Below are 122,150 nucleotides of genomic sequence, written 5' to 3'. Positions count from 1 at the left end.
CTCATCGCATCACCCCGGCACGAGTGCAGCTCTGAAGGAGGAGACCTGGGCTTTGGGGGGAGCCAGCTTCCTGAGCAGAAGCTACTCTGAGAGATGGGCTTGGGAGCCTTGCAGGGCTCTTCAGAGAGTGGCCAAACCACAGCTCCGACAGGAAACGGGCTGTGTGCGCTGAAGGCAGGACACAGGGTCCCTGCAGACCTGCCTCCGGACCACACTGATAGTGATCACAAGCCGGGCTGGGAGGGCTGAGACCAACATTGTGTATCTGCGAGAGGCTTATGAAAACCAGCTTTTATCTCTTTGTAGCCTACCTTGTGGTTGCACATACCATCCGGGGAACATGTGATGCCCCATTTACACAATAGCCACAACTTGATGTGCAAGTTTAATAATTAATGGTGAGACCCTAGAGAAGCTGTCATACAGAGTGAAGTAAGTCAGAAAGAGAAAAACAAATATTGTGTATTTACACATATATGTGGATCTAGAAAAATGGTACAGACGAAACTATATGCAAAGCAGAAATAGAGATACAGACATAGAGAACAAGTGTGTGATTCCAAGGGGAAGAGATGGAGACTGGGATTGACACATATACACTATTGATACGATGTATAAAATAGATAACTAATTATTGTATAGCACAGGGAGCCCCATTTAACGCTCTGTGGTGACCTACTAGGGAGGAAATCCCAAAAGATGGGATATACCTGTATGTAATAGTGATTCACTTTGTTGTACAGTAGAAAGTAATGGCATTGTAAAGTAACTATACACCAATAAATAATAATACTACTTAATGGTTAACATATTAAAATCAACTTTCAAATTGGGTTTCAGGAATCCCAGGGCTCATGAGAGGTGTCTTAATGCATATCCAGGCAGTGGGATGGAGTGAGGCGGGCATATAGATGTGCTGACTCCAGACCTCTCCCCACATCCCACTCCCTCCAACCTGTCAACCAGACCAGCACTGCTTTTACCCATTTTTATTTTGAGATTTCATGTGACAATTTTATTTGGCAAAATCCAACATGTCTGAATAAGCCATGTTTTAGATGTAATGAATGCAATCAATCCTTTCTAACTAGATAGAAATGATTATAGAATTGTTTAGAAAGGGAAATAGACTCTAGGCACCGCCCTTATGGCAGAAAGTGAAGAGGAACTAAAAAGCCTCTTGATGAAAGTGAAAGTGGAGAGTGAAAAAGTTGGCTTAAACATTCAGAAAACGAAGATCGTGGCATCTGGTCCCATCACTTCATGGGAAATAGATGGGGAAACAGTGGAAACAGTGTCACACTTTATTTTTGGGGCTCCAAAATCACTGCAGATGGTGACTGCAGCCACGAAATTAAAAGACACTTACTGCTTGGAAGGAAAGTTGTGACCAACCTAGATAGCATATTGAAAAGCAGAGATATTACTTTGTCAACAAAGGTCCGTCTAGTCAAGGCTATGGTTTTTCCTGTGGTCATATATGGATGTGAAAGTTGGACTGTGAAGAAAGCTGAGCACCCAAGAATTGATGCTTTTAAAGTGTGGTGTTGGAGAAGACTCTTGAGAGTCCCTTGGACTGCAGGAGATCCAACCAATCCATTCTGAAGGAGATCAGCCCTGGGATTTCTTTGGAGGGAATGATGCTGAAGCTGAAACTCTAGTACTTTGGCCACCTCATGCGAAGAGTTGACTCATTGGAAAAGACCCTGATGCTGGGAGGCACTGGGGGCAAGAGAAGAAGGGGACAGCAGAGGATGAGATGGCTGGATGGCATCACCAACTCAATGGACAAGGAGGCCTGATGTGCTGTGATTCATGGGGTCGAAGAGTCGGACACGACTGAGCGACTGAACTGAACTGAAGGCTAATCTTCCAAGGATATCTTCCAAAGTGTTAAGTGTTAGTCACTAAGTTGTGTCTGACTCTTTTTGACCCCAAGGACTGCAGCACATCAGCCTCCCGTATCCTTCACTATCTCCCAGAGTTTGCTCAAATTCATGTCCACTAAGTCAATGATGCTATCTAACCATCACATCCTCTGCTGCCCCCTTCTTATGTCTTCAGTCTTTCCCAGTATCAGGGTCTTTTTCAATGAAAAACATTATATAGCATTATATGGCTCAGCCACACATGGTATTTACCTGGTCACAATGTTGTAAATATTCATTTAACTAAAATTATGGTATATTATTTGGAGGCAGAAAGGGAGGGAAAATGTGTTTGTGGTAGTGGTGGGTTTGGGGGTTAAAGCACAACTTTCATTGTTAGGAAGCCATCAGATTATATCTACAACTTTGTCCAAAGTCAAAGTTCTTAGAAAGGCAGGCTATGCCTGGCTTAGTCATTAATCCCTGATCCATTTGCTGCAGCGTTTCTCACACTCTGCAGGCTCTGGATCCCCGACTCTAATGGAAACTCTTCACTCCCTCTTGACTGCTCTGCTATAGCCCACAGTAGCCACCTCTCTTTTCTTCTGAAACTCCACTTGGTTTTGTGAGATTCCCTCCTTGTTTTCATGTGTGAATGTGTGCATGCTCAGTCCCTCAGCCATGTCCAACTCTTTGTGACCCCATGGACTGTAGCCTGCCAAGTTCCTCTGTCCATAGGATTTCCCAGGCAAGAATACTGGGCTGCCATTTCCTCCTCTAGAGGGTCTTTCCTACCCAGGAGTTGAACCTGTGTCTTCTGAATCTCCTGCAATGGCGATTATAGTCTCCCATATCTTACTGAGACCAGTCAGCACGCCTGTGTCTTTTCTCCAGCCATATTCGGTGGTATATGTTTAACTAGGGGGTAGAGTTAGTATTTTTCACGCTAATGCAACAAAATAGAGTGTCAAGTGAATAAGGGTATAGGCAAGTGACTGATAATGCTGAATGATGATAAAATTTAAGTTGGAAAATGCAGAAATGGCAGGTATCATAATTGGTAAGATCAACAAAGATTCATCTGTGACCACATGATGTCACAAATGAATCCAGATTGGAGTGTTTCAGGGAATAAGCTGATAGGAGGAGACTGTTAGGGTAGAGGGTGCTTGACATGGAAATTACAGAGGCTTGTCAATTGCTAGTAACGGCAGGTGTAGGAATAAATGCCTGAGGTTGGTGTGAAGGACAAGACACTTAGAAGAAAGGAAGTTGAAGAACTGAGAGATCAGGGTGTTCCTTGGATCATCTAAGTGAATATGAAAATTCACTTCAGTTCAGTCACTTTGTAACCCCATGAATCACAGCATGCCAGGCCTCCCTGTCCATCACCAACTCCCGGAGTTCACTCAGACTCACGTCCATGGAGTCAGTGATGCCATCCAGCCATTTCATCCTCTGTCGTCCCCTTCTCCTCCTGTCCCTAATCCCTGCCAGCATCAGGGTCTTTTCCAATGAGTCAACCCTTCGCATGAGGTGGCCAACGTATTGGAGTTTCAGCTTTAGCATCAGTCCTTCCAAAGAACACCCAGGACTGATCTCCTTTAGAATGAACTGATTGGATCTCCTTGCAGTCCAAGGGACTCTCAAGAGTCTTCTTCAACATCACAGTTCAAAAGCATCAATCCTTCGGCTCTCAGCTTTCTTCACAGTCCAACTTTCACATCCACACATGACCACTGGAAAAACCATAGCCTTGACTAGACGGACTTTTGTTGGCAAAGTAATGTCTCTGCTTTTGAATATGCTATCTAGGTTGGTCATAACTTTTCTTCCAAGGAGTAAGCGTCTTTTAATTTCATGGCTGCAGTCACCATCTGCAGTGATTTTCGAGCCCAGAAAAATAAAGTCTGACAGTGTTTCCACTGTTTCCCCATCTATTTCCCTGAAGTGATGGGACCAGATGCCATGATCTTCATTTTCTGAATGTTGAGCTTTAAGCCAACTTTTTCACTCTCCACTTTCACTTTCATCAAGAGGCTTTTTAGTTCCTCTTCACTTTCTGCCATAAGGGTGGTGTCATCTGCATATCTGAGGTTATTGATATTTCTCCCGGCAATTTTGATTCCAGCTTGTGCTTCTTCCAGCCCAGAGTTCCTCATGATGTACTCTGCATATAAGTTAAATAAAAAGGGTGACAATATACAGCCTTGACGTACTCCTTTTCCTATTTGGAACCAGTCTGTGGTTCCATGTCCAGTTCTAACTGTTGCTTCCTGACCTGCATATAGGTTTCTCAAGAGGCAGGTCAGGTGGTCTGGTATTCCCATCTCTTTCAGAATTTTCCACAGTTTATTGTGATCCACACACTCAAAGGCTTTGGCATAGTCAATAAAGCAGAAATAGATGCTTTTCTGGAACTCTCTTGCTTTTCCCATGATCCAGCGGATGTTGGCAATTTGATCTCTGGTTCCTCTGCCTTTTCTAAAACCAGCTTGAACATCTGGAAGTTCACAGTTCACATATTGCTGAAGCCTGGCCTGGAGAATTTTGAGCATTACTTTACTAGCGTGTGAGATGAGTGCAATTGTGCGGTAGTTTGAGCATACTTTGGCATTGCCTTTCTTTGGGATTGGAATGAAAACTGACCTTTTCCAGTCCTGTGGCCACTGCTGAGTTTTCCAAATTTGCTGGCATGTTGAGTGCAGCACTTTCACAGCATCATCTTCCAGGATTTGAAATAGCTCAAGTGGAATTCCATCACCTCCACTAGCTTTGTTCGTAGTGATGCTTTCTAAGGCCCACTTGACTTCACATTCCAGGATGTTTGGCTCTAGGTGAGTGATCACACCATCATGATTATCTGGGTCGTGAAGATCTTTTTTGTACAGTTCTTCTGTGTATTCTTGCCACCTTTTCTTAATAGCTTCTGCTTCTGTTAGGTCCATACCATTTCTGTCCTTTATCGAGCCCATCTTTGCATGAAATGTTCCCTTGGTATCTCTAATTTTCTTGAAGAGATCTCTAGTCTTTCCCATTCTGTTGTTTTCCTCTATTTCTTTGCATTGATCGCTGAGGAAGGCTTTCTTAACTCTCCTTGCTATTCTTTGGAACTCTGCATTCAGATGCTTTTATCTTTTCTTTTCTCCTTTGCTTGTCGCTTCTCTTCTTTTCACAGTGATTTGTAAGGCCTCCCCAGACAGCCGTTTTGCGTTGTTGCATTGTTCTGGTGAGCATAACAGTAAGTTGGGGGCTAAACTCTTCAGGGAATGTGAAACTGAGGGGACCCCTGGAGGCATCCCCAGGGACAGAACCCTGAGTCCCCCACTCTTGTCTGTAGGAGAGCTTTAGCTGCCTAGGCTTCCTTGAGTTCCAAAGAGCAAATATAATCAAAGTGAGAAAGTGCAAAAACAAAGGATAGCAATAAAACAAAATGAAATGCTCACAGTTCAGCCATAAAACTAAGTCAAGGACCTTTAGTTCCTCCTCAAGGGCTGTAGATAAGATTGCCTCTCCTGTCAAGCCCTCTTCATTCTCGATTTGAGCTGTCAAACTCACTTTATTAATCACCTCCCTGAATCACTTTAGACTCAACTCCTAGGTCTGCATCAGGATCTCTGAAGCTTCACAAAGCCAGCTCCCACATTGCAACTCACTTGAATCTAGTTCAATTCAACAGGTATTGAGTACAGGCCATAGACAACCCTTATGTTTGGCCTTTCCCTTCCAATCTAGACACATCTCTTCCCAGGTCTTTATTCTTCCTGTTGTGTTGCTCCCTCATGACGCTGTGAGCCTGGAGCCTCACGTGCCTGCAATATTGTTCATCTGTTCCCTGTGACCTGTCTGGAAACAGGCCTGGAAGAAACCTCATTTTCTCTTGGAATTCTAGGCAGATTTGTGACCTGGGACGGATATGTTTTGGGGTTCATTCCTAGTTATAATAACTCACTCCCTTTTTTCTCCTCCATCTCAGGTAAACACTTATTTCACCTTCATCCCAAAGTGAATGTAGTCTTCTTTTGCATTTTACATCATCCTCTAGATAAATGTAGAAAAAGCCCTGGAGCATTCAGATGCTCAATGAATCAGCCTTATCTTGAGGAAGGATGGTTTCTAGGCTTAACCAAGAAGCTTAATCAAAACTCTTTCTGACCAGGGTGCTCTCAGAGAGTCCTCAGGTTCTTATTAAGTGATTTTATTTGTTCTATGAAAGGAACAGTAATATTCTTAATTGGGATTTCCCAGGTGGCTCAGTGGTTAAATAATCCGCCTACCAACGTAAGAGATGAAGGAGACGCAAATTTGGTCGCTAGGTCGGGAAGATCCCCTGGAGTAGGAAACCACTCCAGTATACTTGCCTGGGAAACCCCACGGACAGAAGAGACTGGTGGGCCACAGACCATTGGATCACCAAGAGTCAGACACAACTGAGCAACTGAGCACACGCCACACGGGCTGTTCTTAATTATATGTTATATTTTGAATCTTTCCTTAATAAAAATAGGCACCAAAAAACCTTGGTGATTTTAGACTTTAAATTCATTTCCATGTCTATATAAATAAATTATTGTTTCAAATAAATGTTGATAGAGTTTTTTTTTCTTTTGCAGAATTAAAAAAGTTAATCACAAGAGAAGCTTTAGATTATATCATAAAGGCTACATTTTGGGGAGTTTTACAAAACAAAATAGAAAAACCCAAAACCCACAGTTGAGAAATTGAGTTGAATGCTAATAATCTGTACAGGAAATTCCTGTAAAGGAAGTAGGCTTACTCACTCTTTCAACTAAACCTAACCGCAAACCTCATCTAGTCAAGGAGGTTGGTCTGGAGAGAATTTTAGATGCTTCATCTTTCGGTCATTTCCTTCTACTGATAGAGGCAGTTCATTTGATTTTTCTCTTTATGATCATGAATTTGACAATGTCAATGGTCATTTTCCTTTAGTAAAAGATTTTCCTTTTTTTTTCTCTCCAGTTTTAGCTTATTATTTCTAAACTTATGTGAGTTAAATGTATCTCTCTGGGCAGGATGACATACTGTATTCCTCTTTCAAAATGGATATGCTCACATTTCTTCATCAGACAGAAAAGCCGGCAGTCACTGAAATAAAGCCTTGAAGTTCCTTCCTCCTTTTCAGTGGCTTAAGGACAGGAAGTACAGGTAAGACATATTTTTCACTAGAAGTACATTTTTTTTCACTAGATTTCCTAACCAGCAAATATAAGTTGAGAAAAGAACTTGAAACATTTTCAGGATGGGTTGCTAATGCAGTTCCTTTTCATAAACTATTTTATACTGATAGGTGTGGTATTGAACTAGCAAATTTTATACCTCTCTATATATGGAGGCTTCACGTTTTTAAAAAACTTGTGGTTACCAAATAAGCCTTTCTATAAAGCTTCAAGTATGTTGTGGGAAAGCTGGAGAGTAGAGGGATTTAAGGTGGTTGCTGAATTTCAATGCTTGTCTTGACTTGACCGCCTTAAGATCTCTGAGAGTGTGAGCTACACTCTTTAAAAAAAATTATTTGTTTGGCTGCACCAGGTTCTAGTTGTGGCACATGAATGAGATCTTTAGTTGCAGCATGTGGGATCTAGTTCCCTAGCCTAGATCAATGCCAGGGATTGGCCTGTGGGATTGAATCCCAGGCCCCCTGCTTTGGGAGCTCAGCGTCTTAGCCACTGGATCCAGCTATACTCTTGACCTTCTGTAATTCCTAGACAATGGTATATAAAGCTACCACGGATTATGTGAGAACCATAATTATAGTAGTTGAATTAAATGGTTGCTATTACACCAGATCAGATGTCTACATGTACATGTGTTCTCTGTGTATAGTCACCGATGATCCCGCGGGAAATTGTCTTTGACGGTGGGATTCCCCTACTTGAGTTTCAGATTCTTTGTTGATGCCTGCCTTTCCTCTTCTTATTCTCCCACCAAAAGCCTGGATCAGCAAAAGAATAGTTCATCATCAACCAAAGATATTGAAAGCGTAGTCTTGACCAACTGATTGGGCAGAGGGGAGGGATCGTCAACCTCTGACAAAGGAAATATGGAAAGCAGGTATGGAAGCTGTTTTGGAGAAGAGACCATTCAGATACTTGAAGTCACCCTGTGACTCTCATTTCCACTTAAAAATTTTATTTATTTGGCTGTGCCAGGTCTTAGTGGCAGCTTGCAGGATTCCTAGTGTGGCATACAGACTCCTACTTAGTTGAGGCATGTGGGATCTGGTTCCCTGACTAGGAATGGAACCCAGGCCTTCTGCATTGGGAGCACAGAGTCTTAGCCACTGGACCACCAGGGAAGCCCCCTCTCATCTGCTCCTCTGAGATGATGACATATGGTGATAGGAAAATTAGAGTCTCTGAGACCCTCTTCATACGGACACAAATTGCTCTTCTAATATTTCTAAGATGTGCAATTATCATTAATAGTGGGGTCCACTCTTCAAGCAATGTGAGCCTTGGTTGTCCATCAGTAAAACCAGAAAGACAACAGCCATCTTCCCAAGTGTGAGCAGAAAGTATGTAAAAGGTCAGGACCCCATTAGATTCAGAGCTCCCTGGCTATTGTTTTACTCCTGTTTTATGAACAGACTTGCAGCCTGGTTTGGTTAAGTTGCTCAGTGCATCATAAGTGTTTGATAAAGGCATCTTGGATAATTCCTTATGATTCTTGGAAGTGTTTTGGTGATGGTGGAATGGAAGGCATCTCATCGAAACTAAAAGATCTCAAAAAGGTAGATGTTGACAAACAAAACCCATTGAGTTATCCCACACGGATGGGGTTTCCAGAATGGACCAGCTCTCACCTTCAGTTCACGGCAGTGCTGGCAATAACTGCCATGCCCTCGCACAGACCCACCTCCCCAGGCTCTATTCTTGCCCTTGAGCAGGACTGCCCCGGGACGCTGTCTGGGTCACGGTGACGTCCCTGACACTTGTTTGTTTTTTCGTTTATTTATTTTTGGTTGCACTGGGTCTTCACTGTTGCACGCAGGCTTTTCTCTAGTTGCGATGAGCAGCGGCTCCTCTTCATCGCGGTGCACAGGCTTCTCACTGTGGTGGCTTCTCTTGTTGCCAGCATAGGCTCTAGGCTCGTGGGCTCAGTAATTGTAGCACACAAGCTTAGTTGCTCCACAGCATGTAGGATCTTCCCAGACCAGGGATAGAAACCCTGTCCCCTGCATTGACAGGTGGATTCCTGTCAACTTTACCACCAGGGAAGTCCCCTGACACTTGTTTATAATATAGAGCCCAATGTTCTTCTCTTTGAGAATCTGATTTAATATGGTTTGAAGAGCTCAGACATCTGAATTTGTAACAAGCATTCTGGGTGATTCTCATAATGGAGATCATTTGAGAAACGCAATCCCAGAGACAAAGGCATAGCCTAGGGACAGTCCCAGGCAGCCTGAGGTCCTATGCCAGCAAGTGAGCTTGTCATGGACAGAACATCTGTCCACTCAAGATTTGGATGGGAATTTCTGAGGACTGGAGACTTACAGGTGTCGTGGTAGCCGATTTTCTATGATTGGTCATTGGTCATTCAATCATGGAACCATGGAATGTTAGAGCTGAGATAATCTTAGAAATCATAGAGTCTCATGATTTCCCCAGTCAGGGAGCTTTAAAAAAAAAAAGCATGTTTCCCAGCCAAATCCCCAGAAGTTTGAGTCCCCTAGCTCTAAGGTGAAAGAACAGCTATTACAGTCCAAATAGTTTATTTTGCAAATAAAAAATCCCGAAATGCAGAAGGAGGCTAAGTGTCTTAGCTAGAGTCACACAGCAAGTTAAGTGTCGATATCGATTTGTTTTGGCTCCTGAATTCTTCTGCATTTATTTGGACAATAGAATTGATTATGATTTATGCACGAAGATTTGTCCTAGGCTGTGCAGCCTGCGAGACAGGCTCAGTTCCTGCCAGCATGGAGCTTTGATTCTAGTTAGGGGGAAAGTCTCTAAAACAAGATGTTTTTCAGACAATAATGAGTGCTAAGACAAAGCAATCCAACACGCAAGTAAAAAGAGAGATGGCTGCTGGCTGGGGCAGTGGGGAAGAGGGAGGGAGGTAGACCACTTGATCATGCTGCAAGTGGTCAGTGGAGGTCTCTCTGGGGACGAAGCACAAGATAAGTCATGAGGGAGCCATATTAGGTCATACAGGGTTTGGCGTCTGATGCTTTGGAATGGACTCTTTATCTCATGGATGGAGGTCTGGTGAGGTTATCAGCACAGAAGTTACATTCTCAGGCCTGTTGTCTAGGCAGATGCTTCTAGGACTTATTTCCAGGCAGTGACTGGAGATGGAGATATTGTCCCTTCAGTGGCTTTGTGGGCAAAGGAAAGGCAAACAGAGGTGGGAGGCAGACCGCATCTTGAAAGGCAGTTACTTATCCTGCCCTATTCCTTGATTACAATCTTGGTAAGAAGATAAGAAGAGCCACCTCTCACCCCCACATTGTTACCACTGGGGAAAAGTGATGCGGTGACTCTGGTCCCCGTCCCTGGCCCCCTAGGTCTTCCACCATCTTGTGAAGCCATTTCTTCGCTGAACACGCCCTCCTCTCAGCGGATCAGCTGCCAGGTGGAAACATCCTGACTTCAGGTCCCACCTGGGCAAACGGATCTGGAGGGACCTCCCACTGTATATGACCCTGTTCGCCTCCATCCAAGATAATGTCTCTGTGGTTTTCTGGGTTTGCCTCTTCCTGCTTCCTCAGAGAAGTTGGTGCATGCTCTCTCTCCTCACCCTCACTTGCATTTGGCCTGCTCCCCCTCCCACTCCTTCTCCTCCAAGGTGGAATGAAGTCAGCACAGGAGGAGACATTTCCTTGTCCTGTCTCCTGTGCACAGGGTAGCCTGGGGAGGGCGTGGCTTGCCCCACTCCCCACCTTCCTTTCTGACTCCCTCGTCCCGGTCACCCTAGGCCCTCCACACTTGTGGGTCTGATGGGCCGTGGCCAAGCCTCACAGAAGCTGTCCAGTACTGCTTGTGCCCAGCTTCTCTGTGGCTTTTACCGTCAATACCGAGTCTTTCCTCCAAACTTCCTCTGTGCTTCAGGTCAGGGTGGTCTCTGTGTTCTGTTTCCCTGACATGGGTAGCCCCTTCGGCCATATGAGGACGCTGGGAAGGTGTCACTTATGAACCAGGAAAAGAGGCCTCACAGAAGGTGATCCTGCTGGTGCCTCAATCTTGGACTTTCCAGACCCCAGAATTTTGAGAAAGATGTTTCTCTTGGGTATATCACCCGGTCTTTGGTTTTCTGTTATGGCAATCTGAATGGCAAGAATACACGGAAGACCTGTGCCAAATAGGCCTTAATGACCAGGATAACCACGATGGTGTGATTACTCACTTAGAGCCAGACATCCTGGAGTGTGAAGTCAAGTGGTCCTTAGGAAGCATCACTACAAACAAAGCTAGTGGAATGATGGAATTTCAGCTGAGCTATGTCAAATCCTAAAAGATGATGCTGTTTGAGTGCTGCACTTAACATGCCAGCAAATTTGGAAAACTCAGCAGTGGCCACAGGACTGAAAAACACCAGTTTTCATTCCAATCCCAAAGAAGGGCAATGTCTTCGAAGAATGTTCAAACTACCTCACAAACCATGGGGTCACAAAGAGTTGGACATGACTGAGCAACTGAACAACAACCTGAATGGACCCGGGTATGCACCCAGCAACCTCATCTCTCCTCTCTTTCAAATGGTTTGAAGCATCCAACAGCCACTCTATCAACAAGGTGGACAAAACCACCATGAACACAGTCCAGGGTCTGACATTCTACCCTGGGGTGACCTTCTTTCCCTTTCAGACTTCAGAGAATCCTTAGAAATGCCACCCAGCAACAATGCTCCCTGTTTCACTTGGGGCACAAGTCAAACATCCTCTGTTCTCTAGCATCTATTACAAACCAGCAAAGCACAGACATTCTCATTTATACACATGAGCTACAGGCCTAGCTTCCCTAACAAGAATCTGGCATCTTCACTCAACTTGGGTCATCTTTTCAGGAAAACTTTCTTTTAACTCTTTCTAAGCTGCTCATGAAAATATATGTGATTAGAAGTGAAGTCAAAGTCGCTCAGTCGTGTCTGACTCTGCAACTCCATGGACTGTAACCTGCTAGGCTCCTCTGTCCATGGGATTCTCCAGGCACGAGTACTGGAGTGGGTTGCCATTGCCTTCTCCAGGGGATCTTCTCAACCCAGGGATCAAACCCGGGTCTCCTGCATGGCAGGCAGATTCTTTACTGTCTGAGCCACCAGAGAAGCCTGAAAATATACATACTTGGTGAGAAACTTAAGAAAAGAAAAAAAAAAAGTATTCCAGGGAGAAATAGCATCAAAAGAACACACTGTACAGAGTATAAATTCAAGCAGGACCCAGAGTCGGAGATGCCCTTCTGCCTTCAGTTGAGTAAGAAGTGACATACGCAGGACTGCCACACACCGCTGAAAACACCACTTGAGTGCAGGCATGTGAGGGCTCTTGGGTAGGACCTGCCCTTTCAAAGCTTCCTGTGTGACTTGCGTTTTGATTGCTGGTTCCAATTTCTTCATTTCCCATTTCTTGATTTACAGAAATGAAGAGGATTCTCAGGGTGGAGCTCTGAGGGGCAATGTCCTCTACTCTGACCACAGAACCAATGTCCTGAGGCGATGACAGGGACCCAGGGAGAATGAGGCTCTCTTTGGGCTGGATACTTCTTTGGCTTGTCGCACGAGGGAGAATTAGAGGATTGAATACTCCAGGTAGGGGGTTTTCAGTTTTCCTGCTGACCCTGTGAGTCTTATGTTCCAAGTTAAAAGTGACAGATATTCTGTAATACATGAGAAAATGATATAATTATACAGAGCACTTCCTTTCTGCTGTTAAAATGGGGGTGACGTGTTTGGGGAGACATGATTGGGCTGAACAGCTTTGAGTTGATCCCAAGCATTGATGGGGAGCCCAGTTACCCTCTCTGAGTGTTCAGCGGATGCAACTGAAGAGGAATTACAGGTGGGTTGGCCATCTCTAACAGGAAACCTCCATTACTATTAGTGATGCTGAAGACCAGTGGAAGGGAATTAGACCTGAACTTCTTTTCCTCACAAAATGGGAAATAATAAGAAGAATGACCCATGGGAGCTTAATTCTTTGTGAAACCATATACTCTTTGGAAATATAAGTTAGAGTGTATTCTTTTTTTTAAATTACAACTTTCAATATTTATTTAACAGAATAGGCAATTTTCCAGTCACTGTTTAAAGACAGAGTTGCTTTTTTTTTTTATTGGAATGTAATTGCTTTACAATATTGTGTGCGTTTCTGCTTTACAACACCGCAAATCAGCCATATGTACACACATATCCCCTCCCTCTTGGACTTCCCTCCTACCTCCCACCCCACCCCTCTAGGTCATCACAGAGCACCGAGCTGAGCTTCCTGGGCTGTGCAACTGTTTCCCACTCTATATCTATTTTATTCTTTATAGTGTATATGCACCAACGCTATAGAGTTTCACCTTCTAATGTGTTTCTGGGTTGTTTTGCTTATTGTGGTTTCCAGATTGCATCACTGAAAAGCCACTTAGAACATACTCTGCAAGGTGTGGAGAGGAGTTTGTCTTGTTTTGTGATTTGCCAGAGCCACAGAAATCCCACTTCTACCACGGAAGTCAACTCTCACCCACCCGAGCTTCTGAATACCTGCCCTGTAGTGGCAGTAAGAACCTATCTGATGTCCAATGGTACCTACAGCCTCAGAATGGAGACCCAGCAGTAGAAATCACTCAGAATGCTCCTCAGGTCATCCAGGAGAAGAGCAACCTTCATTTTCTGAGCACGGGGATAAATCATGCCGGGTTATATATTTGTAGACCTAGGATGAGGTAATGTCTCAAGTGCATTTCTCTCTGCAAACACCTCCACGTCCTTTACTATCTGAATATAGCGGCTGTGTTCATGTTGTTGTTCAGTCGCTAAATCGTGTCCGACTCTTTGTGACCCCATGGACTGCAGCAAGCCAGGCTTCTCTGTCCTTCACTATCTCCCAGAGTTTCCTCAAATTTATGTCCATTGAGTCGGTGATGCCATCTAACCATCTCATCCACTGTCTTCCCCCTTCTCCTCCTGCCTTCAATCTTTCCCGGCATCAGGGTCTTTTTTCCAATGAGTCAGCTCTTCCCATCAGGTGGTCACAGTATTGGAGCTTCAGCTTCAGCATCAGTCCTCCCAATGAATATTCAGGGTTGATTTCCCTTAGGACTGACTGGATTGACCTTCTGTGTTCATGGGACTTTATTAACTTCCCTAGGAGCCCCCAAGAAAATGCCTGCTGTGTCCGGATGATCTTGGAAGTTCAGCCCCAAACAAATATGTCCTGTGAGAGTTCTGTCTCACATAAGCAACACCTTCTTCTTGGTAGTGTGAGCTCCATTTACTGCCCAGGTCTCAGCCACCAAAGTGATGCACAAAGTCCAGAGGTGACCTGGTACCAGGTAAGAATGACTTCTCTGAATCTGACGCCAGAGTTTGTTTTTTGATGGTAATAGCTCCTTACGTACATTACAGAAGCGTGGGTTTGAATCTGAGGTCTAGAGCAGGGGTCCCCAGCCCCCAGAATCTAACGCCTGATGATCTGAGGAGGAGCTGATGTGGTAATGATAGAGGTAAAGTGCACAATAAATGTAATGGTTTTGAATCATCTCAAAACCACCCCCTCCCCCGACCCTGGTCCATGGAGAAACTGTCTTCCATGCAACCTGCCCCTGGTGCCGAAATGTTGGGGACCACTGCTCCAGAACTTCCCAAAGCGTGGCCTCATGTCTACGGAAAAGACTTGACTTCCTAAAGCAGTCTATCCCCTAGCAGCCACAGAGTCTGATGTCCCAATCATTAGAACCACCCTCTTGATCAGTGCCAGAAAATCCTCTGAAACTCAAGTCCATGACATGGGAGGTTAAGACATAAACTTATGACCACTCGCTCATGCAGAAAACCTGATTTGTTCACCTTTACTGCCTTTGGAAAGCAAAGGGTATGGTTAAGGTGAAAGGTGCACCCAACAAGTGTGTCTTGAAGGGTTTCTAGAAGCAGCAGGAGACCAGAGTAGTTTCTGAAGAGGGCACATCTGGGCAGACCAGACAGCAAACACAAGGCCTCCCAGGGGACAGGTGTCTCGCACTGGTGAGTAGCGGGTGGGGGGAGGGCAGTGTTAAGCCAAAAAGGGAACAGGAACTAGGGAAAGACAAGTTCCCAAATGATTCTGAGTTAGGAACGACGTGTGAGTAAACTTCATGACAAAAGCATTTCACATTCCCACTGAGTCTTATGGTTTCTCTGAGTCCTATCAGATACACAAATGCTGCATTAGCATCTCCTCTGATGGCAGTTGACCCCGGGTGGCAGAATCTGGGAAGAGAGTTTAAGTTGCCTCCTACACTTGTAATGCTTGTTTGAAGTTCAATACTTTGCTTTAAGAAAGCATGCGAAAGTTTAAATTCGACTTCCAAATATATCTGTTTATTAATGTAAAATCATTATTTCAAATTGCCACTGGTCAAATAATTTTTATGATTTCTTTAGAAAAATGTACTTATTTATTTGACCATACCGGGGCTTAGTTGCGGCCTATGGGATCTAGTTCCCTGACCAGTGATCAAACCCGGGCCTTCTGCATTGGGAGCACAAAGTTTTAGCCATTGAGCCACCAGGGAAGTCTCTACCTGTTGGCTTTTTGTATTCCCAGACTCAGCATCAGATACTCCTGGAGGTAAAATTATTGTGGGGTGAGATGCTATTTCCTCACTTGATTCTCTTGAGATTCAGTGACAACCAGTGTTATGGCCATTGTAGAAGTAAGTGAACAGGGAGGGTGAGTGTGTGTTTAAGGCCTCAATTTTATATTTTAAAGTGACACTGAAAACATACTGCCCCATTGAAATCCTAATTTAAGAAACACCTTACTACAAAGAGGTATCATTTCACACTGGTCACCATGGCCTTCATTAAAACGTCTACAAATAGAAACTGCTGAAGAGAATGTGGAGCAAAGGAAATCCTCCGACGCTGGGGATGGGAATGTGAAGTCGGTGCAGCACTATAGGCAGCACATGGAGGTTCCTCAGAAGGAAAACAGAGTCGCCATACCATCTCGCAACCGCACTCCTGAGCACACGTGCAGACGAAACTCTAACTTGGAAAAATACGGGCATCCCAATGTTCACTGAAGCACTATTTACTATAGCCAAGATATGGAAGTGTCCATCCAGTGAATGGATAAGGAAGATGTCGTGCACACACACACATGCACACAATACAATATTACTCAGTCGTAAAAAACAATGGCACATTGCCATTTGCAGGAACATGGGTGGACCTAGAGATTGTTACACTAAGTGAAGTAAGTCAGATAGAGAAAGACAAGCATCATATGATATCTCTTATATGTGGAATCTAAAATATGACAAAAACGAACTTATTGATGAAAAGGAAACAGATTCCCAGACATAGAAAACAAACTTATGACTACCAAAGGAGAAAGGAGGGGAGGGATAAATTAGGAGTTTGGGATTAGCAGATACAAATGACTATACATAAAATAGATAACAAGTTTCTACTGTATAGCACAGGGTCCTATAGTCAATATCCTGTAAAAAGCCATGATGGAAAAGAATAGGAAAAAGAGTATGTATATGTATATGCTTCTGCTAAGTCGCTTCAGTTGTGTCCGACTCTGTGCAACCATAGATGGCAGCCCACCAGGCTCCCCCGTCCCTGGGATTCTCCAGACAAGAACACTGGAGTGGGTTGCCATTTCCTTCTCCGATGCATAAAAATGAAAAGTGAAAGTGAAGTTGCTCAGTCGTGTCTGACTCTTTGGGACCACATGGACTACAGCCTATCAGGCTCCTCCGCCCATGGGATTTTCCAGGCCAGAGTACTGGAGTGGGCTGCCATTGCCTTCTCCATTATATGTATATACATGTGTGTGTGTGTGTGTGTGTATACAGATGACACCACCCTTATGGCAGAAAGTGAAGAACTAAAGAGCCTCTTGATGAAAGTGAAAGAGGAGAGTGAAAAAGTTGGCTTAGAGCTCAACATTCAGAAAACTAAGATCATGGCATCTGGTCCCATCAATTCATGGGAAATAGACGCAGAAACAATGGAAACAATGAGAGATTTTATTAGTTCAGTTCAGTCACTCAGTTGTGTCTGACTCTTTGTGACCCCATGAACCACAGCATGCCAGGCCTCCCTGTCCATCACCAACTCCTGGAGCTTACTCAAACTCACGTCCATTGAGTCGGTGATGCCATCCAACCATCTCATCCTCTGTCATCCCCTACTCCTGCCACCTTCAATCTTTCCAAGCATCAGAGTCTTTTCAAATGAGTCAGTTCTTTGCATCAGGTAGCCAAAGTATTAGAGTTTCAGCTTCAGGATTGGTCCTTCCAGTAAATATTCAGGACTGATTTCCTTCATGATTGACTGGTTTGATCTCCTTGCTGTCCAAGGGACTCCCAAGAGTCTTCTCCAACACCACAGTTCAAAACCATCAATTCTTCAGTGCTCAGCTTTCTTTATAGTCCAACTCTTACATCCATACATGTATAGTGTATGTGTGTGTGTGTGTGTGTGTAACTGTTTGCTATACACCAGAAACTAACACAACATTATAAGTGAACATCCTTGAATCAAAAATAAAAAATTTCATAACCTCTAAATTGTAGTAAGTGAAGTCAGTGGTTCTGTTCATTATTTTCAGTTCTCTCTTAAGAACAAAGCTTCCCACAGTTCAAATGAATCCGTCATCTGGGGTGATCAACATCTTACTATGTCAAGGTGGCTGTTCCCAGTCCTGGAAAGTAAGCTTGTCCCCAGTTATTTAAGTTGAAAATGCATTTGAAGTTTCAATGTTCGTGTCCCTGAAATGAGAGCTTTGTTGCTTTCTGGTAAGCACAATCCACAGGGTAGTTGACAGCTTTCTGTATAAACCACTCTTACGAATGAAACCCTAACACCGTGTGACATGCACAAAAGGAAGTTTTATTTCTTCTCTGGCTTGGCTTCAAAGGTCAGGATGTGTTCAGTGGTGATGTAGCATCTGTCTTAAAAGCAGGCAAACAATGACTGTTGTTAAAATTGTATCTTTTTTTAAAGTTTTTATTTTGTATTGAAGAATGATGCTAAAGCTGAAACTCCAGTACTTTGGCCACCTCATGCGAAGAGTTGACTCATTGGAAAAGACTCTGATGCTGGGAGGGATTGGGGGCAGGAGGAAAAGGGGACTACAGAGAATGAGATGACTGGATGGCATCACCAACTCGATGGACGTGAGTCTGAGTGAACTCCGGGAGTTGGTGATGGACAGGGGGGCCTGGGGTGCTGCAATTCATGGGGTCACAAAGAGTCGGACACGACTGAGTGACTGAATGAACTGAACTGAACTGAACTGATACCTGATTAACAATGCTGTGATAGTTTCAGGTGGACAGCAAACTCATACATGTATCCATCCTGATAAAGATTTGGACAGGTCGTTATTTAGGTTATGTTTCATGAACTGCGTGAAGTGCATGCATTGCATGTGTGTGTGTGCACCTGTGCTTACACACACACGCACACATACACGGTATCATGGAAAGTCACAGACCTCCTGGAAGCAGCATATCACTAAAAGTGATGACATTAGACAAACGGGGCTTCCCCGGCGCTAGTGGTAAAGAAACAACCTGCCAGTGCAAGAGACATCAGAGATGTAGGTTAATAATTTAATAATAAATAGATTAATCATAAATTTAACATTAATGATAAATTAATCAATTAACTCAAATGGACTGGACTGTAGCTCACCAGGCTCCTCTGTCCATGGGATTCTCCAAGCAAGAATACTAGAGTGGGTTGCCATCCCTTTCTCCAGGGAATCTTCCTGACCCAGGGATCAAACCCAGGTCTCCCACATTGCAGGCAGATTCTTTACCGTCTGAGCCACCAAGGAAGCCCTAAATAAAAATATAAGGACAAATAACTGGCCTAAACAGAATTCATCTAGAGATGATGTTATATTGAGCTGGTCCAAAAGTTCCTTTGGATCTTTCTTTGAGATGTCGTGGAAAAACCCAAATGAAGTTTTTTACCAAGTCAGTATCACTGGGAGGGCTTCCCTGATGGTGCAGAGGGTAAAGAATCTGCCTGAAATATGGAATACCTGGGTTCAATCCCTAGGTTGGGAAGATTCCCTAGAGAAGGGAATGGTAACCCACTCTAGTATTCTTGCCTGGAGAATCCCATGGACAGAGGCCACAGTCCATGGGGTCACAAAAAGTCGACACGACTGAGAGATTCATTCTTTCTAATATTAAGGGGAGTGTGTTTTTTGTTCAATCTTTAGTGACTCTTTGACCCAAGGCAGAGTTAGAGCAGTGGGAGAGGCTCTTCTGGAAGGGCTTGGGGCACTGAGCCTTGGGTGCCCACGACACGGCCGTGACCTCCTGCCAGTAGGACTGTGCCCGAATGACTTTTCCACTGATGGTTTAAGATGGCCTCACTCACACACCACAGCACTGACGTGGCTGCTGCATCCTCTCTGAACCTGAGTTCCATGGAATCTTCACACATAGACCGCCACTTCTTTTCATTTCCTCTGGCCTCATTCTTCTTGTCCCTGATACCCAGTGACATCCTGTGAGCCCAGGGTCATGGGGAGCTGGGGAGCAGGTGAGACTCGCCAGACCAAAGGCTGATATGATGCCAGGGAGGGAGGGGGTTTTGGAAATTATTTCCAAGGTCCACACATTGGCCCATTCAATGGTTCTCACTGTGAAACTTCTGAACCCTGGGCAACTTCCTACCCTCTGTGCAACGCTACCATCCACAGGGTGTCAGAGGTGTCAGTTCTCTGTAGGACTCACTGATGCTCTTTACATACACTCACGCTGATCCGCTCTTCTCCTTCCCTGTTTTGTTCATGACTGTTTCATGTCTGAGCAAAACAAAGAATTTCTCATGAGGCCCCAGCGGCACCTCTTTCTACTTGGATCATTTACGATTGTTTTATTAGAAGGGCTTCCCATCCGTCTTGAGACAAATGGTTTATCTCTTTTCTTTGATGTTTTGCTTGAGTTCTGTCTCATAAAGTCTTGTTTTTAAATTTTTGCTTATTTTCGGCTATGCTGGGTCTTCGGTGCTGTGCAGGTTTTTCTCTAGTTGAGGCAAACGGGGGCTACTCTCTAGTTTAGGTGTGCAGGCTTCTCATTGCTATGGCTTCTCTCGTTACTTCAGTAGTTGCTGCACGGCTTAGCTGCCCCTTAGTGTGTGGAATCTTCCCTGATCAGGGACTGAACACTTGACTTTTGTGTGGGCAGGCAGATTCTTTACCACTGAGCCACTAAGGAAGCCTCCATCTCATAAAATCTTAGTGATACATACTCAGCCATACTTACTTTTCATTAAAATAAATCAGGCTCACTTAGTAATTACTCATCTTCCGCATGGCCCAGCTACAGTCTGGTTCCAGTTCTGCATCCTCTTCTCTGTACTACTTTCTCATATAATTTAAAACCCACCTTCACCAATTTCTGTTCTTCAGGTATATTACCATCTTCTCTAGAAGTTTCATCTCTGAGTTTTACCCCATGCTCTGAAGCTTCCTTTTAAAAGCTTCTTGATCCTTGAGATCCACTAAACACTGTCTAACCTCATCTGTCCCCCTTCTTGGTCTTGTTTGACTTCCTACCTGCAGTTGCCCAGCTCTGACCAGCTCTGATCTTCTTCTCAGCCCCTGGCCAACCTACTGGAAATTCTTTCTGGGGCCACAGGAAACACAACAGAGACTTGAGGAGGGGAATTCCTGCTTCTGCGAGTCAGCAGGCAAAGTGGAAGGGAAATTCCTTAATCAGAACATGAAACTCAGAATCAGAAAAATGTAGATGGATCCTCAGGTCTCTCATGAGCTGTACGATATGGAGTAAAACACAGACTTCAGAACCTCAGTTTCTCATCTGTAAAATGGAAGCGTAGTCTGTGCAAACCCAGTCAGAGAATCCTTAGAATAATCATATGAAATACGCAGAGAAAAAACTTAGCAGTCTACATGCATTGTTGTTAATGGCTAAGTCATGTCCAACTCTGTTATGAGCCCATGGACTGTAGCCCGCCAGGCTCCTCTGTCCATGGGATTTTCCAGGCAAGAACACTGGAGTGGGTTGCCATTGCCTTCCCCAGGGGATCTTCCTGACCCAGAGATCAAACCCGCTTCTACTGCATTAGTAGGTTGATTATTTACCACTCAGCTACCAGGGAAGTCTCTACATGGGTAATCAGATCAGATCAGTCGCTCAGTTGTGTCTGACTCTTTGCGACCCCATTAGAAATCACAGCACGCCAGGCCTCCCTGTCCATCACCAACTCCCGGAGTTCACTCAGACTCACGTCCATCGAATCAGTGATGCCATCCAGCCATCTCATCCTCTGTCGTCCCCTTCTCCTCTTGCCCCCGATCCCTCCCAGCATCAGAGTCTTTTCCAATGAGTCAACTCTTCGCATGAGGTGGCCAAAGTACTGGAGTTTCAGCTTTAGCATCATGGGTAATAGATTATCATTATTTTGTTTTGTTTTTTAAATCTCTTTTCCCTTGACTGCAGTGGTGAGAAATATACCATTGGAGTACTTGTTGGTACACTCTTAGTGGGGAGTTGGAAGGCCAAGTGCTATGTGAAGGTTAGAGAATTAATGATTACAAGACTAATGATAAACTTATCACCCATCAGTCAGTAAATATTACAGTGTCCCTAAAGATACAAACACAGAATTTTTTTCACAATTTGAGGGTATGATTTCTGCAATATCCTTATGTCTGACTGACCTTCTCTGGTTCAGATTCGTGAGGTTTGGCTATAGCAGCACTTTATCTGAATAGTAACTCTCTGGTTACGTTCTTTAATTTTCTTCTCTCTTGCATTAGAATGGAAAACTTCTCTCTGAAAAGAGGAGCAACCCAATTGAAGTGGATGAAGTTTATTTCTATCACCAGGGCACGTACGTGTGTGATTACACTCAGACAGATAATTCAAGTTCATGGACAGTAAGAGCTGTTGTTCATGTGAAAACCATTGGTAAGTGAGATTTTTTGGTTTCAATATTTGATATTTCAAGTCCAATTACCCAATTAAAGTTATCTTCTTTGGCTTAGTGATGTTTTTCCTTTTGGGGGGTGAGGGGAAGAAGATAGTCATAGACTGTAGTCATGAAAAGCCTGGAATATTGGTAAACATCAATTTTCCATTAACCCAGCTTCCATCCTCTAAGGAAGGCCTTTTTGTGGATCATATTCAGGTGTCACAATTTGGTTTTTTTACGCACTGATTCTTTGTTTTGTGATACTATATATATATATATATATATAGGACTTTCCTGGCAGTTCACTGGTTAAGACTTTGCCTTCCAAGGCAGGGGATGTGAGTTCAATCCCTGGTCAGAGAGTCAAGATCCCACATGCCTGCTGGCCCAAAAACCAAAACATAAAACAGAGGCAATACTGTAACAAGTTCAATAAAGACTTTTAAAATGATCCACCTCAAAAAAAAAATCCTAACTAAAAAATGAAAGATTCATGCACAGAAACAAAAAAGATTAAGTATTTCACACATGAGTGGTAATACGTTTAAAAATAATACTAAATGTTTCACATCCAGAGATAAGCGACCCTCATGTGCCCGTCACCAGCTTCAACAGTGGCTTTTCCATCCCACTGTTTCTTTACTGAAACAAAACGCTATAGATAGAGCTTGAGGTCTGGGTCCCCAGCCCTTCCCACTTCCTCTCTTTGCAGTTGTAGCCCACTTTTCCATCTACATGTTTATGCTTTTGCTACGTATGTATATTTCCATTAATAAAGTAGGATATTGTTTTATGTTATAAAATGAGATTTGTGTTATAAACACATGGGATTGTTCTTAAGCATTATTTTGCTGAATTATACCCCCATGAGCAATGTACAGATTCCTATTTGTCCCAAATATTAATAATATTTGGTGGTTTCAGGCTTTCTATTTATTTTATTTTTTGAATTATGAAAGTATGATAATGTTTATAAGAAACTTAGAAAATCCAGAACAAAGTTACATATAGTTCTACTATATACTACAATTACGTTTTTAAGTAGATAGATTGAGATTTTTAGTTGGAGTTTGAATATAAAACTCTCAAAAATTAATAGAATGAATATACAGAGAAGCAGAAGGATATAGTAGACCTGAAAAGCACTGTGAACCAATTCAACATAATTAAGATTTATACAATTTTCACACAACAGCAGAATATACATTCTATTCAAGTTTCCATAGACTATAAGCCGGGAGACATTGGGACATATCCAAGGACATAAAACAAGGTGCAAAAATTTCATGGTCTAAAGGTATTGAAATCATACAGAGTGTGCTCTCTTATCACTGTGGAATCATGTTAGAAATCAATATCAAAAGATATTTGAAAGTAACCCACGTAGTTTCAACTGCAACGTGACACTTAGCAAGAGAGATCTTTGACTTGGCCATTGAAAGCCTCAGTAAAGTCAGAAGAGGTTTCAGACTTTCTGATTTGTCTCAGCTGGACTCTCTTTTTCCATTCCGATTTACGTTTCTCTGACGACTATCAAAGTTGAATACCCCGTCACTCGTTTCTTGGCCCATTGGGCTTATTCTTCTGTGACTTGTCTATTTTCACCCCAGGCTTTCCGTTGGGTCATTCTCATTCGATTTACAAATATCAGCGTGGATAAACTATATGATATAATTTAAGTATGGCTGATCTCAAAACATAACCACTCAGAATGGTTGACTTAGCTCTGAGTAAATCCATTAATTACTTTTACTTCCTCTTCTTTCATTACGAGATACAAACCACATGAGGCACCCCGAGACCTGTCTCCTTCCTGGCCCTCGCACTCGCCACCACTGCCGACGTCAGAGATTTACATTTATAAGAGGTTGTTCCTTGGGTGAGGGCTTAGAAGGCAAATAGCCCACATGGAGCACTGGCTGCTCCTCCAAGTGCAGTTGCTCTTTCACTCAGGCGTGATAACTCGCCCCATCAAACTTTCAGTGGCAGGATTTGCTTTTCTCTCTCCCAGAGGATACCTTGAAACATCCATTGCATCTTTTCATGCCTTCTCTGTCATCATGTCTGTCTTCCTCACTTACTCGTTCGTCGTCTCACGTATTCATTCTCACACAAGTATTTGTAGAACATCTAATACATTTCAGGCACTGGGCTTGATGCTAAAGATGTAAGAGTGAGCATCTGGACATTTCTCTGACCTCCCAGAACTTTCTATCTTGTGGGACAAACCAGGAGGATTCAGGCTTCTACGGTTCAGTAGGATGAATAGAGAGAAAGGGAAGCAGTGAAGCATGAGGGAGGCCCATCAAACCCACACCTGGGTACCGAGGCCAGCGGAAAAGTGAGGGGCAAAGACAAATCTTGCCCACTGAAGATGGGCAAGATGCTATTCCAGCCAGAGTGAGCAGCACAGCTAATGTGCGAGAGATGAGAGAGAGCATGGTGCATTCAGGGCGCAGAAGAAAGTGAGTTGAGGGTATCTGGAAGCAGAACTGACTCCACACTGTTCTAGTAAGTCTGGACTTTGTTCAAGGAACAACCGGGAGCTGTTGAGGGTTCTATGAAGGAGAGTGTCATGAATAGATCTGGTTTTGACATAGATCTCTCTGCTTATTGTGCAGAAAATGTGCTTGGGGGAGCAACAGTGGAGGCAGGAAGAAGAATTAGGAGGCTGCTATGAGGCAAGCAGGCAACTGCTGATGGCGGCCTGAACTAGGAGGGATGGAGGGATAGAGAGAAGTGAATGAACTCCAGAAATATTTAAGGAGTTACACGTAAAGGGGCTTGGGAATCAGGAGTGAGGAAGAGGGAAAAGGAGGAGTCCAGGACGAGAGCCAGGTTTTAAGTTGGGCAAGGAGGTGGACTTTCTGTAATACACTGAGAGAAGATGAGATAGAATGGGGAGGAACGGGGTGAGCTGGGATGGGATGGAACAGAAGTGGAAGGGCAGGATGTGGTATAGGGGGCTGGTAGAGGGAACAGGCGAGAAGCAACAGGTTTGAATTATGCTCTTGAAAGATGTTTCTTGTCACTTTTGGGGGGAGGGGCTGTGCTGGGTCTTCATTTCTGTGTGTGGGCTTCTCTAGTTTCAGTGCATGGGCTTCTCTAGATGTGGCTTGGGCTTAGCTGCCCCATGGCATGTGGGGTCTTAGTTCCCCAGCTAGGGTTGGAACCTTGTCCCCTGCATTGGAAGGTGGATTCTTTACCACTGGACCACCAGGCAAGTCCTCTCTGGTCACTGTTTGAGCAGACCTAGCAGAGGTGATTAGAAATGGCTTTATATGTATGTAAAAAACATGTGGATGGAGTTTAAGTGCAAGATGAAAGAGGAAACTCAAAGACGGTTTACTTTTCTGGCATGATGAGTTGGCAAACCGTGGTACCATGTCATGAGACAGACGAACAAGAAGTGAGTATGAGGAGGAAATTCAGTGTTAGCCTTGAAAGGACTTTCAGTCACCAAGTCACCGTGACAAGTGGGTGTTTGGGTAAACCAGACTGGGATGTAAGAGCTGGAGCTGTGAATGTGAGAATGGTTGGCATACAGTCCAGGGAGACGGGGTCAGGCTGGGAGTGAGGACAGAGAGAAGAGAGCCAGAGCATCCAGCGCTGGGGGGTGTGGGGGACAAGGAGCGTCCTCACAGGAGTTGAAGCAGGGGTGCGAGGACAGAGGAAAACTGCCCCAGAACTCAGAGATAAGGTGTTGCAAGAAGGAGGGAGTGAGGCTTGGCCTCATGTGGTGAGACCCGGGAACAGATCACTGGCTCTGGGAAGAGAAGGGTCATTATTTGCATCAGCAAGTGGGTATCAGTGGAAGGGCCAGGAGGGAGCAGTTACACAAGTGAAACTGATGATGCAGGAGAGAGAACCTTTCAAGGGCAGAGACGTCTAACGGGGAAGGTACCTGGAGCTGCCCCACATGGAGAGCAGGTGCAATGAAGACCACCCGGAGAGAACTGCGGAGTGATATTCACCAGAGGCAGAGCGGAAGGAGGAGCCCACAGCGCTTAGTGCAGTGAGCAGAGACTGGGAGGACAGGCCAGCTTCGGGGCCCGGAAATGTGCTGCCCAAGGAGGAGAGGAGAGCGTGCCCGGCAGCAGCCAAGGCTGCTTGCTGTTGTTTAGTCACTCAGTCATGTCTGACTCTTGTGACCCCACGCAGGGTCCCACCAGGCTCCTCTGTCCATGGGATTTCCCAGGCAAGAACACTAGAGCGGGTTGCCATTTGCTTCTCTGACCTAGCTACTAAGAGGGAAAGCAAGTTAAAAACTCAGCTGTGCCCAGCAGATTTTTTTGCAAGGAGGTCATGGAGGTCACTGGCAACTTTGGCCAAAGGGCTTTCAGTGGAGAGATGGGAGCAGAAATCAGATGCGTGGGAGGGGAGGGGGAGGAAATGAACACACAGTGCTCCTTGCAGAACTCAGCGGGGAAGGAAGGAGAAGGGGTGGGGATGTGAGTTGAAGGGTGTTTTTCCTCTGTTTTAAGATGGAGAGACTGGGGAATTCCCTGGAGGTCCAATGATTAGGGCTCTGAGCTCTCACTGCTGAGGTTGCAGGTTCAATCCCTGGTCAGGGAACTAAGATTCCTACAAGCCACTGCGGGGAGTGGCAAAAAAAAAAAAAAAAAAAAAAAGATGGAAAGACTGAGCAAGGATAAATGCTGATGGGAAGAGAGAGAGAAAGTCAAAGATACAAGAAGTAGGTGGTGTAATTGAAGGAAGGAGGTCCCTGAGAAGTGGGAGAAGAATAGGAGGTGCCCAGAGTAGAAGAGGTGGATTTTCCTATCTTAGGAGATGAGGCATCTTCAGGAGGGAGTTTGACAGTGGAGGCACATTTGAAAGTTTGTGACAGAAAGTTGAGGGATAAATGATTCATGAAGGGCTGAACTCACCTTTATTTTGAAATAAATCGTAAATTTGAGGATGGAGGAAGAGGTGAACTCCAATCTGGCTGACCTGTGCATTTCCTCAGGTGGGTTCTCCTTCCTGTTCCATTTCTCCAGATGGACCAAAAACCAATCTTGGAGGGTAAAGATGAGGGTTCAAGTCTGTGGTCAGCAAGCAGGCTGGCCTGGAAGAAAATGTACCTGGACAGATATGGACTTATCAAGGACTCCTGTTTTGCCAAAACCTGCAATCTGATGTCACAGTCATTTCTGGAAGCATGATTTTCACATGCAAACTTGAATTTCTAGTCTTATGGATTATGAATAAAATCTGGAAAAGTTCCCCCAAATTAGATCAAAATGTGACCCTGCAGACCAGGCCTTCATATTTCCAATGCAAATAATGATTTCTATTTTTATCTTTTAGTGAAGAACACTAATCTCAAACCAGATATTCTGGATCCCATCAAGGACACCTTGGAAGTAGAACTTGGTAAGATGGGTGGGGTCATCACCCCTGAATGACCTTGTGCTTCTGGGAGCAGGTCTAAGTGTGGTTCAAGGAAGAGCATCAGGATTTCAAGTCAAACAGAACCGGAGGTGAATCTCGACTCGGCCACTGACAAGTTCTGTGACCTTATACAGTTGCTAAATCTCTTGAAGCCATGGTTTGTAAAAGTGACCTCACAAAATTGCATTGAGAAATAAGGGTGACTTGAATGTCAACCATGGTTAATAGATTTTTAAAAAAGATTCTTCCGTACTCCACATAAATTGGAACATAGATTGGTTAGGTCCATTGATTATAAATTTAACCATTTACCAACTTAGGCAGCACTAAGTATGTATGAACACAGAGTTTGGTTTGGCCTTTAAGATAACCACAAGAGAATACTACAATCCCTGTTTAAATAAGTTGTATTCCAAAGTAGTGTCTTCTTTGGGGTGGAGGGGGAAGCAATGTCTAGTGGTTCCCTTTGATTTTGTCAGCTTCAATAATATCTGCATCTTCCCACATAGCCAAGTAAGAACTGCTGTCTTCAAAACCAAGTGCTGATTGTGCCAGTAAAATAAATGCTACTTTAAGTTCTAATAAAGTATTTATCCTTGTAGAAAGAAAAAAAGTAATATTATTGTAAAAGACCACTGTGTAGCAGTTTCTTTTAGATGCTAATTACAGCTCCCCTGATGGCTCAGGGATAAAGAACCCAGGAACCAAAGCAGGAGACACTGGTTTGATCCCTGGGTCAGGAAGATCCCCTGGAGGGGAAAATGGCAACTCACTCCAGTATTCTTGCCTGGGAAATCCCACAGAGGAGCTTGGTGGGCTACAGACAAGACTTGGTGACTAAACAAGAAGATAATATTATCTCATTATAGAAAGAAATGTCAAAATAGATATGGTAAATTACCACTAGGTGGCGGTAGCGGTATATCCTGATAATGAACTAGAGCTACTGGGCTGGCTAAACGGCTCATTGGGTTTCCCCTGTAAGACCTCATGGAAAAACCCAAATGAAGTTTTTGGCCAACCCAATAGTACAGGCAACATCACAAGAATGAAAGGAAGGAGGAAAGAAGGAAGGAAAGCATTAATTAATATAAAAATAGCCAAGTTACCTATGTGCTGTGCTAAGTAGCCTCAGTCGTGTCTGACTCTTTGCGACCCTGTGGACGGTAGGCTCCTCTGTCCATGGGGTTCCCCAGGCAGGAAGACTGGAGTGGGTGGTCATGCCCTCCTCCAGGGGATCTTCCTGACCCAGGGCTTGGACCTGAGTGTCTCATGTCTCCGGCACTGGCAGGAGGGTTGTTTATGGTACCAGTGAATGTTAAAGTTATTACTGTAGGAAAAGCATTATCAAGGTGAGTTTTCAAATGAAGTCCCTAAACTTTATATGGTTAAAATACTGAATTTCTGGATAACCCTTCCCCAGAAAATGGGTAGAAAGAGGGCAGTATAGTTACGTACACACCCATCCACAGAGCACAATTCAAAATAGAGCTGAATATCCAGATAATCACAAAAACCTCAGGATTTTCATTTAGCATGCAAGTGCTTTTGGCCACCTGATACGAAGGGCCGACTCATTGGAAAAGACCCTGATGCTGGGAAAGATTGAGGGCAGGAGGAGAAGAGGGTGACAGAGGATGAGATGGCTGGATAGCATCACCAACTCAATGGACATGAGTTTGAGCAAACTCTGGGAGATGGTGAAGGACAGGGAAGCCTGGCAGGCTGCAGCCCATGGGGTCACAAAGAGTCGGACAACAACAAGAAATGCAAATACTGCCTATAAAATATTCTTCAGCAACACCCTTGTAACTGCTTGAGCAGCAGCGTTGGAAGACAGGGCTAGTCACTGAAACTGCTCATTTTCCTGGTGTTTATCCTGAAACCACATCAGAACTCTTAGTGTATGACCATGCCAGTCTTCATTTGGGTAAATATAGCCACAGGTTTGAGATCTATTCCTGGTTTTACACGTTTCTCAATGGCTATGTCCGGCACGCCTGCTCTACCTGTGAACCTGACCGCCTCAGGGGACAGTTTCCAGGTGGCGTCTTCCTCCTTCACAGGGCACATCATTCTCACCAGCGGCCTTCCTGTTTTCTGTGGCCCCTTCCTTTTCAGGAAAGCCTTTAACGCTTAACTGCACGGCACGATTTGGCTTCGAAATAAACTTTAATCCTGTGATAAAATGGTACATCAGAGATTCTGACCAGGAGCGGGAAATCAAAACACCCAAGGGAAGAAGGTAAGAAGGAAATGAGCCAACTTATTCTTTGCAACTCCTACGAAAGCCTTTCACCTTTAAAAAACCCCTCAAATGTCCACCCAGAGCTGCACGCACACACCCACGGTTGATGGTGTGGCCACTAGTGCCAGCTAGTGGAGCAAGCAAAAGCGTAGACGTGCAAAGTGTGAGTTAATTTTAAACTTGGGGGCCAAAGGCAGTTTTGTATGGGCTTCCCTGGTGGCTCAGAAGTAAAGAATCTGCCTGCCAAGACAAGAGATGTGGGTTCCATCCCTGAGTTGGGAAGGAGTAGGAAATGGCACCCTCCTTCAGTATTGTTGCCTGGGAAATCCCATAGACAGAGGATCCTGGCGGGATACAGTCAAAGAGGGTCATAGAACTAAATATTTCAGTTATTTTATTACTTTTTAATCTATTTTTTTATTTTTGGCCTTGTGACTTGTGGGATCTTACTCCCCTGACCAGGGATTGGACCCAGGAACCTGGCAATGAAAGCCCAGAATCTTAACCACTAGACTATCGGAAGTTCTCCCCTATCTCCTTTTTTTTTTTTTTTTCCCTGTACTTTTTTTTTTTTTTTTTGGCTGCGCTGTGCAGCATGTGGGATCTTAGTTTCCTGACCAGGGATCAAACCTGCATTCCTTGCATTAGAAATGCAGTCCTAACCACTAGACTACCAGGGAAGTCCCTGAAGTCCCTTTTTAAAAATTACTTAAAAATTTTTTATTTTTAAAAAATTTTATCAGCTGTTTCAAAGTTCTGTTTGTAGAACAGTTTGCTGTGGCTGCTTTGCCCACCATGCTAACAAGCAGACACTGACCCAGGCTACTTGAATAGACTCGGTGTGTCCAACAGACTGGAGAAGACTCTGCACCCGTGCCAGACTCTCCCATCCCCCCGTGGGGTCCTCCTTTCACAGTGGGGTGAGTCAGGGTCTGAACTCTGTAGTCCTTAATGGTCCGAGTGTATCCAGAGGAAAAGGCACAGGAATAAGCAGTCTGACCAAAATTATGAGGCATGAGGAATAGTTGACACAATCCGACCTGGAAAATGAGACCCAGAGATGGGATAGCTATTTTTTTCTTATTTTTTTCTTATTTTTTTATGCACGTCCACAGCAGCTTTATTTACAATGCTGTTGTTGTTATTGTTTAGTTGCTCAGTCGTGTTGGACTCTTTGTGACCCCATGGACAGTAGCCCATCAGGCTCCTCTGTCCATGGGATTCCCCAGACAAGAATATTGGAGTGGGTTGCCATTTCCTTCTCCACGGGATCTTCCTAATCCACGGACAGAACTTGCGGCTCCTGCATCTGCAGGCAGATTCTTTACTGCTAAGCCACCAGGAAGTCCTTCAGTAGAAGTTAGACATTTATAAATTGCAGTATCTCTTCTTAAGGGGAATTTGTCATGAAAGAAAGATCGGATGAGGCCCACAAGCAATTATCAGTTCAGTTCAGTTCAGTTGCTCAGTAGTGTCTGACTCTTTGTGATCCTATGGACTGCAGCATGCCAGGCTTCCCTGTCCATCACCAACTCCCAGAGCTTGCTCAGACTCATGTCCATCAAGTTGGTGATGCCATCCAACCATCTCATCTTCTGTTGTCCCCTTGTCCTCCTGCCTCCAATCTTTCCCAGCATCAGGGTCTTTTCCAATGAGTCACTTCGTCGCATCAGGTGGCCAGTGTTGGAGCTTCAGCATCAGTCCTTCCAATGAAAATTCAGGAATGATTTCCTTTAGGATTGACTGATTTGACCTCCTTGCAGTCCAAGGGGCTCTAAAAAGTCTTCTCCAACAACCAATTATATTCTAGTATAAGTACTTAGTATGATGCTTAGCCAACTCCATCATTTTTAAAAAGTGGCTCATCCCTGAGTATCCTCCATCCTTCCAGCATCTCCTTGTACTATCTGACAGTGCTTCTGAAAGCCAAACAGTTTGTCTGCTTATACAAGTTCCAAAAACTGTTTAATGCATGTCAATATGTGTTACCCAAGCGGTGTGATATTTTGCCTCTTTTCCTAGTGTTAAATCCACCTTAAAGGATGAAGTCATAGAACGTGTTGTCCTCTTGGAAAAAGTTACTCAGAGTGATCTTCACAGGAAGTTCATTTGCTTTGCCCAGAACTCCATTGGGAACACTACTCAGTCCATCCAGCTAAAAAAGAAGACAGGAGGTAAGCCTGAAGGGGGATGCAGAATGCACGCAACTGCTTTTACCTAGGAGGAGAGGAACTTCCCTAAAAAGTCGTCATGGTGATGATAGCCACAAACGTGCACTAGATGTCAAGCTAAGCATGCACTTTGCTTGTGTTGATTCACTCAATACCTTCACCAAGGCCACACAGCTGTTAAGTTTCACATCGGTGATTGAGAGCTGGTCCCCTTACTGATATTCTGCATACAGGGGCTGTGCTGGAGAAACCTATCATTTGTTCATTCAAGTTCATTCACTCATTCATTCTTTCTGCAAAGAGCTACAGAACGTGCCCTACATGACAGGCATCACTCTGGGACCTAGCCGTCTTTCTTATTGTCCTCCCCTGGCTTCCAAATCTGGAGCATGTGATGGTCTGGACTTGGCGAGTGGAGGAGAGAAAGAAGGGAGATGGAGAAAAACGCTCAGTTTAGGAGTTACATGTATATATCACAGATTGTGGCTGGAGAGGAAATTCCTGATAAGGAATGGCTTTCAAATTTCTTTAAGAAGTTCAGAGTTGAAGGTGATATCATTTACTCACCGATGAATAGAGATGAGAGAACAAGCACGTTTGGAATGCTTGTGGGGCTTAACTAGGACACACGTAATGCCCGGCGCCTGGTGGATGCTCTGTAGAGGTGTGGGTTGAAGGTGCCAGGTGTTAGGTACTTTAGAGGTGAGAAAGCAAGATGGAAGTAGCTCTGGGCTCCAGGAAGTTTAGATTTTAGTAGATTTGATAACACATGAAAGTAAATTACAATAAATGAGAAGGAAGCTTATCAGGGAAAAGTAAATAAAAGTAGTTTTTGTCAGCTTCCCCAGTCACCCCAATCAGGAACTGGCCATTATCCTGGGTTCTCTTGAGTTTATTTTATGACAATTCCTTCAAGATGTGATCTAAGACATGTCCGGAATCAAGAGAAATGTTTTCAATGGCAGTGATTCTGGTAAATCACCTCTGGCAGAGGTGCCAGGAAGGCGCTGCTTGAGTGTGGGTGTGTGGGAGGGCGCTCTGCCTCTGTGACTGCTCAGCTCACACCCGCGCATCTCTGTCCCCAGTGGTATTCCTCTACATCCTCCTGGGCGCAGTCATGGGCCTGGCAGGCGTGCTGACCGCGGGCGCACTGCTCTACATGTACTGGATTGAAATAGTGCTGGTCTACCGAACCTACCGGAGCAAGGACAAGACGCTCGGGGGTAAGACGGCCCACCTCGCCTCTGCTGTTTCCCCTCTGAATGGACCCAGAGGGAGAGAGCTTGGGACACGCACGTTCCCTGAGGGGCAAAGTCATGACCCCCAGCTTCTGAGGTCCTTCTGCTGGTCTGGTGGCTTTACACCTGGGAGGGTTGGGCCCCCGGCGGAGAAATGATCTCTTCTCATTCCAGTTACTAGGAATCTTGCCAATGATGCTATTGTAGGACATATTGGACTTAAAAATGACTCTCCACTCAACATCCTAAAGCAAGATGGTGGATGACTTAACATCTCCGTGCCTCCTTCGTTCTCTCTTCTGTGAAGTAGGGTTGTAACCACAATGAATGCCATGTGGGCTCGTTGAATGGACACACTGAGGGTTAGAATGGCATGTAGCACAACGTAAGCACACAGGACGTGTCCGTGCCAGGCTTGCCAGGTGGCACTGTTGGTAAAGAATCTGCCTGCCAGTGGGGATTGGCAGAATCCAACCCCCTGGGTCGGGAAGATCCCCTGGAGAAGGGAATGGCAACCCACTGCAGTATTCTTGCCTGGGAAATCCCATGGACAGAGGAGCCTGGTGGGCTACAGTCCACAGGGTCGTAAACAGGTAGACACGGCTGAGTGATCGAGCACGCACCCAGAGCTGCTCTACAACGCTGTGTTAGTTTCTGCTGTACAGCAAAGTGAGTCAGCTATATGTATACACGTATCCCCTCTCTCCAGTAATACTATTTGAGAGGCATTATGCAAAGGGCTGGAAAATGAGCCAGTTGTGTCCAATTTCAGAGCCCAGAGGCTAACTTTTGAGATGTTCTAAAGTTTCCATTCGGAGAAGACAATGGCACCGCACTCCAGTCTCTTGCCTGGAAAATCCCGTGGACGGAGGAGCCTGGTAGGCTGCAGTTCATGGGGTCGCTAGAGTCAGACACGACTGAGTGACTTCACTTTCACTTTTCACTTTCACGCATTGGAGAAAGAAATGGCAACCCACTCCAGTGTTCTTGCCTGGAGAAACCCAGGGACGGGGAAGCCTGGTGGGCTGCCGTCTATGGGGTTGCACAGAGTTGGATACGACTGAAGCGACTTAGCAGCAGTAGCAGTAGCAAAGTTTCCATTTAGTTCTTCAGCACACCTTAGAATCTATGTGTATTTATAATAGTTGAGTCAACAACGGCATTTGTTGTTATTGTTATTTGGTTGCTAAGTCCTGTCTGATTCTGTGTCCTCGTGGACTGTAGCCCACCAGGCTCCTCTGTCCACGGAATTCTCCAGGCAAGAATACTGGAGTGGGTTGCCATTCCCTTCTCCAGGGGATCTTCCCCATCTAGGGATTGAACCCACCTCTCCTGAATCGGCAGGCAAATTCTTTGCTGCTGGGAAGCCCCAACAGAATCTTATGAGACCTTGCTGCTGCTGCTAAGTCGCTTCAGTCGTGTCCGACTTTGTGCGACCCCATAGACGGCAGCCCACCAGTCTCCCCCGTCCCTGGGATTCTCCAGACAAGAACACTGGAGTGGGTTGCCATTTCTTTCTCCAGTGCATGAAAGTGAAAAGTGAAAATGAAGTCGCTCAGTCGTGTCCGACTCTAGCGACCCCATGGACTGAAGCCCACCAGGCTCCTCTGTCCACGGGATTTTCCAGGCAAGAGTACTGGAGTGGGGTGCCATTGCCTTCTCCGTATGAGACCTTAAAATACCCTAAACAAGTTCCAAAATATAGTTCACTATCTGAAAGGGAAAGGAACAAGCCTGCTGTAAGTCAGACACTAAACTCTTCATCTACATTATCCCAGGAAACTCTGGCAGCAGCCTGCCAGGGGTTGTTCGTCCCCGATTTTACACTTGGGGGTTCAAACCCTGGTATGTGTGCCGTCAGCGCGCTAGCGTGCCAGGCCCTCACAGGGCTTTGTTCTCTGGATATTATCATGCTTCGATGGAGCAGACTGTCCTTTGATGTGTACCTAATAAGACAGCGGGGCTGCAGCTACAGAGACAGCCTGGAGGAACTCCGGAGTGCGTGTTGTTTAATCAGAAAAAAAAGCCCTGGCTGTTTGATCTGACCTCAGGGAAGACACAGGAGTGCCTCATTGATTAGAATCTGATTCTGGGTGCACAGTGGATGCCCCTCAGCAGTGTGGTTCTGAAATAGTGAACACAGATGCTGCTTTTGACTTTCAAAATCAGTTCAGGGCTTCCCCAGTGACTCAGTGGTAAAGAATCTGCCTGCCAATCTTGGAGACGTGGGTTTGACCCCTGGGTTGGGAAGATCCCCCTGGAGGAGGAAATGGCAACCCACTCCAATATCCTTGCCTGGAGAATCCCGTGGACAGAGGAGCCTGGCGGGTTACAGTCCATGGGGTCACAAAGGGTCTGATCCAACTGAGTAACTAAACAAGGATCCCAAGTCTTAATTCTTCCCCACTTACCATAAGGCTTGAGCTTAGGTAGCTATTCACATTCTTTCTTGTTCCTCTTTCTCAGACCAAAAGGAGTTTGACGCCTTTGTATCCTATGCGAAATGGAGCCCCTTTGAGAGCGAGGCCTCTTCATCTCTGAGTGAGGAAACCTTGGCTCTGAATCTTCTCCCTGATGTTTTGGAAAACAAATATGGATATACCCTGTGCCTGCTTGAAAGGGACGTGGCCCCTGGGGGAGGTAGGTCTGCAGCTGGCAGAAAACGCAGAACAGGAGAGCTATAGGCATGCACTCTGCGTGTTGTCCTCCATTCTTTGTCTTGGGCTACATATCTTCTGGAAGGATTCATGAGCTTAGAACATCTTGGGCAATGACACAGAAAGCCATGTGTTGCAGAGACATGCTCCATCATGAAAAAAAAAATCCATCTTCAGAAAGCCCAGAGAGACTTCCAGAACAAAGATATCTTTTCTGGCTCCTCAACCGGAAGTTAGTTCTGTCTTCCCAAATGAGTGGTCCCTCTCCTTCCTGGGACTCTGCCAGCCACAGACTCAGCATTGGGCTCAGCAGGCTCCCAGGCCAGGCACCCATGAGATGTGTGGACCTCATTCCTCCCACCGTCCTCCTCTGCCTCAGAGGCCCCCACCCAGGAGCCAGGGACATTGCTTGCCCCTCCCTCACTCCAGTCAACCTGGTTCCAGTGAGTTTTGATCCTGGAGGGACTCAGAAGTTGAGGGGAGAGAACACAGGGGAGGAAGCTGAACTGACAGTCACTAGACACGGAATATAATCCAACTGTCTGTAGAGTTAGTAGATGCAGTAAAAGTGATGGAGAAAATCAGGCTTCTCCTTTCCTTTGCCATCACAAAGAACCCCGCTGGGTGGATCTGGGAGATTCAGGGTTATGGTGACTCAAGGTTTAACAATAACAATTGCAAATAATTAAATTCTTTCTCTCCAGTGTACACAGAGGACATTGTCAGCGTTATTAAGAAAAGCAGGAGGGGAATCTTCATCTTGAGCCCCAACTACGTCAGTGGACCCAGCATCTTTGAACTACAAGCAGCGGTGAATCTGGCTTTGGAGGATCAAACACTCAAACTGATTTTAATTAAGTTCTCTTCCTTCCAAGAGCCAGAGTCCCTACCTCATCTAGTGAGAAGAGCTCTCAGGGTTTTGCCTTCTGTCACCTGGAAAGGCTTAAAATCAGTTCCTCCCAACTCTAGATTCTGGACCCAAATACGCTACCACATGCCTGTGAAAAGCTCCAGGGGAGTCACGTGGAACCATCTGAGAACTATGCCATGGATTTTTTCTTTGGAAAAGACGCAGTAAGACAGAACCCACTGGGAGGAGCTCCCAGCCTGGAGGATGGTAAAATGGACGTGAACCGCCTCCCTCTGCCTCTCGTCCTGCCCCTGGTGAGCAGAGACCTTGATGGATGGAACACACAGCACACACCAGGCTGATATCACCGGGAAGGGTCCTGCCAGCCCCGAGCAAGCTTGGCCGGCACTGGAATGAACGGAAGCTGTGGTGCAAGGCTCTGATTCCCTGGACAGGACAGAGGGAGGGCGAATTCTCCAGACTCCTGCACACATTCGGCCCACAAAGTCCCTAAGATTTTCCTAGTGGTGGCTGTGGACTGTTGTGTCTATTTTGTTTCGTACACATCACTTTAGATATCTTTGCAATCAAATAAATATTACTTTATTAGAAACAAGTGATTAAAACTTTGCCTAAAGCATCTCTGTGAAGAAGACAATTCTTACTCTGTGTTCACCATTCACTGGAGCCCAGTACGCAAGGAGGAAAAGAGAAAACAGGGGTCAAGGACCAGACAGGACCTTGGTTCATCTCTAGTGTGTCCTTGTGGGAACTAGAAGGAAGATCCCCTTCTTCTGGGCTGACACAGCCCTGAGTCAGGACACAGGCCTTAGGGAGCAGAGTGGGGCTAATGTCAGCTCCTCCTTGTCTCCTGGCCTTTGTGCAGGGCCTGAAGTTCATGCTTTACTCTGGACCACAGGAAGTGGGGACCAATTAAGCCAACATGATCTGGCCAATGAGGAGACAAGGAATCGACCAGTGGTTTTGCATGCGTGAGTGTGTGTGTGTATGTATGTGTGAGTGTGTGTGTTAAGTCACTTCAATCATGTCTGACTCTTTGCAACCCCATGGACGGTAGCCTGCCAGGTTCCTCTGTCAATGGGATTCTCCAGGCAAGAATACTGGAATGGGTAGCCATTTCCTTCTCCAGGAGATCTTCCTGACCCAGGGATCTTATGTGCAAAATATTGTGTTGGCCCGAAAGTTCGTTCAGGTTTTTCTGTAAGATGTTATGGAGCTTTTTGGCCAAGCTAATAGAAAGACAGTGGCAAGAGGCAGCAGCCAAGACAACAGTCTGGGAAATAATTCTCTACACTGGTTGACAGATAGCAATATTAGGGCTTGAACAGTGCTTAAGTCTGAACTGTTGGCCCATTAAGACTGGTGGTCCCCATGTGCTTCCTGACCCACCAGTCTCATTGAGGTCCTCGTAAGTGATGGACCATCAGCTGGGGGACCAAGTACCTGTTTCTCCTAGACAAGGCTCATTTCATTCTCATCAGTGTGTTTTCCTGATGAGAGTTCAACCTGCAGTTATAACAGTGTTCTAGTCACAGACGGATGTGCACATGTCATGCTCCGTCTTCCCCATTTGTTGTTATGGTTCAGTTGCTAAGTCGTGTCCAACTCTTTGCAAACCATGGACTGCAGTATGCCAGGCTTCCCTGTCCTTCACTGTCTCCTGGAGTTTGCTCAAACTCAGGTCCAGTGAATCAGTGATGCCATCCATCATCTCATCCTCAGTCGTCCCCTTCTCCTCCTACCCTCACTCTTTCCCAGCCTCAGGGTCTTTTCCAATGAATCAGCTTTTTACATCAGGTGGCCAAAGTACTGGAGCTTCTCCAATAGAAGGGAGCAATTCATTTGTGCAGTAAAGCATAGCACCTTCTGGACTGATTCACACATACTGTGCCCTGCTCACTGGTGTGAGCATGATCCAGGTTTAAAGCCATTGTCATCTGGCCATTGCTTAGTGCCGGTGGGAAAGGCTCTGAGGTTTCTTTGCACAGAGGCACCCACATCACACAAACCATGGTGGCTTGGCATCGAACAGCATCCTTGTTGGGAATTTCAGTGATAAAGTTAAAGATGAGTTCAAGGGTACAAATTATTCCTGGACGGAGTTTCTTGTGGGAAGCCTCATTGCAGGCTCTCAGAAGGGAAGGAGGCACACTGTCATTGTCCCATGGTGTCATGGGCATGACCCGAGTCCTTGGTTTTCCGGTCGGTCACTCTCAGAGACCTAAGCCTCAGAAATCTCTTTCGGCCAGTTTATCCAGGTTTCTTTTATTCTAGAATAAGTATGGCCATAGCTGATATTTCTGGAGGTCCGGAGTTTTGTTCTTTTTAAAATACTTATTTATTTATTTGGCTGTGCTGGGTCTTAGTTGCAGCACTTGAGATCTTCAGCCTTCGATTTGGCGTGTGAGATCTTTAGTTGAGGCATGTGGAATCCATTTCCCTGACCAGGGATCAAACCCAGGCCCCCTGTATTGGGAATGCTGAGTCTTAGCTTCTGGACCACCAGGAGGTCCTTGGAGTTTTGTTCTTAGATTAACCAAAGCTTATTTCTGCATACACACAAAAAAGAAACTAGGTCTACCATTTACAGAATACACTCTTTCAGGAGAATTGATGCACTGAGAATGACAAATAAACATTTAGGATAAAGCTTTATTAATATTTCTTACAGGTAATTCAATCAAATAAGGTGGACAGCCAAAATGAGTTTGTGATACAGGAGATTGATGGTAATTAAACAATTGATCTCGGTAAAATGCAATGTGAAGGAATAATTTTTTTCCCCCACCGCACGTTCTAAATAAGGTGCCCATATGCTCTGCTTCTGTTTCATACCTGTTGTCCAAGTACAATTTTCATAGTGAGAGTATAATTTCTGATTCTGAAAATGTGTCCCACTTTAGATTGTGGTCATCTTACCTCTAGGGCACATCGTAGAATGGTCTTTACTGACCCTGGGTGATATCTCAGGCAGATCTGACAATGTACCTGGTCTCACCTGGGTTTTAACACCCACATTTACTATCTATATTATTACCTTTCCAGACTGCTGCTGCTGCTGCTGCTAAGTCGCTTCAGTCATGTCCGACTCTGTGCGACCCCATAGACGGCAGCCCACCAGGCTCCCCTGTCCCTGGGATTCTCCAGGCAAGAACACTGGAGTGGGTTGCCATTTCCTTCTCCAATGCATGAAAGTGAAAAGTGAAAGTGAAGTCGCTCAGTCGTGTCCGACTCCTAGCGACCCCATGGACTGCAGCCTACCAGGCTCCTCCGTCCATGGGATTTTCCAGGCAAGAGTACTGGAGTGGGGTGCCATTGCCTTCTCCGACCAGATAAAATGGAGTAAGCATTCAACCACCTTTCCCCCTCTCACTGTGGCTATGAAGCTTGGATTAGATGCGTATAGAAATCGGTTTGGTTTTTCAAATATGACACAAAAGAACCTATCTGTGAAACAGAAACAGAATCACAGACAGAACAGACTGCTGTCTGCCTAGGGAGCAGGGGTTGGAGCAAGGATGAAGTGGGAAGTTGGGATTAGCAGATGTACGCTTCCATATATAGGACGGATAAACAAGGCCCTCCTGTACAGCACACAGAACTGCATTCAATATCCTACGATAAATCATCGTGGGAAAGAATATTGTCAAAGGTATATATGTACACATACACGCATAACTTACACTACTGAGTACCTGCTTGGTTTCAAGAGCCGACGTCTCTGTGGTGGGGGGCGGGGGAAAGTGTCCGTTTTGATTCCTGGAGCTGTGGTCTCAAGAGGGCGTGGCCAACATCTCTTGACCCTTCCTTCTTTCCTCTTACCACCTGGTGGGGGCGCTGGAAGCCGCGACGGGAAACACACTGCAGGGTGGGGCGCTTAAGAGCACCTGCACTCTCGAAGAGGGAGCCAGAGGTGTGTAGAACCTGAGCATACCTTGCTGAGTATAGACAGGAAGGCACTCAGGAAAGCAAACTCACCGCCAAGCCTCAGAGGCGTGAATCTGACCCTAAATAGAACAGCATAAACTCTGAGAACAGCACTATAGGATAGACGGCTTCCTGAGCTCCAGGGACCAGCCCAGACAGAACTGAAGGACAGTGAAAAAAAACTGACAGTGAAACCACAAGGCTGGTTAGCATTTTGGGCTTGAGTCCAACTAGGTCAGTTGCCTGCTTAAACAAAGTGGCATCCTACATAGGATTTCATAAGATCCAGAGTTGCATGACATAATATTTCAAATATCCAGGATAGAGTCCATTGAGAGCAAAACCGTGACATTTTCGGATGGAATTTTCAATGTAGGTAGATGTAATATCAACATACAAGGGACAAGGTAGGGGCCTTTGTGTGGTGGTAAGGCACACACAATTTGAAGTAGTAAAATATTATTTCCAAGTAGAAAGTGAGAGCGTAAATATATTTTTATTCCTCGTGTTGGGCTGTGCTCAAGTCATACTTTCTCCAACCCCATGGACTGTAGCCCTCCAGGCTTCTCTGTTCATGGACATTTTCAGGCAAGAGAACGAGTGGGTTGCCATACCCTCCTCCAGAGGGATCCTCCCCACCCAGGGATCGAACCCATGTCTCCAGTACTGGTAGGCGGGTTCTTTACCACTAGGACCACCTGGGAAGCCAGTGTGCAGGTGAGTCAGAGTGATGTGGCTGTGCACAGGGGCACGGGGTGGGGTCGGGGGGTATCCTTCGTGGGCCAGAGGCTTAAACTGCATGGTGTCCAGGACAGATGAGAGGCAGTTTCCTCTGTGTGTACAGCCTTGGAAGGGCACTGGCAGACACCACACACCCATGCTGCTGATAGATGGGGCAGCAAGAGGAAGAGAAACACAGAAAACAGCAGCAGGAAACTGGAAGGCTCTCCTGCATGGTCCCTCCAGCGCCCTCTGCTGATGGAGCTACAAGGTGCTCACCATAAAGGATAAATGCTTCAGAAACCAAGTCCACTCCGTGGAGCAGATACTGAATGGTGAATCTGGGGCCAAGAGGTAATCGAGTGATTCCTGGCATAGAGTGCACCAATCCATCAATAGCTGTACATGCAAAAATTAAGTACTTCTCAGCAATAGAAGAGAATGTATTACCACTGAGACACACAACAGCTTGGCTGAAGCTCAAAGTGTGATGTGCGTGCATGCATGCTAAGTCACTTCAGTAACGTCCGACTCTTTGTGACTCTGGACTGTAGCCCGCCAGGCTCCTCTGTCCATGGAGTTTCCCAGGCAAGAATAACCTTGCCCTCCTCCAGGGGATCTTCTGGACCCAGAGATTGAACCTGAGTCTCTTATGTCTCCTGCATTGGCAGGTGATTTCTTTACCATTAGTGACACTTTGGAAGCCTGTTGTTGTTTAGTTGCTAAGTCGTGTCCAGCTCTGCCACCCCATGGACTGTAGCCTGCCAGGCGCCTCTATCCATGGGATTCTCCAGGCAAGAATACTGGGGTGGGTTGCCATTTCCTTCTCCAGGAGATCTTCCCGACCCAGGAACTAAACCCACATCTCCTGCATTTGCATGCAGATTCTTTACCACTGAGCCACCTGGGAAATAGATACATGTATGAATGATTCAATTTACTGTAATAACACAGTGTTGTACAGCAACTATATGCCAATAAATTTAAAAAAAAAGAATCTAAAATTCATCTGGTGTCTATTATGTACTAAGCACTTTCCTCTCAGACATGTATTTAATCACCTAATCTCCACATCACCTTTAAGATAGTCATCATCATCACCACCATCACCATCAGAACCATCATCATTACCATCAATAAGGCAGTTGAAGCTCTGTGGTGTTTAGAAGATGCCCAAGATCACACAACTTCAACTTTCTTCTCTCTACAAAATCCCTATTCCCTTAGGGAAGCGATCACATTAGAATTGAAGACCGAGCCAGGAGCCACACTCTGGTGTGAAGACATGTTTCATTTCAGAGCTCATATTCACGCCCGCCCCATCCACCAGCAGCACCGTGGTGCCTCTACTCTGACGATGCGGAATCTCCCAGAGTATAGCGCACCCTTCCACAGCGTCCTCTGTTCCTCCCTAAGTAGTGGAAGTTTGACTTTGGGGAGCAGAGACAGAGCTCAGCTCTTCTGTCCTGAGAGCGGGGTCAAAGCTCTTGACTTCACTCCAGCACGGGATGCAGGCTTTCAATTTAGGGTGTGACGTGCCAGCCCTTGATCCGAAGCCATCCAGCTTAATTGCTAGTTGCGGGCTTGGAAAGCAAATGGTGTTTCTGGACAGCACTGGCCAATTCTCTATCCCTGCTTTCTTCTCCTTTCTTCCTAAAAAAAGAATCAAATTTAAGCCCCAACAAAGTAACAAGAGCTTTGGGGCAAGCGATGGATACTTCAATTCCAGAAGCACTGTGCGGTAAAGTCAATTATGCCGCCTACTAGGGGAAAGAAGAAAAGATGTGCTGATCATTTTGTTTAAAACTATTCTTGGAGGAAGGTGATTATCTAATTAACCATGGGCATGCACAGAAAAGTCAATTCTGCTCTTTGAGAACAGAAGCGGCTTTGTGAAACTGAGGGTAAAAAGGAAGAAAACCAGCAACCCCCACCTCAAACTTTGTTTCCAACTGTGCACAGTTGAGGTCCTAGGTGAAGAGAGATTTCTCTGCTGGGTACATCACCCCTTAATTAGTCTCTTGAGGGTGGACCGGATTTGGTCACTTAAATTACAAGGGATCCACTGGGAAGAGGATGTCCTTCCCTCCACACCACTGGACTCCACGAGAAGACGGGTTTAGAAGAGCAGATGACAAGGATCACAAGGCTTCTTGGGACCCGGCACCAAAAACGGTCAGAGGAAGCCAGGTTTCTACTGCTAATACAGTCATCAGATGATCAAACCAAAAGCTTCAGATGGGTCATTAGTTTGCTGACCTAAAATGCCATAAAAATTCCTTTGGTGCTCTGCTTTGCAAGCTGAGTTTTCCCTCCATCATATTTCAAATCTGTTTGTCTATGAACCTGGTTTAGATGACGATTACATGGTCACCTTAATCTCTGGGCTTCCCTGGTGGCTCAGACAGTAAAGAATCTGCCTGCAATGCAGGACACCCAGGTATAACCTCTGGGTAGGGAAGATCCCCTGGAGAAGGGAATGGCAACCCACTCCAGTATTCTTTCCTGGAGAATTCTATGGACTGAGGAACCTGGGGTGATACAATCCATGGGCTCACAGAGAGTCGGACACCACTGAAATGACGAATCAGTTCAGTTCAGTTCAGTCACTCAGTAGTGTTCGACTCTTTGTGACCCCATGAACCGCAGAACGCCAGGCCTCCCTGTCCATCACCAACTCCCAGAACTTACTCAAATTCATGTCCATTGAGTTGGTGATGACATCCAACCATCTCATCCTCTGTCATCCCCTTGTCCTCCTGCCTTCAATCTTTTGTAGCATCAGGGTCTCATTGGAAAAAATGAGTCAGCTCTTCACATCAGTTGGCCAAAATATTGCAGTTTCAGCTTCAACATCAGTCCTTCCAGTGAACACCTAGGACTGATTCCCTTTAGGATGGACTGTTGGGATCTCCTTGCAGTCCAAAGGACTCTCAAGAGTCTTCTCCAACACAACAGTTCAAAAGCATCAATTCTTCGACGCTCAGTTTTCTTTATAGTCCAACTCTTACATTCATGACTACTGGAAAAACCATAGCTTTGCTGCTGCTGCTGCTGCTAAGTCACCTCAGTCGTGTCCGACTCTGTGTGACCCCATAGACGGCAGCCCACTAGGCTGCCCCGTCCCTGGGATTCTCCAGGGAAGAACACTGGAGTGGGTTGCCATTTCCTTCTCCAGTGCATGAAAGTGAAAGTGAAGTTGCTCAGTCGTGTCTGACTCTTAGCGGCCCCATGGACTGCAGCCTACCAGGCTCCTCGGTCCATGCGATTTTCCAGGCAAGAGTACTGGAGTGGGGTGCCATTGCCTTCTCCGTTGACTAGTACTTAATCATTAATTGAACCTTCCAAGGTGTAGTACTGAGGCTTCCCACTAGGTGTCAGCAGTGTAACTGCCAGAGAACTCAGGGAAAGTATTTCATTACAGAAGTCAAATCTGAGCAAATAATTAAGTGTGGTTCAAGAGCTACCTGCAGCCTTGGCCATGCAAAACAAGGGAGCTAGCAGGGGGAGGAGAGAAGGAGCAAGTGCAACCCAGGTTTCTGGGAGACAGGGAAGAACCCTCTTCCTGGTTAGGAGGGCCCTAGTGACACCTGGAATGAGAACCATGGTGTTCTTTTTAATTTTCGCTCACAAGATGAAACCAGTGTGCAGTGACGTGAGGAAACAGCTTTAAAGGAACAGGTATTTCTGCTTCATAAATTGCTCTTCGAATCATGATTGGATGGAAGTCACACAGGTAGTTAGTTCTCTGGGCTTTCTCGAGTCTGCTGAGTGACAGGATGCGTTAAGTCAGAAGCTGTGTTGCCTGAACACAAATGCTGTAAAGGTGACTGGAAAACATGTGTACTTGGAACTCAGTGACACGCTTGGACTCTTCCTGGAACGACCCACGGGCTGTGTGTACATCACCTGTGACCCAGGTGGCGGCTGGCACGCTCTGACAATCCTCCTCTCTTCACAAGAGTGGTGCAGCAGGGTGCACGCCCTGAGAGAAGCCCCAGCATGGGCATTCGGGGGTTTGTGCCTTTCTGTCCTTGGAATTGGTGCCTGTTGCTAGCGACCCTTCAGTGCTGCGGAGCATCTTCTGAGTTGAACAGATCCACAGACTCCTCTGCCCGGCGTGAGCTTAATGTCCGGTATGCTGCTGCCAGCTCCCAGCCAGCCGAGACAATATCTGTCTTCACACTGGATTATGACTACGTGCAAATTCCCTACGAGGTCACCCTCTGGATACTCCTAGCATCACTTGCAAAAATAGGTAAGGCCCCGAGTGTGTTAGCTGGTTTGGGGAGTTGTTTTCTATGTGAGATAATGTGTATGAAAATGCCTTGTAGATGGTGGGTCAAGTGGATTTTAACTATTGCTGCTCTTAGATAAAAATTGTATTCTCTTGACTCAAGGGAAAGGCATTTTTGTCTGGCCATTTATTGCTTCAGGTTGTGCTATGAAATTTAAGAACCTACTTCTGGGCTCTGGGTTGTTTCTATTTCATCTCCTTTCAGGGTGACAGCCATGTGACATTATTTGGTATGTAAAAATCTCAAGTTCTGTGCGTTAAGAAATGCGGAGTAAAGTATGCTGACCTTGGGGTGATGCCCACTGGAAATTTTAGGACCCACATAATGATTCTTCTGTAAAATGTGCTTTCTTCATTCTTGGCCATGGAACCATGGGCTTCATCAATGACTCTCTTTGTTCATTTTTAAAAGTGGTGTGTGCTACTTGAAAATTGACAGAAAGCAAGAAACAAGGCAACCAGTGGCAACTCATATCCCTCAGTGATGAGGGAGGGTGGAATTAGAGATGGTATCTGTCAGTAAAATCTTGGTTTACACCTGAGCCAAGAGGAGCCAAGGGAGCACTTGTGGTTTCTTCTGCGACATAAAGTGGATTCAAGCTAATGGATGAAATTCTAGCCAAGGTTCTTAGTGCCTCCAGCCAAAGTGAGGGATTCCACTCTGAGACCATTTAATCCCCAACTTCACCCCCTTGTCTCCTTAAAAACAGGTATTCCAGAGCGGAAGGCGGATACAATTATCTCAGTGGTCAAGCATAGCATCTCCTTTGCCTTAGTGATAAACTTTGTTATTTGAATAGATAGATTGTCTCAGTGAAGGAGACACAGTGAAGTATGTGGGTGGCTATTTATATGTTTTGTCTGGAATGGCTGTGAAGTGTGGGTTAAGGCAAGAAATCAGACAGTTAACTCAGGATGCTGGCCATTTCATTGAACTCGCTCCTCGTGGATGTTGGGGGCACCGGCATATTCATTAGGCGCCCTTCATAACTGCCATTCATTTTGAGCTCGTAATGTATGCAGATAAATTGTCAGTTGGAAGAACTCTTATGCGGTCACATGACCCGATGACACAGAGGGTCTCACATTATTTCTGAGAAGTGCTCAAGTAATCATGGGGTTTCCCAAGGGGATGATATTCTCGCTTCAGAGCTAGGGGTCTATCACCTTTCTTGCAAGCACACAGATGCTAAGAACAGTCCAGGCGATCTTCTGTGACCTTGAGATGTCCTTTGTCAAAAAGCCAGCGATTCTGGTCCCACCCACTCCCTTCCTTTCCACAGGAATGCGTGATGTTGGTCCAGAACCAAGAAACTAAATCTGCCACTGACTAGTCACGCTGCCTTTTTAAATCTCAATTTGTTCATCTGTGAAATTATTCCTGAGATCTCTTCCTGGTGCAAATAAGGATTTTTTAATGGAAAAGAAGCTTCCATTCTATACCACTAAACATCTCAATGCACACAGTGTATGTTTTATACCAACAGAAAACACAGATAGTCCTTTACAGGTGTTGCATGTGCCCAGACTATGTCTACAAGTTGAGAGTCCTGTGAGGATGCTGTTGTTCACTGAACTGCTGCCTAAATGTTCTTGATTTTCATGTGGATGCAACTCAACATGCTATAGAAAAAAAAACTAAAGTAAGTTATCAGTTGGGGCATGCCTATTGAAAAACAATGTCATCTTTGCTGGCCTTTAAGAATTCAGATTATTTTTGTATTGTACATGAAAAGAGGGATTCCCTGATAGCTCAGTTGGTAAAGAATCTTCCTGCAGTTCAGGAGACGCCGGTTCGATTCCTGATTTGAGAAGATCCCCTGGATAAGGGAAAGGCCTGGAGACTTCCGTGGACTGTATAGTCCATGGGACTGCAAAGAGTCAGACACGACTGAGCGACTTGAAATGAAGGTCAAATTTAGTGAATGCATAGTGTGATCCAGGCATTGGGCTTGTAGCTTTACTCTTGTTGCTGTTCAGTCGCTAAGTCATGCCCGTTTGTTCACATCCCCATGGACTGCAGCACACCAGGCTTTCCCATCCTTCACTACCTCCTGGAGTTTGCTCAAACTCATGTCCATTGAATCAGTGATGCCATCCAACCATCTCATCCTCTGTCGCCCCCTTCTCCTCTTGCCCTCAGTCTTTCCTAGCATCAGGTCTTTCGAACCAGGTGACCAAAGTATTGGAGCTTCAGCTTCAGCACCAGTCCATCCCATGAATATTCAGGATCGATTTCCTTTAGGATTGACTGGATAACTTTATATACGATAGCAAAAATAATAATAATAATAATAATAATGACATAAAACTTTAACACTTAAGGAGTCCACAAAGATTTTTTATATTCTATATTATAAAGCTTGAATCAAAATCTGATTAATAATCGCTAGTATTATCATTCATTCTTTTATTCAGTCTTCTACCAAGACACATGTATTGAGCGCCCAGGCAATGTGTGGGAATCATTTCGGTCCCTAGCCTCAAAGGAAAAGATGGGTGAGTCTAGTCGTGCCTCATAGGTGCTCCAACAAGGGCCATCTTTGACTTTCAGGCAGGACTTAGTTATCTGTGGCCATTTAAGTTTCAGGTCCTGAAACTGTAAAGTCTAAAAGTGAGTGACTGTTTTGTCCATTATGGAAAGGGAGAAGAGTTGAGAAAGGTGAAATTCACAAAGTATTTCCCTGAAAGGGCCCTGCTTACAGGCTGAACCCTCTTGCTGCTATCAGTGTGTAGATACGCCTTAGTTTCAGGCAGGTGACGTGGGCTCATTTCAGGAAACTCAGTTCCTGGAAGCAGGACCACCCCGGGGGAGACACAGGGCCTGAAAAAAATCACACTAGGGGCTCTTCTGCCTACCTTACATATTTTAAAAGTTAAGTGTGATTAAAATAAGCACTCATCGAAGAAGGAAGAGGAGCGAGAGAGGGGAGAAGGAGAAGAAGGAAGCTCTTAGTAAGAAATGGAGAGCGCTTCCCTGGTGGTCCAGTGCTTAAGAATCTGCCTGCCAATGCAGGGGACCCAGGTTTGATCCCTGGTCTAGGAAGATTCCACATGCTGCGGGCAACTAAGCCTGTGTACCACAGCTGCTGAAGCCTGTACACTTCAGCCCATGCTCTGTAACAAAAGAAGCCACCACAATGAGAAGCCTGGGCACCGCAACTTGAGTGTAGCTTCCGCTCACCTTAACTGAAGAAAGCCCTCATGCAGCAATGCTACACAGCCAAAAATAAATAAGAAAAAAAAAAAAAGGAAGAAACAGAGAAAGCAGCACTCTAGAAGGCGAACTTAAACTGGTCTTGAAGCCAGTGGGCTGGGTGTGTGGTTTGGCGTGTCTCTGGATACTAATTAAAGTCCATTGTATTAGTTCAGTTCAGTTAAGTCGCTCAGTCCTGTCCAACTCTTTACAACCCCATGAATTGCAGCACACCAGGCCTCCCTGTCCATCACCAACTCCCGGAGTTCACTCAGACTCACGTCCATCGAGTCAGTGACGCCATCCAGCCATCTCATCCTCTGTCGTCCCCTTCTCCTGCCCCCAATCCCGCCCAGCATCAGAGTCTTTTCCAATGAGTCAACTCTTCCTATGAGGTGGCCAAAGTACTGGAGTTTCAGCTTCAGCATCATTCCCTCCAAAGAACACCCAGGGATGATCTCCTTAAGAATGGACTGGTTGGACCTCCTTGCAGGCCAAGGGACTCTCAAGAGTCTTCTCCAACACCACAGTTCAAAAGCATCAATTCTTCAGCGCTCAGCCTTCTTCACAGTCCAACTCTCACATCCATACATGACCACAGGAAAAACCATAGCCTTGACTAGACGGACCTTTGTTGGCAAAGTAATGTCTCTGCTTTTGAATATGCTATCTAGGTTAGTCATAACTTTCCTTCCAAGGAGTAAGCGTCTTTTAATCTCATGGCTGCAGTCACCATCTGCAGTGATTTTGGAGCCCAGAAAAATAAGGTCTGACACTGTTTCCACTGTTTCCCCATCTATTTCCCATGAAGTGATGAGACTGGATGCCATGATCTTCGTTTTCTGAATGTTGAGCTTTCAGCCAACTTTTTCACTTTCCTCTTTCACTTTCATCAAGAGGCTTTTCAGTTCCTCTTCACTTTCTGCCATAAGGGTGGTGCCATCTGCATATCTGAGGTTATTGATATTTCTCCCAGCAATCTTGATTCCAGCTTGTGTTTCTTCCAGCCCAGCATTTCTCATGATGTACTCTGCATAGAAGTTAAATAAGCAGGATGACAATACACAGCCTTGAGGTACTCCTTTTCCTGTTTGGAACCAGTCTGTGGTTCCATGTCCAGTTCTAACTGTTGCTTCCTGACCTGCATATAGGTTTCTCAAGAGGCAGGTCAGGTGGTCTGGCATTCCCATCTCTTTCAGAATTTTCTACAGTTTATTGTGATCCACACAGTCAAAGGCTTTGGCATAGTCAATAAAGCAGAAATAGATGCTTTTCTGGAACTCCCTTGCTTTTCCCATGATCCAGCGGATGTTGGCAATTTGATCTCTGGTTCTTCTGCCTTTTCTAAAACCAGCTTGAACATCTGGAAATTCATGGTTCACGTATTGCTGAAGCCTGGCTTGGAGAATTTTGAGTGTTACTTTACTAGTGTGTGAGATGAGTGTAATTGTGCGGTAGTTTGAGCATTCTTTGGCATTGCCTTTCTTTGGGATTGGAATGAAAACTGACCTTTTCCAGTCCTGTGGCCACTGCTGAGTTTTCCAAATTTGCTGGCATATTGAGTGCAGCACTTTCACAGCATCATCTTTCAGGATTTGAAATAGCTCAACTGGAATTCCATCACCTCCACTAGCTTTGTTCGTAGTGATGCTTTCTAAGGCCCACTTGACTTCACATTCCAGGATGTCTGGCTCTAGGTGAGTGATCACGTCATCGTGATTATCTGGGTCATGAAGATCTTTTTTGTACAGTTCTTCTGTGTATTCTTGCCACCTCTTATTTATATCTTCTGCTTCTGTTAGATCCATACCATTTCTGTCCTTTATCGAGCCCATCTTTGCATGAAATGTTCCCTTGGTATCTCTAATTTTCTTGAAGAGATCTCTAGTCTTTCCCATTCTGTTCTTTTCCTCTATTCCTTTGCAGTGATCACTGAGGAAGGCTTTCTTATCTCTCCTTGCTATTCTTTGGAACTCTGCATTCAGATGCTTATATCTTTCCTTTTCTCCTTTCCTTTTCACTTCTCTTCTTTTCACGGCTATTTGTAAGGCCTCCCCAGACAGCCATTTTGCTTTTTTGCATTTCTTTTCCATGGGGATGGTCTTGATCCCTGTCTCCTGTACAATGTCACGAACCTCATTCCATAGTTCATCAAGCACTCTATCTATCAGATCTAGGCCCTTAAATCTATTTCTCACTTCCACTGTATAATCATAAGGGATTTGATTTAGGTCATACCTGAATGGTCTAGTGGTTTTCCCTACTTTCTTCAATTTCAGTCTGAATTTGCCAATAAGGAGTTCATGATCTGAGCCACAGTCAGCTCCCAGTCTTGTTTTTGGTGACTGTATAGAGCTTCTCCATCTTTGGCTGCAAAGAATATAATCAATCTGATTTCAGTGTTGACCATCTGGTGATGTCCATGTGTAGAGTCTTCTCTTGTGTTGTTGGAAGAGGGTGTTTGTTATGACCAGTGCATTCTCTTGGCAACACTCTATTAGCCTTTGCCCTGCTTCATTCCATATTCCAAGGGCAAATTTGCCTGTTACTCCCGGTGTTTCTTGACTTCCTACTTTTGCATTCCAGTCCCCTGTAATGAAAAGGACATCTTTTTTGGGTGTTAGTTCTAAAAGGTCTTGGAGGTCTTCATAGAACCGTTCAACTTCAGCTTCTTCAGCGTTACTGGTTAGGGCATAGACTTGGATTACTGTGATACTGAACGGTTTGCCTTGGAAATGAACAGAGATCATTCTTTCATTTTTGAGATTGCATCTAAGTACTGCATTTCGGATTCTTTTGTTGACCATGATGGCTACTCCATTTCTTCTAAGGGATTCCTGCCCACAGTAGTAGATATAGTGGTCATCTGAGTTAAATTCACCCATTCCAGTCCACTTTAGTTCGCTGATTCCTAGAATGTCGACGTTCACTCTTGCCATCTCCTGTTTGACCACTTCCAGTTTGCCTTGATTCATGGACCTAACATTCCAGGTTCCTATGCAATATTGCTCTTTACAGCATCAGACCTTGCTTCTATCACCAGTCACATCCACAACTGGGTATTGTTTTTGCTTTGGCTCCGTCTCTTCATTCTTTCCACTCATCTCCAGTAGCATATTGGGCACCTACTGACCTGGGGAGTTCCCCTTTCAGTATCCTATCATTTTGCGTTTTCATACTGTTCATGGGGTTCTCAAGGCAAGAATACTGAAGTGGTTTGCCATTCCGTTCTCCAGTGGACCACATTCTGTCAGACCTCTCCACCATGACCTGCCCGTCTTGGGTTGCCCCACGGGCGTGGCTTAGTTTCATTGAGTTAGACCAGGCTGTGGTCCATGTGATTAGATTGACTAGTTTTCTGTGAGTATGGTTTCAGTGTGTCTGCCCTCTGATGCCCTCTTGCAACACCTACCGTCTTACTTGGGTTTCTCTTACCTTGGACGTGGGGTATCTCTTCACGGCTGCTCCAGCAAAGCGCAGCTGCTGCTCCTTACCTTGGATGAGGGGTATCTCCTCGCCACCCCTCCTGACCCTGAACGTGGAGTAGCTCCTCTAGGCCCTCCTGCACCTGCGCAGCTACCGCTCCTTGGATGTGGGGTTGCTCCTCTCAACTGAGGGACTAACACTACCTCTTTAGCCTTGAATTTCACACCCTTCATTGTTTAGCTCAAAATTATCTTGCAACTCTTCCCCTAATAATCTTCCCAATTAAAATGTGCTCCAGTCAGATTGTTGCAGGGAAGAACAAAATCTGACTACAGGTCAGATCTGTTTCTTTTACTTTAACCTTTGCTTCTCGTTGCTTCTGTTTACTAAGAGGATACTGTCTGTACATAATGGCCTGCCTTAGTGAACCCAGCCCCTCGGCCTGAAGGTTAAACCAAAGTGCCTTTGCTCAGGGAAACACCCTGACTGGGTCCACCTGTGGGTTGCTACACGAAGGAAGAAATTAACACATGCCTTCCCAGTGCTAGCCATCCCAGGAGATATTTGCAAGATTACAGGGCTTTTTACTTTAATTCCTCACCACCTCTGTCTCTGTGTTTTAAAGAAACTGGCATCCAGGCCCTCCAAAGAGCAAGTTTGGACTCAGTAACAAGGTGAATCTACTCAATGAATGAAGATATTTTTGAAACCATCTAGCCGGGCTATTGGAGAAGGCAGTGGCACCCCACTCCAGTACTCTTGCCTGGAAAATCCTATGGACGAGGGAGCCTGGTAGGTTGCCGTCTATGGGGTCGCACAGAGTCGGACACGACTGAAGCAACTTAGCAGCAGCAGCAGCAGCAGCTGGGCTATTCCTGACTCTCCCCTATTTCTCTCCGAGTTCTCCCCTTCTAAAATGCCTTCCCTTCTGTTATTCGATTATGTAAGCCCTTGTTGTTGTTTAGTTGTTCAGTCGTGTCTGACTTTTTATGACCCCCCTGGACTGTATCCCTTGAGCGGGGATTCGACACCCAGATATACATGGTGTAGAACATCTGGCAGCAGGAAGTGGAATGGGCTGGGAGATGGGGGGTGAAGTAGGAGGTCAGGAAGACACTGCAGTGAGTGGATGAGAAGTGGGGAGAACCTGCCCTCAGTGAAAGTCACGGGAGTGGAGGAGAGTAGATACGTGTCAGGGGCAGCGAGTGGAAGGTGTAAGTGATAAAATAGGTTGCTGATGCATGAGGAGCAGAGGTGATGGAGTCCTCATAACAATGCCACTTGACTTCCTCTTAAGTGGATGACTGGGTGGCAATGTCACTGGTTAAATCAGGGAAACAAAGATTTTTCATCTTTATTTATTGGTTTGGTCGAGAAGGAGGTGTACATTTGGAAGGAGCTGGTGTTAAATCCCAGTGATAGACATTTTTTTTTTAAGTTAAAAATGCTTGTTTTATTTTATTTTTAGTTGAAGTGCCAGTGTATATATAAGTTACAGGTATAGGACATAGTGATTCATAATTTTTAAAGGTTATACTCCATTAATGCATGGGTGCTAAGTCTTCAGTTGTGTCCGACTCTGTTCGACCCTATGGACTGTAGCCAGCTGGGTTCCTCTGTCCATGGAATTCTCCAAAGAAGAATACTGGAATGGGTTGCCATTTCCTCCTCCAGGAGATCTTCCCAACCCAGGAATCAGAACCTGTGTCTTTCATGTCTCCTGCATTGGCAGGCGGGTTCTTTACCACTGGCACCACCTGGGAAGATATACTGTATTTATAGTTATTATAAAATATTGGCTGTATTCTCCATGCTATACAATACATCCTTGTAGCTTATGCTTCACCTAATAGTTCGCACCTCTGACTCCCCTACCTATATCTTACCCTGGCCCCGTCCCCCTCCCCACTGGTAACTACTAGTTTGTTCTCTATACCTGTGAAGTTGCTTATTTTTTTGTTAAATTCGCTAGTTTGTCCTGTGGATCCCTCAAGACTCTTGCTTGAGCTTCAGAGGCGAGTTTTGCATGAGAGCCGAGTTCTCTCTCTCATAGCCCTCAGGATGGAGGAGGCAGAAAGCAGGAGGAGGCAGGAGGGCACCGAAGGACTGAGAAGATTCTAGAACCTGCACAGGCTGTGGGAAGCACTTGATCTTGTCAAGCTCCAGCCTTGACAAGGATGCTGAGGCTGGGGGATGCGTGCCGGCTTGCCTGGGTACCCATCTGCGTGGCTCTGAAAGGCCCCTGGCACCCACCTCCACTGGTGTCCCAGCGACCGGAGCCGGGTTACCTGCCCACCTCTCATCCTGGTTCTCTCCTCCGCAGGCTTCCACCTCAACCGCAGGCTACCGGGCCTCATGCCCGAGAGTTGCCTGCTCATCCTCGTGGGGGCGCTGGTAGGCGCGGTCATCTTCGGAACGGACCACAAGTCCCCGCCGGTGATGGACTCGAGCATCTATTTCTTGTACCTCCTCCCGCCCATCGTCCTGGAAAGCGGCTACTTCATGCCCACGCGGCCCTTCTTCGAGAACCTCGGCTCCATCCTGTGGTGGGCGGGCCTGGGCGCCCTGCTCAACGCCTTCGGCATCGGCCTCTCGCTCTACCTGATCTGCCAGGTCCCGGCCTTTGGGCTGGGCGACATCAACCTGCTTCAGAACCTGCTGTTCGGGAGCCTCATCTCGGCCGTGGACCCGGTGGCCGTCCTGGCCGTGTTCGAGGAGGCACGTGTGAACGAGCAGCTATACATGATGATCTTTGGGGAGGCCCTGCTCAATGACGGCATCAGCGTGGTGAGACGCACACACGGTCCCCAGGGAGCGGGGCAGGGGTCGGGGGTGGGAAGCGGGCAGCACAGAGACTGGCCCGGGCGGCCTGGCCACATCCGCCACTGGGATCTGCAGGGTGCCGACACTGGCTTGCTACACTGCTCGCCTTCATTAGCTTCTAAGTTTTGTGTTTTTTGGCCAAGAAGGATGTGGGATATTAGCGCCTCCATCAGGGATTGAACCTGCAACCCCTTGCATTGGAAGGCAAAGTCCTAACCACTGGACTGCCGGGGAAATCCCCACTATCTTCTTTAAAGAGAGAAACAGAGGAGAGGATGCATAAGTCTGATGAATTTGGTTTTTCACTTTGCAGAAACCCTTGCTAAAGGCTCTTCTGTGTTTTCACACTGGGTCGAGCAACACTATTGTTGTTAGTTTCTAAGTCGTGTCCAACTCTTTTACAACCCCATGGACTATAGTTGGCAGGCTCCTCTGTCCATGGGATTCTCCAGGCAGGAATACTGGAGTGGGTTGTCATTCCCTTCTCCAGGGGACCTTCCCAATCCAGTGGTTGAACCTGTGTCTCTTGTGTCTCCTGCCTTGGCAGGCGGATTCTTTACCACTGACACCTGGGAAGCCTAGGAGAAGCAATACTTCGGATTTAATGTTCTCTCAGCATCGGACCTCAGCTTTTAGATTTCTTTCTTAAGTCCTGATTTAGATGATGAAGTTAGATAAAAGCTAGGGGTCGGGAGAGAGATGATGGCAGGTTTGCACGAATGCATTGGCTTGTTTATCAGTCTCAGTTGTGTGACTCCCATAGAGAATGTGAGGGGGCACCTCTGCTTAGGAGTCCTCTGGGAGAGAAGCTGAGAAGGGTTTACAGGCCAGATCAGCACAGAGCATCAACCCCAGAGGTGTCTTTGGCTAGAGGTGCTGGAACATTCTAGACTGGCTGTTGCACTGCTGTTTCCTTATGTTACTGTAAACCTTCACCAGGGGTTAGTCTCCATGATTTTATATAAACTTCGATGCACCTTTCTTATTTTTACATTGATATCACATCACATAACAAATACTAGAATGCACTTTCAGTGTAAGAGACTCCAATAGTACAAAATTATACCGAGTAAACAAAAGCCTCCATCTGGCCCTCTCCTCACCCTCCTGGATCCAGTTTCCATATCCCTTCCGGTCTTTATGTTGAACACAGGCATATGCATAGGTAAGCATTGGTATTGTTCAGTCGCTAAGTTGTATTGGAGAACTCCAGGCATCCTTGTCCTTCTCTACCTCCTCGAATTTGCGCAGATTCATTCCTTGAGTCGGTGATGCCATCCAACCATCTCATCCTCTGCCATCTACTTCTCCTCCTGCCCTCAGTCTTTCCCAGCATCAGGGTCTTTTCCAGTGAGTCACTTCTTCACATCAGGTGGCCAAAGTATTGGAGCTTAAGCTTCAGCATCAGTCCTTCCAGTGAATATTCAGGGTTGATTTCCTTTAGGATTGACTGGTTGGATCTCCTTGCATCATTCTACATAAACTGGGTGGGATTATATCAGATGTATGCTTAGATGTAACAAATCTTAGACTTCTTTCTAGATCTTTCCCACTGTTGCAGAGTGTTTCATAGATGACGTTTGCAATGATTTATTTAACCATTTCTCCATGGATGAATATTCACGTGGTTGCCAGTTTTTCACTTTCAAAAACAATACTGCAATAAGTATTCTTGTTTCTACATGCATCTCTCTTTTGTACTTGTGTGCCTTTATATAGGATAGTTTCTTGAAAGTAAAGTTTCTGGGTTAAAAAGTAGTTGTACCTGGGGGCTCCCCTGGTGGGCCAGTGGTTAAGACTTCATGTTCCAGTACAGGGGGTACAGGTGCGACCTCTGGTTGGGGAGCTAAGATCTTGCATATGTCACAGCAAAAACAAAACAAAACAAAACAAAACAAAACATGAAACAGAAGCTATATTGTAACAAATTTGATAGACTTTTAAAATGGTCCATGCTGAAAAAATCTAAAAAAATTAAAAGTGTTTAAAAATAGGTGCACTTAAAAAGTTGAGAGATGCTGTTCTAATCACCTCTTCTTCATTCAGCTGGTAAAGGAGGGATTCCCACCCGAGGGTTCAGGAGTGACTCCAGCAGTTAACAAATGAGACTAATGACAGTGTATTAGTCACTTATACTCACAGTTCAGGGGAGGAGACGTAACACACCCCACAGGGTCACGTGGGAGCTGCACTCGGAAACAGTGAGCTCTCAGTGTCTGCAGAAGACACTGTTAGAAGGATGGGGTACCTCCTGGGTCCTCGGGAAAGACGTGCTTGACTTTTTTTTTAAACAAACATTTATTTGGTACCTATTTTGTTCTAGGCATTGTGCTAGCTACTTGGGTGGCAATAATGAGATGAGACGAGGTTCTTTGCTCTTTTTTTATAATTTTTTTATATTGGATCATAATTGATTAACAATGTTGTATTAGTTTCAGGTGTACAGCCAAGTGATTCAGTTATACATGTATCAATTCTTTATCAAATTCTTTTGAGTAATTCCACAAGCTGGCAGGGAACTGGGCCCCAGTTCGCATGGATATGCAACTACTGGTCCCTGAATAAGGAGCTTATCGGCTGGAGGATGTTACCCTGGTGTCAGGTTGCAGGGGGAGCTTGCAGTAGGGTCACTCAGGACCCCGCCCCTTTTTACCAAATACAATATTAAACCTTAATTTCAGTTTTTATGTACACAGCTGCCAAGATTTCCTGGAAATCTTTATGGACTTATATTTCCATAGAACATGTGTTATTCATAAGTGCATATTTCCTTGTGTTGCTGTCAACAAAGGGCCTTATTTTCTTAATGTTTTCCCATCTAATGAGAAAAAAAGGATGACAAGTGTTTGTTGTAATTTGCATGATGATTAAGCATCTTTTCAACAATTGTAGATCATTAGTGTTTCTTATCCTGCAAACTGGATGTTCATGTCCTATCAGGGTTGTCAGACTTAAATAAATATATAGGACACCAGTTAAACTTGGATTTCATATAAAAAATGAATCATATTTAATAAGTGTGTCCCAATTATTGTATGCAAGCATTGATTTTTGTCCCTTTTCTTTGAGACCATTTGCTGATCTTTTTTTTTTTTTATTTTTTAAAGAAAACTTTAAAAAGGAACTTTTTAAACTTTCTAAATTTTAAACTTTTGGATGCTACATAAAAAGCAAATATTTTCTCCCATTTTGTTCCTTAATTATTTTAAATCTTGGTATCCTGTAAAAGTTTTAAATTTGTATGTAGTCAAACCTACTATCATATTATTTTCATATTTTGCTTTCTGACATTGTACATAACCAAAAATCATACAAACTTTAAAAAAATTTTCTCCCTTTTGCAATTAATTATGTAAGTCACCTAGCATACAGTTTTTTAGTATTGTTAGTCATAATTTTATTTTCTCTTTTTAGAATTTTCATGTATCAGTTTTATTGAAGCTAATTTACCATGTTGTGTTAACTTCCGCTGTACAGCAAAGAGACTCAGGTATATACATACATACCTTCCTTTTAAAATTCTTTTCCATTGTGGTTTATCCCAGGATATTGATTATAGTTCCCTGTGCTCTACGGTAGGACCTTGTTCATCCTGGCACAAGATTCTATTGTGAGAATTTGATCAAACTAGGTCAAAATAGATAGTACTGGGGGCAGGGGAAAATAATCCAAGATATGGGGTGGATTCACCAAGTGGAAGACCCACACCTGAAATTAGAAATCACTTCATTTATTCACAATGAGAATCTCTAAGTATTGAGCATGACTCTAGGCTCATCAGACGGGCACAAGCTTTCCTGCTGGGTGAGTGTCTCAGAAAGTCAAGTTGTCAGCGAGTCGCCACAGGACCCTGGGCTCCAGCCTGCCAGCCCATTCAGAGACCTCATTTCTCAGCATGTGGCCCTCAAGCTCTGTGCCTCAGAATCCCCCAAGTGGGTCTGATGGGCACTCAGACATCCAAACCCCACCCCAGACCCACTGATCCCCGCTCTCTGGGAATGGAGCCTGGGAATCTGTATTCTTAACCAGCATCTCAGACAATGGCTATTGTTTGAGAACTCCTGGTTCATGGCCTTTAAGTGTCAAGAAACTGACCCATCTGGATATAAAATATTGCTACATCTGGGAAAGGACTGGGCTGGACTCATCTTGGAGATCCCCTTTCCCCCACCCTTTCTTTCTTTAGATGCTTTCTTGCTTGGGGTTTTGTTACAGTAGAATAAGTGATGCCAGCTGGGAACCAGTTCCCCCTCCTAGGGCAGCCTCTCTGAGCTATGGTGCCTCCAGACGTCATCTCACTGTACTCATATCCAAGTCCCTTGGGGTCCCTTGCTGACTGTAATGCCATGTAAGGCCTCTTGGCAACCCATCATGAGGCCATTATTCTACTTCCTCTTCATAAATGTTTAGTGTCATGGTCTGTGCGCCAGGTGGAGAAGAATTTGCAGACACGAGACAGAATGAGAGGTGAATATCTTTTAGAGTGAGAGATGCTGTTAGAATAGTGGGCCATCGCAAGGGAGAGCCGACACCTTTCACGGGATAGTAGCCAATTATTGTAGCCTCAAGACAGAGGAAACTCCGCAGGAAGGCTGGCATTAGGTGATTGGTTAGGACGCTATAGGGTGGGCATTTTTACCTGATATGGGATCCGAGAGCTGTATGGTTCAGGTCAGGGGAATTCAAGGCAACTGTTGCTATGGGGCTCTGCTGCTAAGTCACGTCAGTCGTGTCCGACTCTGTGCGACCCCATAGATGGTGGCCCACCAGGCTCCGTTCCTGGGATTCTCCAGGCAAGCATACTGGAGTGGGTTGCCATTTCCTTCTCCAGTGCAGGAAAGAGAAAAGTGAAAGTGAAGTGGGGCTTGGTCACTTCCAAAGGTGACCTCGGTACAGGGCTCCACATCTGTGGCCTTGGTGATCTTGGTATAGGGCTCCACAGTTAGAGAAATTTAGAAATGACAGTACCACCTCACTTACTTTTCATAGAACAATCTCTTTCTTGATGCAGCCTATAAATTTTCTTGCCGAGACGTAGTCTTTATTGTTGTTCAGTTACTAAGTCGTGCCTGATTCTTTGTGACCTCCATGGACGCTTTCCTTCACTATCTCCCAGAGTTTGCTAAAACTCATGTCTATTGAGTTGGTGATGACATCCAACCATTCCCACCTCAGTCTCCCTCTTCTCTTGCTGTTAGTCTTTCCCAGCATCAAGGTCTTTTCCAATGAGTCAGCTCTTTGCATCAGGCAGCCATGAAAACATGGGGCTCTGCTATCTCCCTGGCTGCCTCTGAACTTGAGACTCACTTCATCCTGAATTGTCTCTAGATTTTACATCTAGACCCGTCACGGCTTGGGGGTTCTTTGCTGACAAAATTTGTTTGACTTTCCCAAAGTTTAATTGCTTCCACTTGGACTTTTTTTTTTTAAATGATCATTTCAAAATAAAATTGCAATTTTCGGCTGACCAGAGTATCTGTGGAGGGCCCTGCTGTGACCTCCACCCGGCGAAGCTGCTGTGGCGTTGGCTCTGGGTTGAGATGGGGGCTTGCTCACACGTCACTCCAGGTCACTCTGTGGTCACCCACAGCACAGTGATATTAAGTGTGTGCTGGGGCCCTTCTGCATCCCTGCGTGAAATTGGAGAAGCTCCGGGCTGGATTTAGAAAGCAGTTTGACAGCAACTGGTATTTAATGCAGGGCAGTTGTATTTTGAGTGCAGGGCTTGGACTCACCCTTTCATTGAGGAGGGCAGCCATCACACGCGGGCTCTTCCAGCAGAAAGTCTGAGTCAGCAGAGAGAGACCTGTGATTTGCGGGTGACTTGAGACAACTTTGCAGATCCTCATCCATGGAAGAGCTGCCTGGCACTGAAGGGAAGATGTTGCAGAACCATGGAAAAGAGTGATGGCCCTGACCCTCCAAGCCTCTTGTCCACTTAACTTCTCCTTCTTGCTGCATATTTTAGGTTATGACTCTAATCATAAGAATTTCCTTAGTGGTAGGCAGAGGAAGCAGAGACAAAACCCAAATACCTTTTAAATAATAACTAGTATCCTCAGCAGATGCGTCCCAGGTGGCTCAGTGGTAAAGAACCCTCCTGCCAGTGCAGGAGATGTGGGTTCGATCCCTGGGTCAGGGAGATCCCCTGGAGAAAGAACTGGCCTCTTCGGTATTCTTGCCTTGGAAATCCCATGGATGGAGGATCCTGGTGGGCTATAGTCCATGGGGTCACAAGAGTCAAACACGACTTAGCAACTAAACCACCACCCATCCTCAGTTGAATCTCATGGCCAATTTCATAGCAGAAAAAGAGAAGCAGCTGCTATGTCCAGGCTCTGTATGGGGGTCACTTGTGCATTTACTATTTGATCCAATTCCTAGATTTTTACTGTCAGGCCTGAATGAATAACCATATTTCACAGATGAAGAAACTATAGCAAAAGGAGTAAAGTTGAAGGGCATCCGGCCTGGCCATGATGGACCAGACATGGGTGCACAAGGAGGTCTCTTCCCATTCTCTTTTCTTTTTTCTCATTTTATTTGTATTTGGCTGTGTTGGCTCTTCATTGATGCTTAGGCTTTTCTCTAGTTGCAGTGAGCAGGGGCTACTCTCCATTGCTGTGCATGGGTTCCTCATTGCAGTGGCTTCTCTTGTTGCCGAGCATGGGATCTGGAGCACAAAAGTTGTGACGCAGGGGCTTAGTTGTTCGTCGGCATGTGGGATCTTTCTGACCCGGGGATTTGACCCTGTGTCTCCTGCATTGGCAGGTGGATTCTTTACACTGAGCCACCAGGGAAGTCCCCCTTTCTCTTCTCTCTTATTCTTACCCTTTGAATGTTCAACTCATGGAGCTGGAAAGACAGGAGAGAACCCATATGTTACTGACGAGGAGACTGGGCTCATGTCCAGTGGGCAGGAAATACAGTGGTCTTTCTCCAAAATAGAGTTGGCTTGTTTGGCCAAGTCCAGCATGTGGATCTAGGAAAGATTCTGGTCATCTCTGTGCCTGAGTTCTGTAAAATTAGGGTGATGGTATTACTTAGCTCTTAAGACCACTAGAAAATTCCTGTTAAGCTTTTAGAACAGTGAGTGCTCAGCATGCAGGGAGAACCCCATGCATGCTGGCTATTGTTTTATATCACACCAGCTCAGGTCAAAGCCTTTGACTGTGTGAATCACAATAAACTGTGGAAAATTCTGAAAGAGACAGGCATACGAGACCACCTGACCTGCCTCTTGAGAAATCTGTATGCAGGTCAGGAAGCAACAGCTAGAACTGGACATGGAACAACAGACTGGTTCCAAATAGGAAAAGGAGAACATCAAGGTTGTATATTGTCACCCGGCTTATTTAACGTATATGTAGAGTACATCATGAGAAATGCTGGGCTGGATGAAGCACAAGCTGGAATCAAGATTGCCGGGAGAAATATCAATAACCTCAGATATGCAGATGACACCAACCTTTTGGCAGAAAGTGAAGAGGAACTAAAGAGCCTCTTGATGAAAGTGAAAGAGGAGAGTGAAAAATTTGGCTTAAAACTCGACATTGAGAAAACTAAGATCATGGCATCTGGTCCCATCACTTCATGGCAAATACATGGGGAAACAGTGGAAACAGTGTCAGACTTTATTTTTTGGGTCTCCAAGGTCACTGTGAATGGTGATTGCAGCCATGAAATTAATAGACACTTGCTGCTTGGAAGGAAAGTTATGACCAACCTAGACAGCATATTAAAAAGCAGATATTACTTTGTCCACACAGGTCCATCTAGTCAAGGCTATGGTTTTTCCAGTAGTCATGGTTTTGGAGAAGACTCTTGAGAGTCCCTTGGACTGCAAGGAGATCCAACCAGTCCATCCTAAAGGAAATCAGTCCTGAATACTCATTGGAAGGACTGATGTTGAAGCTGAAACTGCAATACTTTGGCCACCTGATGTGAAGAGCTGACTCATTGGAAAAGATTCTGATTCTGGGAAAGATTGAAGGCGGGAAGATAAGGGGACGACACAGGATGAGATGATTGGATGGCATCACCGACTCAATGGACATGAATTTGAGTAAGCTCCAGGAGTTGGTGATGGACAAGGAGGCCTGGTGTTCTGCAGTCTGTGGGGTCACAAGGAGTCGGAAATGACTGAGCGACTGAACTGAACTGAACTGAACTGAACTCATGGAGGTCTGTGCTGGTTAGCTCCCTCCTAGTAGGCATTTGGTTTTAAATATGGCACTGCTTCAGGTACTGTAGGCACTTTGTTCTTATATTTGTATTCCTCCCTGGTTTTCCTGCATCAATTTGCTGAATAAGCAACAAGGTAAGGCCACCAAGGTTCCTATGGCCTCCCATCTCACCCCATACTCTCCTCCTCCACCTCACTGAGGGGTCTCAACATCCCCCCCTCCACCTCATCTGAGGGGTCCCTACATACCCCCTCCTCCACCTCACTGAGAGGACCCCAAGTCTGCTTGGCCAAGGCTGAGATTTGAACCTCGGCAGCCTGGCTCCAGAGCATCTCTGCTTCTAACTGCCACGCCATGTTGCCTCTTCACGCCTTGCTCCCTGTCCCTCTACTTTCTTCTCCTCTGGTTTTTCTCCGTCCTCTGATAATGTCTTCATTGGGCATCTTGCTGCCACTATGGTCCATTCTTTGGGAGCACAGTGGATGAGAGAGTGGTAGAAGGAGCCACCGAGAGTTTCTGAGCAGGAACCTTCGGCCAGCCACATTGGCGGGTATTTGACATACTTTTGCTTCTTGCATGCTGAGTCACTCAGTTGTGCCTGACTCTTTGTGATCCCATGGATAACCAATCTCCTCTACCCATGGGAACAAGAATACTTGAGTGGATTATCATTTCCTCCTCCAGAGGATCATTCTGACCCAGGTGGTATGGATGATGTCTTAAATTCAAAGCAAGCTAGGATGGCAGGGGAACAGCTTGCCAGAGGAAACTGTATCTAATTTGGAAGAGATTTTCAAAAACATTCATTTGGGGGTGAATTTTCCTCCATAGGAGAAGACAATGGCACCCCACTCTAGTATTCTTGCCTGGAAAATCTGATGGACGGAGGAGCCTGGTGGGCTGCAGTCCATGGGGTCGCTAGGAGTTGGACACGACTGAGCGACTTCTCTTTCACTTTTCACTTTCATGCATTGGAGAAGGAAATGGCAACCCACTCCAGTGTTCTTGCCTGGAGAATCCCAGGGACAGGGGAGCCTAGTGGGCTGCCGTCTATGGGGTCGCACAGAGTCAGATACGACTGAAGAGACTTAGCAGCAGCAGCAGCAGCAGTTTCCTCCATAATTCTCTCTGGTTTATATTAATATTTTCCTGCATCAAAGACATCCTAGCTCCAGGAAGATCGTATTCAAGAGGCAGTACATTGTGCCCATGAGCATGGACAGGGAGGCCATATGCCCTAGTTCAAGGCCCGGCTTGTTTACCTGCAAACAGTGTGCCTTCAGTTGAGTGATTTAACCCCTCTGACCCCCCAGTTTCCTTTCTGCAAACTGGAGCCAGGATGTCTGAGGGTTCAAGGGAGTTGATACACGTAAGCATTTAAAACAACACCTGGCACAGAGTTAAGCACAGACCTTCACTGTTTGTAATATTATGATTTACAAGAAGAAACATATATGTTTGGTCTTTGTCCCCATTCAGGGCACTGCCATTGTTGTTCAGCTGCTTGGTTGTGTCCAACTTTTTGCAACCCAACCCCATGGACTGCAGCACGCCAGACTTCCCTGTCCTTTACTATCTCCCGGAATTTGCTCAAACTCATGTCCATTGAGCCATCCAACCAGCTCATGCTCATTCAGGGCATTGAGCTCATTAAAACACTTGGAATTTCCTAAGTGAAGAGAGCTGAGCTGAATTTGTTATGCTAATGAAGTGACTTTTGGAAAGCCCCTACGTAGGGGAAGAGGGCTGATTGCCAGTGGAATCAACCTTATAATTAAGGAGTTGGACTTCTCAGTCTCCCTCCTTAAGCCTCCCCCCTCCCACCTACAGGAAAGGGAGCTGAGCTGGAGTAAAGTCAGTCACCCATGACCAGTGATTTAATCAACCCAGCCTATGTAACGAAGCCTCCAGAAAAAGCTAGAGGATTGGCTTTGGAGAGCTTTCAGGTTGGCAGAGATTTGGGGAGGGTGGTGGTCCTGGGGAGGGCATAGGAGCCCCACAACCCTGCCCCCATCCTTTGTCCTAAGAATCTCTTCCATCTGGCTGCTCCTTCTGTAGTAAATCAGTCATCAAGTTAGTAAGATGTTTCTCTGAGTTCTGTGAGCCATTCTAGCAAATTAACCAACCCCAGGAGGGTCTTCCCTGGTGGCTCAGAGCTTAAAGCATCTGCCTACAATGCGGGAGACCTGGGTTCGATCCCTGGGTCGGGAAGTTCCCCTGGAGAAGGAAATGGCAACCCACTCCAGTATTCTTGCTTGGAGAATCCCATGGACAGAGGAGCCTGGTGGGCTACAGTCCACGGGGTCACAAAGAGTCGGGCACGGCTGAGCGACCTTACTTACTTACTTAAGGAGGGTCTATAGCTGGTGAGTCAGAAACCCAGGTGACAACCTGGACTTACTTGTGCTGGACATCTGAAGCAGAGGAGGGGCTGTCCTGCGAGGCTGAACCCTTAACCTGTGGGATCTGACTCCCATCTGGTCCTGTAGGTGGACTGATGCCAGATGGTGAAATCAGTCCTCTGGGCATTTGCTCCAGGTTGGCGTGGAGGTGATGAGAGATGTCAGGCTGGTTGGTTCCTTGATGGGATCAGGGTTGAGGAGCAGTTGTGGGTGAGTGATCACTACTGGGCCTTCCCTGGTGACTCAGAGGGTAAAGAATCTGCATGCAGTGAGGGAGACTCAAGTTCCATCCCTGGCTTGGGAAGACCCCCTAGAGAAGGGAATGGCACTCTCCACCCACTCCATATTCCTGCCTAGAGAATCCCATGGACAGAGGAGCCTGGTGGGCAAATGTCCACCAGTAATCCACGGGGTAGCAAAGAGTTGGACACGACTGAGTGACTAACACTTTGACAAGATCACTCTTAGTTCTGAACTGCTAAGTCTGAGATACCATCAAATCAGCCCACTGAAAAGAAATTTTCCCTAGTTTTAGAAATAGGAGTCTAGAGCCTGGAAGAGAGATTGGAGGGAAATGTGTATTTGAAAGTGATTGGCAGGTAGATGGTAACAGCAGCTATGAAGTATGGTCTGTCCTTTACCCTACCATGTTTTAAGCTGAGAAGGAGGGTCAGGCTTTTTAAATTGAAAGGAAGCTCCTTAAAGAAACTTCTTTGCTGTGTCCTAAATCAATAAAATCCTGCCACTCTTTGTTAAATTTTCTGACCTTTTTTTAGAAGTAAGGTAAAAGCTTCTTCCCTTCTGTCATTTTTTAAAGCTTTTTTCTAATTTAAATTGAAGTATAGTTTATCTACACTTATCTGAAAGTTAGTTTCAGATATATAGCAAGGTGAGTCAGTAATATACTGAACATATGTGTGTTACACAGTATATTACACAGTATTTATATTATATTACATTAGTATATTATATTTTATTGGTGTTTATATTACACAGTGTAGTACACAGTATATTACTGACTCATCTTGCTATATGTGTGTGTGTATATATATATATACACACACACACATATTTGTTGTTTTTTAGTCACTAAGTCATGTCTGACTCTTTGTAACCCCATAGACTGTGGCCCACCAGGCTTCCCCGTCCATGGAATTGCCCAGCGTGAATACTCCAGTGGATTGCCATTTCCTTCTCCTGGGGATCTTCCTGACCCAGGGATTGAACTGCATCTCCAGTTTATCATTTGTATATCATTCCTCGGTAAAGTTGGTAAAAAAACAAATACCAGCACATTTGAAGTTGACTCTCCACTTCTGCTAAACCCTGGGTGGTGGGCAGGTGTCTTTGATCATTATTTTCTGTGTTGAAAGACCTTTGCAAACTTTTATAGTGGTGTCCATAAAGGGTTACCAGTACTGTGATCTTGGGAGGTTGGTGAGCTTGTTAAAGGTAACAGAAAAGGACCACTTAATGAAACTTCTCTAAACTGTTTTTTAACAGCATGGCTTCTGACACCAAATGTGTGCATGTTTTTCCCAATTCCAATCAGTTCTCCAAATCTTCAGATACCAACTTAGTGTCCTGCAATTTGTTTCAGTTCTGACACTAAGTATTCAGAATTAGCACAAACCCCACAGGTTAAGGGCTCTGTCCCATAAGACTCCTTGACATCAGGCACCGACCACAAGACAACATACTTCTGACTGACTGGCTGTAAAATTGGGCGTCCCCACAACTCGCTCTTTAGGTTTGACAATTTGCCGGAACAGCTTATAGAACTCAGGAAAGCAGCTTAGTTTTTATTTCCAGTTTATTTCAATCTTAAAGGACTTCAACCCTGAATAGTCATTGGAAGGATTGAAGCTGAAGTTCCAATACTTTGGCTACCTGATGTAAAGAGCTGACTTGTTGGAAAAGATCCTGATGCTGGGAAAGACTGAGGGAGAAAGAGAAGGGATGACAGAGGATGAGATGGCTGGATGGCATCATCTACTCAGTGGACATGAGTTTAAGCAAACTCCAGGAGATAGTGAAGGACGGGAAAGCCTGGTGTGCAGTCCATGGGGTCTCAAAGAATCAGACATGACTGAGCGACTGAACAGCAACAGCCAGATTTTTGGAAAGGGTGCAACTCAGGAACAACCAAATGAAAGGGATGTGTAGGGTGAGGTCCCGAGGAGTGTGTGCAGAGCTTCCATGTCTTCTCCAGGTGCACCACCCTCCCAGCACCAACCTGTAAGCTTTCTGAACACTGTTCTTTGGGGTTTTTCCAGAAGTTGCATTACTTAGGCATGACTGATGACGTTGTTGGCCACTGAGTATTGAAATCAAGCTCCAGCCTTTCTCCTCTTCCTGGAGGGTCAGGGAGTAGGGATGAAAGATACAACCTTACCATCACATGGTTGTTTCCTCCAGCAACCAGTCCCCCTCCTTGCTGGCAGGGTAAAGGGAACCCCAGCAAGAGTCACTTCATTAGTGTAAATTCAGGAGGGATTGAAAAGCACTCATTACAAATGACTCAGAGAATTACTAGATCTTTAGGAACTTTGTGCCAGGTACTGGGGACAAAGGAAAACATATACATATTTTTTTCTTTTTAATATTTTATTTTTTTAATTTATTTATTTGGCTGCACTGGGGTTTAGTTGCAGCACACAGGATCCTTTTTTTCCTCCGGCATCTTTTGGTTGTGGCGTGTGGGATCTTTAGTTGTGACTTGCAAATTCTTAGTTGTAGCATGTGGGATCTACTTCTCTGATCAGGGGTGGAACCAGGGCCCCCTGCTCTGGGAGCATGGAGTCTTAGCCACCAGACCACCAGGGAAGTTTTCCAAAATATATGTTTCTTATTTTGTCCCGATTTTGCACCTGCCCACTGAGCAAAGAAGGTAAATATGATTTTGTTTCTCCTTAGTGCCAGGGATGTGTTTGAGCGTTAGCATTGGCTGAGTTTCCCCTTCCAATATATTAAAAATATACACACATGATTGTGATTTGAAAGGAACCCAAAGAAAATCTTTCATAACTGTAATGACATTCACAGCCATATAATTTGAAAGATAAGAATTGTTTTCCATGTAGTCATATGGATTATGTCTGTAAGTGTAGTCTTCTTAATTATACGTATGACTTTAGCTTCTGAAAATGCCATAGCCTCTTCCTGGCAGCGCGCACGGGTGTCTGGGGCCAGGACTAGTCCTGTTGACCTTCCCAGGTCCTAGGAACAGATCAGGCTGCTCCTTATAATCTGTAGAGCAGTGCAAAAGAGTTTTCTTTTGTGGCCTAAACATGCAAATCTTTGAGTCTCAATCATACTCCATGGGTTTCCTTGGGTTTAAGAGTCAAATAAACTCCCAGAGTCTCAATTAGACTCATTCAGATTTGCTTTTTGAGTCTCATGCTAGCTTCCAGCTTCTCGTCTTGGCTTCACTCCTTGGGACATGAGCACAGCTCCAAAGTGCAACACCCAGGCCTTCTGAGACCTGCACGTGGGTTGCCCCAAGGTCAGGCAAAAGGTTAAATCGAACTAAAGAAAGTCACTGAGTTGGGATACAACCACTAAGTTTCTTTTGGATTCCTTTTGAAACCATAAGTCACAATTTTCTTGCAAAAACTCAGGCAAGGTTTTTCTTAGAGCATGGTTTTGCTTTGCTTAAATAATATCCGTGCCCGTGTAGTCAGTCGTGTCCGACTCTTTGCGACTCCGTGGACTATAACCCGCCAGGCTCCTCTGCCCATGGGATGTCTTAGGCAAGAATTCTGGAGTGGGTTGCCATTTCCTCCTCCAGGGGATATTCCCAACTCAGGGATAGAACCTTTGTGTCTCCTGCGTTGGCAGATGGGTTCCTTACCATTAGCGCCTCCTGGGAAGCCTTGTTACAGCAACCCTAGGGAACTAACATAGAAGGCAGTGTGGCCAAGCTGCCCTGGAGCGGGGCATGAGGGCCTGTGAGCAGAGGGGCCGTTGCATGCCCCCCTCATGGTCCTTCCCCTCCGTTAGTAGAGTTCACTAGATGAAGCCACCCAGATGAAGACTGGTAACACTTGAACTACTTTCAGAAATGTTGCTCTCTGCCAACTCACATTCCAAAGACAAAACCTGTGCTGGGCTGGATAACACTCTGGACCTTCATGTGCAAATGGACAGCAAAAAGTGTATGAATCGATTCCATCCTGACTCCGGAGAGCAATAAAAGACTTTCATTGTTTATTATGGAGCCTGTGTTGAAGGGTACATTCAGAGCCAGAGGAAATCAATTGATAATGACACCAAACTCAGCAAAGAGGCTGGCGCGAAGCAGGTGCTCCGTGCTTTAAAGCTGTATTATACTTCTTGGGGCTGCCCAGGTAGTTTAGTGGTAAGGAAACCCCTGCTGATGCAGGAGACACAAGAGACGCAGTTTTGATCCCTGGGTCGGTAAGATCCCCTGGAGGAGGGCATGGCAACCCACTCCAGTATTCTCGCCTGGAGAATCCCATGGACAGAGAAGCCTGGGGGCTACAGTCTATAGGGTCACACAGAGACAGACACAACTGAGCAAAGGACAGATTGTACTTACTCCCTGAAGCCGAACAGGTTTAAATGATTTGGAATGCATATAATCTTTCGCAGCTGTGTCAATATTTCTTCTTATGCAATTTATTGTGGTGTATTATTCAACTAGACCCAAAGTTAAGAATCTGTGTGTAAACCAACGATGTATAAAGTAGATAACTAATGAGAACCTACTGTACAGCACAGTGGGCAGAAAAGAATTAAGGTACAATCTGTTTATAGAACATGTGTTAAGCTAAGCTTGAAAATGCATTCCAGTATACAGTAGGTGTAGACACATAGGTTTTGATTCCACTCATACGAGGTACCTAGAATAGGCGACTAATGCATAGAGTCAGAAAGTATATTAATAGATTGTGTGGCTGGGGACTTAGTGTTTATTAGGGACAGAGTTTAAATTTAGGATGGTGGAAAATTGGGAAATGGATGATGGTGAGAGTTGCAGAACAATGTGAATGTACTTAGTACCACTGACTGCTACTGCTAAGTCACTTCAGTCATGTCCCACTCTGTGTGACCCCATAGACAGCAGCCACCGGTCGCCCCCGTCCCTGGGATTCTCCAGGCAAGACCACTGGAGTGGGTTGCCATTTACTGAACTGTACAGTTAAACCTGGTCAAAATAGTATGTTTTATATTATGCGACTTTACCACAATAAAACAATTTAAAAAAAAGAATCTGTGTGTAAACTGTTTTTCATTTGTTTCTTTAGAATTAATTTCATTAATTTTAATGAATAATTTAAACAAATTAACATCTGAACTCATGGTAAGGACTGGCTGGTATTACTAGCTGGAAAATTTATGTAGATGACTTTGTAAAGGCTACCTTGATTTCTTTTTCTTTTTTTTAAGATGCTTAAAATTTTTTTAAATTTATTTTTATTTTTCCCCAAACTTTTTTTGTATTGGGGTGAAAAAAATGTGGAACTCTTCACAAATTTGCATGTCATCCTTGAGCAGGGGCAGTGCTGATCTTCTCTGTATCATTCCAATTTTAGTATATGTGCTGCCAAAGCAAGCACAACTGTTTCTCACTTCTAATTTAAGTCTACTTTCCTTTTTCTCATTTTCTTTTCGTCTAGGTCTTGTATAACATCTTAATTGCCTTCACGAAGATGCACAAATTTGAAGACATAGAACCTGTGGACATTTTGGCTGGATGTGCCCGCTTCGTCATCGTTGGGTGCGGGGGGGCATTTTTTGGCGTCATCTTTGGATTCATTTCTGCGTTTATCACCCGCTTCACCCAGAACATCTCTGCGATCGAACCCCTCATCGTCTTCATGTTCAGCTACCTGTCCTACCTAGTGGCCGAGACACTCTACCTCTCTGGCATCCTGGCGTGAGTACAAACGGAGGACCCACTCCCATCCCATAAGGAGAGTTTAGGACCACATCTTGTGGACCAGAATTGGGAAAGGCCCGACTTCTAAAGCTAGTCCTCAAAAGCGATGCAGGAGGATTCAGGTTTCTTGAACTTCTGTCAAATCCAGTTCAGGTCCTTTGCCAAACAAATGTTCTCCCCAGCACCTGCGCTTGCTCTGTCCTGGTGATTTGCCTGAAGAGAGCTTGCTGAGCAAGTTTATAATGCTCAGAAAAGCTGGTGCGGAGATGAGCTGGGAGAGGTTCAAGGTTAAGGTCTCACTTCGGTTGTTACCTTTTTTCCTTGAAAAATGCATTATTTTAAAGGGAAGCATTGGAGAAGGCAATGGCACCCCACTCCAGTACTCTTGCCTGGAAAATCCCATGGATGGAGGAGCCTGGAAGGCTGCAGTCCATGGGGTCGCTGAGGGTCGTACACGACTGAGCGACTTCACTTTCACTTTTCACTTTCATGCATTGGAGAAGGAAATGGCAACCCACTCCAGTGTTCTTGCCTGGAGAATCCCAGGGACGGGGGAGCCTGGTGGGCTGCCGTCTATGGGGTGGCACAGAGTTGGACATGACTGAAGTGACTTAGCATAGCACAAAAGGAAACATGCCAGGAACTACTGTCATTCCTGGACTCTGCTTTCTGCTCTTTCACTTAAGTCATGTCATTGCTCCAGGACTGGTCAGTGTGGAGTAAAACTCAAGAGATAGGATAAGACTAGAAATTCAGATTTTTTTTTCTAATGAAAATGTTTTTGAAATGTTTATCCTTGTTTAGATCTTGGAATCAGGCTTCTCAACTTGATTTATTATATTTGATCATGTTGCCTTTTTAAAAATGACATTATCCTCATACCCAGATCCTTGGGCACACTTTTATTGTATAGAAGTATTTATTTTGATTACATACAGTAGTGTAAAGTCTAGGCAGCTTCCCTAGTGGCTGAGACGGTAAAGAACCTGCTTGCAATGCAAAAGACCGGGTTCATTCTCTGGGTTGGGAAGATCCCCCAGAGAAGGGAGTGTCTACCCACTCTAGTTATTCTTGCCTGGAGAATCCCATGGACAGGGGAGCCTGGCGGGCTACAGTCCACGGGATCGCATAGAGATGGACACAACTGAGCAACTGACACTTTTCCTTTCGCTTTCACAAAGTCTAGGCACTCATCAGTCTTTCTCTTTAAAAGTGAATGTGGCTGGACCTAGAGTCTGTTGTACAGAGTGAAGTAAGACAGAAAGAGGAAGACGAATATCTTATACTAACGCATATGTGTGGAATCTAGGAAATGGTACTGATGAGTCTGTCTGCAGGGCAGTAATAGAGCTGCAGACAGAGAGAACAGATGTGTGTACACACACGGGGAAGGAGAGGGTGGGAAGAATTGGGAGAGTAGCATTGACGTATGTACATGGCCTGCGTAAACATAGCAGGAAGCTGCCATTGCACAAGCAGCTCAGCCTAGTGCTCTGTGGCGACCTGGGGGGCGGGGATGGGTAGGGGGTGGTGGGAGGAAAGACCAAGAGGCAGGGGATATCTGTACACTTAGGGATGGTTCACACTGTTGTACAGCAGAAACCAACACAACGTTGTAAAGCAGTTATATTCTAAGTATAAATAACTAAATACCATCAGCGAAAGGAAATTTCTAGTTCTCATCAGGAAGTCCCAAGTCTAAAATTAAGTAACGATTCTGCCAATTTATTCAAATTAATGTATTTGGCTCATATAACCTCTCTTGCATTTTTGAAACCCACCTGATTTATTTGATACAATATACTAAAAGTATACATATATTTTGAAGAATAAAACCTACTATGTACTGAAAAAAATTGAGCAAACTACTAAGGCAAAGCAAATCCTTTCTTTCCTTTCCAAACTTGCTAAGTGGCTCTAGAATGAAGCATTTTAAGTGAAAATGTTCTCATTAAATTTTTGTAGGGAACATTATCGTATGAGGGGTCTTGCTGAATTATTCTTTCTGGGCAACTGCACTGGCTTTGTTTTGGTTTAAGGCAAGTGAAGCTGGGGGTAAGAGATAGGGCTGACATAGCTTTTGATGGGAGCAAGATAGAAACAGTCCTGCTTCTGGCTCCTGCATGAAGTATGTACCATTTTGTTTTCTGGAAACCATGCAACTCCCACCTTCCCCCATCACAGTCAATTTGTGCAGACCCCTTGGGTAGTGAGAAGAAGAAGAAAGAAAATGAACATTTGCAGTTGGAGATGTTCTGTCTGGATAAAAACAGGATTTGTGTCTCTGTGCCATCACGGGCTTCCCAGGTAGCTCAGTGGTAAAGAATCCACCCACCAATGCAGGAGACGCAGGGTTGGGAAGATCCCCTGGAGGAGGAAATGGCAAACCACTCCAGTACTCTTGCCTGGGAAAAGCCCATGCACAAAGGAGCCTGAGGGGTTACAATCTATGGGGTCACAAAGACATCAGACACAACTGAGTGACTGAGCACCCACACACACCATCACCAAAAGAGGATTCTCCAGTGAGGGGCAAGGTCCTGTGGCTTCTCTCTGTTCCTGCTGCAGAATCACAGCCTGTGCGGTGACCATGAAAAAGTATGTGGAAGAAAACGTGTCCCAGACCTCATACACGACTATCAAATACTTCATGAAGATGCTGAGCAGCGTCAGCGAGACCCTGATCTTCATCTTCATGGGCGTGTCCACCATTGGAAAGAACCACGAGTGGAACTGGGCTTTTATCTGCTTCACCCTGGTCTTCTGCCAGATCTGGAGGGCCATCAGTAAGACATGGCAAGCCCCACGGAGTCCTACCTGCTTCTCTTTTTATTTTTCTTATTCCTTCCTGCAAGGTTAAAGCATAAGCAATGAGATGATGCCAACTGGTTTAACTGGTTGGGGGTGGGGGTAGAGGGGTTGGGTACCTTATGGTGACCAGGAATGTTCTCTGGTTCGTTCCTCAATCAGTTCAAAATAATTACTAGCTGATAAGTGTTTGCACTAAAACAAAGCTGGAGCCAGAGCACTTTTATTTTTTTAATTGAGGAGAGAAATTTCACAAAGACACATTTAAATATAACTCAGTACATTTACCTTTTGCTCATCACATCTTTGCCAATTTGTACCTTCTTGCACCTTAAATTAGATATAGATTATAAACTGCAGGCTCTCTTTTACACTTTTGTTACAGGAAAAGTGAAATCTCACAAATTGTAGTCTATAGAAGGCAAATCCTGCTAGAAAACAACTTCCTAAATATTATAGATGGTTTTAGTCAAGGATTGAGTATGATGTATAGAAAACAAAGGAAGTGGATCCTTTCTTTTTAAAAAAAAAAATGCTTTGTAAAGGCAACTCTGCAATGTAACTCATTGTCTATAGTTCAGTCCCTAAGTCCTGTCCAAATCCCTGTGATCCCGGGGACTGCTGCATGCTGGGCTCCCCTGTCCGACCATCCCTATCAAATATGCATCATTTAAAAACACGAGATGTCTTGTCAAAGGCCTTTTAATTTAACTTGTATATTTGTTTCTGGAATTAGTAAGAACACTCATTACTGAACTATAAGATTTCCTTTGATTAGAAGCAGTTATATTTTAAAATGGTTTTGACCAATATTTGATGCATTTTTACATGACTTTGATAGGTAATTTCAAGCCAATTACTCAGAGAGAAATTAGGAGAAATGGCTGATAACTCATCTTGAATATATCCATTCTAAATTCAGAATGGTTTTTAGGATGTAGGAAAGAATAACAAGAATGCAGAAATATTAAAAACATTCATAAAAGTAACTCTGAATATGTGTGCCTTGGGTCTTCAGAGGAGATGAGAATTAAGAATACTCTGATATAAATTTATAATCTCACATCAAGCCTTATCACTAATTAGCTATTTGACCTTGGGAAGACAGTTACCTGTGCTTCCCAGGTGGTGCAGCGGTTAAGAATCCGCCTGCCAATGCTGGAGATGTGAGTTCAATCCCTGGGTTGGGAAGATCCCCTGGAGAAGGAAATGGCAACCCACTCCAGTATGCTTGCCTGGAGAATCCCATAGACGGAGGAGCCTGGTGGGCTACAATCCATCACAAAGAGTTGGAGGCGACTGAGCACACATACAGAAGGTTAACTCCTGGAAAGCTTCTTCCCCAACCACAAAACAGTGTATGTGGACAAATTTCTTAGGTCCTTTTAAGTTCTAATACTGCAGGGACCTACAGAGTCAAGTTAATGTCAAGAGGAGCATCAGATTCAGAGCCTCAGCCCAGCCAACAGGAATAGAAACCATCTAGGAGATTAATGTTGCAGAGACCTCATCATGGTTGACCCTTGGTGACCATCCAGCCCAGCTCCTGTATTTTCCATCCAAGGGAAATGATGGAACAGTTCCCAAGAAAATGACTTGGCCACATCAGGGTGAGGGACAGAGCCAGGTGTCAGAGTCCAGCTCTCTGGCTACTACCTGACTCATCGTAGCTAAGAATAGTTCTCACTCACGAAGGGTTATAACATAGAAGGTCATGTTTTCTGTTATTTATAAATATTGAGTTTATTGAACTTTACCTCCATCTTCTGATATAAATACTGTCAGCATCTCCATAAAGCAGGTGAGGACACTGAGTATCTGACAAGATTAAGACACTTGTCCAAGGTCGCATGACTAGCCTGTGGAGGAGCCGGGACAAACAAAGCAAAATGAAAAACATTAAATTGCATTGTCTCCTGCATTTTCAATGTCCCTACTATCAAAGGATGCTAGGAAAGAATAACAAGAAGGTGGGAATATTTAAATTATTCATAAAATTAACTCTGAATATGCGTGCCTATTGGATCTTCAGGGGAGAAAAGAATTAAGAATACTCTGATATAAATTTATAATGTCACATCAAGTCTTGTCACTATCACTAACTAGTCATTTGACCTTGGTGATGGTGATGGTGGTTCAGTAGCTAGGGCATGTCCGACTCTGTAACCCCGTGAATTGTAGCACACCAGGCTCCTCTGTCCTCCACCATCTCCCAGAGTTTGCTCAAATTCTGGTCTCTTGAGTTGGTGATATTATTTGATCTTGAGCGGACAGTCAACTACTCAAAAACTTCTACCCCAAGCACACAATGGTGGGTGTGGACCAATTCATTAGGTCCCTTTCAGTTCTAATACTACGCGATCTATAGGGCAGTAGAGTTAGTGTCAAGGATGCTTGCTGAGATGTCTGTGTCATTAGAAGTCACATGAGGATACCGAGTGCTTTATTATTCTCTGATTAGTCAGAGCTTAAGTGAAGGGACTGCTCTCACCAGGAAATCCTGCATTGGTTGTAACTCAGCCGTGTGGGCCACTGGGAGATGGAGAAAGATGTGATAGACAAGACCTGTTTCCAATAAGCTCTTCCACCCTCCATTTCCACTTACTGACAGTAAGAAGCCCCTTGGTGACCCCTTGCCAACTTCCCTTCTTGTTTGCATAGAGTTTCAAGAAGAACCAAATCACCCACACAAGCTCTGCTCACCTGCAGAGAACCCCCCAGGCACTGCGAGGGCCCCTCTCACCTTCAAAGTCACACACCTCCTCTGCTGACTCAGTGAGAGTAGGAGTTGATAGAAAGGCTTGTACCCTCCAAGTAATACCATTGCTTTTCTTAATTTTGAAAGGCAGAGCAAAGTTTACGAAAATGGATTAGAAAATAGATGCCATTTCTTATAGCAAAAGAATCAAGATGTATTCCTCTAAACACACAGACGTGCTCAGTCACTGAGTCTTGTCCCACTTTATGTGACCCCATGGACCGTAGCCCACCTGGCTCCTCTGTCCATGGTATTGTCCATTATTGTAAGAATAATACCATGGGCTGCCATGTCCTTCTCCTCGATCTTCCCAAGCCAGGGATCGACCCCTCGTCTCCTGCATTGCAGGCTGATTCTTTACCACTGAGCCACCTGGGAAATCCCAAATACACACACATATGGAAACACACACATTTGTGAGCATCCCTGTCGGGAACAAGACTTCTGACTTGAAGCACTGCTGTGCCACAACTAGCCGAGAAGTGAAAAGCTTTGTAAGCTGATCTGTTGGGCGCGGACAGCTGTGGGTGTGATGGAATTCAGTTGCCTTGCTTGGGGGCGCATGGCATGACCTGTATTTACTAGCGCTGCTGTGTCTCTGCTCATTCATGACCCTCTCCTCTAATACATATTCTCCCCCTTCTAGGCGTGTTTGTTCTCTTCTATGTCAGTAACCAGTTTCGGACTTTCCCCTTCTCCATCAAGGACCAGTGCGTAATTTTCTACAGTGGTGTCCGAGGAGCTGGAAGTTTTTCCCTTGCGTTTTTGCTTCCTCTGTCTCTTTTTCCTAGGAAGAAATTGTTTGTTACTGCTACCCTAGTCGTTATATATTTTACTGTATTTATTCAGGTTGGTAGATTTCTTTCCTATTGAAATAAGTCTATTCCTCTCAGGATTATGTGTTAAATTAATAAAATACCAAGACAAGGATACGATATGCGTTCAATACTGAAACTAAATTCCCAAATATGTCTAGATCATGTTTTGGGTCATCCCGGAAACTCTAAATTTTGATGACTTTTGAATAATAAAATCAAAATGTTCTTAGGTACAGGTAAATGATAGCACTTCTAATGTGTATTACTGAAAATAAGATTCCAGTTAGTACTAGTTTTTATTTTAACTGGAATTAGTGCTTAGCAAACTAATGGGAGTTTATTTTAAAGAATGAAACTATGTCCTTGGTTTAAAATAGAATATCTGTTTTTATTGCAGAATTTAAAAACATTAAATAAGAACTAAAGTAAACACTGGAGCATTTATTCAGGAGAAACTAGTATAAAACAAAGCTATAAAAATGGGGAGTCCCCTTAGTTTTGCTAATAGATTCGTGGTCTCTACAGTGACAATCTTTGCTACAACAAAACCTTTATTTTGTTGTTTACAACATAGGGAATCACAGTTGGCCCTCTGGTCAGGTATCTGGATGTTAGAAAGACCAATAAAAAAGAATCCATCAACGAAGAACTCCATACTCGTGTAAGTTATCTCTTGGTCATGATTAGTAAGTTAGTAAGATGTGCCTTCTTGGTCACCTATGGGAGTTGGTTTAGAGGTGTGGATATGTCACTAGACGTGGTCTCTTTCCTCTCCAGCCCCACCAGCAGTGTTGCTGAAGGAAATTATCACAAACTCAGTTGCTTTCACCTTACAGTTATTATCTTATAGTTCTGGAGGTCAGAAGTTCACAGTGAGTCTCACTGGGATGAAATCAAGATCTTGCAGGGCTGACTTTCTTTCTGAAGGTTCTAGGAAAGGATCTGTTTTTTTCTAGATTTTTTTTTTTTTCCATATAGGCCATTATGGGCTTTCCTTGTGGCACCGATGGTAAAGAATCTGCCTGCCATGCAGGACACCCAGGTTTGATCTCTGGGCTGGGAAGATCCCCTGGAGAAGGGCATGGCAACCCACTCCAGTATTCTCGCCTGGAGAATCCCATGGACAGAGGAGCCTGGCATGCTTCAGTCCATGGGGTTGCAAAGTGTCGGACATAACTGAGCGACTAAACAGCAACAAGTGGCTCTGGGGAATAGAAATGGGAACTAATGCACGGACGATGCACTGTGAGAAGCTTCGGTTCCTAATGAAGAGCATCGGGACAGTGGTTTCTCGTACGGCACAGTCACAGGTGAAGTACAGACAGTAACCGGGGGACACTCGGCACAGGCGCTGTCCTGGAGATTCAGGCTTCCAGCCACAGGCTTCGAGACCATTGACCCACATAATGTGTAGTTTTCCTTCATGTCTGAGAGTCCTTAACCCTGATGCTGGAAAAACTGATGAAGTCAAAGTCAGCGCAGAATTTCATGGCCAAAGTCACCCATGAAAATAAGATCATTTTAATTCCAGGAAATCCAAACCGAAAAATTTTCCAAACCCATTTGGAAGTATTTAACAGCTGGGGATAAGGAGTGAGCGTTTTAAAAGAAGTATTCCTCTAAACACAGTGGAATACAGCCCGAGTGCTTTGGGCTTCCCTGGTGGTTCGGTGGTAAACAATCTGCCTGCCAGTGGGGGAGACACAGATTCCATCCCTGGTCCTGGAAGACCCCACCGGCCTCAGAGGAGCCTGTGCACTGCAAGTACTGAGCCTGTGCTCTAGACCTGGGAGCCGCAGCTACTAAAGCCTGCATGCCCTAGGGGCCGTGCTCTGCAACAAGAGAAACACCGCAATGAGAACACACGCTGCTACTAGAAAGAGGGGCCCCCAGCTGCCTCAGCCAGAGAAAAGACCAAGTGCCAGCAAAAACCCAGCACAGCCAACAGTAAATAATAAATACATGGAACTTAAAAAAAAACTGTGCTTTAACCTGACTGAAGATTTTTGTCTCTGTCTTTATCCCCTCTATTCATTACATTAAGAAATTAGATAGTATACCTAAAATAATAGAACCTGGATATTTCACCCCTTTTGTATTTATCTCTTTTTATCACAAAAGATATAATTATTGGTAGAAAGTGCATAATTGTTTCAGAATTAATTGAGTATTTTCATCTACTTTCTCCCCACAATTTAGAAGCCATGATAAACTTCACTAATTAGATTATTTGTAAATTAATAAATTATAAAGAGATTGTGTTTTTCCCTAAATTCTTATAAACAATTTGGATAAAGCGAATGGAGTATAACTGGCGTGGATGGTGAAATGTAAATACTGAGACAAAAAGATCAGATAAAAACATATAATTCTGTCGTTATAATTTTGTTGCTCAGTCATGTCTGGCTCCTTTTGCAACCCCGTGGACTGTAGCCCACCAGGCTCCTCTGCCTATGGGAATTCCCAGGCAAGAATACTGGAGTAGGCTGCCATTTCCTTCTCCAGGAGGTATTATAATAGAATATCCATAAAACTATATTTTTAGAAACTGTATAAAAAGGCACTGGCATTTTCTTTTCTTTTTGCAATGAAATTAGAGCGATGATTGGTTATTAGGCTTTATATCCATGTCATTTCAGTAATGAGAATCTTCCTTGATCATTCTAGAAAGATAGTATTCATAGCAAAGCAAGTACCTTGTTTTCCTTGGAAGTCATATGCTTTATTGAAGAACTTATCTACAGAGCCTTTGAATTATGAAACTTGGTGGCATTACTGGGAAAGGCATTGTAAGCTTCGGTTCTATCAACAGAGTGATAGAAAAGAAGATATGAGCTAGGAAACCAAAGCCTCCTTTGTTTTTCACCGCGTGTTAACTTTCCTTGTGTGTCTTGTAGGGTTAATGCTTCACTAGCAATCATTTTTCTGTGTTTGTTGTCAGCTGATGGACCACCTGAAAGCTGGAGTTGAAGATGTGTGTGGGCAGTGGAGCCACTACCAAGTGAGAGACAAGTAAGAGACAGCTTTCAGCCCCGAGGAGGGGTAGACGTGACGTGGGGAACCGCGGAAGCTTCCCCTGGAAGCTGAGCATGAAATTCGAGAGAAGCCCGAGGAAGGGGGCCAGGAAGACAAAGGGCCTGGGAGTCACGGCATATAGGAAGCAGGAAGAAGTCCTGGGAAGTGGACTCCCAGGGGGTGGAGGCGGTGAACTTGGATCTGAGTGCTTTAGAGAGAATTAGTACAACCTGCTTCCCAGGTGGCTCAGCGGTAAAGAATCCACCTGCCAATGCAGGAGATGTGGGTTCGATCCCTGGCTCAGGAAGATCCCCCTGGAGAAGGAAGTGTCAACCCACTCCAGTATCCTTGCCTGGAATATCCCATGGACAGAGGAGCCTGGCGGGCTACAGTCCATGGAGTACAAAGAGTTGGACAAGACTGAGTGACTGAGCATGCATGGGCATGTTATAACAGAGGCAAATGCATAAACTATATAATAATGTGGGAGTGCGTTTGGAAAATAAGTGAGGCAGAGAATGCAGAGAAGAATGCAAGCCTGCCAAGCGTCAGCAATAGCAGTGTATTTCCAAGCAGTGTATCTCCCTTGCAAAGGCAAGGGAGAGCATGTCCCGGTTTGGATATGGTCAGAAAGATGAGACAAGGTGAAAGATAGGAAAGACAAGGATGCACTTTTACAGTGCAGAGTCCAGCATCTCTGTACAGCCATTGATACTATAAAGTTCAATTTGATCTTTAAGACTCATATCAAAAGGCTATTTATTAAGTAGGAGCATAGCCATACTTGGACTTCGGAAAGCAAACTACACAGTGGTGTGGAAGCTGGATTAGAAAGAGAAAAATTAAATAGGGAGACACATCGCATTGACAGATATACACTACCATGTGTGAAACAGCCAGCGGGAAGCTGCTGTGCAGAACAGAGAGCTTGGCTGGTGCTCTGTGATGACCTAGAGGGTGGGATGTGGGGGTGGGAGGGAGGCTCGAGAGGGAGGTGATATATTTTACTATATGAATGGTGAGTATATTAACCCGATATTTTAAAGCAATTATACTCCAATAAAAAGAAAGAGGGGAATTATCTGTCACACCAGTTATCTCTCACATGATCTCCTTAACTGTCCTGTGTTCTTATGCTCATTTTAAAGATGAGCAAACCAACTCTGAGAAGTCAATTAACCTGCCATACAGTGGAACCTGGATGTGCATTTAGGTCTGTTGTTTTCAATGAGCCACAAAGTTTCAAGACTAGTGAAAGTCAAGAATTAGAAGAAGGGATATTGAAATACTTCTAGGGGAGACATGCTTGCTATGACATCAGAAAAGGAAGATGAAGCAAGGGAAAAATGAGAATGACCATCTGATCTTCAGATAGTGAGCAGAGGGAGGTAACAATGTCATGGTTAAGTTTATAGACTGTAGAAGAATGTTCAGAGTTAATAGCAGATTCTGCTTAAGTGTCCCATACTCACTTAACCCCTTTTGGAACTGACTTTCAAGTTCAGGAGGAAATCGTGACTGTGATAGAGATTGTGAATTGTCAGTATTTGGTACCCAAAGATGTGGATGTGGCTGAGATGACTGGGATCCTGGGAAGAGGGGAAGCTCCCTGAGGACAGGAGTTGGAGAAGCTTTCCTTTTTTTCCTTTCTCCTTTCCTCTGAGGCAGGAAAGGGAGAGGAAGAACAGAGGAGCCTGGGAAGAAGTCATGAGAAAGGCTAGAAGGGAAGTAGGACATGCTGGGTTTGTAGGAAGTGGCCACCAAGTCGTCCATCAGGAGGAGCCAGTGGCTAACAGCACAAGGGCAATGGCGACCACTGGTCTTGACCAGGACAAGGTCAAAGTGAGCCCAGGTTGAGAAACTCAGACAAGTTCTGATAGTTGAGTGACCAATGGTGATAGACTGAGGAATAAACAGAAACCACTGCTTCTCATGAAGAAGGCTGAGGGATGACCCTGTTGGAGCCAGAGTGAGCCTGGTATGAACCAAACACAGATCACAGAGCCCATGAGTCAGAGCCTGCTCAATCCAGAGGAGCTTTGGCTGATTAAGAGTCCATTCACCCCACAGACCAGGAGACCAGGTGACATTCCAGCAACCCAGGAAATAAAGCAGCAGATACATTACTCTTTGAATGGAAGATGGCTGGAGGTATTGAAAATTCCTCCTCCAAACAAATGGCTGACACTGAAGGCCCCACATTCTCTGAGTGGCTGAGTCTAATGGGTCAGCCCGAGCTTTGAGACAATGGTCAGCGGCCATCAGCATCTGGCTTATTCAGATGCTCCATCATTCAGGGTATATGTGGGCTCTCCCACCAGCCTCCACCTAATTGGCAGGATTCAAAATGATCTGCAGCATAATGAATGAAACTACTGTAACTACCAGGCTATTTAAACGTATGGGTTCTGGCTGAATAGGCCAGCATCGCTGTAAGTGCAGCTGCCACTGTTACAGTTACCAGGATGGGCCAACTAAAGCCCCGATCAACCCCTCCTTTCTTCTCCCACAACTGGAACTGAACTGGTCTCTCCTGCTTCCCATCTAATGCCTACTTTTTGCCCTGATTATAGCTTGTCCCTTCCTTTAGTTAGGTTGATTTTCAATGTATTCAGGCCATCTGGCCGTTCTTTCTTTATTTAAAAAAAAGTGTATGAATTCTATGATTAAAAAAAAAAAAGTGTTCAGAGTCTATGAATTCCAGGCACTGTCCTGGCGTTTTTGAGAATAATACAGTTAAGTGGGAGTTTGTTTCAAGAAAAGTGTATATACTTACATAACATGACAGACACTGAAGATTTCCAAAATACTGGTTTTCATTTTCAGGTTTAAGAAATTTGATCATAAATACTTACGGAAAATCCTCATCCGAAAGAATCTGCCAAAATCAAGCCTTGTTTCCTTGTACAAGAAGCTGGAAATGAAACAAGCAGTTGAGATGGTGGAGTCGGGGGTTCTAAGTTCTACAGCCTTTTCCACCCCCCGTCGGTAAGTGACATTGCCCTTGATCTGGACTTTCAGTGTCAGAGTTACAGAGAGCAGTAGCTCATTGTTCTATTTAAAGGTGATCCTAGGAGTGAAGAGGCAGAGATACAACAAAGCAAAAATGAGATGAATAACATCTACATCTTGGCTCCTTGTAGCTTGGTCCATGCTCCATCGATTTCACCTAAAGTACTTTCTAGCAAAAAAGGAGAGTTTTTTGACATCTTTCTTTGGGAGGGAGGGGCGAGTTAGTTTATAGAATATTTTTAGCACATTTTAGAAGTCTTTCTCTTCCTGGTCAGACATGTCTACCCTTTAAGCCCTGCTGATGTGCCTCTGCTAGTCTTACATTGTCTTCTCCCATGAGTTGTCTCTTCCTGTCTTCTATGAAAGACCAGGTCTGCATCCTAGGATGCTAACTGGGATTGTGGGATGAGGGGGTAGGAGCAAGAGCTGTGGTGATTGGTGGGATATTTAAAGAGAAGGCTGTGTTTGTAATTGTGTCTCAGGCAAAGATCTGTGGGAAGTTGGGAGATGGCTTGAGTCTATGTGAGACCAGCTGTGAGCAGGAGCATGGAGGGGCCAGGGGACCTTAGGGAGTTGGTAAAGAGGCAGTGTAGGGAGAGGTAAGTCTGGTACATACTGCATCATTATAAGAGGATCCCCTTTGAAACCTGGTGCTTCAGCCAGAGCACCTGGAAGGCGGTAGTCCCAAGAGCTGGTAGAAATTTTAGGCCTCTGATGGAGGCTTCCCAGGTGCTGTGGTGGTAAAGAGTCTGCCTGCTGATGCAGGAGATATGGGTTCAATCCCTAGGTCAGGAAGATACCCTGGAGAATGGAATGGTGACTCACTCCAGTATTCTTGCCTGGGAAATCCCTTGGACAAAGGAGCCTGGTAGGCTACAGTCCAGGAGGTGGAAAAAAGTGGGGCATGACTGAGCACGTTGACATTGATCTGAATTTATAAGAACCCCTTCAGTGTCATAAGAATTATCCCACCCCCTACCAAGGATGCCCAGTTTTCCTCCAAGAAACAATGCACAAATTGGGGAAAGTAGTCACGATGTATATTTAGCATAAGTGACTCCAGCCTCTCCACCCTGGCATCTTTAGAAGATCAGGAATATCCACCTTCTCCTAACCTCCTCATGTTTGAAAAGCAAACAGACAAGAGATAAGAATCAACTTGTCCTCAATGCCTGTGTGTTATTTCTCACCCTTACTTGCTAATGAATCAGAAAAACCATCACCTTTCTTAAGTGGGAAAAATCCCAGTCTGGGGAAAAGATCTAAAGGAGCATCCCTGAGGGCGTCTCGGTATAAACAGAAAGCTTTCTGCCTTATTTCTTGGTGAGACTGCTTTTGTGGTTGGTTGGTTTGTTGGTGGGTTTTACATAGCTTTAAGGAAACTTCCGATCCTAAAATGAGAAGATGATGACAAATATTAATTGGCAGTGACGTGATGAGCCATATGAGAGCCTGAGACAGGAAGAAAAGTGGGAGATATTGATCTTGCCTTTGTTTAAAATGTTGCTATTTCATTCATCACTGATAATTTTGCATTTACTTTTATTTTCTACAGCATTGCGCTCAAATCCTACATCACTTAATTCCTGAACTTTTGGGCATCCCCTTACCCGAGGTTTCCCTGGCAGCTCAGACAGTAAAGCATCTGCCTGCAATGCAGGAGACCTGAGTTTGATCCCTGGATCGGGAGGATCCCTTGGAGAAGGGAATGGCTGGCTACCCACTCCAGTATTCTTGCCTGGAGAATCCCCATGGGCAGAGGAGTCTGATGGGCTATAGTCCAAGGGGTGTCAAAGAGTTGGACACAGCTAAGCGACTAACACTTTCACTTTTTTTCACTTTTAATGCTCAACAGGAGAGGTGCAGGCAGTTTAGATCACGAGGAACATCCTCAAACATCTACTCACTAGTGATGTGAGGACTTGTCTGGGATAGGGGTGCTTATCTCAAATGAGACCAATCTGTTGTGTGCTAAAACATATTTTGGATCTCTGTATTATTTTGTATTGCTCATAAGCAGGTGACCTCAAGGCAAATTTTAATCCAGTTTCATTTGAAGGCTGTGTTTGGATTGAGTCAGTTATTTTTCTGACATTCAAGATTAGTAAGAGAGCCTTATAGCTTAGAGATACCCCCTCCTGTAGCCCAAACTAGTTAGTTAACCAAGATGGGAGAGGTTTTTTAAAATCGATATTTACTACAAGTCTAGTATTTAAATTGCCTTCATTTGATCTCATCAGAAATCTGTAGGACATCAAGCAAAGAGGAATTCCTCTCCTAAGATCAAAGCAGCTAATTTCTTAAAAAACAAACCTTCATACAATAATAGGAAAAAGAAGTGTGTACTCAGCTCGCTTTTTGTGATTCTCTATGAGAGCATAACAACAAGACGCACACATATTTTTTTTCTTTAGAAGTTGAAGCAATTGTTCTCCAAGAGGTTAAGATTTCTAAACTCGGTGACCTTCAGGAGAACACTACCCCCAGAAGTTGTGTATGGCACGCTGTAGACGATGCTGATTCTAGGGAATTCCGTTACTTTTACATGCATTATTTTATTTGAGTCTCAAAACAACTCTATTGCATAGATAAGTATGTATTTGGATTATGATTCTAAATATGAGGCACCTTGCTTTACCCATGAGCAGTAAGCTCTTCAGAAACATCAGTGGGTGGAGGCTCAAGCTGATTAAAAAATATGTGGTTGCTATTAAAGCGCTAGTGGTAAAGAATCTGCTTACGAGTGCAGGAGACATAAGAGATTCCGGTTCGATCCCTGGGTCAGGAAGATCCCCTGGAGGAGGGCATGGCAACCCACTGTAGTATTCTTGCCTGGAGAATCCCATGGACAGAGGAGCCTGGCAGGCTCAGACACTGCTGAAACAACTCAGCACACAAAGAGATATTAAAATATTTATAATAAACACATAGGCATAAACACTACAGCTATATGACTTCCAAATATTGTCTTTAAAAACTCCCAAATACTTATAAGGTCATTTATTAAAAAAAAAAAAGCACATATTGGTTGATTATAATTTAAGAATTTTTCAATTGATCACATATTGCCAGGTGTAGGTTTATAGTCGTACATGCTGACACCAAAGGCTCTAGAATGAAGATTCTCACACTGTGTTCACTTCTGTGATGGAATATCGTCTTGTGGGGAGCCGGGGCCATGATGAGTCCTCACTCATCCTCAGTGATGGCCACTTTGGTGACCTTTCTGAAAAGACACGAGGCAGCCACACACAGAGAAGAGCTGCTGGTACCACTGTTTACTCAGTGGGCACGTCCTTTGGTCAACATACATTTTCCTGGATTTCATGTATAAAGCTACTAAAGGAGCATGGATTCTTCCAGATAAATCCAGATATGTTCGATCTTTTGGGACTTCAGATTATGGCATGAATATAACATCTACTAGATTTCATACCTACATTGCTGTGTTTAGAATTGAGACCTCTTTTTAAAAATAAATTTATGTATTTATTGTTATTTTTGACCACTCTGGGTCTTCCTTGCTGTGCGTGGGCTTGTTTCTAGCTGTGGAGATCAGGGACCACTCTCCAGTGGTGATGCTTCTCATCGCACCGGCTTCTCTTGCTGTGGAGCCCCGGCTCGAGTGCATGCAGGCTTCAGTACTTCTGATGCACAGACTTAGTTGCTGCATGGCATGTGAGATCTTCCAGGCCTAGGGATCAAACCCATGTCCCCTGCATTAGCAGGCAGATTCTTAACCACTGAACCACCAGGGAAGTCCTGAAAATTCTTTTTACATTATTAGAGCCTCTGATTTTTTTAAAAAAGATTAAGAGAAATCTGAACCTTTCATTCAAACACATTTACATCCCAGTTTTCCCAGTTTGATCTTAGTGGCCATGAAATTACCAGTGACCTTTTCTTTAAGGTGATCAAGACTTCCTTTCTGTCTTCTTCCAGTGCCAAGCGTCTTTTAGTTTATAATTTTACTTTTTTGACTTAGAGATTACTAACATTCAGTTCTTCTGTGGTTTTTATCTTTTCTGTGGTCATGATATGATCATTTCAGGGGTGATTTTGCTAATGAAGTAGCAGGTAGGAAAATGTATGCATCACCGTGCTTGGGTCAGTAATTCTTCCTTATAATTTTCTAGCTACAGCTTCTCAGTGTGGATTAATAAGAGGCAGTGCCTCTGGGATCCCTGCATTATATACCCAACCAGCAACCTAAATGGGCTTTAACTCAATCTGATCCTTCCCAAAATGGTTAATTATAAACTGGGGAGAATGCCAAATTAGATCTCCTGTCTCAGGTTTAACTTTATCATTTCCTTTACCCATGGTTTTTCCCTCTTTGGTCAGTTTATTATGAACACAGGAAGTGGAACTCTTTGATTAGCTGTAGTTTCTGTTTAGCAATAGATTCCTTCTACCATAATAAAGGAATGTGTGCAGATGTGGATTGTGGGAACACGTGGGTGTATCTACATCAGAGTGAATTTTGTTTGAAGGACATTTAGGTTGAAATAGCCTGATAATATTGTTTAAATCACTGAGGGTGGTAACGGAACACCAATACTGTTGATATTTTCAGCTCTGAGATATAGAAACTGATTTCACTGATTTAATAGAAAGGTATTAGTCCGTTGGCAGATTGCATTGCTAAGTAAATGCTGGCGTCCTGTGGTTTTTCAGGATTCAAATGGTTGAAATCCTTTTACCGGTCGTACATTATTTACAAAATGTCTTTGCTATTTATTGGCAATGACGCTACTGTTTGAGGGGGGAAAGGACTTAAAAAGTGGCCTGTATTGAAAGCATTAACTACTCATCTTTACGATCAATTATCCTAAGACCTTTAGAAGCATGTAATAAAGAATCCACCTGCCCATGCGAGGGATGCAGGTTTGATCACTGAGTTGGGAAGATCCCCTGGAGAAGGAAATGACAACCCACTCCAATATTCTTGCCTGGGAAATCCCATGGACAGAGGAGCCTGGCGGGCTGCAGTCCATGAGGCCTCAGAGAGTTGGACACAACTGAGCATGCACGCATACGTGGAGAATAGTAAATCAGCACACGTGTGCATTTCAAAAAACTGCAGCTAGAAAAGAAAAAAAATCACAACTCCTTAAGGGTTTATACCAAGACATCAAGGGAGGTGACAGTATTAAAAGATAGATTTAATTTTCCTTAGTTCTCTCCTTTTTTGTTCATATGTTCTACAGTGAGCATATATGATTCATACAGTAAGTTTTTAGGAATTACAACCTCTAGACTCAAGTGATTGAAATTGAATATGTATGTCACATGAGAATTCTGCACATAGCGATGTCATGACTGAGAACCTCCGAGGACAATTGTGCATTGTTGGCTAACCTGGCCCTGACTTAGCTTTTGAGCCCTTTTAGGAGGGGGTGGGGGGTGGAGGTGCTCATGGTCAAGGAGGCCAGAAGTCAACTGCTTCTAGAATCTCGGAGGGTCCAGTGTCTCCAAGCTGGGCTGGTTTTCCTGGTGGAGGTGGAGATAGTTTAACTCTCTTTGTAAAATATGATTTTAGTTTCTTCCCATTATTCTTTAACCCGAGATAAAATCCCTAAAGAGAGAATTCCAGGATAAATGTACTCAAAGTTTTAATACTGGATAGGTTGTTGTTGTTTAGTTGTTAAGTCATGTCCAACTCTTTGCAACCTGGGGCCTGTCAGGCTCCTTTGTTCACAGAATTACCAGGTAAGAATACTGGAGTGGGTTGCCATTCCCTTCTCTAGGGGATCTTCCCTACCCAGGGTTCGAACCTGTGTCTTCTGCATTGGCAGGCAGAGTCTTTACCACTGAGCTACCTGGGAAGCATAAATTAGTGCTGTTCCAAATGTGGTGACTACACGGTGTTATCTGTGAGCCTTCAAGGAATAAGCTAATTTGTGTTGACTCTAACAGTGAATTATTTGATTTACATTTTGTGGTATCCTTTCTAAGAATGTATTTTCTAATCATTGATTTTTATTTTTTTATAAACATATCTGTTCATAATAGATATGGAGGAAAAAATAACTGGTTTGTCACCAGTTTTTAAAAATGCATTAGGCAATGGAGGGACAACTACAAAATTCGCAGACTTGATTAAACTTCTGAAATGTTCAGGGAGAGACAAAGAGGAGGAAACACTAATTATTCATAATGTTCTGTTTCTATGCTGCATGGTGGATGTGTGCATGCTTTATTATTATATTATTCTTTACACCTTACATATAGTAGAAATTTTTTATGGGCAAAAATATTTTGTAAGATTTTAAAATAGGAAATTTATATTGTTAATGTAAATACGTGGTTTGATATGCTGGTAGTAATTTTTCCTAATGTACATTGAAATAAAAAGCCTATTAAAATTTTAAAAATTATATGTGTATATATATATATATGAGTTAGAATAATTCTCACATAAAAGTTATAGACAAAGAAACTATATGTTCAAAATGCAAGTCAAGGCACATGTGCCAATATTTTCTACAAATTTCCTAAAACAATAAGAAAGCTTATGGAAAAACAGGGGTTCTGGGTATTGGAACTCCTAAAAGTAAATTGATGGTTTTGTACTTGTCTTGCCAAGATGAAAGAATAATGCTTGGCTTCCCTCCAATGATGTTTCCAGGGCCCAGAGGACACAAGAAACCAAAAGACTTTCCCCTGAAGACGTGGCGTCCATGAGGGACATCCTGACACACAACATGTATCAAGTTCGACAAAGGGTGTGTATATAAGACTTGTCCCTTATTGGAACCAGTCCTCCCGATATCAGTTCTTGTTCGGGTTACTCTCTCCCAAGCAGCCTTCCTGCTGAGCAATTTCTCTCTGCTTTGTTTGGAAAACAGAAAGTTAATTTGTTATGTTTCTGCAGCAAAATTGGCCCCCCGAGGTAGAAAGACAAATGCAGATCCAGTTGCTGGCCGTGGGGGTCAGGCTGCCCCAACCCTGCAGACCTGGCTTTCCAGAATCAGCAGGGCTCCCTCCCCCTTCAGAGACAGACCGATGATGGAGCTTGTCCACCAGGGAAGAAATATGGCCCCAGGATGCCAGTGGTGATGGAGCTGTCTCAGCATAATTGGTTGTAATAGAGCTTAGAAAACTGGGATGGTTTAGATTAAAATATCAAAACCACAGTGCTGAAAGCCTGAGGAAAAAAAAGAGAGACATATCAGGGACTTCCCCAGCAGTCCAATGGTTAAGACACCAAGTTTCTAAGGCATGGGTTCTATCTCTGGTCTGGGAACTAAGATCTCACATGCCACTTGGCCAATATACATTTATTTATCTATCTATCTATCTATCTATTTCCACCCCCGCCCCCACACACACACAAAAGAGACCTATCAAGCGTACTATTTATCAGTTTTGGAAAAGGTATAGAGGCTATTCAGGTGAGTTCTTCTGAAATTTTGATTTAATCAAATGACATGTATACCAATGTCCTCTAATTAGGAGCTCTTTAAGGTTGAGGATTCAGTGGAACATCCCAATTATTGAGTAGGGTTATAAGTGAGTTTACTGCTAGGGCCTTGGTTTTTGCGACTATGTCATGGGATCCCCCAAAATCATTTAGTCACAGTTTCTCATTTTCAAGTAGAAGATGCTGAGGTTAGAAGAGTTGTTTTGTTTTTTTCTGTCTTCATCATGTCTGACTCTTTGTGACCCCATGGACTCTAGCCTACCAGGCTCCTCTGTCCATGGGATTTTCCAGGCAAGAATACTGGAGTGGGTTGCCATTTTCCTCTCCAGGGGGTCTTCCCAACCCAGGGCTCAAACCCAAGTCTTCTGCATTGGCTGGTGGGTTCTTTACCACTGAGCCACCCTGGAAGCCCTTGGAGAGTTATCTAACTTGTTTAAGGTCACAAAACAAATTTGAGTTAAGAACCCAGGTCTTCGAACTGCCTAGCCATGGCTCTTTCCATGACTTCAGAATTACATGATCTGGGGTAGGTGAATGTGTTCTGGCTGCTGTTTTGAGAAGGTCAGTGATCAAGGGGAATGTGTCAGCAAAAGGCCCTGCACCTGCTGGAGGAACGCGGGTCAGCAGCAGATAGCACGCGTCAAGTAAACCCAGCAGCTTTCAAATCTTTCCAAGTGAAACCATTTCCACAAGACTATCACTTTCTGCCTTAGATAAGTAGGTAAGAATTTCCTGGTTGAAAGAACACCAGCCTGCTTAGGGAGGGTCACAGCCCCAAGGGTGCCTGGTACTGAGACTTTCCCCATGGAGGTGGAGAGTGAGGTTAGAGAAAGTCCTCAGTTGGTAAAGAATTTGCCTGCAATGCAGGAGACCCCAGTTTGATTCCTAGGTCAGGAAGATCTGCTGGAGAAGTGAAAGGCTACCCACTCTAGTGTTCTTGGGCTTCTCTTGTGGCTCAGCTGGTAAAGAATCTGCCTGCAATGGAGGAGACCTGGGTTTGATCCCTGGGTTGGGAAGATACCATGGAGAAGGGAAAGGCTACCCATTCCAGTATTCTGGCCTAAAGAATTCCACAGACTGTGTAGTCTATGGGGCCACAAAGAGCCAGGCACAACTGAGTGACTTTCACTCACTCACTCAGAAATAAGAGAGATATTGGAACTCCAACCCACCATAAAATGAGGCTAACTGTCCATTGTCTCTTTTCTTATCAGGTTCCTAGATAGTCATCTTTCTTCTTCTTTTATCAGGGCCTATTCAGTCGCCCTCCAGGTTTCTCCCTTCTAAGCTTTGTAGGCTCTCCCTTCCTTGCTGAGATGAGCAGATAGGTGATAGTGAGTCCTGTGGGGAGAACATACATGGTAAGTCCAGGGGCTCTACCGGAGACGACTTTTGCTTCCACTTATGTTTCATGAGAGAACGAGACTCACCTGTCCTGCCCTTTCTGTCTTTCCTTTCTCATCCCATCTTTTTTTTTCTTTAATTTCATAATATATTTTATTTAACCCACTTTATGAGCTAATGGTAAAAGAACCTGCCTGCCAATCCAGGAGACATAAGAGACATGGGTTCTATCCCTGAGTTGGAAAGACGCCCTGGAGGAGGGCATGGCAACCTACTCTAGTACTTTTGCCTGGAGAGTCACATGAACAGAGGAACCCGGAAGGCTACAGTCCATGGGGTCACAGAGAGTCAGACATGACTAAAGTGACTTAGCACGCACGCATGGACACACATCAAAAATATTTCAACATGTCATAAATATAAAAATTACCAATAAGATATTTTATACTCTTTTTAAAAAATTAATGTCTTCAGAATCAGTATGTAGCTAATACAGTACATTGCAGTTGGAATTAGCCACATTTTCCCCCTTAAAGTCTCCTTTATTTTTCTCTTATTTTTAAAAAATTTTTGTTTTTTATTTGTGTCATTGATTAATGATGTGTTAGTTTTAGGTGTACAGCATGGTGATTCAGTTACACATCTATATGTGTCCATTCTTTTTCAGATTCTTTTCCCATTTAGCTTTTTACAGAATACTGAGCAGAGTTCCAAGAGCTATACAGGAGGTCCTGGTTGGTTATCATGCTGTCTTGACATAGGTCACGTGACTCCTCCCTCCACCACAGTTCTCTTGTTCTCTTGAAGGAAAATTCAAGGTTGCAGTTCAGGACAACTGTCTGTCTACCTCGTTGCTAGTGGAAGACCATTAGCAACACTGACTGTTCTACAGTGCTGAGGATGGTCACAAAGGTGGCGTCTACAGTTGGGCATCTGTACCTCTGGGAGGACCACTCTGAGGGTCACAGGATGACAGCACAGCGGGGGCCACTGCCCCTGCGAGCCAGGGGCATGGGCTTCAACTGCAGCTCCGTCCTGGTGGGCTGGCCCGGATCTCAGACCTTTCCTCCAGAGCCGCAGATTGCATCTCTGTAATTGAGGCAGAGGCTCAGAGGGCATGGGTGTCACCTTCTCCTTCTACTAATCATTTTTTTAAAATATGTATTTGGGTGCACCAGATCTTAGTTGTGGCACACGGGATCTTCCATCTTCATCACTTCCATCTTGCAGGATCTTTAGTTGCAGCCAGTGGACTCTTAGTTACCTCATGTGATATCTGGTTGCCTGACCAGGGATAGAACCTGGGTCCCCTGCATTGGCAACCTGGAGTCTTAGCTTCTGCACCACCAGGGAGTCCCTCTACTAGTTTTTGTGCATGACTTTCCCGTGGTCTCCAGAGCTGGAAGCCGTGCAGAGATGTCAGTACATGTTCGATGCCCCCTCTTTCTGCAGACCTTGTCCTACAACAAATACAACCTCCAACCCCAGACAAGCGAGAAGCAGGCGAAGGAGATTCTGATCCGCCGTCGGAACACCTTCAGGGAGAGCGTGAAGAAAGGGCACAGCCTGCCCTGGGGGAAGCCGGTAAGGGGCAGACACCAACTCACCCCGAGCTGGGCCAGTCCCCGACCAGGGCCTCCTTGGGTGACTCCCATCACTGTTTAAACAAACAACCACTCCCTTGGTGCCAGAGTAAGACAAAGCGAAGGGGGTACAGGACAGCAGACACCCCCTTCTCTCAGCCCAGGGCTTTTGGGGCCCAAGCTCCAACCCACACTAATGTGAGGCTAACTGTCCATTGTCTGTTGTTAATCAGGTTCCTAGGGGGCCTTTGGGGCCCGAACTGTCCCCGGGGTTGTTGTTCAGTCAGTCAGCTGTGTCCAACTTTTTGCAACCCGATGAACTGTAGCCCACCAAGCTCCTCTGTCCATGGATTTCCTGGGGAAGAATACTGGAGTGGGTTGCCATTTCCTTCTCCAGGGGATCTTCCTGATCTAGAGATCAAACCCAGGCCTCCTGCATTGACAGGTGGATTATTTACCACTGAGCCACCTGGAAGTCCATGGGGTATGGGGCAGCAAACCGCACCTGCTCAGGATGAGCCAGTGACTGGAACATACTCCCTGGACTGTGAGGCTAGACGAGCTCCCATGGTGGCCAGAGACTGGACTCCAGGGGCCCCTCCATGGATGGGGGACCCAAGGATCAGGAAGCTTGCTTCTCTACCAGGAAGACACAGGGAGGAATTTGTTCTTGCCAAGATTCTTGGACCTTATCTTCATGGCACCAGCTGTGCATCTTAACTGCTCCTTTTGAGGCCACATCTTGGGCTTCCTAGGTGGTTCATCAGTAAAGAATTTGCCTGCAATGCAAGAGACACAGGAGATGCGGGTTCGATCTCTGGATCAAGAAGACCCCCTGGAGAAGGGCATGGCAACCCACTTCAGTATTCTTGCCTGGAGAATGCCACGGACAGAGGAGCCTGGCGGGCTACAGTCCATGGAGTCGCAAAGAGCTGGACACAACTGAGCACACACCAGGCAATCTTAAAAGGAGACGCTGGATGGACGTTGAATTTGGAGTAGCTCCTAATCTCTACCCTGATCCCAGTGGGGCCACGGGAGGAACTCGGAGAGGTTTATCATGGTCTGTTTCATCAGGAGAGGGAAGGGAAAAATACTGAAGGTGGAAGCATTGTTTTCCTTAAACTAAAGTAACTGAAAGGCAGTGATGCAAACAGGATGCTCCATTAAGACTCTGTATCCTCCTTGTTTGCCATGTGATGCCCTCAGTTACAGGGGCTGACTCTTCTTTTTATTTCTCCTTGTTGCCTGCAGGCTGGTACCAAGAACATCCGCTACCTCTCCTTCCCCTATAGCAAGCCTCTGCCAGCAGGCAGAGACATGAAGGTGGCTGAATTCACAGGTAACTTGCATCCACGGCTGCTTCTCTTTATTTTCAGGCTTGTAGGCCAAAAGGCAAAACCAAGAATATTACATCAGTATACACATGACAAGCAAGAGAGAACACAATTGTTGTTATCGTTCAGTTGCTGAGTCATGACTCTTTGCGACCCCATGGACTGCAGCACTCCAGGCTTCCCTGTCTTCACTATCTCCAGGAGTTTGCTCAAACTCATGTCCATTGAATCAGTGCTGCTATCTAACCATCTCATCCTCTGTCTTCCCCTTCTCCTCCTGTCCGCAATCTTTCCCAGCATCAGGGTCTTTTCCAATGAGTTGGCTCTTTGCATCAGGTGGCCAAAGTATTGAAGCTTCAGCTTCAGCGTTAGTCTTTCCAATGAATACTCAGAGTTGATTTCCTTTAGGTTTGACTGGCTTATCTCCTTTCAGTCTAAGGGACTTTCAAGAATTTTCTCCAGTACCACAGTTCAAAAGCATCAATTCTCCAGCACTCAGACTTCTTTATGGTCCAACTCTCATATCCATACATGACTACAGGAACAACCATAGCTTTTATTAATTGAATTAATAACTTTAGTGATAAACAGTGAAATTTGTGTAATTTTTACTTATTGAGAAATATTCTTAAAATTTTTTTCAGCCATTTAGAAATGTAATGATCAGTCTTAGCTCAAGAGCTGTACCAAAAGATACAGCAGGGTGATATACCTGGGGATCATCAATTGCCAACCCTTGACTTAGAGAAACATAAAATGGGCAGTTTTTTAAAGTTATAGGATTCATCTGTGGTTTATAAATTAGAAGAATTCTCCAAAGTTGGCTATATTTTACTAAAATACTTTCACCAAATTTACTTATTGGATATTTCCCATTTAATATCTAATGCATGCTCAGTCGTGTCCAACTCTTTGTGACCCTATGGGGCACCAGGCTCCTCTGTCCGTGGGATTCTCCAGGGAAGAATACTGGAGTGGGTTGCCATGACCTCCTCCAGGGGATCTTCCGAACCCAGGGATCAAACCAGTGTCTCATGCATCTCTTGCATTGAAGGTGGATTCTTTACCACTGAGCCACCAAGGAAGCCCTTAATATCTAATACTTAAATAGAATTTTAGAATTATTGAAATTGCCTATTGTGCTCATAAAAGCTGTTATTTTTAAATGTATATAAATTGATTTTCTATTAGCATAAAGTGACATATGATATGCCACGTTCTCTGTTCTAATATTACAAAATTTTTAAGACTAAAAATCACATTGGAAATGTAAATAAACTAAACACATAGGATTTGAGAATTAAATATTTGAAGAATGAATATAATTATTCCTTACAATGAAACTTTTTCTGATATAAAAGCATGTTTGATATAAAATAAAAATCAACCAGTAGAGAAAAGCATAAAAAAAGAAGGTTGAAAGCACTTGAAAACCCCAGCACCCAGAGATATTCACTGTAGAGTATTTTGGTAAGCATCCTTCTATAATTCTACCTACATCATTCTGGTCCTTATCCTACCACAACCTGCTTTAAAAAAAAAAATCACACATAGCACTACATGATACATTGTCACAGGATAGTCATTGTTTGGGAATTTTTGTGAATTGTCCAGTTCACTCAGCCTTATGTTGTGGAAACATTTTGCTGTCAATAGATAGGAACCTAGTAATCATATTAATGACTTAATGATAGTCAATTATATGAGAGCCCCATGGGGTTCCCAGATGGCACCCTGCTAAGGAATCTACCTGCCAATGCAAAAGATGCAAGTTGGATCCTTGGATTAGAAAGATCCCCTGGAGGAGGAAATGGCAACCCGCTCCAGTATTCTTGCCTGGGAAATCCGATGGACAGAGGAGCCTGGTGGGCTATTATCATAGGGTCACAAATACTCAGACAGGACTAAGCAACTGAGCACGCCCAAAGAGAGTTTTAGACTCTTAATTCTGTATCATTGATCTAGTCATCTATTCCCAGGTCACACTCTTGTAAGTAGCATTATTTTATGATAAAAAGAGCTATCACACAAAAGCAAACAAACAAAACAAAATAACACCAGCTATAGGGTGTATAGTCATTTAATTTTTAAAACTCTTCCGGGTACAAACAGCTGGTGCTGTTAGGTTGCTTGAATGATAGACAGCCTGACAGTCTCCAGTCATTTCTTCAGATGAATGTCAGTATCACAAGCTATGATAGCAGCTTCAACTACTAATGTACAAATCTTAAATAGTCATAAATAAAATAACAGCAGAATATTAAAGGCTTACTATACCTTAAAAAAAAGGACTTATCCCAGAGGTGGGGTTTGTTTAACATTTGGAAATGCATTTGCATTATTCACCAGGTAAATAGGTCTAACGGCTGTTTCAATAGATGCCCTGAAAGACATCTCACATATGCTCTCAATAAAAATGACAAAGTCGTAGGAAAATATATATAGGACTTACATGAAGAAAACATAAAACTCTACTTTTCCATGCTTCATTACCTCTTTGTAAAGAGGAGAATGTTGGTACCCCTCACAGAAAAGTGTTGCCCTGAGTGAAGCCATTTAGCACAGATAAAACTCTTAGAACAATGCCTGCAACCAAGTAAGTGTGCAAGAAATATCCATGCTTGTGCTCAGTTGTGTCCAACTCTTTGTGACCTAATGAACTGTAACCTGCCAGGCTTCTCTGTCTGTGGGATTCTCCAGGCAAGAATACTGGAGTGGGTTGCTGTTTCCTATTCCAGGGGATCTTCCTGATCCAGGGATTGAGCCTGAGTCTCCTGCATCTCCATATTAGCAGTTAGATTCTTTACAACTGAGCCACCTGGGAAGCAAGAAATATTAGCCATTATGACTGTTACCACTGAGGGACCTCATAGAAGTCTTGACTTGGGTAGATAGGGGTGTTCTTCAAAGGAAGATGATGCTTTAAAATGTCAGTTCAATGTGAATTAATCTAGACACTAAATGAAATCTTAGTCCCAGTGAATTTTTTTTCCCTCAAATGTGCTCAATTGGTTCTAAATTTCATGGGTTCTTTTTTGTTGTTAGTTGCTCAGTTGTGTCCAACTCTTGGTGACCCTATGAACTGTAGCCCACTAGGCTTCTCTGTCTACGGGGTTTCCCAGGCAAAAACACTGGAGTGGGTTGCCATGCCTTCCTTCAGGGGATCTTTCCACCCCAGGGATTGAACCAGGTCTCCTGCATCGACAGGCAGGTTCTTTACTGTCTGAGCCACCAGAGAAGTGCCTCTAAATTTTGTTAGGTGAGCAAAAGGAGTGGGTAACCCAGAAATTTGAGAAGGAAAAGTAGTGAAGTGGGACTTAATTTTATCAGAGAATTGTAATCAAATGTCAGATAATTGATATTTGAGATAATTCTCCATCTGTATCTGGGCACAGTTGTTTGCACTCACTTTCTCCCCAAATCTTTATCTGTCTTTATCCCACAGAACAAGGCCAGCGAATGCCCATCAGGGCTCTAGGGGAGGGCGTGGAGGGAGGTGGGGCATTCAGCAGATAGTCCCCACAGCTCACGGGGCTGTGACATGGGGATCACTGTCCCTCCCTACTCAGTCCGTGTCCTCCTGGGTTAGGACACCCCTTCCCTAGATGTGTAGGAACTTCCTGCTGCATTGAGGCCTACATACATTCTTCCAAGGCTCTTTTGCCTTTGGGGCCCACTTGGTGGTATAAATAGAGAGGTCCTGCCTGGACACCCCTCCTAAAGCCCAGGAAGACTGGGACAGGAGGAGCAAGCTCTATGGATGGACCATGGCGATGGGTGCCCAGCCACGTGACTTCACCTGATGCCACAGGTGAGCGTAGGAGCTGAAACACCAGGAGGACTAGGCCACCCTTTTCGTTCCTGCATCTGGATATGATGTCCCCACTCTCGGATATTAAGTCCTGTTCTTTTTTCTTTCGTCATACTTTCCCAGATCACGACGGCAGTGACTCAGAACTCCCTCCCATCACGTTCAACACACACTCTCCAACGGGGACGATTCAGGAAAGACGATGGACACCTGAAGTCATCCCGATGAAGCGCTTACACGGAGCAGGGACGCCACTGCACTTCGGTTACCGGAGAAACGCTGGCCGAGAAGAGCACCTGGGCAGGGGCGGAAGGGCGATCTTGAGGCCCAAACCGCTCTTTCACGCAGTGGATGAGGAGTTCGAATCCGAGGAGGAGAGTGAGGAGGAGACCCCAGCATTTGGGTCCCTACTGTCATCGGAGCTCAGACCTGGCGGGGACTGCAACGTGTCCCACAGCCCTTTGCTCCAAAGAAAGTAGTATCGTGGTGTCATGTCCACGGGATTGTTTCTGGGTTTTTCCAGAGTCCACTGTCTGCTGATTATGTTGAAAGCAGGGTGTTCAGAGGTCTGGAGAGAGTTAGGGTTTTTGGAAGCTATTAGACAGCAAGACTCTGTATTCTATAAGACATGATTCTGTAAGACTCTATTACACATGATTCTGTAAGACTCTGTAAGGGAGATTTTTCAGAGGGCCAGGAGCACACTTGCCGGTTCTGCCATATTCTCAGCTGTGCTTCACAGTTGAATTGTCTGCAGAGGACAGACATCCATCCCCGCAGGAAGTATTCACCAAGTGTGCCCTTAGTGTAATTACTGAGATATAAGCAGGACTGGGCAGTAATTCTCCTTGGCTCTGCTCATGTCTCTGTGTGCTGTTTCTCAGTCGTGTCTGACTCTTTGTGACCCTTTGGGCTATAGCCCACCAGGCTCCTCTGTCCATTGGATTCTCCAGGCAATAGTACTGGAGTGGGTTGTCATTTCCTTCTCCAGGGGATCTTCCTGACCCAGGGATTGAACTCACATCTCCTGCACTGGCAGATGGATCCTAAGCCACTGAGCTACCAGGAAAGCCCCTTGTACAGCATCAGTGGTCCATAACACATCTCAGAGCTAGAGGGACATTAGAGAAGGTGATATCAGACATTCTTATTTTCCAGGGGACAAAAGTGAGGCCTTGAGAAGCTGGCTGGTGCCTCTTCAGGGTCTGCTTCCCTAGGAGGCCATGGGCTTCTCTCTAGGACAAACGTGGACACCAGGGGCTGACAAGAGCTATCTTACTATCCTGGATTTCTGTTTTGTAAATGATGTTAACTCAGGGTTCTGCAGCTGTGGTGGAGGTGACATGAGAGGAGCATTCTGTCTCTCTTCTTCCCAACCTGCGGTATAAGACTGCTTCTAGTATGTTTGTGCTGTAGCTCAGTCATGTCCTATTCTTTTGCAACCCCATGGACTATGGCCTGCCACGCTCCTCTCTCCATGGAATTTTCTAGGCAAGAATACTGGAGTGGGTTTCCATTTTCTCCTCTAGGGGATCTTCCTGACCCAGGGATCAAACTCGTGTCTCTTGTGTCTCCTGCATTGACAGGCAGATTCTTTACCACTGTGCCACCCGAGAAGCCTAGTATGTTTGACAACTTTATAAATTAGGAAAGTCATTTTTTATATAAATAAAATCAGCAAATATGTTGATGTTGTCTAAAGATTTTGCAAGTATGTTTTATCCACAAATAATGCAGGTGGTTTCTTGGAGTTTTTAATTGTTTTTTCCAAACTCAACTCTGTCAAGTATCTTATTTCTAACTCCTCCTGAGAAAACCCAGCCACACAGACAGAAAGCTCTTTCTTAGAACATTAGTGGGTGTTAATTGTTAATTGGGCCATAAGCTACTGGGAATGAAAGAGACACCCGCCTCAGTGCTGGCCACTCCTCTAATTAGCAAGTGGTATGTTGTTTCATCTGCCCACAGTATTTGATTTAATAAATTCTTTTTCTTTCTGAGACTCTAACCAGCTTCCAAGCCAAGGATGCTCAAGAAGTATGACAGGTAAGAAGTCACAATTCCTGCCCTACTCACAGACATTTTACTCAGCAGAGAAACGAGAACCGTGTTGCAAAACGAATGAAGGGGGTCACTACTCCATTTTCAGGCAGAGCAATGCAGATCTGGGATCAACATGCATATGTGTGCAGTCGTGTCCAACTACTTGTGACCCCATGGACTGTAGCCAGCTAGGCTCCTCTGTCCATGGAATGTCTCAGACAAGAATACTGGAGTGGGTTGCCATTTTCTCCTCCAGGGGATCTTCCCAACCCAGGGATCGAACTTGGGTCTCTCTTGTCTCCTGCATTGGCAGGCGGGTTCTTTATCTCTAGTGCCACCTGGGAAGCTGGCAGTGGCTGGAGCCAAATCACTGATGGGGAGTGTGCATCTCCCATTCAGTAGTACAGTGAAGTGAAAACGTGAATTATCCTGTAAGCAATTATTTGTATTTCTGTATTTTATTTCTATTGACATATTATCTTTGAACTCAAGGAAATATGAGAAATAGAGCCAGTTAGAAACTTATAAAATACAGGGTCACCTAGCATCATGGCTCTGGACCAGTTTAAAAGGAAGGAAGGTTCCACAGGGTTTCATTTATTTTGTTTCCTCACAGGAGTTTTTTTGGGTGACTAAGAGCAAGTGAAACTCGGATTCTGGGTTTCGCTGGTGTTGTGTTTCGCCGGTGAAGGCTGCCCTTGTTTTGAGTTTGTTCTTGTCCCGGATCCGGTTCAGGAGGCAACCCTGTTATTTAACTATACTGTATTCAAAAGGGACTGTGTAAGGGGGACAAGGGTGTCCCCAAAGTTACAAATGCAGAGTTAAAAAAAAACACACACACAACGAATCAGAAAGAGGAAAGGTATTCTTAGAGGCCAAAAGGACAGGTCCTCATCCAGGGACCCGCCCACGGGAAAGTCACACAGAGCAGGCAGCACAAGCCAGCATGGATTTAGCAAACAATGCTTGCTGCCTTCCACCCACACCCTGGGAGCAGAATTTCAAGTTCTGAATTTAGATAATACTGCTGGAATTCTTGCAGTTTTGCTACACCACACTTGAGACTTCAGGCAGCTCTCTGTTAAAAATATCTGTAAAGACTATTCATTACATTTCAGTCATGACAAGAATGAAAATGAGTATTTGCAAAGTAGGGCTTCCCAGGTGGCTCAGTGGTCAAGAACACAGCTTTCAGTGCAAGGGATGCAGGTTCCTTCCCTGTGTGGGGAAGATCCCTGGGAGGAAGGCGTGGCAAGCCACTCCAGTATTCTTGCCTGAGAATCCCATGGACAGAGGAGCCTGGCCGGTTACACTCCACAGGGTCATAAAGAGTCAGACACTACTGAACAACAGCAATATATTTTATAGTATTTTTACTTTATGTATTTTATGTTTTGCTGTTTGCTTTAGTCTCTAAGTCATGTCTGACTCTTTTGCAACCCCACAGACTGTGGCCCTCCAGGCTCTTCAGTCCATGGGATTTTCCAGGTAAGAATACTGGAGTGGGTTGCCATTCCCTTCTCCAGGGGATTTTCCCAATTCAGGGATCAAACCTGGGTCTCCTGCATTGGCAGGCAGGTTCTTTACCACTGAGTCACCAGGGTGTCTCCTATTTATTTTATAGTATTTATATTTTATATATTTCATATATATTAATATAGATTATATATGTATATATGTGTGTGTGTGTGTGTGTGTGTATGTATATACATCTTTGCAAACTGGAGATCCAGGAAAGCCAACGGTACAGTCCCACTGAGTCCCAAAAGGCAAGATAACCAGGAATGCTGATGGTGAAGGTCTCAATCCAATGGCAAAAGAAAATCAATATCTCAGCTCAAACCAGACAAAGAGACAGAATTCATCTCTTCTCAGTTCAGTTCAAGCCACCATGGGTTGGATGATGTCCGTCCACAGTGGGAAGGACTGTCTGTTTCACTCATGCCACGAATCTGAATGCTAATGTCTTCCTAAACACCTTCGCAAGGGTGAATGAAGAAATCAATGAATGAATACTGGCGGCTTAAAAATATGTACAACCCGAGAGTTGCAAATTAAGTTTTATTTGGGGCAACATGAGCACTACAGCCTGGGAGATGGCACCTCATCTCTGAGAAACTGCTCCAAAGAGGGGGACGGGGGTGGGGGGAGGTCAGTAATATGTGGTTTTGATGAAGGAAGAGTATATGCTTAATTAAGCACATATTTTTTTGTAGAAAGTTTCTACTAGTCTCATGAAACTTTGCCAGTCATGAACAGTCATTACCATGAAGGATTTTAGTATTTTTCTAGATTTCAGGAGATACAGGAATCAGGTTCATAAAGTCAGCTCCTGAGAATATCTAACTATCTGAAGACCTGCCCTGCCAGTTTCTCCCTGCAAGCACAGACTGCCTCGTTTCTGCTATCTGTCCTGAATTCCTTCAGGGAATGTTGAGGGTCCCCAGCTGCAGGAGCACATGGCTTTATCCTTGTAGAGGTAGATGGCAAGTGCCCGCAATGGCAAGTGCCCACAATGGCAAGTCAACAAAACCATCTAAGTAGGCTTCTTGATTTATGGTCTGCTGTGGTGCACACTAACGTGTGCAAGGTTTACTATTGTTTTTTTCTAGAATCTAAAATTAGTGTTTGAAATATGTGTGTGTTCAGTCGCAAAATCGTTTCTGACACTTTGCAACTCCATGGACAGTAGAATACCAGGTTCCTCTTTACTTGGGATTTCCCAGGCAAAAATACTGGAGTGGGTTGCCATTTCCTTCTCCAGGGGATCTTCCTAACCCAGGAATCAAACCCGAATTTCCTACATTGGCTAGAAATCTAGCAGTTAATTAATGGTAATTATTCTTTTGAAGTAGAACAAATACTACTTTTACTTTTAGAAAAAGAACTTGTCTGAGACTACCCAGTTAGTGAAAATATGTGATATTGGCGATAAAAATAGATTCTGTAGTCAGACTATTTTTAATTGAAAATATGGTTTCATCTTCTCTAGCTAGGTGACCCCCAGAAAGTCACTCTACTTTTCTGTGCCTCAGTTTCTTTATCTATGAAAAGGGGGCAATAATAGTTACTATCTACTTTGTGAGATTGTGGTGAATTTTAAAAATTCTCCTTGAAGATCCTGAAAACAGGGGCTTCCTCGGTGGTCCAGAGGTTTAAAAAGTCGCCTTCCATTGCAGAGGGTGTGGGTTCAACCTCTGGTTGGGGAGTAAGATCACACATGGCTTATGGTCAAAAAACAAAACATAAAGCAGAAGCAATACTGTAACAAATTCAATAAAGACTTTAAAAAATAAAAGGTCCCTAAAACAAAGTCTTCCACATGGTATGCCTTCAACTGATATTTATTTAGTTTTTGCAAATGACCAGTTCACCTGATCCTATATGGAAATGTGGTTCCTGCAGTCAAGAGGTCTCAATCTGGGGAGTCAGAATTCTTGCTTCTCTGGTTGGGTTTTCTTCTCTAGACTTTCTCTAGCTCCACACGAGGGTTAATGGTCTGCCACTGAATCGTTCACTAGCTGCTTGAGGGCAATCATCAGGTCTTATTCATTTTTATTTCTTGAAAGCCTAATAGGGTACCTGCTGCTGCTGCTGCTAAGTCACTTCAGTTGTGTCCGACTCTGTGTGACCCCATAGACGGCAGCCCACCAGGCTCCCCCGTTCCTAACACTTAGCAAAATGATTTTCATCTTTACATTAAACAGACTCATATGAAGGAAGCAGGCATATCAAGTTCTTGCTCCATCAGGGTTGTTTAAGAATTCTGTAGGTTTTCTGAGAGTGTTTGGTTTGGTATAAGATAAGGAAATGAACACGAGTTTCTCTGAAACTTAGATAGTTCATACAAAGCAGAATATGGAAACCAAGAAGCAATAATGGTAAATATGACTCAGAGAGGTAACCAGTCATACTCAGAAAATATAGCAGTACATCTCTGCATAGACTGCTAACAAGGAAAACAGGTTGAGTACAGGGTGGGGAAGTGTTTGTCAAAGGAGGCTAGAAAAAATGAGAATGGTGTTTCTGATATGAATGTTTAGGGCACTTGTGCCTCGGTATTATGCAAGTAACCCAATTACACACAACCCTGTGAATAAGTGGAAACTACATTTGGCGAATTTTAGGAAGGCATCCTCAGATACACATACCTCATGGTTTCTAGGGTTTATTTTAAAATAGTCCGAGTGGGAAATGTAACAAGAATTGCGAAGATCAAATGTGGAGGGAAATGCCGAGAAAAAGCGACAAAAAAGTTTGTTTTGGGGGCGTAGATATAGGCCAGGGGTTACGAGGGTAGCTCTGGAGTCTGACTGCCTAATTTTTTTATATAAGATCCTATACTGGTGACTCAGATGGTAAAGAATCTGCCTGCAATGCAGGAGACCCAGGTTCTATCCTTGGGTGGGAAAGATCTCCTGGAGAAGGGAATGGTGACCCACTCCAGTATTCTTGCCTAGAGAATCCCATGGACAGAGGAGCCTGGTGGGCTACAGTCCATGGGTCACCAAGAGTTGGGCACGACTGAGTGACTAAAACACACTTATATCATTGGTTTTATGATGTTGGGCAAGTAATCTTTGGTTTTCTCATCTCAAAACTGATGATAGTGGCCATGTGATTTGGGAAATTAATAGACTTCTTGGGAGGCATTTAAGATATTGCAGTAACAACTGCTCGATCCATGTTATTCCTATGATTATTTCCCAACAAAATATGGACATTTTTCAAACTTTCTTTGGCCTTTCAATAATACTAGCACACTGTCATTTTTTTTTTTTTTAAGTACTCTCTAATCATAGCCTTTGACTCCCTTTATCCAGGAGAATTACAGAACCATTTCTGGTGAAAGATGAAGTATGCTAAGGTAGCGAAGGAGTCTGCTGTTGAACAGACTCTGAAAACCTTGGCTTTCTTACCTAAAGACACTGTTACTTGTCACTGAAACATTTGCACCCTTACACATCGCCAGCGCTTGCAGTTGGGTGCAACTACTGTAACTCTGTAGCTTTGAATTCGTCAGTTCAGCTATATGGATTCCATACTTAGCTACCTGATCTTAAATATGTAGATCAAAAATCACTGTGTGTGTGTGTATGTGTGGGTCTGTGCCTAGACCCTACAATGGAGAAAAATCTGAAAAAGAGTACATACGTGTGTGTGTGTATCAAAGTGTTAGTCGCTCAGTTGTGTCTGACTCTCTGTGACCCCATGGACCCTTAGTTTGCCAGGCTCCTCTGTCCTCAGAATTCTCCAGGCAAGAATAGTGGAGTGGGTCACCATTCCCTTCTCCAGGGGATCTTCCCAACCCAGGGATTGAACCCAGGTCTCCTGCTTCACAAGCAGATTCTTTACTGTCAGAGCCACCAGGGAAGCCCACATATATATATATATATATATATATATATATATATATATATATATGAATTACTTTACACATGAAACTAACACAATATTGTAAATCAACTATACTTTTTAAAAAAAGAAAGAATAGCACGGAAAACTTGCTCAACTCTTACAAAAGAGCCCTCTAGTTTATTGTCCACGTATATTCCAGTGAATAAGTCTGAAATAACTCTCTCGGCAGTCTCAATGCTGCTCTCAACTTGATCTCCATGTTAACAGAGCAACTGTGAAGACCATGATCAAGTACTCAGACAAGTCATGAGAGGAGAGTCAAAATTCAAGCAAAGATCATTTAATATCAGGAGTAGAAGAAATATTTGAAAAAATGGAGATTCTATCCGTTCTAAAGATCTTCACAGTGAAACGAAAAAATACTATGTATCTTAAGATCCACATAGACAATCTAATGAAAATTGTGCATTATGGTGCCACTTCTGAATGTCTTTCTCAAATAGTCCTTATATAATTAATTGTAAGTCTGGGACTATCTGATGACCTCCTTTGAATAATGGATCCATGGACCAGCCACCACATACTTGTGGTCAGGCGTAATCCATTAGCATCAGACAAGGATCAATCATGTCCTGCCTGAAATCTCTGGCCATTAAGAAGCTTGCCAAGTTGAGAAGGCGCCCCCTGAAATTCTATAGGAAAGAAATCCCCAAATTGTGTGAAATGACATCATTGTTTCCATAATGGATAAACATCTTTCAATGGGGGGGGGGCGGAGTTTAAAACTAAATTTAAAGAATATTTATGAGATCTAATCTGTGATACTGATATTTTAATTAAGGAAACTGTGCATGTTTGCAACTGTATACTTCTATTGTTTGAGATTTTGAGTTGACAGAGACAAAAGATTGAACTTAAATTCCAGTATAAAGTGAAAACTTAAGCGCTTGAAACAGTCAAATCATTTTTCAATAGACATCTTGGCAAGATTACAAATAGCAATGGAAAGTTTAGGAGAATTTAATTTTCTCAAATAATTGTAAGTTCTGATTCACTAGCCCACTTCTGTCCATGGAACTGTCCAGACAAGAACAGTGGAGTGGGTTGCCATTTCCTTCTCCAGGGATCTTCCCTGCTCAGGGATCTAACTTGTGTCTCTTGCATGTCCTGCATTAGCAGGCAGATTCTTTACCTTGCACCACTTGGGAAGTCCCCTTGAATGTGAATCCACCTTAAATGTTTAGAGAAACTTAAAAGGTGTGACTTTAATATATTTATTGTCAGCTTCTTTGTGTGTGTATTTTTTTTTAATTATCAAAGATTATAATTGTACAATCTTGAAAAGTATAGCACAAAGTACAATTATTGAAGGACAATCGTCTACAATATTGTGTTGGCCTCTGCCACACATCAGCTTGAATCACTCACAGGTGAATTTATTGCCAACTTTTTAAAAGCAAAGTAAACCTGCAAACAGTTTTTCCAACTGCCCTGTATAAATAGTATAAAACTGCCCTGCAGGCGCCAAAACGCACATATTTAATGTGAACTAATCTCTCGCTAAGCTTTCTGCCTGTTTGACTTTGCATTTGGCTGTTGTTCTTCAAGTTCTCCTAGAAAATGCCTTCAGACTTGGGGGTGGCAGTGTGGAGCTGAGGACAAAACCCCAAGGTGACACCCCAAGACCGTGAAGAGTTACCAGATGAGGGGATGGTGTGTGTGGCCACTGCCAGGCTCTAAGCTAGGCGAGGACCGGGGGAGGCTTTGGGAATCAATGGGAATTTCTCAAGAAACCGCAGAAGACCTCTGCCTCCAATTCGGCGGACCCGGACCTATACTCTTCCACCAGAGGGATCCAGTTCTCCACGTTTGGTCTCGGTGATAAGGGACCCAGGCTTAAGAGCGTGTGTCTGAGATTACCTTTTGTTATTCTGTGCTGTTGGGGTTTTGTCTTTCCCTAAGGGTGAGTTCCCTGGCAGAATGGCCCACTCCCTTCTCCACGTGGATGCTTTAGCTGGCAAAAGAACTGAGGCTGAAATCTGAGATTGGCTTTATGGGTGAGGTTCCTGTTTGTTCAAAGCCACCTCCTATCTTTCCCCTCTGAAGCCACCAAAGAAAACTCAGAAGATCCTGGAGTGACCCTTAATTAGCTCAGCTCCGGGAGGAGGCCCAGAGACGCTGAAATAGAACGCCTTTCTTTTTCTGTATGGCAAATACGGTCTGGGTGAAAGGCTGTTATGGATTTATCTGTTCTCCCCGGTTTGATCTATTATCTGGCTAAAGTGAAACGGGCTTGCCTCTGTTCCTTTCAGACCAGGGACCAGAATTAAGACTTAGGCTTCCTTTAGCTCCGGCAGTTTGGCTTCAGGTAGCCCAAGGCATTGCCTCCCAGTCGCTAGTCCCTTCCCTTTAGGGGAAGGAAATGGAACCCAGCAGGCTGGCCCCAGGAAAAGGAAGGGGGCAACTTTGTCTGACACTTCAGTCTCTTGTTGCTGTGCAGACCTCCTCCCTCCTCTGGGCTTCCCCTTGCCCCTTTTACTAAATTTTCCCTTTTTAAGAAAGTTCTGAATGAGCACCTCACATTTTGGCATGTTAGATCTTTCAGAGTCCTAGCATTTAAGCCTCACTTGAGAAAAATGAGTTTCAGGCATCAAAGTGGTTGAAAAGAGTTTTTGAAGGAAAGAGAGACTTCCTTCTCACTGTGAAATGAAATATTTCCTGCCATATCAATAAATGAGAAATGTCACAGCCATCAGCGATTCCTGACTTCCAAATGTGAATGAGGGCTCCCAAAACTGTGATGGGGCGGTAGGTGGGTGGGGGGGGTTGGTGCGGGGGTTTGACTCAAAAAGCAGTCATCTGCCACTCTTTAAGGCAAATAAGGAAACAGGATTTGACCCCAGATAGTCCATTTCAGTCATTCAGTCATGTCCAACTCTTTTCGATCCCATGAATCGCAGCACGCCAGGCCTCCCTGTCCATCACCAACTCCCGGAGCTCACTCAAACTCATGTCCATTGAGCTGGTGATGCCATCCAACCATCTCATCCTCTGTCGTCCCCTTCTCTTCCTGCCTTCAATCTTTCCCAGCATCAGAATCTTTTCCAATGAGTCAGTTCTTTGCATCAGGTGGCCGAAGTATTGGAGTTTCAGCTTCAGCATCAGTCCTTCCAGTGATATTCAGGACTGATTTCCTTTAGGATGGACTAGTTGGATCTCCTTCCAGTCCAAGGGACACTCAAGAGTCTTCTCCAACACCACAGTTCAAAAGCATCAATTTTTTAGCACTCAGATTTTTTTGTAGTCCAACTCTCACATCCATACATGACTACTGGAAAAACCATAGCTTTGACTAGATGAACCTTTGTTGGCAAAGTAATGTCTCTGCTTTTTAATATGCTGTCTAGGTTGGTCATAACTTTCCTTTTAAGGAGTAAATGTCTTAATTTCATGGCTGCAGTCTCTATCTGAAGTGATTTTGGAGCCCCCCAAAATAAAATCTCTCACTGTTTCCATTGTTTCCCCATCTATTTGCCATGAAGTGATGGGACCAGATGCCATGATCTTAGTTTTCTAAATGTTGAGTTTTAAGCCAACTTTTTCACTCTCCCCTTTCACTTTCATCAAGAGGCTCTTTAATTCTTCTTTGATTTCTACTGTAAGGGTGGTGTCATCTGCATATCTGAGGTTATTGATATTTCTCCTGGCAATCTTGATTCCAGCTTGTGCTTCATCCAGTCCAGCGCTTCTCATAATGTACTCTGCATATAAGTTAAATGAGCAGGGTGTCAATATACAGCCTTGATGTACTCCTTTCCCAATTTGGAACCAGTGTGTTGTTCCATGTCCAGTTCTAACTGTTGCTTCTTGACCTGTGTACAGATTTCTCAGGAGGCAGGTCAGATGGTCTGGTATTCCCATCTCTTATAGAATTTTCCACAGTTTATTGTGGTCCACACAGTCAAAGGCTGTGGCATAGTCAATAAGGCAGAAGTAGATGTTTCTCTGGTATTCTCTTGCTTTTTATATGATCCAGCGGACCCCAGATAGCTGAGGTACATATGAAAGGAATGAATTAAATGAGCCCAGAGGTTTGCATCTTCCCACACATAGAATGCTAGATTCCTTAATTTGATCTTCCCACATGGCCACCTACTTGATCTCAAGTTAGTTTTTGGGATTCGCCGGGTAAATTCACCTTTGGGTTTGGGAAGCTTTTTATCTATATTTTAATCCAAGCTTTAAAATGTGTTTGCACAGAATAATACAGAAAACTCTGTAATCATTCTTTTAATTAACTCTTATGATTCCATTTTTATATTTAACTCTTGGATTCATATGGAATTTACTTCCATGTGAAGAATAGGTAATACATAAATTTTTTCCTTCAAATAACTAAAATTCAATAAACTAAAAATAAATGACAAAGGTCGGTCTAGTCAAAGCTATGGTTTTTCCAGTAGTCATGTATGGATGTGAAAGTTGGACTATAAAAAAAGCTGAGCACCAAAAAATTGATGCTTTTGAACTGTGGTTTTGGAGGACTCTTGAGAGTCCCTTGGACTGCAAGACCCAACCAGTCTATCCTAATGAAAATCAGCCCTGAATACTCATTGGAAGGACTGATGCTGAAGCTGAAACTCCAAAACTTTGGCCACCTGATGCGAAGAGCTGACTCACTGGAAAAGACCCTGATGCTGGGAAAGATTGAAGGTGGGAGAAGAAGGGGATGACGGAGGATGAGATAGTTGGATGGCATCACTGATGTGATGGACATGAGTCTGAGCAGGCTCTGGGAGTTGGTGATAGACAGGGAGGCCTTGTGTGCTGTAGTCCATGGGGTTGCAAAAAATCGAATACGACTGAGCAACTGAACTGAACTGAATAACAGCTTCCTGAAGAGAAGTGGGACATTCTCAGATCTGTATACAAACCCAAACAGTGATCTGAACCAGACCTTGTGCAAAACTGACATGAAGTCACCCCTTTCAGCCCAATTTAGTGCAATGAAAACCAGAGAGCACTTAGGAGTGTCTCTTTAAGCTCGGTTGAAGAGAATATGAAAAGAAAAAATGAAATTGTTTTTGCCACACAAGTTTAAACCGCCTTCTTTTGGGAGGTCTTTCAATAGAGGACAAGTTGAGAGCTTAAAATGTTATTTTCTGAATGTTGGGAAATATGAAATATTTTCTTAAGAACAAGTATAATTACATGCAAAAGTAATGCTTGCTTATATCAACATTTTATCTTCAAACTTTTATTTCTGGATTTGGCTGTGCTGGGTGTTAGTTCTGGCATGTGGGATTTTTTATTTGTGGCATGCAAACCCCTAGTTGCGACCTGTGGGATCTAGTTCCCGGACCAGGGGGTGAACTTTGGCTCCTGCCTTGGGAGCACAGAGTCTTAAACACTGGACTACCAGACAAGTCACACCTACCAACATTTTGTCTTAATGATTCTCGAACCTTATCATGCATAAGACTCACCTGCAAAACTTGTTCAAAGCATGAGTATTGGCACATTCTCCCTCTCACCTCCTCTGAAATGATCCACGAGGTCTGTGCTGGGGCCAAGGCATCTGCATTTTGACAGATGTATGCAGTGTCGGTTCTTCAGCGAACCAGAGGGTGTAATTTATCTGCAGGACCATGGAGCCCACCCTCTTTCTTGGTCTTGGCTATGGCGGGGGCCCCCTCCGTCCTTCCTTTTCTACCCTTGCCTGTTCTGCTCTTTTCCCTGCATAGGGGGTGGGTGGGGGCAAGCTCCAGGCATCAAATCACTGGACTTTGTAGGATTAAAATGGTAGAGAAGGTTCCATATGAAGAAGAATAAATCAGTCAGTGTCTATTCATCTGGAAAGTCAACAATTGCCCAGTAACACCCCAGACTCAGAAGAGCAGAACTGGTTGGTACCATGGGGATCCATCTGGAAAGTCAACAATTGCCCAGTGACACCCCAGATTCAGAAGGGCAGAACTGGTTGTACCATGGAGACTGAGGGGGTGCTAACCTCTTAGAATCACTGAAGAAACATGTGAGAAAGAACAATGTCACTTGGCCTTGAATCCTAAAGGAAACATCTGATCACAGCTTGAAAAGGTTTGGGAAAGGTAACTGTATGACCCAATCAATGATGCATTGAATATAAACAACTTATTATCAGCAAATAAATTATGTTAAAGATTTTAAGAACATTCTGGAGACGTTTATGCATGTTGGATACATGTTCTTACATATGTTTCTATGTGTGTGTGCTCAGTCACTCAGTCATATCCGACTCTTCCTGACCCCATGGACTGTAGCCCGCCAGGCTTCTCTGTTCATGAAATTTTCCAGGCAAGAATACTGGAGTGGGTTGCCATTTCCTACTCCAGGAGATCTTCCCTACCCGGGGATCAAACCTCAGTCTCTAGTGTCGGTAGGCAGATTCTTTACCACCGTGCCACCTTATTCTCTCATCGTGTTTAAATATAATGTTACAAACACCATATATTATAGAAATATTACTTGCTTGCTATTACTTAGGGTATGAATTCTTCAAAGCTCTTTAAAGTATTTTCAAATTATTTTTCAAATTCTCTCTGCTACTTCATGTGGTCTCCAGCAATGGACAGGTACACCAATTCCATTTATATGTTCAACAGAACCACATACTGTAATTTTTAAAATTATGCAGGAACTTCATTATTGCTTTCATTTGAGATCTTCCACTGTAAATGCAATTGGACAATTTTCACTTGACTCACACACCTTTATTTACCTCCCCATACTTTGTCCATAATGCAATAGAAAGTATTTTAGTGATTTTTATGCCTTAAAAATAATTGCCACATATAGGGGAGAAGGGATACATGTATATGTATAGCTGAGTTGCTCTGCTTCACACCTAAAACTATCACAGCATTGTTAATAGTCTATACTCCAATATAAAATAAAAGTTAAAAATAACTTTATTAAATGACATTTTTATACAAGCTTTTTAAACTAAAACTGATTCTCTTCCTGCAGTTAGTCTTCACATAGGTTAAAGCGCATGTCAGTGAAAAGAGTAGTTGTTTCAATTAAGAAAGAAGTAAAAATAAAGTCATGTTCTTTTCCTTGATGGGATGAGAACCAGTAAGTATGCTGGGCAGAAAGGTCTCTCTATAATCAATTACAGAACCAGGGTAGAGGTGGGAGTCACAGTTTTTGTTTGAGGCCAAACTAAGGGAAAGGGAGCCCTCTTGTCTGATGCCCCACGTTTGTTTGCTTATTTATCTAGGCAAAAGGGCTTAACTGCACAGAAAAACCAGCTTCTACTCTATTGACATAAATCTCATTTCACCTGACCCACAAATGATGGTTTTTCTTGTTCAGTGGCTAAGTCATGCCTGACTGTGTGCGACCCTATGTCGGACTCCGCGATTCCCTATTAATACTTCACTGTCTCCTGGAGTTTGCTCAGACTCATGTCCATTGAATCAGTGATGCTATCCATCCATCTCATCCTCTGTCACCCCCCCTTCTTTTGCCCCCAGTCTTTCCCAGCATCAGGGCTTTTGCCAATGAGTTGACTCTTCGCATCAGGTGGCCAAAGTATTGGAGTTTCAGCTTCAGCATCAGTACTTCCAGTGACAATTCAGGGTTGATTTCCTTTAGGATTGACTGGTTTGGTCTCCTTGCAGTCCAAGGGACTCTCAGGAGTCTTCTCCAGCACCACAGTTAGAAAGCATCAATTCTTTGGTGCTCAGCCTTCTTTAAGGTCCAACTCTCACATCCGTACATGACCACTGGAAAGACCATATGATAATGGTTGGCAGCCTTCAAAAGGATACCAGCACACAACTCCAGCACTTCTTCCAAAGGAACTGCTGTACCAGCTCTACATTCAGGTTGTACAATGCTTTTGAAGAATTGAATGGCTCTCCATTTGTCAAGCATTTCCATGAAATGGGTTTTTTCTTCAATCATTTATAAAATCTCATTTCAGTGTTGGATGAGAAGCCAATTTGATGACATTGTCCTGCAGGGGCTCCCCACCCTGGCTGCACACTGGACTCTCCCGGGCCTTTAAAAGATACCAATGTTCCCACTCCCACCCCCAAGGTTCTGATGTATTGGCCTGGGGATTTCAATAAGACCCTCAACTAAGTAAAGAAGCCCTCAGCACTCTAGTAGGGGGATAATGAAAGTGTTAGTCACTCAGTCGTGTCTGACTTTGTGACCCCATGGACTGTAGCCCACCAGGCTCCTCTGTCCATGGAATTCTCCAGGCAAAAATACTTGAGTGGGTTGCCATGCCCTCCTCCAGGGGATCTTCCCAACCCAAGGATCAAACCTGGATCTCCTGTATTGCAGGCAGATTCTTTACCATCTGAGCCACAAGGGAGGCCCCACTGGGGGATAACGGATGTCGTTTAACTGTTCCCTCATGTTGGGCCCTCTATTCATAAAAAATGGATAATAACACAGTAGTTTATTTCTCAAAGAAAGAGATTCATGAGGATTTTTTTGGTTTGTTTCAACCTGTTTGTTTCAAAGAAATACCTACAAGGTATCTTGACATAGAGACAGGATCAAAATGATGCAAGCTAGTCAAATTTTTTAAAAAGTAGTTCTTCATGTTTGAGGCTTTGCATTGTTGTCGTTCAGTCACTAAGTCGTGTCCAACTCTTAGCGACCTCACGGACTGCAGCGTGTGAGGCTCCTCTGTCCTCCACTATCTCCTTACAGAAATGCTGTCAAACACAATGCCTACCAAAGGTAAATAGGACATTAATGATTTCCCCCATGATCTGGCCCGTATGCACTGGTTTAGCCTGTTGAACTATATCCTCTGTTGCTCCTGCTCCATGTTCCTATGCCGTCAGACCAGCTCCTTTACACCCTTCCTTGTCCCTGCTGGCTGGCCATGGTGCCTGGGTCTGTCTACCGCATGGTTGTTGACTGACTGACTGACGGCATTTTTCCATTGTTTTGGGAGCCAGAGAGACTGTTACTAGTAGCAGTGCCACAGTGACCTCTCTTGATGAAACCAGAAAGTGCAGTGAGATACGGTCCAGAAAGGAGTCCCGCTGAGGCTGAAATGTGAGCTATTCCCCGTGTCAGGCCGGGACCTGTTACCAGAGGTGAATGAGCTTAAGGACAATGCGGTGAGCAGAGCTGGGAGCTGCAGCCCAGCCCAGCATTTTTCTTAACAACTTATCTGATTCTGTCTCTCTGTGGCCACGTTCCGGAGACCCAAGTTTGAATTCACTCTTTTAAATGATTTTGCTAATTTTTCATCATTCAAAGAATTAAACATTTTGTACTGTGCATTGTTTTAAAAAAATAAACCACCCGAGGTAGTTTCATTTAGGCAGTTTAAAAACTCCCTGCCACATTTTAAAAGAAAATGTCACAATGCTTTAGGGTAGCTTTAAAAAATATTCTTTTAATTTTTATGTGTTCTTATTGCTTACGTACTGATGGATGGAACCACACATCGAATTCCACGTCCCCAGCTCCCCCTAACTTCCTACATACTCCTACTCCTCGCTGTCAACCAAGAGAAAACAGAAATGGAAGAGAGGGCTTCCTATAACAGTGTCAAGGTGATAGCTTTTAGAAGCCATTTCAGAAATTCAATGCATGCCAAGACATGGAAACAATCTAAATATCCACCAACCGGTGAATGGATGGAGAAGCACGTGTCTGCGTGCTAAGTCGTTTCAGTCATGTCTGACTCTTTTGCGACCCCGTGGACTGTATTTGTTTTTCAAAAATAAATTAAATGTAAGCCACTTTAATCCTATGAAAGAAGTAAAAATGGGAACACCAATCATAAACACATCTGCTAGGGGGTATCAAGCCAGCCAAGAGTTAACTTGGACTTCAGCTCTCAATGGAGTATTCGAATTTTAACCTTTAGACTGACTGAATCCCTTAACTTTCTGCCCAATTAACTCAACTTTCAGATGGAACTACACATAAAGCAAACCATATGGACAGCCGTTCTGTTTCCCTGTCAACAAGGAGGTATAATATGGCTTAGCTGCCTTCTGATGCTGCTCCTGCCAAGTCGCTTCAGGCATGTCTGACTCTGTGCGACCCCATGGACTGCAGCCTACCAGGCTTCTCCGTCCATGGCATTCTCCAGGCAAGAACACTGGAGTGGGTTGCCATTGCCTTCTGATAACTTAGAGGTTAAAGAAAGAAACAGGAGGTAGGGTATTTATTTGACTGGAAATAAGATATTAATAGAAATGATGTTATTTGAACAAAACGATGATTTTAGAGGTGGTAATGAAGGAAAGTGGAGAAGGCAATGGCACCCCACTCCAGTATTCTTGCCTGGAAAATCCCATGGACGGAGGAGCCTGGTGGGCTGCAGTCCATGGGGTCACTGAGGGTCGGACACGACTGAGCGACTTCACTTTCACTTTTCACTTTCATGCATTGGAGAAGGAAATGGCAACCCACTCCAGTGTTCTTGCCTGGAGAATCCCAGGATCAGAGGAGCCTGGTGGGCTGCCGTCTCTGGGGTCTCACAGAGTTGAACATGACTGAAGTGACTTAGCAGCAGCAGCAACGAAGGAAAGAGTATTCAAAAGAACAGGTGAACTTTCTTTCCTGGATGGAAGGGAAGCACATTAAATCTTGACTCCATCCCCACCTTCAGGGCTTCAGCCGTGGGACCCCCTTCACTGTGGGCCAAAGCTGTAGACCTCCATGTAGCAATAAGTAAATCTTTAGCCACAAAAACCACTTGAGATGGAATTCAAAACAACAAATTCCTCATCAAATTATCAAATTATTTTTGTAAGACTGCCTAAGATGCCAGGTTTGGTCTATTTATTTTTCCTCACACACCCTGTCCCTGAGGCTTTTGAAGAGTGCTAAAAAAGATACAAAACCTGAGAAAATAACAATAACATAGTTAGAAACAACAGAGGAAAGGAAACCAAAGATGGGGCTAGAAAGGCTAAAAATAAGCATAAACATGGTACCCGTGTGTCTCTTAGACTTGGATGCGCCACAATTTTGTGTCTTCAAGCCTTTCAGCAGCCTAGGTGAAAACAGGAGCCTCACCAAGGACTCCTGTGCAGACCTTCTAAGATAAAAACAAATGAATTTCACAGAAGACAACCAAGGCTTCCTGATATTAAAACCAAGAGAGGGAGAAAACACACACACACACACATACACACCTTATGCTCTGTCCCTATGAAAAAGAAACTACACAGTAAAATAAACAACATATTAATACAATATGGACTTAATACAATATGGACCCCATATTAATACAATATGGGGTGCCCAGGTTAACTTGAATTCCAGATAGACAGGGGAGAATACTCTCATAAAACAATGATTCTTTGAGTGTGATATGAATTTAGCTGGCACCCTGTACTATTTGTGAAATCTGGCAGCAGTGGCATCGTATAGAAATGCAGATCCCTAATCTGTGTATGTTTGCAGTATTGATCAGAGAAAATGAGTGTGTGCAGGGGTCAGCAGCAAGATCAGTGGGGTAGCTTAGTCATCCAGTATCCAGGTAAAGTATCCAGGGGAAAAAACATTCATAGGAGCTCAGAAGTGATACCATCTGATGAGAAAGCACTTCTGTTAAGAATTACGGGAGGTTTCGTGGCTCAGACAGTAAAGCGTCTGCCTACAGTGTGGGAGACCTGGGTTTGATCCCTGGATCAGGAAGATCCTTTGGAGAAGGAAATGGTAACCCACTCCACTCTCTTGCCTGGAGAGTCCCATGGACAGAAGAGCCATAGTAGGCTACAGTCCATAGGCTCGCAAAGAGTTGGACATGACCGAGCAACTTCACTTCATTTTAGAAAGCACATGAATCTACTGTACAGGCAGGTCATTACTGCTCCCCTACAGTTTGTGGAATTGTGTTTTTGCTTGCTTATTTTTCTGTTCGGTGCCATATACAATCACTGGCCACTGACATAGATTAATACCTTAAAACAATGCTTCCAATGTATACAATGGGGCATGAGAAACGAATGAGATTTCCCAAAGGCATTTTTTAAAAGGCTTTTGTTGTTGTTGCTGTTTTGATGTGGACCATTTTTTAAAGGGGCTCCCCAGGTGGTACTAGTGGTAAAGAACCCGCCTGACGATGCAGGAGACATAAAAGATGCGAGTTTGATCCTTGAGTTGGGAACATCCCCAGGAGAAGGGCATGGCAACCCACTCCAGTATTCTTGCCTGGAGCATCCCATGGACAAAGGAGCCTGGAGGGCTACCATAGGATCCATAGGGTCGCACAGAGTCATACACTACTGAAGTGACTTAGCATGCATGCAAGCATTTGTTAAAGACGTTATTGAATTTGTTACAATATTTCTTTTGTGTTATGTTTTGGTTTTTTGGCTGCAAGACATGTGGGATCTTAGCTCTCTGACCAGGGATCAAACTGGCACCCTCTGCATTGGAAGGTGGAGTCTTAACCACTAGACTGCCAGGAAAGTGCCCCAAATGCATTTTTAAGCATTGATTATTGATAAAGAGGCATTTGACAGTCAGTGCTCTGTGACAACCTAGAGGGGCAGGACGGGAGTGAAGAGGAAGCGGGGCTCAAGGGGGATGGGCCGTATGTATACCTATGGCTGATTCATGTTGATGTATGGTGGAATCCATCACAATATTGTAAAGTAATTATACTCCAAAAGAAAAAATAGAAGAAAATGCATTTGACAAAAATGACAATTTTAAAAGTGTTTTTAAGTTTGAATGCATTAGATCTAGCTACAGATACAATAAAGCTTAGAAATATTTCTGAACACTAGTGAAATATTGAGTATGGCATTTAAAAACTAAATTTAGATGCTTAGGAAAAAATTCCTGTCACCCAAGCCATGTGAGTTTTCCTCATTTTTTTCCTAGATGGATCATCCCTCATCATGGTTAGTTGTTGATATCAAGAAGGATAAATGGAGCTACTGTATTCATTTGATAACTTATTCTACTAATTTTAGCCTGAAAAAAATCAAGTATTGCATGTTTCAGCATATCCACATAAACACATAACCAAGATGGGGAACGGAATTTTCTTTTCACATTCAACTCGCTAAATATATTTAAAGATAGTTTTCAAAAATCTGTCTTCTAGGGACAGGTTAAGATTCTGCACTTCCAATGAAGGGGGTGAGGGTTTGATTCTTGGCTGAGGAACTAAGATCCTACATGTTCTGTGGTGTAGCCAAAAATAAATAAATAAAAGGTAATTAATATTATTTAAAAAGTCTGCCTTCTAAAATTTTCTATCTGTAATAATAAAATGCACTCCCAATACTTTAGAATTCAGAATTAATCACTGATTTGACATTCAAGAATTTTATTGAATTCACAAAGCAAAATTTGAGGTATAAAATTTCTTAATGTTTATTAATCTGTTGAGATACTGGCCCATGAAGGGGTCAATTCTTTCAGGTTGATTAGTGCCAAGTTTTTTTTTACAAAGTGACCTGAATATTAGTCCATAAATTTTGAAGGAAAATACTAATTAAATTTGTATTGGCTCTTAGGGAGAAAATAAAGCTCATCTCTCAGATCAGTTGTGTCTTGGGACAAAATGGGGACTAGCAGTCTGATTAGGAGTCTGCAAACCAGAGAAAATTCTTTACCCACTTTGACTGGTTTTGCTACCTCAACCACTTCACTTCTCTGAGTCCCAAGTTTTAAGCTCCCAACATGAAATTTGCTGTTAGCAAACTTTATATCCTTCCCACCCTCTCCTCCCCTCACTGTGTCCACAAGTCTTGTGACCCCATGGACTATAGCCTACCAGGCTCCACTGTCCATGGGATTTTCCAGGCAAGAATACTGGAGTGGGTTTCCATTCCCTTCTCCAGGGGATCTTCCTGACCCAGGGATTAAACTCAGGTCTCCTGCTTTACAGGTGGATTCTTTACCATTGGATTCCTTACCATCTGAGCCAGCAGGGAAGCCCTAATTATGAAGAAGGCTACAATAAACATTCTTCTGTATGTTTTTTTTTTGTTTTTTTTGTCTTTTTTTTTGGTGGACAGGAAGTCTTTACTTCTGGTGAGTAATAACTAGGAGTGAAATTGCTGGGTCATGGGGTAAAGCTTATCCTTATGAAAAATGTCAAAGGAGTTCTCCAGTGTGGTCGAGCATCGCTGTACCCCTACCAGCAATGGAGGAATGTTCCAGTTTTTCACAGGCTCCTCAACATTTGCTCTGTCGGGTTGTCAAGTCTGGGGGTAAGAGCTCACTAGTGTGAGTGAAGCAGTATCTCACTGTGGTTTTAATTTGCATTTCCCTATGGCTGATGATGGTGAGTACCTTTTCATGTGATCACTGGCCATTTGTACTCCTTCTTTTGTGAAATATTCCTCCCAAGGGGAGATGGATTTTTTGTTTTGGGAGTTTGTTTTTGCCATTCTAAATTGTCTTTTTTATTATCGTTTGATATGAGTTCTCTTTTTTTTGGTGGTGGTGGCGGAGTGGGGGGGTGTGGGTTCTTAAGTTCCTTAGTCCCTCGACCAGGGATCGGACCCATGCCCTGTGCAGTGGAGGCACGGAGTTCTAATCCAGAAATGTCCTGAGTTCTTGATACATCCTGGATTCAACTCTTTAGTCAGACATATGTATTATAAATGCTTTTTCTAAAAGCTCATTTTTAAAAATAAACAGGGGCAAGTTTATATCATAACCATTCTCTGGAATAGCTGTACCCAAACATTCAAGTGACTGACATATCAGGAAGTGACTGCTACAAGAATTTAGTGTTAAAAAAAAAACTATCCTGAAACTCAATAACTTAAGCCTATAAACCTTTATATAACAACAATGGGTCCAGGTCAGTTGGGGTCAGCTGAGTTAGGCTGAGGTCAGCTGAAGTACCCTGGCTGGGGGAACTCTGCTCCATGGGTCTCTTATCCTCCTCTGGAGCCAGGGGGTGAATATGGCTATATTCTCCTGGGTGAGGCTGAGGCACACAAGGACCGAGAGAAACACGCACAGCCTCCTGAGTCTTAGACTCAGAAGGGCACAGGGTCATCTTCGCATCAATCTATTAATCAAAGCAGACATCGTGGTTGAAACCAGAGTCAGAGGTGGGAAAACTGTGTCTCCTGCCCACAGTTAGAGACCTGTGCAAAATTATGTGACAAATGACACAGATACTGGGAGGAGAGGAGAATGAGAATAATGGAAATCGATCACAAGTGGCCCTAGTGGTAAAGAGCCTGCCTGCTAATGCAGGAGACATTAGAGACGTGGGTTCAATCCCTGGGTTGGGGAGATGCCCTGGAGGAGGAAATGGCAACCCATTCCTGTGTTCTTGCCTGGGAAATTCCAGGGACAGAAGAGCCTGGTGGGCTACAGTCCACGGGGTCGTGAGAGTCAGACACAGCTGAGATTCAGCATGTGTCACAA

At 44.3% G+C, this 122,150-nt stretch overlaps 2 protein-coding genes and 1 non-coding gene across 14 annotated transcripts; 2 read left to right on the top strand and 1 right to left on the bottom strand.

The window, feature by feature from the left end:
• The first annotated feature begins 6,732 nt into the window (after window positions 1-6,732).
• IL18RAP (interleukin 18 receptor accessory protein) lies at window positions 6,733-37,190 on the top strand. 5 transcript variants are annotated; one of them, XM_086327777.1, is made up of 11 exons: window positions 6,733-7,034; window positions 12,468-12,638; window positions 13,438-13,759; window positions 14,185-14,368; window positions 21,838-21,988; window positions 27,303-27,368; window positions 29,508-29,631; window positions 31,657-31,808; window positions 32,891-33,028; window positions 35,510-35,683; window positions 36,405-37,190. In XM_086327777.1, the coding sequence occupies exons 2-11, from the start codon at window positions 12,566-12,568 to the stop codon at window positions 36,776-36,778; spliced, it is 1,758 nt and encodes a 585-aa protein (XP_086183903.1). In that variant the 5' UTR covers window positions 6,733-7,034; window positions 12,468-12,565; the 3' UTR covers window positions 36,779-37,190. The 5 variants fall into 5 exon arrangements, with proteins under 5 accessions (XP_086183903.1, XP_086183907.1, XP_086183905.1 ...); XM_086327781.1 differs by lacking the exons at window positions 6,733-7,034; window positions 12,468-12,638; window positions 13,438-13,759; window positions 14,185-14,368; window positions 21,838-21,988 and adding an exon at window positions 24,268-24,503; XM_086327779.1 differs by lacking the exons at window positions 6,733-7,034; window positions 12,468-12,638; window positions 13,438-13,759; window positions 14,185-14,368; window positions 21,838-21,988 and adding an exon at window positions 25,564-26,961.
• Window positions 37,191-44,694: 7,504 nt separating this feature from the next.
• Window positions 44,695-100,030, top strand: SLC9A4 (solute carrier family 9 member A4). Of its 8 annotated transcripts, XM_086327905.1 has the most exons (13): window positions 45,350-45,476; window positions 52,763-52,929; window positions 54,461-54,924; window positions 71,191-71,450; window positions 74,022-74,239; window positions 77,666-77,868; window positions 78,412-78,498; window positions 80,779-80,849; window positions 83,679-83,840; window positions 90,496-90,592; window positions 94,087-94,218; window positions 95,472-95,559; window positions 99,489-100,030. In XM_086327905.1, the coding sequence occupies exons 3-13, from the start codon at window positions 54,493-54,495 to the stop codon at window positions 99,842-99,844; spliced, it is 2,106 nt and encodes a 701-aa protein (XP_086184031.1). In that variant the 5' UTR covers window positions 45,350-45,476; window positions 52,763-52,929; window positions 54,461-54,492; the 3' UTR covers window positions 99,845-100,030. The 8 variants fall into 8 exon arrangements, 6 of the variants coding, with proteins under 6 accessions (XP_086184036.1, XP_086184032.1, XP_086184030.1 ...); XR_015137359.1 differs by lacking the exon at window positions 52,763-52,929 and having other exon boundaries at window positions 44,695-45,476; window positions 77,666-77,729; window positions 99,489-99,861; XM_086327904.1 differs by lacking the exon at window positions 52,763-52,929 and having other exon boundaries at window positions 44,698-45,476.
• LOC147363673 (U6 spliceosomal RNA) lies at window positions 71,024-71,130 on the bottom strand. Its single transcript, XR_015137528.1, has one exon. It is a non-coding gene; the product is annotated as a U6 spliceosomal RNA (small nuclear RNA).
• Window positions 100,031-122,150: the final 22,120 nt, after the last annotated feature.

This window comes from Bos grunniens, chromosome 11 (genome assembly GCF_055505025.1).
Source record: "Bos grunniens cultivar Pamir isolate PY7600 chromosome 11, Bosgru_T2T1.0, whole genome shotgun sequence".
NCBI lineage: Eukaryota > Metazoa > Chordata > Mammalia > Artiodactyla > Bovidae > Bos > Bos grunniens.
The sequence above is the reverse complement of the archived record's forward strand: the minus strand, read 5'-3'. Positions and strand labels throughout refer to the sequence as shown.

What these genes read in the sequence shown, in the direction of transcription:
- IL18RAP (XM_086327777.1), top strand. Translation starts at nt 12,566, where the DNA reads ATGAGGCTCTCTTTGGGCTGGATACTTCTTTGGCTTGTCGCACGAGGG. An exon ending in ATTTGTAGACCTAGGATGAG is followed by an intron (nt 13,760 to 14,184) that starts GTAATGTCTCAA and finishes TAACTTCCCTAG; the next exon opens with GAGCCCCCAAGAAAATGCCT. An exon ending in CAGAGGTGACCTGGTACCAG is followed by an intron (nt 14,369 to 21,837) that starts GTAAGAATGACT and finishes CTCTTGCATTAG; the next exon opens with AATGGAAAACTTCTCTCTGA.
- SLC9A4 (XM_086327904.1), top strand. Translation starts at nt 45,221, where the DNA reads ATGGGCATTCGGGGGTTTGTGCCTTTCTGTCCTTGGAATTGGTGCCTG. An exon ending in CCAGATCTGGAGGGCCATCA is followed by an intron (nt 74,240 to 77,665) that starts GTAAGACATGGC and finishes TCCCCCTTCTAG; the next exon opens with GCGTGTTTGTTCTCTTCTAT. An exon ending in GCCTTTTCCACCCCCCGTCG is followed by an intron (nt 83,841 to 90,495) that starts GTAAGTGACATT and finishes TGATGTTTCCAG; the next exon opens with GGCCCAGAGGACACAAGAAA.